Source organism: Micrasema longulum, unplaced genomic scaffold, assembly GCF_059751315.1.
Source record: "Micrasema longulum isolate JH-2025_06_02 unplaced genomic scaffold, ASM5975131v1 h1tg002864l, whole genome shotgun sequence".
Taxonomy (NCBI): Eukaryota; Metazoa; Arthropoda; class Insecta; order Trichoptera; family Brachycentridae; genus Micrasema; species Micrasema longulum.
The window spans coordinates 3777-147955 of NW_028279986.1; the positions used below are offsets into that span (position 1 = coordinate 3777).

At 32.6% G+C, this 144179-nt stretch overlaps 1 protein-coding gene across 1 annotated transcript; it reads left to right on the forward strand.

Annotated features, from left to right (window-relative positions):
- Positions 1-7590: 7590 nt before the first annotated feature.
- Positions 7591-69589, forward strand: LOC148271447 (uncharacterized; the record flags this gene model as incomplete). Its single annotated transcript, XM_088241369.1, has 7 exons — positions 7591-7749; positions 11329-11431; positions 12268-12371; positions 34568-34718; positions 66542-66670; positions 68118-68319; positions 69353-69589. Coding segments are annotated over 7 exons (849 nt in total), but the record flags the coding sequence as incomplete, so codon positions are not given.
- Between the last annotated feature and the right edge of the window lie 74590 nt (positions 69590-144179).

A 144179-nucleotide genomic window follows, 5' to 3' on the forward strand; every position in this document is an offset into this window, starting at 1 on the left:
ATAATCCCTGTAGTAAATGCAACAAAAAACCATCACGCCGTTTCCCCGTAGGCGTAGGCAGAGAGGATAGAACGCCATATCACTCTATCTTGGCATACAGACCTCGCTTCCTCTGCATTCATACATCTTCTCATGTACGCACGCCGATTATTCCTACTTTTGACATGTCCATGTTTCCAAACTTCCAATATGTTCCAAACTTTTGACATGTTTTGACTGTAAATGCCATTATTTTTTTTAATCAACAATATTTTGAGTTTGTCCAAATTTTTGTAGACAAGGACTGGATTCAACTCCCTGGGGAGCTGTTTATATTAACATATTACAACAGAGACGAAGAACATTTAAGATAAAGTAATATTGAAGTCTAGGCATCTACATGGCTTATGACCTTTAAATGGCTGGTTTAAGTGGCCACTTTACACACTGTGTAACATTCACCATTCTGCCCATATTTTAACATCTACATTCCTTCCATTCTTTCATCTGTTGATGTTTGTGAAGTTAAAGAGTTGAAACCTTTATTTATGCGGGTGAGATTCATCTAATTGAATTATTTCACCTACATACTAGGCAACGCCTGAAAATGTTATTTTTTCAATTTCTATACTTCTTCGTGGACCCGGTAATTTATCAACAATGTGAATGTTACACAGTGTGTAAAGTGGCCACTTAAACCAGCCATTGACAGGTCATAAGCCCTGTAGATGCCTAGACTTCCATATCACTTTATCTTAAATGTTCTTCATCTCTGTTGTAATATTTTTTTAAAAAATGTTTTCAAGTTACATATAGTTTTTGTTAAAGATAATTTCTATCTTTATTAATATTTTCAAATCGCGTTTGTATTGAAAATATATTTTTAAATAGTTTCTGACCAATCTTCGTATGTGCTATTATTTAGGGGATCAATTTCCGACTAGGTGGTACTTACTATAATATGATTATTATGGACAGTAACTTAATGCCGTAAATCTATCAATAGAATTCAAAACATTGTGAATGAGTATGCCTCATATGAGAGGGTTAAATGCAAAACCGACACTGTGCATGATCTCTATTCATGGGAATATCAACTAAACCACTAGCCAAATGACTAATTCTTTTAAGTTCAATGTGCGCATTCTTAAAATGAATAGTCTTTTCGCTACCTGTATACGGCGCACAAGTTGCACGTTCAACTTAAAATGAATAGTCTTTTCGCTACCTGTATACGGCGCACAAGTTGCACGTTGAACTTAAAATGAATAGTCTTTTCGCTACCTGTATACGGCGCACAAGTTGCACGTTGAACTTAAAATAAATAGTCTTTTTCTGCTGGTTTAGTTGGTATTCCCAAAAACAGTGATCATGCACAGTGGCGGTTTTGCATTAAACTCCCTAATATATTGATGTATTTAATTTATTATAACACAAATACAAAAATAAAATCACGAATTTATTCCTGAAAAAAGATGTGATCAAATTCAATAGATAAAGTTATAATATTTGTAATGTTCTGTTATAATTTTGGAAATCCTGTTAAAAATCACGAAGTGTATCGTATGTATGTATGTATAAGCCTTGTATAAGCATACTTTTTTTGTCCTTTTAATAAAGATTCATTATCATTATTTAAAAACATGTAACGTAAATGACAGAAGTACCGTAATTAAATAAATATATCGCACCGTGAGTGTAAAACTAAAGTACAGCAGAACTCAGTTTATCCGAACTCCAGTCATCCGGATTGCCAAATATCCAGATCGTTATCAGGTAATAAGAAAAGAAAATGTTTTCAATTTAATTGCGCAATTAACTTTGCTGGACATGTTTGAGTAAGTTTTTAATTTGATTTCAATTCGCCGTATTATTTCAAAAGCAATAAAATCAGATACTCATTAATCCGGATATTTGAAGTTTTACCGTAAGTGTACATTTATAATTTTTGAGATATGAATGCAAAACAGTCACATCTGTCGCAAGCTTGATGTAAAAGGGAAGTAAGTTTAAATTAAAACATTAATGCTTAAAAAAATAAAAATACACTTTTTGCACATACTACGGTTTAAGACTCGGTGCGAGATACACCGAGGTGCGATATATAAACCTACCTATATTTATTTATGTTTCTTATAAATTTAATAATATGAGTGTCAAATCATTGTTGGCTGAATATTATTATATAAAGTCCCATTCTGCATTTTCCACCCGCTTATCTCTTAGCCAACCTTTTGCTATGCTCTCGAGGGAGAAAGCCAATTTATTGGGGATTTATGAAATCCTCTCCGTCCTTCCGCTTCACGACAATCCCTACTCGGTACTAACATTCTCATGAAAAGCGTTTGCCTGAAGCTCTAATACTCAATAACTTTATTTTTTTTCTTACGGGTTGTTTTGAATAACATTCGAATATCAACATTATATTTATATAAAATTGTAAATGGTAGATTGGAAAGTTCTAGCTGTTTAAGTACTATAAAAAAATGTGTTCCTAATGATCATACCTCAAGGAACCCAAAAACATTCCACATATATTCATTTTTATTTATTTATTTATTTATTCACACTTTTTATCAAAATACAATTCCATGTTCACTTTGCCCAGCTATCATACCCCGTTCCAAGCTAGGCAATTACATTTTAATATATTATAAAAGTTAACTAATTAATATAGAGCACAGACAAACAAAATATAAACTTATTCAGATACACATTTTGATTCATATACATACAGACATACACATATATATGTATATATATATACACATATATACACATATACATACACACACACGTACATACACCCATGCGCATACACATACATACTTTCATAAAAACTTAGACAATTTATTTATGCGAAACTTCATGGTTGTCATCTATAAATATATATTTTTAAAATTATTCCTTATTTTTTATATTTTATTTTTGACATCCAGTAAGAATCTCCAATCCGTGGCATGCATCAACTTTTCTGACTCTCTACGACCAATGTCATGAAAGAATAATGTGTCCTTCTTCCAGTGTCAAGAATGTGCAGATTATACAACACCATTGAAAACGTAGAAAACGTCATTTTTGACGCTGGATTGTTAAGGTTTAAGAAGTGTATACACAATGCGTTTTTATATTCATATATTCTTTTTTACATTTAATTTTGATGGATTACATTGCTGGTTTTGTTTCGATGCATATTTTGTTTATTGTTTTTATTAGTATTTTATAAATAGTTTTTATTAGTTTTATATTAATGAATGTTTTTTTTTAAAAATAATTTTTATTATTAATTTTATTTAAATACGTTTCTTATTCATGTTTATTTCATTATTAATTCGTACAATTTTTGCAATTTTTTTGAGCTGAAACCTTTATCATGTGAGAATGGTAAATGTTACACAGTGTGTAAAGTGGCCACTTAAACCAGCCAATGACAGATCACAAGCCCTGTAAATGCCTAGACTCCTATATTCCCTTCTCAAAAATGTTTTACCTCTCTGTTGCGACAAATTTAAATATGAACAACTCCATAGGGGGAAAATCTAGCCAGTCTGCAAACATTTGGACATACTCAAAACATTGTTAAAAGAAATCATTTGATTTATTTCAGTCATTTTGCCGGTTTTGTTGGTCTTATCAAAAACAGCGATCATGGACAGTGGCGGTTTTGCATTTAACCAACTCATATCGACTGTTTCTTTATAAGTTTAGTTAGAAAACTATTTATTACTTTTATGTAGTTTAGTAGAAAGAATTAAGCTAATGGGTATTTGCGGCACAAATCTTTTTGCCAGAATATGTAGACTCACGCTATTCGTTAAAAACACGATTAAAATAATTATAAAACTTTTTTTACCAAAATCAAGCATATAAGTATTTGCTTTGAATACGGTCTGTAATCTTTATGTATAAATATTATAACAAATCATTTTACTTTTAACTGTATATTAATTTTATAATAATTGAAGTATTGACATGAATATGTAGTATGCTGTATAAACAAATAACTCTGCTATATTTCAGGAGTCAATTATTGCAACGTAAAAAAACAAGTTAAAACCAATTGAACGATTGTTGAATTTTTTTAAAGATAAAACAATTCATTTTGCCCAATTAGACAAAAACGTGAACTTAACATGAAACTTTTTTGTATTATATTAACGTTTTTTTATTCAAAAGTTTTAACAGGGGTGAGCAAAATAATCACCTTATTTATTTATTTTTTTTACAATTAAATATGTTTATTTATTTATCGATAAACCGATTTTAATATATTTATTTATATATTACAATCGGTTTACAAACAATGAAAAATAATACATAACACACATAAATATTGAAACAATAAAAAAAATAGACACTACTTATTTTTTATAAATTACATGTAAACACTAACTAAATACGTATTTATATAAAATAAGCAAAATAAATTATTAAATTGAATTAAAATTATTCTAAAAATTGAAAAAAAATATCAAAAATTGTACGAATTATATTTAGGAGAGCCATAACTATACGCAATAAGTAAAGCGACGTAAACAATATAAACAGCTGCCTCGGGAATGAAATAAAATAAATTGTATTCGCGAATGCACAAACATACGCTTAATAGAGTCACCGTATCGTGCCGTGTGAGATACTCTGTCTGGCGGATTATACGTACAGTCAGTAGCTACAACTGTTATGACGAGTGACTGTAATAAACCAAGTTATTCGTAATAAGGGTAGTTTTACTACTGGAACGTGTCGAAAACGAACCCCGCCTACCCCACGAACAAGGACCACTTTCCTTTAAACACCGCTAAACCTCAAGTGCCTGTTTTGCTTGGCACACGATGCTTTTGCCGGCTATAATACTCCCTATGATTCTTAATTCCTGGCACGATTTTTTGTTCCAAGGACGTGTGGAATAACAATCAGTTGATTGGCGCGGTCGTGAAAGTTTTACGATGTTTTCATACTAAAAGTGGCCGATTCTGACTATACGCACAGATAAAATGAAGGAATTTTGGCATTTATTGTATCTCCAATAGGTATCGTGTAGGTATCTTTAGTCTTTTGGTGACATCTGTTTTGCAGATGATAGATATACTAAATATAACATTATGGCTGTATTTTCTTTATCTCTCTCTGATGGCGCTACAGCCCATATCGAGCTTTGGCCTCCCGCGCAATTAGAATAGAAAAATAACAAAGTTACTTATAAAATTTATATTTAAAGCACTAACTTTGTGGTTATTAAGATAATGCGTTTTTCTGCTGACATTTCTTTGTGGAAATGCATTTTATTTTTTATTTATTTATTTAACTTTTTGTACATAATTTTATTTGTACATCGGCGGGCTTATTGCTAAATTGCAATTTCTTCCAACCAAACAATAAAATAAAAGTTTTATTTTTATAATTCAAGCTACAGAATATATTCAATAGAAAAAAAACATTAAAAAGCTAAAGATCCATAAAAATAGAAATAAACGTATTTGTTTATAAATTACCTTAAATCGAAACTATTACTCAATGGGAAAAAGGAAAAAAGAGGAAAAATGAAAGGAGAGATTAAGGAAGAGAAAGGAGATGTTTCTTCAGACGTGATTTAAACAGAGATAATGTAGTAACATCTTTGATGGTGGGTGGGAGATGATTCCACAATCGAGCCGCATGGACACTGAGTTAGAGAAGAAAGAGGAATTGTGGATGGGTATTAAGAGAGTGCCTTGAGAATTAAACTGAAGAGGTAAACCATAAACTGATAGGAGTTGAAATTTTTCACTTAGTTATATAGGAGCGTTAGGACTGTGAAGTACATTGAACAGAAGTGAGAGGGAGTGATGGTCTCTCCGCTGTCTAATTTTGAGCCATGACAATAAAATACGTATATAGTTTTATTCAACTTTTATTTATAATTTTTACCAGTGACCGGTTCTGACGATATCTGTCACGATAAAACCCGGTCATTGGTAAGAGATATAAATAAAAATGGAAGAAACTACATACGTATTTTTATTTATGGTAATTCATTATTTTTAAAACTAAAATAGGAACACTTTTTTTCCGATCAATAATATATATTTTATTACCGACATATGTGAATATATATATGTATGTATGTGTGTATGTATGTTTATGAATGCATTGTAAGTGCCCCAACTCAACACAGATTTTTTAGAGAGTCGGGGTAAATTCAATGACAGGGTCGTTCCTAATTGTGTCACTATAAACTGGGTCTCTGTCCCCAATAAATGTATTTACATGATTACAAAAATAAAATAAATAAATAAAAATATATATTATATATATATATACACCCACCACGAGTGTATGATAATAGATTAGTTTAACACCCTCTAGGTGTTAATTGCAAAGAGGGTAAAAAAAATCTCCCCCGAATTTCAAACGCGCCTATTTTTTATTGGATAAAAATCCCGAAGAATGATTTATGGCGTGGGATGCATTAATCGAATCGCGAGATTTACTATTATAATACATGCATACAAATACTTGGCAAATGAATATTGAGCAACGCCTAATAGTCACAAATATAGTAAATGAGCGAATTAATTGCCAGGTGATATCACTAAATGTGATTTATGGACAAATCTCCCGCCATGGCCATCATAGCAAAGCACAATTTATGGGAATAATAATTAATATTGTCTTGATGTAATAAAACCATTAGGCGTTGATACTTCAAGGGGACGGTAATTAAATAGGTACGAATGAGCTTTAAAAAACATCTAAAATAACGTTCTGTGTACGGATTAGGAATTTGCTTAAAAACATACAAGACATGGTACATTTCTTAAAATATTAATAAAAAACAAAGTATTTTTTAAAGTAAATATCTACTCACACTACAGTACCTAATCATAAGGTTGGAAATATCACTCTTATTAAATTAGCAGAATAAGGATGGTATTCCCATATTTTTTCTACCACTATCCCTAGGTGTAACTTTATACTAGGTTTATAAGTAAGGCCCATAGTTATTTTTTCTTGACTCTTTTGGTAATAATATGTGATGATATTTCGCTAAGGCATAAATCAAATTTCTTCTTTTAGTTTTATATTTTTGTTAATTATTGTTAATTAAACTAGACTTGATTGTGGTTGATTATTAATCATCATCATCATCATTCCCTTTCCGCACCTGATGGTGCATAGGGAACTGCATTGGTAAACCAGTCGCAGTGTATCTTGATATTTTTTGTTACATGAAGGTAAGATGATCAGTCTTACGCTTCAGGTACAAGTCCAGGGGCTATGAAATATTCTAGTTTAAAATCTTATTTTTCAATAAATATTTCAAGTCAACCATGGCGGGAATTGAACCTGAGACCTCTTACGTGGTAGGCAAACGCGCTGACCACTATTTGCCTAGCATGCAAGAGAAAAAAAATATTTTATGATTATTGATAAACGAACGTAAAATTAAACCAAGGATTTGATTCATACATAAATAACTAATGATAACTAGCTTAAATAATAATTAAAACTTAGTAAATAATAAATTTAATATTGATGACAACGATTAGTAGTAGTATAAAAACATGCGCTTTTAACATATCTTTATCTTTCATGCTTCGTCCATTAATTTATATATTATTTCTTCCTCAGGTGATATTCTACGACTCAGATTGGAATCCTACAGTTGACCAGCAGGCTATGGACCGCGCTCACAGGCTGGGCCAGACGAAGCAGGTCACCGTGTACCGTCTCATTTGCAAGGGCACTATAGAGGAGAGGATCATGCAAAGAGCGAGAGAAAAAAGCGAGGTAGGCCCTACGCATATTCACAATGTTTTGAGGTGATCTAAATTAATTGCAACAGAGATGGAAAACACTCTTACGAGGGGATATGGAAGTCTGGGCATTTACGGGGCAGTTACACGGTATTTAAAGTCGCCACTTGAAACAGTCAAATGACAGGCCTTATAAATGTCTTTATTCCCCCTCTCAAAAGCGTTTTCCCTTTTTGTTGTGATAGAATTACTACATGTATTATTTAAAAACATCGCGTTTTATTTATTTAGTTTTTTATGTACGTCGAAGCATCAATATTCTTCTTAGAGTAAAATAATTTAAGTATGAGTATTATTTTTAGTAGGCAAATTATTATTTGTAGTCCTTTTCTTAAATTTTAAATTACCTCAGAAAAAATTTTCTCAACCGATAAATTTATTTATTGTTTTGAAAAAAGGTTATCTATGAATTTATATATTTTTTGCAATAATTTATCTGACTATGCAGTATTTATAAAATTACAAAACAAATATATTTTTTTTACAATTTATAGGTTTTAATACAATTTTTTGTTGTTCAATTGTACCAAGATCAGTTCGTATTATGGAATTTCCGGGTTTTAAATATATTACGTAATAATATAATCTCTCTTTTAACTTGTACGTGCTCGATAATGTCTATCATTAGTGTATTAACTTGGATTAATCCACGGACTTACACTTCATTTAGTTTGACACTTTTCGCTATTCATTCGGACTTCATGCATGGTCGATGGTCGCGTGTCTTGTCCGATTACCTGTTCGTATTAAATGTCTCGATTCCGAATGCGAGTTTCTAGCACTTCACCGAGAATGTGTTTTATTACTTTAAATGCTTTATTACTTGTTGCAATGGCGTTTATTTTCCCTCGCCCTTTTTGTTTCGGAGCAGGTTTTAGTCGCAATGTCAATTAGCATAATGTACGACTAGTATTCGTGACCTCTGACTTGCCCTCTGCGAGTTTCATTCAGACCTTTGCTCCTCTTGCGATAGAAGTGAAAATTCTCCGTGCGGTTGGGCCAAGATGGAAGAAACTCCGTCCCATTTAAATACTCGACCTAGATTTCGTACACCGTGAGAATTCGTTAAACTGTCATGTCTGCGCTGAAATTCCGTTCTCTTTTCGGGTTGACAATTCCGATTTTGTAAACCGCGGTGGTGCAAGCTCCTTAAAATTTACACCGTAAAAATATTTTATCTGTTTTCGGCGAGCGGACGATGAAAAAAATGTTTTATGACCCGGGCGCGACGAATTAGATTTTGTTTTAATTCGGTTCGTACGATAGTCGGCAAAAACAAAGCCAGAAATGGTTTCGGTAAAGCGTAGATAGCTGTGTACTATGTACTCGCATGTATAGTTCGGAAGTTCGGTATGCGCGTGAGCATGATGAGATCGTATCCCGTTTGTTTCACATATTGCACCTGATTGTAATAAAGTTTTTTTGACGTTCTCAAAACGTGTATTGTCTTCCTTCACAATAACGCTTCTAGTGTTCCCTGCCGACCCATTGTCCCCGAATCCGAGGTCTGAATTCTAAACACCTCCCAGAAGATCGTACACCATACAGACGAGTATCGGTCGATCGGTCACCTTTGACTGCGAACGGAGGAGGCTCCGCCGTCTCCATTCATCATTCGTCGTACATATCTGTCAAAATAATAATATCAGGACTTTGTGGTAGGTCTTCCTCGTCTTGTCTATGGTCGTGCCACACGAAATCTATTGTTGCAGAGGCTAAGTGCCGTCTGCTTCTGACAATGCACAACTCTAAATGTTTTCGACTGTCTTGTGTCATTACGCCTCGTATGTGGCGGATGCACTTTATTCCATGATATGCGTTATTAGATTTTTTGTACATTTTTGTGATGAACCGATTTTCGTGAGCTCCTTTTAATTGCTCAATCGTGTTCTCCACAAAACAATGGGTCATTTAGCTCTCGATATTAAGATGTTTCGATTGGAATTATTTTTCCCCAATTCTTTCAGCAATCACGTTTTGGTGGTTATGAGAAATAATTATGTTAAACAAATTATTGACTTAAAAAATATTCTTACTAATGTAAACAATCGCACATTACCTGCGGTTATTTTTTTAGGTTTTCTTACTTCTAGCATATTTTAAGTAAAAGTTGACAAAATTCTAATGACGTGATATTTTTAAGATAAATTTTGCCGAAAATCAGATAATATTCGGAATATCGAAAATTATTTTCACTTTTATCGCAAATCTCAAGTTCTTTCACGTGTTTTTATATTGTAAATCCCTCCGTTAAAGTGCTAAAAACACTCTTGCCTCCCTTTTACAGTTTTCTCACAGGAGGTCACAAGGGTGACGAGTACTCTTTGCCAGGATCCTAGATAATATCTTCTTCCGTTTATTTTCGAACTCTAAACTGAGTACCTCACAAAAGATCCTTCTAACAATATCCGCGCGCATATATTATGGTATCGATAACCAATGTTTCCAGACAATTTGATACTTATGATTTTAATGGGGGTGGTCGATTAGGCAGTATTGTAATTTTTTTAGCTAGAGCTTTTAGGAAATATTTGAGTGGGGAGTGCATGTTAAAAACACAATAATACATGTATACGTATCACACCCTTCGTAAAACGGGTAACTAGTATATTAACCTGGTTGGGGTGGTCCCGTAGTAGTGTTGTGGACTCACAGATCGAAGGTACGAGGTTCAAATCCCACTCAACCACAATTCGATTCCAATTTTTCTAGCACAATTTATTGACGAGTTTTGATTGGAAAATTTGGGTAAATAATAGTAACTCTAAAAATATTTATTCGATATTAAAAAAAAACACGTGACTGTATTTGCTGAACTAAACCAATTTAACTCAGTCATCTGATACATGCCGGCAAGGTGCTCAGTCTTACGCTTTAGGTGTTAGTCGAGGGACATTGAAATATTGCAGGGAAAACAACCGTCAAAATTGCTTTTCTCTACTTCTTGTCGACCGTGTCGGGAATTCAACTCGAGACCTCAATCATGGTGGAAAAACGCGCCAACGACTTGAAGTGGACTTATTTCCATTCGATCAACCGATTCATGATTTTTACCAGAGTGATTTTTACTTTTATCGAGTCGAAAACATTCGTTTCTATTTCACAAACAAAACTGTACTCTGCATCCTCCCGGACATACAGAAATTTCCGGTCGAATTTCTCACATTTATCTTGAGAACATCCTGTAAAATCGCCCATGGATTTCTACAATAAGCTTTTATAATTAAATATAAAAAATAAAATCGATTATTTGACAACTCTTTTTTATGCCAATTCCATGCGGGAGCGGGTGTAGGCAAATAAAAAAAAAACGTTTGAAGCCTCCGTAGTGGCTAAGACGCTTGACGTACAGACGTAAGGCTCCGGATTCGATTTCTAGTGACAACACGAAAATTAAATATGATGTTTCTCAAGCCTGGGTGTTTTGATCTGTGATTATCCTTTGTAATTAGACTTTCCTGGCCCGCTGTGATGCAAAATACTCTAATTTTACAATATTTAGTGCATCACATTTTAAATAAATAATCTCCAATATTTTTGTTTAATGTTTCAGATTCAAAGAATGGTTATCAGTGGTGGACATTTCAAACCAGATACCCTCAAACCAAAGGAAGTGGTCTCTCTACTTCTTGATGATGAGGAAATTGAACTTAAATGTGAGTTTTTTTATGGTTATGTCATACTATAAATTCCTCATTTCGTGTATTGACCAGCACATTTATTGACTGACTGCAAATCAAATGTTTTCCACCATTATTTGATTAATATATTAAAGCAAAGTTGTTGACTAACCGCTAAATCTGCAGGCTTATTCTGTTAAATTTCGTTTCGTAAGTTCGTTCGTTCGTCATATATCCATCGCACTCTAACGCAATCAAAATCGTATTTCGCTCTCGTTCCCTCTCATACGACACGAACGAATTCACGAAACGAATTTAATTTAAAAAAGAAATACGGTTTGGCCAAGAAAAACGTGGCATGATCAGATTAACCTAAAATCTCAAGTCTGGTCATATTAATAGCAGACATAATCGAAGGGTATGAATTACGTTTCATCCTCTCTATCTACACCTACGGGGAAATGGCGTCATGGTAGTAGTCATCACTAGTAAAAATATATAGTTTGAAAATTAAAATGAATCAAATAAATCGTTAGATCGCATTTAAAAATATATAAAATGTAAATATTCATGTATTTTCTATTTTTTATACATTTGTGCAATCAATCAACTAATATATTATTTTTTCGGCCTCGTAGTGTAATGGTCAGCGCGTTCGCCTAACATGTAAGAGGTCTCGGGTTCGATTCCTTGGACTGGTATCTGAAGCGTAAGACTGCCTTCTTACCTTCATGTAACAAAAATGATCAAGATTCGCTGCAATTGGTGTACCAACGTAGTGCTCTATGCACCACTGGGTGCGGAAAGGGAATGCTGATGATGATTTACTGTGTGTGCAATCAATTTACTAATATTTTGATATTTTTTAACAGATAAACAAAGAGCAGAAGAAAGAAGAATGTTCGAAGATAATCGGGTAGAATTAGTGCGAGGAGATAAAGAACGGAAAAGAAAATCGTATGGACTATCTCCAAAGGTATGTTTTATTTATTACTAAATTAGCAGATGAAACTTTTTATCTTATTAATATTGAATTTGTATGAAATATTGAATGAAAGCGCCCTTAAGCTATTTTATTATGAAATGAAACTTTGTAAGCTATCCACAATAAAAAAATACTAAATCCTGATTTGGCATTTTAAGAAAAAAATACATTTACATAGCACAAAATAATATAAGAAACAATGCATACCATACACTAAAAACAATATTTATCTATTATCACTAAAAGTACAGTACAATGCACCATGTATATTTTTTTGTTGCATCTGTCTATGTATGTAAACCTGTGCCAAGATAGATGCAAGCTGTATGTGTATGGTGTGGTGTCGGTAGGGTATCGCGCCCGCAGGCAACAACGCGGAAAGCACATATCTATCATTAAAATATATTTCCACAGAGACGGAAAACCTATTTATTTATTTATTCATTTTTTCCATTATAAACAAAAATTAATGCAAAAAATACATTTAGAAATTTTGAGCGGGAATGTTGCGTCTTTATTATATGCATTCTACCTACGCTAAAGTTGCGTCTCAAAATGGACACGAAGCCGATGGAACAAAAGGTTTCATCCTATGGTAAAAATGTGCGTCGTATCTACCAGAAATTACCCGGAAAGATGTGGCTAATGTGTTTACGGTTACCAGGCAGACTCCTCGGACATCGGTAGTCGCTTTTATCTTGCAAACAATAATATAATATGTGAATACTGTGCTTTCTTTATTTAGTTCTTTATAGTTAACTTTTTATTATGAACACTTGATTAACTTACTTCTCTGCTAATGTACGTTTTTTTATTTGAATCATTGTCATAAACTATCAAATTATTTCAAACTTAAAATTCATAAATAGGCTTTAGAATTCCAACCGTCTATGCGCTCTGTAGCTGCAGGATATGTTGTAATCCTGCTCTTATTTGTAACTGATTTTGAAAAAATAATCGAAAAACCGAAATTCTATTTTTAAATTATGTCAATAGGGCTAGGCTTCATACTGTCCATGCGCTTTTTAGCTGTAAGACATGATTTAATCTAGCGCCTATCTGTTATTTAATTGAATTATAATTGAATGAAGAACTTGAATCCCAACCGCCAATGCGCTATGAAGCTGCAAGGGGTGTTGGGATATTTATTGTACAGCGCCCTTGAGGTGATTTTCACAAAAATGGCGCTGTATGAATTATCCACAATAATAATAATAATTAATAATAAAATAATGTGACCTCACTGGGGTTACCCATGGCGAGTAGGGAATATAAAATGTAGTAATCTATCTTTTCAAACTGAAAATCATAGGTCTAATTACGGTTTTCACTCAAACTTGCGTATAATTCTCAGGTCTGTAAATAAATATCCCAGTCCTGATTTGTATTCATTCATGCGATCACTGAATCAAATTCAACTGTGACCATCACTACCTCTGCCATTCCCATCTAGTGAAATTTTGTTCCCTCTTTCTTAATCTATCAGTGGCGAACTGTGACTTTTTTAATAGGTAAGCTATATTTTTCTTCGCAATTTGTACCTGCATGTACATACATACATACATGTAAGTAATAAAGTATATACACGGCTTCTTTTTCTATGGTTTTATGCGAAAACAACTTCATCTATCCGCTTCAACAGCTGACAACAGAAGACGGAATACCGACTTATTTATAATTAAAATAATTATTACCAATAATCCACCAATAAAACTTTTTTTTAAATTTTTTTTTTTTTTTTAATTTTTAATTTTATTTAAATTTTATTGATAAACCCTTACAGGTTACATACATTTAACAAAATGTTTTCACTTTTATAATTCACATTCTACTATTAATAATAATATTTTTAACATCTTTTGTAAAGGTTGTCTGAGTCTTTTGTTTAGTTTTGTCTGGTAGTTTATTGTATAATTTCAGTCTAACTAACTAACTAACCATCACGCCATTTCCCCAGAGGGGTAGGCAGAGAGGATAGAACGCCACACCACTCTGTCCTGGCACACTTCCTTTGCTTCCTTCACATTCATACATCTTCTCATGCACGCACGTCGATTATTCCGACTTTTCACATGACCACTTTCAAGAATTTGTTGTACTTGATCATGCCATGTCTTTCTCGGCCTTCCTCGACTTCTACAACCAGACACATTCGCATCATAAATCTTTTTAGCCGTTCTTTCATCATTCATTCGCTCCACATGACCGAACCATCGCAAAAGACCTTTCTTAATTTTGTCGATAATGCTTAACTCAGCCTTGCATTCTGCTCTAATTTCGACATTAGGGCACCTATCATACATTGTTTTTCCGCACATTCGCCTGAGGGATCGCATTTCAACAGCATTCAGTCTACTTTCGTCCCTTTTTTTCCAACTCCATGCTTCGCTTCCATACATTAGGGTTGGTACCAGAACTCCATTATGAACTGCTAATTTAGCCTCTTGCGATAGACACTTATTTGCTACGACAGACTTTAAGGCACCATTAACTCTGTTACCGGCACTAACCCTCCTTTCAATATCCTTGTCCATATTTCCATCTCTAGTAAACATACTACCCAGATATACAAATTCTTCGACCTGTTTCAAACTATCTCCATTTACTACAATCTTACATTCAGTCATAGTTACATTTCTTTCAAAGACCATGACGTTCGACTTTTGCACATTCATTAGCAAATCACTCTCCTTGCACACTTCGTAAACCTTTGTAACCAAGGATTGCAGTTCCTCTTCGCTGTCAGCTAGGAGGACTGCGTCATCGGCGTACAGAAGGCAACTGACAGTAAGATTACTCATTTTCGCTCCCACATCCATACTTTTCAATTCTCTCATATATTTATCCATGTATATGTTGAATAACCACGGTGACATAACACATCCCTGTTTGACTCCTTTAGGGATGTCAAACCAGGAAGTTAATGACCCATTTACCCTTACACACGCTACACTATCTTTGTACAAGGAAGCAATAGCGCGGACAAGGTTGTCACTCACTCCATACTCCGATAGAACCATCCATAATTTTTTCCTATCAACTCGATCAAATGCTTTTTGCAAATCAACAAAAGCGCAAAAAAGCTTCTGGTTTTTCGCCAAAAACTTTTCTGTCATATTGCGTAATGCAAATATTTGATCCATACATCCTCTACCATTCATAAATCCACTCTGTACATCCCATACTTTCTCCTTGGTCACGTTTCTTACTCTTTCTATCAGTATTCTTCCATACATTTTGCCGACAGCGCTCAGAAGACTGATAGCTCTGTAATTCCCACACTCCACCTTAGAACCCTTTCCCTTGTATAACGGCATAACAACTGCCCTCCTCCAATCAGGTGGAGTCCTTTCCTCCTTGAGACACAAGTTAAAAAGTTTATGTAGCCATGTGAGAATTAATTTGCCACCCGACTTAATAAACTCTGCTGCAATACAGTCATACCCTTGCGCTTTACCATTCCGCATACATTTGACAACGCTGATAATTTCTTTCATACTAATCTGACTTACCTCATCATTTGCGTTCAGACACACCTCGGATAATGTCGATACATCGGCACCGCCCGAGTTACCAGTGTGCGATTCATAAACTTCCTCAAAGTATTCCTTCCATCTCTCTTTTATTCCACTCTCACTAGTCACCATTTTTCCATCCTTATCTTTAACAACTGTCATGCCTCCGCTTTCACTGCTACTCCTGGAGTTTTTCACAGCTTTCCAGAAAACTTTAATGTTTTCATGGAAATTGTGTGTCATTTTCATTCCTTCTTCATCCTTCAATTTTTTCTTCCGTTCACATACACCCTGCTTAACCTTTTTCTTACTTTCACCATACACGCGTTTAGCCGATTCATATTCAATTGTATTCTTTTTTACAGCAAGCAAATTTATCCACGCATCCTTCTTTTCTTTAACGAGTTTTTTGACTTCGTCGTCCCACCACGCATCACCTTTCTTTCTCCCTAGCGTTGTCACACCGCACACTTCTTTCGCCGCCTCGCACATACTTATTTTCAAACACTCCCACATATCGTTTATACCCATACATTCTACATCTTTTTCGTTCAGTCTGTGACTCACAGATCTTTCAAAATTATCTTTTATGTCAGCATTTTGCAGTTTTTCAACTTTGACTCTAGAAGGAGCCTGAACTTTGTTTGTTTGGGACCGCCATCCCTTAAACAGAATCACCCTTGAGACCACTAAAAAATGGTCTGATTCCATCTCGGCCCCTCTGTACACACGTGTGTCGACAGTTACAGGCTTCAATCTAGAGTCAATGATGACATAATCGATAATCGACCTTTCATTTCCTCTCTCCCATGTGTATTGGTGGATTCCTTTATGTTCGAAAAATGTATTTGATACAAAAAGGTTCCATTCCAGGCATACCTCTAGCAGTCTTTTCCCATTGTCATTCACTCTTGCATCCCCAAACATACCTAGAGCTGACTCCAGCCCATCTCTCCTTGTTCCCACCCAACCATTAAGATCTCCAGCCAAAACTATCCTTTCGCTATCTTTTTTCCCATTCATCACATTCATTAGACTCGTCCAAAACTCGTCCTTCTCAGATTCACAGTCGGAGTTGACAGGAGCGTATCCTATGATAACAAGCAATCTTGTCAGTCCGACCTTAAATCTGACAAACATGAGTCTCTCACTTACAAATTCATATTCATTCATGCCCTCTATCATTCTTGGCGATAGAAACGCAGCAACACCCCGGCAAGCTCTGTCCGTCTCAGGGAGACCGGACCAGAGAACCAGAGTATCACCGTGCTCCATCGAACCACTCCCTTTCTTCCAAGTCTCAGAGACACACAATAAATCTATACATTTATTCTTCATTATATCACACAGTTCATTCATCTTATCAGTCATACGTCCTCTTACATTCCAAGTGGCAATTCTACATTCCTGAGAATTCCTCCTCTTTGCGCCCCCCCGAGAGAAGCGACCTGATGGGTTGCGAGCCTCATCGCGGTCAGCTAGCGGCATTCTCCCATTCTACCATGACATTAAAACTAACTTATAACATTCTTCCCACATAATACTAAAAATATACACTTAATTAATTATCGACATTATATTGTACTATTTAATATTAATTATTATACCCCCTCATATAAATTTTGTATGAAAAAATAAGCTACATCAATCGGTCAGATTCTTTCCTCCACAGGGAACGGGCTGGGGGCTGGGTGCGCTTATAGATGTTTATATTTATTTTTGAGGAAGATATAAATGGTGACGTTAATTTATAATAAATATAAATTATTTTATTTATTTTCCCATAATTAAAACAACTATAAAACATTATTATTGATAGTAAAATATAATATTAGGTTGCGCATAATCGGTTATATAGACGATTCGCCCCTGGTATCTAGAGTCCCCCAGGTAGCATATTTTTTATAATTTTTTTTGTTAATCATAAAAAAAATATTTTTGAGAAATTTTGATATAAAATTGTAATGTTATTAAAAGTTTACATTAATTTTTAAGATGTTGGGAACTAACTTAATTTAGCATAAATAAATAAAATATAACTCTCATTTTTGCACAATCCTACCCCATAATGCAAGAGTGTATCAAAATTATTAAAACATTTTTCTGCCTAATTCTTTAAATAATAGTTATTTGTCTTTTCCTCCGTGCAAGCATTACAATTCATCGATTTACATTTTAATAATCTTAGATATTTTGGTCTGTTTGCACGTGTGCTTTTTGCTATTTGGGAGCATATTTCCAGCCATAACCACAAACATCCGGATTGCGTGCTTTACATTTTACCATGCATTCCCCGTTCCAACTCCCCGCTGTACCGCCCCTCTAACGCGATCGAGATTTTAGATCAGTGCGGTTCAACTTAACAGTGGGAACAGCGCGCTGTCATAAAGCATCCTCTCGCAATACTATTTTATGATGAAATATATAAATTTTGCAGAAAACTCGATAATATTATGAAACAGTTTTATAAACACTACAATGACAATGAAGTCGTATTTATAGCATTTTAGCTGGTATTTCGGTACTCCACTCAGGAACTCGCGGATTTTTTTTACGTTCATGCTCGACGTCTTTTATTTCGTCTATATTATTGCACCTTTACTATTTATTTATTTTAAAGAAAGAAACAGTCGACAATGATATAATAACATTAAAAAAAAAACAGTTTAAAGACAGACCAGCAAAGTTTCTAAATAAAAAACATACATATTATTAAATTGTGTTACTACAAAAGGATGTGTAGATGTGTATTTGTATGAGAGTAAGTGTAGATGTGTGTTTATGTGTATTAGTGTGGGAGTAAGTGTTCAGGAGTGTGCATCATTAAATAGTAAGTGGGATCGTATCGCAGCCAGAAATAATAAGTCTTAATTTATTTTTAAATAAATTAAGGGGTATGTAAAATATATCAATAGATGAAAAAAAAACATTATAGTTAGAGCAAGAACGATAGAGGAAAGAGTGTTGTGCATAGTTAGTGCTACAGACTGACAGATGGAATAAATACTTATTTCTTGTCACGCGAAAGGGGACATTAAGATTAATTTACTATGTAATATTATGTACATTTTTTTTTCTATCGTGTAATGTAATCGTACTTGTAAATGGCAACTGGGCCATTTACAAGTACGATTACATTATATTACGATTACATTATAAATAAATACATACAACATGTTATTAAAATACGAATAATTTTTAATCTAAAAATTTGAAAATCTTCAATACTAAATTACTACTTAAAATGTGTCATCGTTATTAAACTCGTTCTATAAATTTTTATACTCTAAATTTCAATTTCTCCAAACACGGGACATTATCCGCGCCCATCGAACCAATATCGCGGTGATTACTCCGAAGTAATAAAATAAGGCACATGAAAACCTCGATTAAGTAACCAATAGGTCGGCAGATGAAAAACAAAACGGAGAAATACAAAAACAGCATTAAAATAAAAAAATATTATTTTAGATGTTTTAACCCCATTGCACATGAGTTGATAAAAAAATATATTTTTTAAAACTTTTAAATTTTACGCTGTTTAAGTACCTAAATTAACGTTGTGAAATAAATGCAATATAAAACGGTGGTTTAAACTGTTTAAATATGTATTTTTATTTTATTTATAAGGGATATCAACAGTAATACAGACTAAAAGTATAATAAACGAAACCCGCAAACAGCCAAATATAGACTCCCGTGTTTTGACGTCTAAGGTACGATGTAGGTTTTGTATTCTTCCTGCCGACATCATCATTACGATTCTCCTATTAGCATCTCGCGGTGCATAGGGTACTGAATCGGTACTCCAATCGTAGTGTATTGGTGATCATTTTTTAAATACACTAAAGTAAAATGATATGCTTCAGGCGCCAGTCAACGGGATATGAAATATTGCATTTAAAAAATAACAAGCAAAGAAATCATCACTCTCGCTACGTTCATATATTATATTCTCTTAAACAAAAATAAAAAAAAACTATTTTTAAAGAAATTTATTCACGTCGACTTTGCTTTACCAAGGACAACAAAGTGTGGTGGGCTAAAGCATTTACCGGTACACCAAACGTGGTGAATTGAAACCACCGAGTCATCCAGGTTTTTGGTCGTACTTAACACTAATAATCGACCTAGTTTGTTGCATCAATAACTAGTTTCACTGCTTTCGCGGCAACGTCAGACTGGTCTCCTTTTTACAAATGTCGTCTTATAGTCTTTGTAAATTATTTATGTGTTTGGGGATATTTGGTAAAAGTAGTTAAAGGTTTATCAGCCTCGTGGTGTAATGGTCAGCGCGTTAGCCTGCCATGCAAAAGGTCTCGGGTTCGATTCCCGACATGGTTGATGTGAAATATTTATTTAAATGGGTGTTTTCACACTAGAATATTTCATAGTCCCTGGACTGATACCTGAAGCGTAAGACTGATCATCTTACCTTCATGTAACAAAAATGATCAAGATACGCTGCGATTGGTGTACCGATGCAGTGCCTTATGCACCATTAGGTGCGGAAAGGGAACGATGATGATGATGAGTTAATGGTAATATTCTATAAAGTGGCGACTTCATCAAGTCTTTTTTTTTAATCAAAAACTTTGTTCCAATAAAGGAAAAAAAATAATGTATGAAGCCTATGTAAAAACTAAAATATGTTATATGCAACTACTATGGGGAACAGGAAATCAAAATGACACAAACAGACTACAAAGACAGCAAAATAAAATATTAAAGTTAGTATTTGACCTACCCTATCTAACAGCAACTAAAGAACTTTTTAAACAAACTAAACAATTAAATGTAACTGAACTCTTTAAACTAGAATCCTTAAAATTGATTCTTAAATTAGCCACTGATGTAATTGTAGACGAAGAATTAAAACTTGAAAAACTGTAGTAAACATGAACACAATACGAGAATATCAGAAAAATATCATATACAACCTTTTAAAACGAGAAAAGGACAATCGAGACTAATAAACCATGGACTGAAATTATACAATAAACTACCAGACAAAACTAAACAAAAGACTCAGACAACCTTTACAAAAGATGTTAAAAATATTATTATTAACAGTAGAATGTGAATTTTAAAAGTAAAAATATTTTGTTAAATGTATGTAACCCGTAAGGGTTGATCAATGAAATTAAAAAAAAATAAAAAAAATTACAAAATTCACGAATTAAATTAAATTATTCAATACTGAAAAAAATTACAACACCGCCTCTTAGTCTAATGATTAGTGCGTTTGCCTACCATGCTAGAGAATCTTGGTTCATTTTCCGACATTAAATAGTTATTTTAAAAGGTGTATTGCAACTAAAATATTAGTCCCTAGATTGGCACCTGAAGCGTAAGACAGATCTTATTTTTATGCAACAAAAATGATTAAGATACGCTGCGGTTGGTTTGCCAATGCAGTGCCCTATGCGTCATTAGGTGCGAAAAGGGAATGTTAAAAAATTTTTTTTTTATAAAAATTATTAGATAAGGTGCATTTTTCATTTGGTGCGTGCGAAAGGGTCCAAATGTATAAGCGATCGCGAGGGGAGCCGGGGGGACTGTCTGCTGGGAGCTGGGAGGACCGTCGCGTCCGCAGAGATACGATTGAACACATTTTATTTTATTGCCAGCCAATAAAGTTCCCGCGTGAAATATCGGCGGCGGCGGCGTGTGATAAAAACTCACGGCGAATTCCCGGCGGTCCGAGGTTCGAGACACGCGATATCGCTATCTCCAATTTCGGACGTTTCGCTACAAGGAAGAGCGTCTCGATTCTACATTCGAACGTCGTGTTTGAACAGAGATAAATGCCCCTTTTTAAAGAAGAATATGAAAGTCTTCAGCAGAAAGATTTTCCAAGAAACGTCCGAAATGCCACTACCTTCTTCAGACCTCAATTAACCCTGTCACATCCGAAAGCACAATGATCAGTATGAGCCAGGAGACATATTGGAAAATTAAAAAAAAAACACTTTAGAAGCTTTACAAAACTAAAAAAAAGAATTAAAAAACTGAAAGGTTGCTTCTGCAGGGGTAAAACAGGAGGGCGAAGGGGGTCGCTAGCTCTGCGCTCTGCAGAATAAAATAACTATTTGTTTTTATTAAAATAAATTGGCCACGCTTCTAAATGATTTTTTTTAATATGTCATCTTGTTCACCCCGATCATTGCGGTTTCAATGTTACGTCGCGCGTCATTTTCGTTTCGCATTTATCCACGAATAAATCTTTTTCACACAGTAAACCCCTTGACATAATATCATGCATCCAAAGTGCATTAAATTCGCCAGTCGATTACATGACGCATTTCACGAACACTTGTACCGGAACTTGAACCTCGCGCAAGATTATTTACCAATTATAATCGTTTGACTGCGGCGTGCCCCGGCGGCTAAAGGAAAAATAATTTACGGTGCTTTCCAAAAATATTTCGCGGCCATTTCTCTCTGCATGCCTCCGCCGTTATCGCCGATCGGGGAATAACTTATGCCTTGTAATGTGTGTTCTCATGCCTTCGGTTTCGCGTTGGCTCGACCGACTATCTGCCTTCATACGGGGCATGACGTACTCTGGTCTCTGGTTCCAGCGAGTGCCTTTGAAATTCGTCAAGAATTGTTTCAAGATAGGAAAGAATATTTTTAAAATCGAACTGTATGAGAAGCGATAGTGTAAAAAAGTATCCACATTTAACCCTCCCCGGTGATGTGTAGCTAGTACACATTGCGTCTAATAACTATAATATCTTTATAAATATAATCAATATTGGGTTTACATTTTCAGTTTTCCTCAATTACACATTTTCGTATCGACTAAAATAATTTGTTATTAAATAATAAGTACTTATTAGGCACAAAAAAAACATTTTATCGGAAATCGGGGATAAATTATACTCACAGTTTACCAATGTTTCGCATTGTTGCGTACGAAGAAAAGAGTAAAGAATTTACGCCCGCTGCGAAGTCAGTCACGTAGCCCAGTACTAGCTACTTAGTAGCTCTCGGAAAGTTGGTGCGGGTGCACGTTTTGGCCGAGTCGCTAGCGATACCCAACAGTTTTTTCATGTTTTCAGCAGTTAGATTTGAAATATTATCATCTTTAAATTAAATTATGGTTAATTAAAGCCATTCCCTATAAATATTCCATTTTTCCCTTTTTAAATCTCTTATTTTTTTATGTGTAGTGACTACACAGCACCGTAACGCGCGGGTGTTTTTAGGACAGTAAGGGAAAGGTTAATAAAATGCCATTAATACAACACGAGAGCAACTTTACGAATAAAGTTTAGGAAAATTTGTAACAATGTTTCACCAAATAGTGCTTTAGCCTCGCCTTTCTTTTCCTACGTCGCGTCGCGTTGGTATTACACAAATCCGAATAGAAATTGTTAATGACGTTAATTACGAAACGATGACTTATAAAATTACCGTATTTCCATATGAAAAACAAAACCCGAGTGAATTGCAAATGGTTTCCCTTAAATCGTTTCATGATAAACTTGTTTTATGAACTTGGGCTTTTTCTGGCTGTACCTATGAACTCGTGTATGAGGGCAAAAGCCGTAACCCTGACCTCGTCTCTGGGTCAAAAATTCGACCTCGCTAAAACATAAACGCGACTCCAAAATTTTCATACGCAGTCCGAACATGTTCCGAAGGCGTTCACGGTCCGTATAATAAAACGGACAAATTTCGCGTGCTCAATAATGTTGAGCTTATCATTAAGCAATGGATCATAACCAGTGGTTTACGAACACTTAAATGTGAGTGATTTCTATATGTGTGTACACCGTGTTTCAGGGCCAGACTCAAAGAATATATAAACAACGTAACAAATAATATTAGTAACAAACAATAACAGTTTTATCAAACATAACGATTTCTTTATCTACTAGATTTTTTTGGTAAAAGACTTCTCTGGATTATGTGTAGTCTGCCTAACTAGGTACAACTTGTTTTACGGCGGACATTTTTGTATGTAGACCAAAGTAAACGAGAACATGACCACCTTCTACTGAATTTATTGTCCAATCATACAATTTTAAGTATCCTTTTTATTTATGTATTAGAAAAATCACATAAGCCAAATTACAAACAAATATTCTACTTAAACACTAAGGATAAATCAAGCGAGCGAAGGAGTGCGGTATAGCGGAATACTTGAGAGGATCTATCGGTTCCTATATAGGCGATGCCTGTTCTAAGGAAACGATATGTTGCGGCAAAAAAAATATATAAGGTCGTATTTGCAAAAGTGTACACGGATATAAGAAGTATGTATGTAATATATAAGTATGTATAAAATAAAATAAGTATTTATATAATATAATAAGTATGTATATAATATAATAAATATGTACATCTTTATATATATAATTCCTCTGTACGTGTGATGTAACCGTACTCCTCCTAAACGGCTTAACCGATTTACGTGCGGTTTTCAGAGAAACATAGATCTTTGCGCTGTGCGTGTTCGTAGATATAAAAATTTTCAATCGAATATGTAAAAAATAAGTTAGGAGCATAAATGTTTAATGCATCGATCTACTAGGGTACATTCGAGGAGAATGCATTTGCAAAAAAATGGAAAGATGTTGTTTTTTTGTGTATAAAAAAGTTTTTTTTTGAATGTTAACAAACAGCATTTGTTTTTTGTGGACCTCAATCAGATTCTTTCCTTAAATTCCTTATAACTTCTACCCGTTTGTTTCTTTTTATTTGATTTTTGGTTACACTAAAATATTATTAAATTCAATACATTTAAAAAAACGTATTCTTACATAAGTACACTCTTTGTTGGTGAGACGACCGAAGTTTGACGTTTGCAAAAAGAATGCTATATTAAAAAAAATATATATATTTTTTGTTTTGGAATTCAACCATAAACAAGTACCTAGGTACCTACTTAAATGAAGTATTTTAATATTATCAATTTTAAGTTTTGGAATTCAATCACAAACAAGTAGTTAGGTACCTAATTATCAATGAAAAGTCTTTTTTCAAGCTAATAGCAGGGAAGCCAACGTTCGGGCAGGACAACGTCTGACAGATCCGCTAGTAATATGGTATGGATATAACATATAGGTAAAAATTAAGTTATGGTTGTCAACAAATTTTCAGTCTCTTTGCTTCCCATGTCTATCAACCATTTGGCATTTTTTTCTCAAATCATGTTGTACTTTCGTTTTTCCAGATTTTTTTGCTAAATGTTATAAAATATTTGTATGTAACCACTTAACGGCTTTTCTGTGTCTACCGGTTTCGAGACCTACGCTGTGTGTTCGACAGGACACCAATTAAACTAACATGCAAAACCCACTATATACCTTCAGCATAGTTGTTGCACAAAAATATAAAACCAACATGCCGATTTAAAACAGCGTGCGTTTACTAGGCAACCCTAACATGCACTGATAAGTTTATGAACATGTTTGATATTGTAGGATAAATAGTTGAAAAAAAAAGGGGATGAAGGGAGGGGCGTGAGTTTAATAGGTAGACGGGTACGTCGCGAAACCGGCAGACATAGAAAAGTCGGTAAGTTGTTAAATACAAATGTTTAGTAATATTCAGTAAAATGTTTGAACACGAAGTTAATGCATTAAATATCAATAATACATTTTTAAAAATATTTTGTTATGAAATGTATTTTAACAATTTTTCCGACTTTTCTCTACCCCCGCAGCAACCGTTTATTTTGCATATTCAATTAAATCCGGGTCATGGTTTTACAATGTTCGGCAAATTCGTTAAATATTTTGGGACCCAAAAACCAGAAATTTCTTCGTCCGAATTCAGAGTTTGTGGTAGACCTCATGTCGCATCCTTGATTTTGATTCCTGGAAGCGTGGGAGTGATCCTTTTGGGATTTAGCGGAATAGGTTACTTATACAAGCATTGAATTTATTCTATGAATAAGCAACTAACTGACTTATATCTTACTAGATTTTCCCCGCGGCTCCGCTCGCGTAGTATTAGGGAGAAATTATTTATGTAATGAATTACTTTTGTAATTTTTCAATAAGAGTTTTTCTGACGGAATGATATATTTTATCGAGATTGAAAGTAGCTGGGTCTTGCGACTTTCGCTATAAATGAAACCCGATGATCCCTATTTTTTATTTATATTTATTTCTTAAGTTTGCTTATATTACAATTAGTATAAAACTAATATATACACCATCTTTAATTATATATATATTTACATCATCTTACAGTAAACGTAATATTTATTTTTAAATTCAAACTCTTTTTATTCTTTACACATTCAGGCATCTCTTCATACATTTTTAAACCTTTATACATGACGCAATTTTAAATTATTTAAAAAAAAAATGGCAGCCTTATTTCTTATAATATACTGTTAGTGTAATATTTGAGTAAGTATTTAATTATAATGGAAACCTTCAGAGCTTCAAAAGTGTTACTGCAATGTTGTGCAATCCCATCATGACCACGCCGCTGGCCAGTGCATCCTAAAGAATTAATTTCCAACTGATTATTTTTTACAACTTACCCTCCCGCCTACTCATTTTCAAATAATTTTACTCATTGTTACTATATTTAATATCTTTTTTAGTGTAAAAAGATGCTCAAATGCAAAAAAAAAACATTTTCAAAAAGGAAATATATATATATGTATATATACATATTTTAAGAAATTCAAAAAAGAAACAATGAGAAGAAACTTTAAAAGAAATAAAACACAATGAATTTAAGTTAATTAAAAAAACATCTTCAAAAATAATGACACATTATAGTAAAAAAAGCAATATATAATTTTTAGAAGCAATTCTAAAAGTAATTAAAAGTAGTTCAAAAGTATAAAACCACGTAAAGCGTAGCTGAGAAAAAAGAAAGAATAGCAAGTATCTCAAGTAATTTTTAAAATTTGGAAAAGCAATATTAAGAGAAGATTTTTAACCAAGGGTAATTAATAAAATTTAATTAAAGCAAAATTAGCAGTAATAAATATTTCAGTAAATAAATTTTACTAAAAATAGCAATTTTAAAGTATTTAATGTGATGTGATGCGATGCAAGAGAAAAAGGGCAAGAACTTATTGTAATCAGTCAACGGGAGTTTTATTAAAAAGTTTTCACCACACTGTTTTTTTCACCACAAATAATTGTAATCCTGTATGGTAGATATCTATATAATAATAATCATTATTATTATTATTATGGATAACTGATGTAGCGCCATTTTCGTAATATAATACCTCAAGGGCGCTTTACAAAGTGATGATATAAAGATATCAATTTAATTTTAACTTTTAAATATATGAAATATAATGTACTTTGTCACCACATGCTAAGAATTTATTCAAATGATTTAGAGAACATGTGGGTTTTAAGTTTCTTCCGAAACATCACTTCACTCTCACAGTTTCGGACCTCTGCTGGGAGAGCATTCCATGCCGTAGGGCCTGCGACCGCAAATGCGCGTTCGCTAAATTTAGTGCGCTGTTTGCCCTTAGATATTCTGGAGCCGAGTTGAGCAGTGAATTATATAATGGTTGAAAAAGCTGTTATAAGTTGTGAACAAGATCTATGTAAAAACGAATTCTGGCAACAGTTCGTGTTGACGTATAATGATGATAAATTTGATTGATTCCTTTCGGTTGTGATGACTGTTAAGTATTGTTATAATATGTTTCGACTGCAGGTAAAAGATAACAGGTGCCGTTGATGCTTGAAACATTTGTGTATTTTTCAATTTCGCCTGCAACTTTCAACGTTGCAACATCATTAAATATTAAGCAAATATGTAATCATACATTTCTGACAGGATAGTAATCAGTTCTCCCTCAAACATTCATGCACATATTAAAATAATATAAATACAGGTATTCAATTCGTACGAGTATTTCTGACAATCAAAATCAGTCCATGATAATAATCTCACGTTAGACTACCGTTTAGTTTGTATAGGTCAAGACGCTTGACTCACACACGAAAGGTTCCGGGTTCGATTCCCGGTGAGAACACAAAAAAATTTATGTGATTTTTCTCAAGCCTGGGTGTTCTGTGATGTAATTCACCACTGTAATTGGGCCTCCTGGCCTATTGTGGTGCAAAAATAAATAAATAAACATTATTTTGAGTAGGTAAAATAAAAAAAAGGATTGGAACACATAAGTGCTAGCCTTCCTTGCGCATGTAGATGCTCATATGATCACTTACATGGAATGGATTATGGATTGCTAGCTGGGCAAGTATCAACTATATAAAGTCTTCCCTTCCAACCATAACTCATAATGATGTAATCACTCGCCTCCTCTTTCACAGTAGTAGCCGCTCGATTGTGGAATAATCTACCCACTAATGTTAGAGACGCACCTTCTTTATTTTCATTTAAGTCAAGATTGAAATGTCTAACTAACTAACTAACTAACCATCACGCCATTTCCCCAGAGGGGTAGGCAGAGAGGATAGAACGCCACACCACTCTGTCCTGGCACACTTCCTTTGCTTCCTTCACATTCATACATCTTCTCATGCACGCACGTCGATTATTCCGACTTTTCACATGACCACTTTCAAGAATTTGTTGTACTTGATCATGCCATGTCTTTCTCGGCCTTCCTCGACTTCTACAACCAGACACATTCGCATCATAAATCTTTTTAGCCGTTCTTTCATCATTCATTCGCTCCACATGACCGAACCATCGCAAAAGACCTTTCTTAATTTTGTCGATAATGCTTAACTCAGCCTTGCATTCTGCTCTAATTTCGACATTATGGCACCTATCATACATTGTTTTTCCGCACATTCGCCTGAGGGATCGCATTTCAACAGCATTCAGTCTACTTTCGTCCCTTTTTTCCAACTCCATGCTTCGCTTCCATACATTAGGGTTGGTACCAGAACTCCATTATGAACTGCTAATTTAGCCTCTTGCGATAGACACTTATTTGCTACGACAGACTTTAAGGCACCATTAACTCTGTTACCGGCACTAACCCTCCTTTCAATATCCTTGTCCATATTTCCATCTCTAGTAAACATACTACCCAGATATACAAATTCTTCGACCTGTTTCAAACTATCTCCATTTACTACAATCTTACATTCAGTCATAGTTACATTTCTTTCAAAGTCCATTACGTTCGACTTTTGCACATTCATTAGCAAATCACTCTCCTTGCACACTTCGTAAACCTTTGTAACCAAGGATTGCAGTTCCTCTTCGCTGTCAGCTAGGAGGACTGCGTCATCGGCGTACAGAAGGCAACTGACAGTTAGATTACTCATTTTCGCTCCCACATCCATACTTTTCAATTCTTTCATACATTTATCCATGTATATGTTGAATAACCACGGTAATTGAAATGTCACTATCTAAATATTTATATTCTTCCTTTATCTTTCTTCTTTCCTTCCCACCCTCTCTCATCTCTTCCTAGTATAGTGTTAATTTTTTTATATATTTTTTTTTGTTAATCTTAGTTTTTAATTTTTGTACAAAATTGTAAGATTCAATATGTCCATGTATTTGTAATTTTCTCAAACTGAACGGTTTGGGTAGGTACGAAGAAATTGCCTTAAGGCAATATGCCCGCCCTTATATATATATATATTGTATATGTATATTAACTGTTAAATAAATTAAAATAAAAATGACTTATATTTACATATAAATTACTAATTATAAGTACTTGGTAAACTTCCACTTATTTGTTTAAGCAATTAAATAACGATATATCAAACTATGCATCGCATTTAAATGAGTTAAAACATAATTTTGACATTTAACTATGTATACCTTTGTTATTATTTTGTTTACATGACATTGTATATTACGGTTAATAAAGATTTATTATTATTGTAATTATCGAGATACATTCGTATGATGTTCCGATGCAGTGACCTATGCACCACCGGATGCGGAAAGGGAAATGATGATGATGATGATGATGATGATTATGAAAATATGAAAAAGTAGAGACAAAACATATAATTATGTGTGTCCAAAATATAAATTAAAAATGTCCCAAATCGATAAAAAATAAACGGCCGCCGGCTAAAAAAGGCGCGGCCGCGGCCCGCTTTAAAATGGCCCTTACTGTTAACCGATGACATTAATTAACATTGGTGTCAATCAGTATGTTTTAGTTCGGGGGCAGGACCGCGACCCGCCCTTGGCCCGTCCTCTGGACTTCCGAGAAAACGGAAACCTAGGAACAATGCTATCCGTTCATTACTCTATCGGCCGTTAGCCGTTAACGGATCATCTCCGTTCTGGAGAACCATAAACAATTTTTCTTTCTACAGTTTTTTAGTATGTCCAAATGTTTGCAGACTGACTGGATCTCCTTATTTTAAACATAGGCAGTGTGTAATGTGAGAATGTGTAATGTGAGAATGTGTAATGTGAGAATGTGTAATGTGAGAATGTGTGAATAACATGTCATCCGTGGTGTAGTGGTCAAGACGCTTGACTCACACACGGAAGGTTCCGGGTTCGATTCCCGGTAAGAACACAAAAATCAAATGTGATTTTTCTCAAGCCTGGGTATTCTGTGATGTAATACACCACTGTAATTGGGCCTCCTGGCCTGTTGTGGTAAAAAAATAATGCATTAAAATACAAAATAAGCCTGTAAATGCCTAGACTTCCATGTCCCCTTCTCAAAAATGTTTTTCCTCTCTGTTGCAACAAATTTAGATCTAGATAATTCCTAAAGAAGGAAATCCAGCCAGTCTGCAAACATTCGAACATACTCAAAACATTGTTGAATTAAAATATTTAAGTTTGTAAGTGAAAATTCTTGATGGAAGTTCATAGTAATTTATTATATAAATCAAACACGAGTGATACTTCCACACGAGTGATTCCAAATTTGTGGATTAAAGTATCACTCGTGTTTTATTTATATAAAAAATTGTTGAATCAAATAACTGATAAAATTATTTTCAGGCGTTTCTTTGTAGGTGAATTTGTTTAGCCGGATGAATCTCACCCACACGATAAAGGTTTCAGCTCTTTTACTTCACAAAAGTCAATAGATGGAAGAGTTGAGGAAATGTGATAACCCGGCCAACGACAGGTCAAAAACCCTGTAAATGCCTAGACTTCCATATTCACTTCTCAAAAATGTTTTCTCTCTGCGTTGCAATAATTTTATTTTATTTGTTATCAATTTATCGTTAGGATATTTGTTTACTACACTGGATTAATTAACAAATTACAACAGGGTTAGAGATGAGACCTTAGAAAAGGGAATATGGAAGTCTAGGCATTTACAGGGCCTATGACCTGTCGTTGGCTGGTTCAAGTGGCCACCGTACACACTATGTAACATTCACCATTTTGCCTATGTTTGAACATCCACACTTCCTCATTTCCTCCATTTGTTGATTTAAGTGAAGTTAAAGAGCTCAAACCTTTATTGTTGTGAAGAGATCCATCTGACTGAATAATTTCACATACTAGGCATCGCCTGAAAACAATTTTCCAATTTTTCTTGGACCAGTAGGTTTTATAACAATATTTGAGTTTATCCAAATGTTTGTAGACAAAAGACTGGATTTTACCCCCTCGGGAGTCATTAAGATTAACAAATTACAACAGGGATGAAAAATATATGGGAATATGGAAGTCTAGGCATTTACAGGGCCTATGACCTGTCATTGGCTGGTTCAAATTGTTTACGTCTGGTTGACCTATGTCTTAATCCGTGTCCGGGTGGACGAAGAATACAGTTCTGTATGTGAAATAGAGCCAGAATCCTGGATGAGTGTTGACGTTACCGCTCTCAGGTAAAATTCCTGAAAATGGAGTGGAGAAACGTCCGTCGTGTAGTGTGGTCGGCATGTTTGCCTACCATGCTCGAGGTTCTGGGTTCGCACTTTCGGAAGGTTTAAATGAGTTATTTGTTTTCAAACGTGGTTTTACACTGAAGTATTTCTGAAGTCTCTGGAATGGCACCTGAAGCGTGAGACTGATCACCTTACCTTCCTGATGATCGAATTACGCTGCATATGATACAATACCACAGTACCCTATGCACTATCGGGTGCAGATAAGGATTTGATAATGATGATGACCAACCAAATAAATCTGCAGGACAAAATACACCGCAAGACAAATAAATTTACGAGTTCTCAAAAAAAACTAAAATTGACATATAATGAATTATTCTTGATATTTAATTAGTTTTTTTATATTGTTTGACATATGTGATGACTACTCGTTATTTCAAGGTTAAAATAAAAAATCTTACTCATGAATTGTACTTAGAAATTCCCATTATATATCAGGTATCAGATTACCCGAACCTTAGAGACCCATAACGGTTCATTTATGGTCGAGTGTTTGTGATGGAATAATAAAAGACATGTTATTTTTTAATTCATATTTAAGAAGTAGGTTCTTATCGCTTTATTTTAAATTAAAGTATTTTACATTTAAACATATTTATAACATTTAAAAATATTTAGTACTTAGTGAATTCACCTTTATTTTTTATAACATGTAAAATTCTATTATTTAGAGAAGCGTAAAGCGAATCTAAAATTTCTGATGTTATTTCTTCTTCCCAAACTTGAATTAAGTTTTTTTTTAATTCCTCAATGTTTTTTGATTTTTTTTCCCGACTTTTTTTTTCATAATCGCCCATAAATTTTCTATCGGGTTCAAATCAGGGCTATTCCCGGGCCACGTCAACGATTTTAAGCCAATTTTCTCCTTGAATTCATTGATCTATAAAAAAACAATAAATTATTTATCATGTGGTCACAAAATGCATTTAAAAATATATATATATTTGTACTCACAGTGCGGGCTCTATGGCACGGCGCAGAATCGTCCTGAAAAATTGGGTCCGCGGTATACTGCGTAATGTCCTCGATTGTTGGAATAATATGTTTTTTTAACACTTTTTTGTACTGAATGGCATTCATCGTACCCTGTACAAAATTTAGAGGTCCTAAACCGTATGCTGTCATGCACCCCCAAATCATCACGTAGGGTGAATGTTTAACGGTTCGAGTGACGCACGACGGATGATATCTTTCCCCACGTTTTCGTCGAACTATCTTTCTGCCGTCTGGACCAAAAAGGTTGAATTTTGATTCATCAGAGAAAACAACATTTTGCCAATCCTCCAAGGTCCAATTCTGGTGCTCTTTCGCCCAATCCAGTCTAGCCTTCTTCATTTTGTCCGTGAGTAATGGTTTCTTTGCGGGACTCCGTGCTTGGAAACCATGCTCCAACAGCCGCCTGGACACTGTTTTTACTGAAAATGTTGATGTGCTGGTAGACTGCACCTCTGCGTGTATTTCAGGTGCCGTTAAAAATCGATCGCGCATAACAATTTTTTTTATTAAGCGATCATCTCGGGCAGATGTCACGCGCCCCCGTCCGCTTCCTTTTTTCCGTTCTATGGATCCAGTTTCTTGGATTTTTTTAAATAAAAACCTCACTGCACCTTCTGAATACCCAACTCGACGAGATATTTCACAATTAGATATGTTTTCTTGCGACAATGTGATTATTTTGGATTTTATCGCAATCGACATTTGCTTTGCACTTTCCATGATTGTTGTGTTATGTTCACTCAAACGCGGGTAAAACAAGACTGTTGAGACATTTTAAAATGTAAATATTGTAGAAAGGTGACACATAGTGTCCTTAATTTATTAAACAAAAGAAAGAGGTATCGATAAAGGATTTCTTAGAAAAAGGGTTCAGTAAAGTCAAGGGGCGCGGTAGCAGGTAAACTCGTAATTTTTTTTGTCTTGCGGTGTAGTTGAGTGTTGGGATAATAATTTATTCTTAATTAAAAAAGCAGTTCGTTATTTTTTGTTTATTAAAAAAAAAAGTTTATACAGTATGGTAGCATACAATTCAATTTTTGCAGTGATTATTTATTTTTATTTAATATATTATATGCAATTAAGTTAAATTTATTACAGTTTTCATAAAATTGTAAATAATAATAATCATTGTTTATTAACAAAAAATTACAATTTCTTTATGTACTACATACATACTTAAGTAATGATGTCTCTGGATTATGTCTAGTCTGCCTATCTAGGGACAACCTGTTTTAAGGCAGACATTTTTATGCAAAAATAAACAATAACAAGTTTTTAAAAAAATTAGTTTAGTTTTTTTTTTAATGCTGTTCCTCTTCAAAAAGAGTCAAGCTTTTGTGCTTGGTGAAGGATTAACACAAATATAGACATTTTCCTATATAAATGTCGATTTTAATTTAAACCGTCTCAGAACTGTATTTGGGTAAATCGTAAGAACGCGAATTTATTTTTTAATTTTTTTTGAAAAGATCGAACCATGTACCTTAAAATTGGTAGGCGAATGCGCCTACCACTACACAACGGTTTTTACTTAAGAGCAGCCATTGAGTCGAAAACACTCGTCTTGGTGGTTTTGGTTCTATTTCACACACGTAACTGTCTGCTTCATACGCCTGGACACAGATATTGTTTTAAAATTATTGCTCTCTTTTAAATGTTTTTTTGTTATTTTATGAATCTTTTCTGTTGTGAAATTCAAATCAATCGGATGGTTTCCTTTGGTGCAAAAAAACAAATCTGTCACATGTGCGATAGCAAAAAAGAACTATGTATATTTACATAAATGTTTTTGATATTTATGTTGTTGTGTCTTCATTAATATTTTATAAAATTGTATTTGTTTCCTCTCAAGGGGGCTGATGGGAAGCGGAGCAGGGGCAGCGAAGGCGAGTCGGGCCCTCCCTCTCCGGGGGACCCCGCGCAGGTGTATCACCACCACGACGACACCAGTAACGAGGCCCTGGTGGTTGATATCGACAGCCCCAATGGAGCTTCCACGCCAGGTAAGAAATCTCGCCTCTTCGTTAATTTTGTTTTTTCGAATCCGTTAAAAAAAATCTGCTAATCAGTATCTCGATGCGAGACATTGTATAATTTACTAACCATATTAAAAGAAAATTTATAAACTAGGTATGTACACTCAATTATATGTAAATAAAATATGTTTTTTCGGTTTTGACTACCCTCAAGTGTTTGATTACAGTGAGTTCCTTAGATTTGACCACTTTGAATTTCCTAGCTTTATGCACTAAAATTTTGTCCATTATGAAATCCTCAGTTAGTTATTTATTTATTTATAAATTTATTGCAAAAAAAAATATAAATACTGAATAATAACATTGAATCTATATAAAACCAATTAATGTAAACTGAAAACGGAGTGTTCTCTGTTTATGATAGTCTCCATCTAACATGGCACAGCCTGTTCTAAGATGGAGATTTTCTATCGTTAGAGCATAGGTAGTCCTATACTAATAAAACAACAACATAAAAAAAAACTAAAACTACTCAATTACAAATGCCTAGCTAATCAAATGTAAGAAATAAAAAATCGTTATTATACAAATATAAAGTATATATATGTGCTAAGAATACATGTTACTTTAACGCAAATAATATATAATAAAACAAATATAAAGCAAATACATTAAAATATAAATAATATGTGTACCAATTATATAAAGTACTACGTTTTTTAATTTACATATATTTTTTAAAAAATCTCTCGCTACACTATTTATATGTTCAGTTATTTTTATTTTAAATTTTGTTTTACATTTTGAGTCTTTTATATTTGGCAATAAATCATTAAATATTTTTGGAGCAATTACATTGTATTGCTTTTTACCAAAGGCGGTTGATACAAATGGCGCAATACAGTTATTTATCGGTATTTTCTTTATTATACCCAAATTTCACTTTGTAATGATTTTTCGTTTGTTCGTATGCGCCTATTCTCCCTGTAACAGCAAGCCGTGTTGAGATCTATCATTCGAGTTAGTTATTTTATGAAAATGACGCAATTTTACTAATCCTTTGTTATTATGACATTTCTGTATCCACTATTCTGGTTTGTTTTCTTAGAGTTAAAGATGAATTATTCTTCACTAAACAAAGTACACGAATGAACCTATATCTTATTTTGTAAAAACACTATACAAACGTCAGTGTATCTATTTTTACTACTCGTATTTTTCACAACGACATCTCAATTTTAAATCATTCAGTGAATGTATTTTGTTTATAGTATTAATCAGATGGGTGTCTTATAATATGTTCACGTTCATTAGATCCTCACATCCTTAATGCCACCATTTTTTTATTAAATTTCGGCCGCACGCGGGCCCGCGAGGCAAAATGACGTCCTTGTTCCAACACTTCGCCATATGCTGGGCGTGCGTGCCACTTGTCGTTAGCGGGACACTTGTGGCGACGGCTGGTGGCGCGTGGCGCTGATCTGCCCATCCTCTGGAATCCACGTTACACGGAGACCCCCGCCAAGGGACCCGGTCACGTGGCTCCACGATCGTTGATCATTTTTTAAGAGATCAAAAAGCTTGAAAAATTCCGAATATTAAGGTTCAGTTATTATGGCTAATAACCAGATAAAAGCCTGTTTTATGTGACCATTTTACTTACCGTACACAATTTACTATTCTGCCTATCTCGAAGCCTCCATATATGTTATAATTTTGGAACCCACAATACACATTTAACTTATCAACAATACGATTATACAATGAAAGCGCCCACCCCTTTTCCGATACTGTTTTAATACACAGTGTATTTCTTCAATTTGTCATATTCACTTTTTATTTAAAAAAACTTATTTTTCGGAAATGTAGTGTTTCTTTACAACCAAACTAACAAAAAACAATGTCTATCAAAATTAAAAAGCTTTAATGTATTCCTTAACCTTTCCTTCACTCAGCATCCAAAAATTAGACATGATCCGAACGGGGGGACCAAACGACCCCAGCGCCTACTTGCATATGGCGCCAGGAGAATAAAACGTTGGAAATGTTTATGACCGTGCAATAATTTATTCATGTTTTTGCGTACACATATTTTACTCATTCGTGTATTTTACTCATTTTTGTTAGTTTGCCGAATGCTTATGTACATAAAATGAAATTGACCAAATCGGTCTATGGGGGATTCGAATCACCCACTTCGGTCCGACTACGTCAATAAAGGTATACCTAAATGTCTTTTTGGAATGATACCACTCGTTTAAGCGATTGTGATTTACTCTTTGAATACCAAATTATTTACTTTGAATCATCATCATTCCCTTTCCGCACCTAACAGTGCATAGGGCATTGCATTGGTACACCAATCGCAGCGTATCTTGATTTTTTGTTACATGAACTTAAGATGTTCAGGCTTACGATGCAGGTGGCAGTCAAGGGACTACAAGATATTTTACTGTGAAAACACACATATTTTTATAAATATTTTATGTCAACCATGTCGGGAATCGAACCCGGGATCTCTTGCATGGTAGGCAAACGCGCTGACCTGTACACCACGAGGCCGACTTCTAATCTGTATGTATTTATTTGTTATTTTCCTATCTTGTCTTGTAACACGTTACGCCTTTCTCTCACATGAGTTAACTACATATAAAGTATTATTTAGCTTAACACTGGCGAAAGGGTAATTTATTTTATTTGAAAAACCGACACTTCTACATACATAATCATGGTAAAACACAGATAAATTGTATGAACTCAGAACCAATAACGGGTTTCCACAAATTGTAAAAAGTTAGTAAAGAAAATATAAAACATATATAGTTTATACATATAAAAATTATAACATAATTTATTTATTTATTTATTAATGAAATCATACAGTCTTTATATAAAACAAGGTACAAAAGAACAATTATAAAAAAGTAAGACCAATTACAGATTTCACACTAATGAATGCAGGAGGAGAGGGGAAAAATATTTTAATACTAAAAAAAGTAAAAATAAAAATATTACATAAAAAGTTCATAAAAAGGAGAAGACATTGTAAAGCTACTCTACTTTCCTCCCTCTCTCTCTGCTTCCATGAACATTTCTATTTAATTGTAAAAAATCACAACCAACAATAAATTATTCGATGCAGGTAGTAGATATAGGTAAGTATAAATTAAGAGTTGAAATCAAATGTTTAAAATTAAAAGTAAAAATTAAAATGAAAAGTTTAAATTAAAATTAAGTTAAAAGTTTAAATTAAAAGTTAAAATTAAGAATTAAAATTAAAAAGTTAAAATTGAAAGACAAAATTAATTGATGAAAATTAATGAAAACAATATAAAAAAACTATGCATTGATTTTGTGTAAAATTAATTTACTTAAGTGTTACACAAATAAAATACGCAGTTAAATTATTTAACACAAAAAATTACACAGTTAGTTCTTGAAACATAGATTTTTTTTTCTTCCGTTTACTCGATTCTATGGTTTGTTATTATTTGTCACCTTGAACTGACGACCCCGCCCCCCGGGGTGGCGGGCCCCAGGCCCTGGGAGGGCCCTGCCGGTGGCCGAGCACTAATATGTAATACGGTTGTACCCACGAAATCTGCTCTCCGAGCGATGTGCGTAACCGGCTGATGAATAATCGAATTATTTACATTCGGTTATGATATATAAGATATATTCTAATGATCATGACTAAGAACAACAGTTATATCATGGATTAATAAATCATTACGTTGAATAACAATCATAACAAGAATAAACACCAAATTACGTAAGAAGTACACTGTCGTAAGTCTAAATGTGACAGTTTTGAGTTATTAATGCAATTTAACCACATTTTTTGTATTTAAGTAGACCACTGACGTATCTCTACGAGACTTTTTTGAGCGAGATATATCACAAACCTCAGTATTCTTCAACTCTGCCTTCCTGGTGACGTGTAGTGCGCATTGCATCTAATAACTTTAATATCTCCATAAATATAATAAATTATAGGTTAAGATTTTTGGTACTCCTCCGGTATACATAAACGTATCGGATGTCCACATCAACCCTGATGATGGACGTTGTAATGCAATCCGAAACGTCGGTAAATAGTGCGAAAGACACATGGCATAATAACCCAGAAAAAAAAATTGTGCATTAAACAATCTGTCTATTTTTAACACCTACATTTCCACAACTCTTCCATCTGTTGATTTTCGTGAAATCAAAGAGCTGAAACCGTAATCTTGTGGGTGAGGTTCATCCGGCTGAACTATTTTACCTACTAGGCACCATGCCAGAAAAAAATATCCAAATTTTATTCGTTGAAATATATGGTTTTAAAATAACGTGCTTCTTTAGTTTTTAGGCTCTACTGGAAATTTGCTTTTTCGGGTTATTTGATGTTATAATAATTCGGTTACGAAAATAACCACATTATTCCATTAATTTAAAAGGGTTTTTCGCATCACTAACAAGAAGTCACATTTGTTCCACATTTGCTGGTATTTGTTTAGATTCGCGATGTTCTACATTCATTGCCGAATGTTTCGACTTCCAGTCGTATTTCACGGTCATTTGGATGTTAGTTCGCGTCAGGGGGGCCTTATTGCCATATTTTTACTATTGTAGTAAAAAAAAAACTATAAAATACCAGTAAACTTATGTTTCTGTGCCAAGGAAGGTATTAATACCGATGGAGAAATTAATACCGTCTAAAAACATTCAAGTTTGTTAGCGAAGTGTCCTGATGGAAGTTTGAAACTGAAAACAAAAAATGACAGGTTGAAACTAACCGGTTTCATCGCTCTTGTGTAATCGCATCGTCAGACTGGTTCTTAAAAACCATGTTAGTTGTGACAATTATGTTCCACCGAAAAGTCTCTAGACTGAGTGAGTAATTAAAATTACAACACGTACTACTATTACTTCTACTACCATCACGCCATTTCCCCGTAGGGTTAGGCAGAGAGAATGGATCGCCACACACGTCTTTCCTGGCATACATTCATACATCTTGTCATACATGCCCTTCGGTTCTGACCACTTTTGACATGACCAGACTTCAGATTTTGGTTTATCTGATCATGCTAAGTGTTTGTCCTCGTCCCACGTTACCGTTCATTCTCGCCATATATATCTGTTTGGTCACTATTTAATCTATTCGTTCCGCATGACCAAACCATCTCAGAGACCCTTTCTTAATTTTACCGATTTCACCTGACTTAGATTTACATTATCGCCTGATTTCATAATTTTTTAACCATGTCACACATTGATTTCCCACAAATTCGTCTAAAAGATCATATTATGCTCCGAAAAACTCATGTATCCGAAGGGGTTTTCCGGAGCAGGATTCTTCTACTACTTTGACATGAGTCTCTTTCGTGTATTTCTTTTTCTTTTTTATAATATGTACGTATTGAATGTATTTTTGTAATGTATATATTATATTTAAAATAAATTAATTGAATTAAATTGAATTATAACACGTAACTTTAAAGATAATTTTTAAACGCCGTTTTGCTACACTAACAGTACAACTCATTTGCAAATTATGACGACAGGTAGATAAGTATGCTTTTAATAATGATGTGTAGTATTTTATAGTATTAATATAGACGTTTTTTTTTTTTTTTTTTTTTTAATTTATGCCAACCATGTCGGGAATCGAACCCGAGACCTCTTGCATGGTAGGCAAACGCGCTGAACACAACGGGCCGACCGTGTTTTTATATTAGAATATTTCATAGTCATGGACTGGCACTTGAAGCGAAAGACTGATCATCTTGCCTCGTGTAGAAAAAAATCAAAATACGCTACAATTGGTGTACCAATGCAGTGTCTTATGCACCATTGGGTCCGGAAAGGGAATGATGATGATGATAAATGTGGACGTTTTTTTCATATACCATTTAATGTTATAATAAATACCTATGTTAATGCTATATAATACGTGCACGCAAGCTTTGAGAAAACAATCTATATTTACTATAATAAGTTGGGTTTTATTATAAGATGGGTCCTTTTTTTTCAAATGAAGAGAACGAGAGGACACAACTAAAAAAAAATTTAAAAAATTGGCCAATAATGAATTTTCCTTTTTTATTTAAAAAAAAACAAATAATCATATCATATTTACCGTTCACAAAGCAAATATCGCGAGCAGCTTTGGTAGCTTTATTCCTCTATTGAACGCGAACAGAAGGCGGTGTCAAAAATACTCACTTTCGTCTATTTGATATTCCATTCTGAAAATTTGTAATAAAATAAAATATTATATCTTACGTAAAAGCAAATACATTATCTTGTAGAGCAGATAAATTTCTTTCGAATGACGTATAGCTTTTACCATTTTGAACAATGTTTTTAGTATGTTCAAATGTTTGCAGACTGGCTGGATTTCCTCCCTAGGGAGTTGTAAGTAGGTGAATTGGTTCAGCCGGATGAATCTCACCCACATGATAAAGATTTCAGCTCTTTTTTTTTACTTCACAAAAGTCAAAAGATGGAAGAGTTGAGGTAATGTGGATGTTAAAACATGGGCAGAATGGTAAATGTTACACAGTGTGTAAAGTGGCCACTTTAACCAGCCAATGACAGGTCATAAGCCGTGTAAATGCCTAGACTTCCATATTCACTTCTCAAAAATGTTTTCCCCTTCTGTTGCAACAAATTTTCCATTTTGTTTTACTTTTGATGCTCATTTAAAATTAAAATTAAATTAGGAAACACCTAATATTTTTTACACGATATTTTTAATATGCAGTCATCAATAGACTTCACTCTCTAGGCAATGAGTACCAGGACGTTGGTGACTCCTTTCACATGAAATTTAGTACATATAAAACGGCTCTTCTTCTTTATTTCATTGGTAATAGTTCTAGTAAACTATTTGTTACTATTGTTAAGAATTGTTTTAAACTTCTTTATTTGTTTTTTTTTCTTTTTTCGTTTCTTTTCTTGAATTAATTTATAAGTACAAAATATTTCTCTTCATCATTTTTTTTTACATCATTATATATTTTTATACATAAATATATACTATTTACCTAAGTATTGGTTTTAAATAATAATACATATATATACATATATATATATATTAATGTTATTCAAAATTGTTTTCTTAGTTTTTTTAACTGGTTCAAAGTTTTTCTAATACCAAATTATCTTTTTTTATCGATAATTCTATAACTGGTAATATTTTATTATTTTATATAGTTTATCTTTTTTAGACTTTCTTCATTTTTATATTGTTTTAAATGCTCTATATTACTTATAATTAGGTTTACATGTATGTATATTTAATTGTATTTGTAACTAATATGTAAAAGGCACTAAGTGCCGTTTATTTCAATAATAAAAAAAATATTGAACCGGATTGTGGTCCCGTGTTAGGTATTGTAGACTCGCGAGCCAAAGGTCCGAGGTTCAAATCTCTCTCTACCACAACTCGATTTCCATTTTCCAGCACAAGTTATTTACGACTTTTAGGAAACGGTCTGAAAATTTAAATATTTGAGTTAATAATAAGACCCCGAGTATTGTGAAAAGCATTTATCACTTTGTGGTCTGACATTTTACGCTTTCTTGTTTATGAATTCATTTCAGTAATTTTTAATTACATGTCGACCAATTTAGAGGTTAGGTACTATTTCATCATCAGGACTTATACTAACTTATAATCACTTTTTCTTTTCTTTCAATATTTTATAATATAACGAAGCGAGTGATTTTACATTTATACGCTGCGGCTGGTGTACCAGTGCAGTGTCCTATGCATCGTTACGTGCGGAAAGGGAATAACTCAAATTACACACGTGCCTAAATATTTCTTAATATGTTTTATGTAAAATTTAAATTCGTTACTTTATATATCTTTAAATACATCTTTTTTTATTTTTTTGTTGGATAATTGAAATAAATAAATATTTTGAAATAACATTTACATTATTTTTTTTTTATATACAGAGGCACATCTTATTGTAACTAGAGATGATGGGCGTTTCTGTTATTTAAAAGGAGTAGCAGTAACAGTTACTATTCTACTATTTAAACAGTTTCGTGAAACTGTGTCTAAATAACAGTAGAGAGCAGCGTGGGCAAAATTCTGTTGCAAGCAACTGCTGAAAAAGTTTCACAAAAATAAATTGATCTGAAACTTGTAACGGGAAACTAGTCAGGATATGTGAAACATCTAAAATAACAGTTCAGAGCAGTGTGGACGATACCCGTGGCCAGTTTATGAACTGTTTTACGAAGCAGTTTTATTTGTGAATTAATAATATCCTGGATGTTTCTTCGTTAGAATAAAAGTTTATTTTACCACCTCCAACAGTGACACAACCAGAAACGACCCGTGCCTGCGAGCTTGCTCCGACCCGAAAGCTAATTGTCTTACTATTTAACCAATTTGCCGTTCGGAGGTCGTTTAATAGCGCCCTAATTGTCCCGTCTCATTACCGAACAACCTTCCGATTTGATTGAATGGACCCCAGACCCAGACGGCTTCCATTGTATTGTCGGCTTTTCTTTACCAGATTTTAAATGAACACATTATAATATTATGCATACACTTCCACCGGCCGACTTGAAGCCACTCGAACAAAACACTTTAACGATCCAATAAAGTTGATATTGTGTTCACCGCCTCATGAATGAAGCGATTATTCCCGATTCTTGTTAATGTTTGCTCAGACATTGTAGCTTGTGACTAATGAACCTTCAGACTCACTAAATGTTGTGCTTCTTTGTTAATTGTTTGTTTGTTTGTCTGAACACTACCAGTGTTTGTGATCTCCTTCACTGATTCTTATATTCACAATAAAGGTGTCATTTTTTGCTAGAGAATATAATTTAATATTGTGTTTTAATATAATGTAAGTATACGTTACGTATATTGTGGGTCGAATTTAATTGAAATACAATTAAAAAACAACAAATGCGTAATATAAAAAAACCTTTTACGAAATATATGTCACAAGCATCACGAGAAGTGGAGGCTATTTTAGCGTTTCTAAGGTAAAACTTACTTTAAATTAACAACCCGTTATACAAAATCTAAGTGTTCAATGCGTAGCCAGAATATCTTGAGGAAGCTAGGAATGTCCATACGTTTAGAAAGGAATGTATAATTTCGGTATAAAATGAACATTTAATATGTTTATGGACTATTTGTTTATATAAGACTAAATAAAAAATCAATCAAAATGCCTCACCACTGTTAGCCTCTTGCGCTTCGCGTTTTCGTTTTTTTTTTTAAGAAAATTTTTGCGTTTTAATGATCTACTCAAATTGAATTTTGGGTTCATTTTCTTTTAGTCATAAATAACTGCCTTAGAAAGTGGAAAACAAGTTGCGGTGGATCGGGGTTCGAATCTGGGATCTTATGATCCGGATTCCACGATACTACTCACGGGACCTCAACCCGTCGTATAAGGATTATTTTTTAAATATACCCTAAGGATTTAAATTTTGCAATGTGCCACGTAAATAAATAACAGGGATGTTTAGACTATTTAGCCGTTCTTTTTTGCTTCTTTAAGAATTAGAAATAACGATATGAAATGACTTCAGTAGGTGTGAAGATTGAATAAAAAGTCTGAGAGGATAGGAAATATAAAATATTCATTAAGATATCGCTAGCCCATAGCAGCAGCCCAATATCTCCGAAGAACATATTCTAAGATATTCGGACTTTAAGGTTGCGTCTGACTGAATTAAATAATTTAAAGTCTATTATGAATACCGTATTTTCACATACGTTAACTATCTAACTGCAATATGTTATTTTTTGTAAACATTTATCCATTTAATTTATAAACATATCTTTATGGGTATCTCAAAATTGGCGGCCTCCGTGGTGTAATGGCTAAGACACTTGACTCGCGCACGGAAGGTTTCCCGATGAGAACACAAAATAGACCGATTTCTCAAGCTAGGGTGTTTTGTGATGTAATTTACCACTGTTATTGGGCCTCCAGGCATGATGTGGTGAAAAAATAAAAATACCAAATATACAAAAAAATAATAATTGGAAATTTCGGGTTAATCTCAATGTTGCTTTGTGTTATCGATATATTATTTATAGCGCAGTAAAGCATTAAAATGTGATTCAGACAGTCTTTAACAAATGTATTTTTTTAAACATGAAACAGGTGCGAAGATATTCTCAAAAATTTCCACAGCTGAAGTGTCTAATAGGGAAATATCACGTACTACGAATACCGATAAAAATATGTGGAATGGATTTAGAAAAAAAATAATTGTATTTTCAAAATCAATATGGATATTGTGGAAAAATGTTTTCATTCATAATTTTTCAAATAAAGTTGTTAAATAATATGTCTCAACAAAAACGCGACATGTTTTGACCTTGACCAGTGGTTGGCAAACTCATTAGTCAAAAGAGCCAAAGATCAGCATTACGACGATTAAGATTTCTTTTGAGAGCCAAATTTCTTTTCGTTAAACTGTTTCCCCTTCAAAGCCAACGAACCTTATTATGCAGTGAAGATCTCCGTATTTACAAGAAAGTTATATAAAACATGAGTATGTAAACTACATAAAATTTAAAAAATACAATAAAAAGCAATAAAAGATAGAACAGTGTTTAGAAGTAAAGTTGATATAAAAAAAAGAAGATGAGTATACAGGATGTTCTTTAAACCCTGTCACGTCCGAAACCACGATGGTCAGTATGGGCAAGAAGATATATTTAAAAAAATAGCAAACAATAAAACGCAGAAATTAAAAAAAAATGTTTTAAAACACAAATGGTTGCTTACTTCTGCAGGGGAGAAGCGAGGGGGGCATGGCCATGTGGTTGACGGTGTATCAGACTCCTCCTCCCCTCTCCTCGCTTCGTCCTTTGTAGAAGTAAGCAACCATTTGTTTTTTTAATATTTTATTTTTGTAAATTTTATTCGTTCTAAAAAAATATTTTAATGTGCCAATATGTCTTGTTGCTCATACTGATCATCGTGGTTTCGGATGTGACAGGGTTTAAAGAACACCCCGTATAAACAATATAAATATAAAAAAATACAATATTAAGATATAAAATATAGGAACATTTTTTAGAAGTACGGTTGGTATAAATTAAAAAAAAAAAGATGGGTGTATAAACAACATAAATTTCGAAAAATACAATATAAAGAAATAATATTATCAATTAAGAAATAATATTATTAATTAAGAAATAATATTATTAAAAAATAAATTTTATTTAAATATTGAGTAAACATTCTTAAAATTAGTGATGTAAAGGAGATTTAACGACAACTGTGTTGACAACCTTGATCACAAAATCCATAACATTTGCAATTTTTCGCCTCTTGATAAATGATGGAATAGTCAAAAAGCATCTCGTGATTCATTTTTGCTTCGAAAATAGAAAAAAACCTTTCTCACTTCGGTCATAATTTTAGCTCCATACGTTGAAATTGAAATAATTTCATCAAGTTTAATATTATGATGCTTCTCCATGCATTCGATTACAGTATTTGCAATATCCTCAATAATTCAAAAGACAATAGTCCTAGAAGTTCTATAGACCCTGTAGACTAAGCCGCACTCAAGTGGCTCGCGAGTCGTGGTTTGCCGACCACTGACCTTGACAGTTGTGACGTCAAGATTTGTGACGGCATTCTATTTAAATTTAAATAGTCACAAACAAAAGTCAAAATTTAATCGAATCGTCACGTATTTGGGGCGTGACCAATGCTATGAACCTTTTTCGCGGTAATTTAAAAGGTTAAATTGAAACAAATTTTTATGCTTTTAATAAGTACAAATTTTATCAACTGTATTTCATAGAACCTTATCAAATTATAATTGCAAAAAAAGTGATATTTCCCTATTGCACTCGCCAGGAAGAAAATTCACTTACACAATATAAACTAGGCTAGGGCTAGGCTTCGTACCGTCCATGCGCTCTGTAGCAGCAAGACATGATGTAATTTAGCTCCTATCTGTTATTGAATTAAATTATAATTTTAAAAGATAAATTTAAATCTTAACCGTCAATGCGCTGTGTAGCTGCAAGACGTGTTTGGATATTGTAAAGCGCCCTTAAGGTGATTTTCACAAAAATGGCGCTATATACATTATCCACAATAATAGTAGCTGCTTCAATAGGTAAATGTTATTAACTATTAAATACCTAAACTTAGTAAATGGGGTCTAGAATTTCAACCGTCTATGCGCTAAGTAGCTGCAAGACTTGTTGTAATCTAACTTCTATATTGATAAATTTGTTTTTTTAGTTAGTTTTTGAAAATATCACTTAAACTCTAAACTTCATTGTCACATAAAATAAAAATAAAAAATGCAAATAGGGGCTAGATTACTTAATGTCCATGCGCTCTGTAGCTGCAAGACGTGGTGTAATCTAGCTCCTATATATCAGAATTGTAATATATCATAATTGGAGACGAGGAACTAGAATCCCAATTGTCCATGCGCTGTGTAGCTGCATGACGTGCTAGGATATTTATTTATTGTACAGCGCCCTTGAGGTGATTTTCACAAAAATGGCGCTATATAAATTATCAAAATATGCATATATATATATATAAATATATAAACCTTTGAGCAAGGTCAGTAATACATTCATACGGTAACGTGTTAAAAAAAATTGTTATAGACGCCTCCAGAACGCTGTAGATTATTCTTCTCGTTCCTCAATAGAAGCACCTTCCTTTGCCGGCACCGCACCGCTCATAACTTCGTTATCCCCAGAATAATTAACATCAATCTTGCGCGTTAATCGCTGCATGGACGAGTCGAGTCCGCGCCGTTATCGGGACCTCCCCCTTTTGTTCCAGAGCACTGAAGATGTTTAGTGCTTGTGTGAGGAATTTCTAAAGGTCCATTCTTCTACGGGTAAGCTTTGTGTGCCACTGGCACTTGTGTGGTACACGATTCCACCACTAGATGTCATTAGCTGTACATACCGGTATCCCATTTTACTTATTCAAGAAGGACGTATTACAACATAGATGGAGAACATTTTTGGGAAGGGAATATGAAGGTTTAGGCATTAGGGGGCTTAAGACCTGTCAATGGCTGTTTTAAGTTTGGCCTGATGTTAAAAAGTTAAAACCTTTAAAGATGCGGGTGAGATTCATGTGGCTGAATTATTTTACCGAAGAAAATTACTAAAATATTTTTCGCTGATGTTAAATATATTTAATTATCTTATTTTGTTTATTTATTTTTATTTTTATTTTTAAAAACCCGTAAGGGTTATATGTTATTTCTTGTCTTGTAAGTATAGCCATTATTTGCTTTTTAATGATAATTTAAAATTTGTCTCAAATTGTTTAGTTTTAATTATTCTATTATAATTCATATTATGTATTACATAATGAATTGTTCACTGCTGTGATAATTTCTATAAAACTTTTTATTGTAAAAGGTTATTTAAACCGCTGATGTATAAATAAATGTATTTTTTTATGTAGACAGATAAGTCATTGTAGTGTGAGAGGGTGAAAGGCGAGTTTATGGCGCCTCCAAACCAGAACCGACCAGTTAAGGAAAGGTAACCCCGACAGAAAAATCCACCAGAGAAGGCAACGGAAAACCACTCTGGTCATCTTTTCCCAGGAATCACTATGGCGAATACACCCAATAAGCAGTTGTCCTGGCTGCGGAGTAGCGCAGGACCGAGGTGCTTTCGCTATAGTGATCGCCAACGTCGGGGGGACCTGACAAGGCACCTCAAGAAGAAGAAGTGTTGTTGACTCATGAGAGAAAAAAGTTTAAAGCTAAAAATAATATGAACCCATTACAACACTATCGAAAACATTTTAGAGAAGAAAATATAGAAGTCTAGGCATTTACAAGGCTTATGAACTGTCATTGGCTGGTTTAAGCGGCCACTTTACTTACCGTGTCAGGTAAAATCTAGTCTTTTGTCTACAAACATTTGCACAAACTTAACATATTGTTTGTCAATTAAAAATAATCCACTTTTTATGCAATCCGTTTTGACAAGAACGGAACAATTTATTTTATTAAATTCATGCTTTTGGTCCTAAGTTCACGATAAAGCTGAGAGAACAGGTGGATTAACTCATGACTAACCACAATAACAAAAATCACGTTATTTTGATGTTATTTGTAGATAAAAATCTATATTTAACGCTTTAGATACAATGTAGCAGTCCTGAAGATGCCTACTTTGGCGAAAGCGCTCGTTGGTCAAATAAAACAATCTAAAACTTAAGCGACGAATTTTATTGATATTTTTATCAAAATCATCAAAAATCACATAGTTTTAAATGTAGGCTAAAGTGTATACAGTTGTCGGTACTTTTAGGCCCGGTTGTTTGATTGTTAGTAATAGTAGAGTTTTACTATAGTTTAATTTACCAACGATTTTGGTTTTACTGTCGTTCTACTATCAGTGCGTTGTTTCACCCGCATTTTTACTATAGTAAAATGTAACCACTGGTTTTTCGATTCCAAAGCTCAAAAATTTAATATTGTTCTTTATTCATTTTTTACAAATGGTTACACTGGGGAATGTGGCTTTGAAAATGTCAAAACACCGAACAAATTAAACCACGTGACAACATGGCATGGGTCTGCATGGGTACTGAGTAAACGCAACAAAATAACATCGGTTAACGTAATCTTATAATATATATATATTTTTTTCAATTTAATGAAATAAAATCCGAGTTACAAGTACAATAACAATATTATAATATCTTATTTGAAAGCAAGAATGATAAGAAAAATTAAATGACAACTAAAATACTGTCAATCCAACAAGATAGCAAATTTTAGCTCTGTAATATTATAATGTGGGAATATAATATAATATTTATATGTTCTTTGTTCATGCCATTATTTATATCTTTAAAAAATATCCAAAACATTTTTTAAAACTTTAACCGAAATATTTTTAAAAAGAAGACAAGATTTGACTGACACAAAATTGTCCATCCGAGGTTTGGTGGAATAATACTGCCAAATTGTTTTCAAAATGTTTTCGTTTTCTTGACAATAAGTACAAAATGTTATCATTGAAAGAACCCTTCGATTTATATTGATCACAATAAGCGTAATCCATTCCGTATTCGTAAATAAAAGCAAAACTGAGAGACGTGATCAAATAACGGCAACCGGTAAACGTCAAAAAATGACGCCATCTTGATTATTCTACTATAGTAAAAAGTTTTACTCGCCAACATTGGCGGGTAAAATTTTTAACTTTAAAGACTTTTACTATCCACCGTTAGTTACTATGGATGAAACAACCCATTTTGTCCATTTTTTACTATTACTACGGATTTTTTACTATTACTAACGATCAAACAACCGGGCCTTAGAGATGATACATTGTTTTGGTAAGTACTAAATTAGATGCATTTTTGATATTTGAATAATAATAACGTTTTCATATCAAAAACAGTTCCAATGATTGCATTTTCAATTTTCTTTTTTTCAAAAGGAATAACCCGCTAAGCTTCTATTTAGAGGCTTGTCAGCAGATGGGATAGAGGGGATATATAAGAAGGTAATGAAAAAACACCCAAACCAATTGAGAAAAAAAAATCTTGGATTGTTTTCTTTTTTGCATCTGGCGGTTTCCAAGTTGGCCGTCTAACCAACTGCGCCACAGCGCCTGTGAATATATTTCACTAATATATCTTTAACGATCGGATAACAATATCTTTAGAATAAAATATCGCCTTCCAATGCCGATAAACTCATTCCATTATTTTGTTTACAGACATTTGGCACTATGCGTAAATGCTAAATTCAATCAAAAGTGGTTAAATAATTTAGTTTTCTTTTAATAATTTAATGAAATAACTACTGACAAGAAGATTTAAAATTCTGAATTAGAAAATCACGACATTAAATTTTGCCTCGTTTCTTACGAAAAACACAACCAACACCATCGGATCCTAAATTGGCACTGTAGTAGGCAATAAAACTCTCCATAGTACGATCACACTGCACTCTGGCGGTATATTACGTTCATCATACTTATCATAGAAAGTGTATCTAACAACAACAACAACAACACACCATCACGCCGTTTCCCCGTAGGGGTAGGCAGAGAGGATAGAACGCCATAACACTCTATCTTGGCATACAGACCTCGCTTCCTCTACATTCATACTTTTTCTTATGCACGCACGCCGATTATTCCTACTTTTGACATGTCCATCTTCAAGTATTTGATGGACTTGATCGTGCCATGTCTTTCTCGGTCTTCCTCGTTTTCTGCATCCATCAACATTTGCATCGTAGATCCTTTTAGTCGTTCTTTCGCTGTCCATTCGCTCTACATGTCCAAACCAACGCAGCACCCCTTTCTTGATTCTGTCAAAGTGTATCTATGAATGAAATAACTCCACAAAACTCTCAGATTTCAAACAATCTTATTTCTTTCATTCAAAATAAAGAGTGTCAAAAAAGTTGGCACTTCCGGTGAATTGTGTACTTTATCCTATTGTGATTTTTTTAAATTCTTGAGACTCAGTACCCTAGGTAATTCTTCAAATATTATAATTAAGATATTTCTATTCTGTAAATTTATAATTTTTTAATAATAGTGATGCTACAAAATGAAGTAAATTTTTACCGATAATGTTATGTTTTTTTTTTACAATTTATCAAATATCCAGTTTTAAAAACCATGAAATTTACATCAGTCTACTTTGATCACTACCTCTACAGAAAAAATCCTACTCGAAAATAGCCGCAGAATGTCGCAATTGTCATTTTTATATGCCTAATCATTTTACCATCAAGTTCAGTACGCAACCTTTGAAGGCACAATCATTCTGATGTGGAAACATTAATTTGAATGAATTCATGTGTCTGTCATCGCGGGGTGGATTATGCAATTAACAAAATGGCCAAAGTGCACTCGCCTTTGTGCGAGCCAGCGCCGTTTCGCATACGCGCATACGAATTAGTCGTTATATTTGTCCGTTAAACCAGTGACCGAGGGTCGTTAATCGTTAGTAACGGACTGGTACCTTACTACCAACATTTTATATCCCGTTCGTGTTATCACAATACTTCACTTAGACTTAACGTTTATATCACATATTATATTCGTGCAAACATTGTTGTCATATTATAAAATAGCAAAATGCATTAGGATTTTTACCTATATGACGTATATTCCTACTTTATTTTATGTATTGTAAGTGTATTGTGTTATATTATATATACAGGGTGTTCTTTAAACCCTGTCACACCCGAAACCACGATGATCAGTATGGGCAAGAAGACACATTAGCATATTTAAAAAAAATATTTAAAACAAAGAAAATTTGTAGAAATAAAGTATTAAAAAGAACAAATGGTTGTTTACTTCTGCAGGGGAGAAGGAAGGGGGGCGCGGCCGCGCGGTTAACGGTGTGTCAGACTCCCTCCCTCCCCCTCCTCGTTTCTCCCCTGCAGAAGTTAGCAACCATTTGTTTTTTTAAATATTTTATTCATTCTAAATAAATATTTTTATGTGCTAATATGTCTTCTTAATATGGCTTACACTGATCATCGTGGTTTCGGATGTGACAGGGTTTATAGAACATCCTGTATAATTTATATCGCGTCATTTTTGTGAAAATTACCTCCAGAGCGCTGTACAATAAATAAATATCCCAACACGTCTTGTAGGTACGAGTACATACTGAATTGAAGGTTGGGATTATAGTTCCTATTTCGAAAGTAATAAAGGTCTATGAAATACCGTCCAGTTAAAAAAAGAATATAATTATTAGTAGAATATAATTAAACTCCCTCAAAAACGGTCATTCCATTGGCCACGCCTCTAATACTTCACGATTTATGTTTATTTGTTCCTGACTATTCAAATTTGTTTAAAACATTGTCACGAATCTTGACCTCACAACTATCAAGGCCAAACGTGTCGCGTTTTTCTAGCGACGTATTAAAAAAAAATATACATGAAAACATTTCTCCACAATATCTTTATTGATTTTAAAAATACAATTAATTATTCTAAATCCATTTCATACATTTTTATCGGTAATCGTTGTATGTGATATTTCCCTGTTATGTTTAATTTCAATGTCCAAGAGAATGCTGGGACAATATGAAAATTCGGCTGCAGTTTACACGTGAGCGCTGCAGAAATGAATACAGGACGGCGTTTATTACGAGCGAGTTCACGAAAAATATAATTTATTTTTTACTAAGATGTATTGGAATTGTTAAAGGGTGAACTCAATAATAAAACCCCATTTTTTCTACCGACATTTTCAGCAGAGACGCACGCGTCGAGCAAATCGCTATTGTCCTAAGGTCCAATCCGTGCTCGTTCTCGAGGACAATGCGTCGGCGCGCGGTGGTGGAGGTAATCATCGTCCCTCAGAGATAGCCTGCCCATCTTTTTCTGCGCAAATGTCTCGGAACAATGTCCTGTCCTATAAATTGTTGTTTACACGTGGAAAATAAGTCAGATCAAACAAAACAATGTATTGTCCGCGCGTAAACGCTACTTAGGCCTTGAGCTGTGGAGTGTCTAAGTGTGTAGTGTCCAAGTGTGTAGTGTCCAAGTGTGTAGTGTCCAAGTGTATAGTGTCCAAGTGGGTAGTGTCCAAGTGTGTAGTGTCCAAGTGTGTAGTGTCCAAGTGTGTAGTGTCCAAGTGTGTAGTGTCCAAGTGTGTAGTGTGGTGTGCGTGTTGTATCAATGGAGAGTGCAGTTGTCCTAAATTTTTATGTGGCAGAAGAGAAAAAATACTTATGCATGAAATCGATGAGACTCAATTTCCGCATGGTAGTATATACCTAATACCTACCGTTATAGTATGTATTTTTTGCTATGCATAATGTGGGTATAGCTAATGCATACAACATAGGCGCCTGTTGTTATTGTCTCAGTTCGTTCAATATTTGATCCCCACCCACCAAACGTCTGCGAACTTTCGTTCGCCTTGCATTGTTCGAGAACTCGATAATATTAAAAGTTTGAAATTGCCTTTATTGCGGTCCACCGCCACCGCCAAAGCACGAGCATGGGACCGAACCCACGCGAGTCGGATTGAAACATAATTGAGCCAGTGCTATCTAGAATCAGTCTCACGATGCTCCCCACAGGAACGCCACGCGAAATTTAGTACCCTTGTGGGTTGTGATGAAATAATTACCATTAGCATCGTGAATTTATTTTAGCAATACATCGTAACTGCTAAAAATATACATTTACTAATTTTGGTAATTTTTTTTTGTATAATATACTAATTACCACTAAAAAACCATCGGCGTCGCGTCGTTTTCGTGGTACAAAAAAATTAAAAAAATATTACAAGATATTAGATTTTTTTACTTGGGTCTTTTATTTTAACCAAGACGATAAAACTTTACAGTTAATTGTTAACTGCATTGTCGAAATCACGCTATTTTTTATATTTTTGATTCGAAATTTTAAATTTACGACTTAAGGCTGAGACAAGCATTATCAATCAAATCAAGTAAGGGGTGCTGCGTTGGTTTGGACATGTAGAGCGAATGGATAGCAAAAGAAGGGCTGAACGATGCGAATGTTGATGGATGCAAAGTCCGAAAAAGACATGGCTTCACCAAATTCAAACAAATACTTGAAGATGGACTTGGAAAAAGTCGGAATAATCATCGTGTGTGCATGAGAAAATGATGTGCGAATGTAGAGGAAGCGAGTTTTGGTTGCTAAGACAGACTAAAGTGGCGTTCTCCCCTCTCTGTCTACCCTCACAGGGAAACGGCGTGATTATTTGCGTGAAAATGCAATTTGGGCAAAATATACAAATTAATACAGCTTAGCAATCTAGCGTTGTAGTTGAATTGCAAAATTAATATGTTATTAGAAGTACTATTGTGTTATTTAGTAGGAATTCATTGGCTTTTATTTTCAACTTGAAATAAGATGAAGAGCTCAAAAGGCTGTGAAAAATGAAAAGCAGTTTTAGTGGAAATTGTTCGAAAACCTCTAAAAAAAGTATCCCAGCCTTTTAAAAAGTTTACTGATTTTAAATCTTAGAATAGGAATAGGAATTAATGTACCGTACCGGGGTGACTTAGCGCCGTAATAAGTAATGACGGTGAATATTGAAATATTTTACCCAACGTATCAAGAATAAAATAATAAACACATGTTTAAATGGAAGAGATATGTACATATTTCACATTGATTGAGTAAAAACCAAAAAAATATAAACAGTAAAATTCTGAGTTTGGTGCAAAGTATTCTATATGGTGGGGGTTACTTTTTGCCGAATTATAAAATCAAGAAAAAATTATATATATAATAATTTTTAATAAAAAGTGAGCACATGTAAGAATGTCATTGCAATAATACTATTAAAATAAAAATGTCTCGTTGACACATTATCATAGGCAACTATCAACCTCAGGATAGCCGGGGTGAAAATATGTTTTTCCTTATATTTATTGCTAAGACGTAAAATTATTCGCAATAAGGTAAAGTTTTGGCGCAAAGTATACCAGGCAGGTGCAAAGTCACCACGGTTAACGGTACGTAATATTTTTAGGAGTTATGCATCTTATTCTGGGAAAAAGTAAATAAATTATCAATCAATTAAATAAAAATCAACACAGACAAACTATAAATGACAAATTATTATGTACTTGCTTCGTTAAGAAATCGTTTTAAAAAATAAGTCTGCGTGGGTTACTTTTAGAATTTTGATGTTTTTATCTTTGACAAAAAAAAATGCTAGTTTTCAAAAGCATTTCGCGAAGATCGCTAATTAATTTCGCACGTTGACACATTTAATTAAAAATAGCAATAGGTAATTGCCATCACAACTCGTGGGTGTATCAAAGCGTGACGTCGGTCGCGTACAGGTAGCGTGCTTGTCTACGGGACGGCGGGTCGCGAGTTCGCATCCCGGAGAGCCGATAACGCCGCCATACGTGGCGTGGGCGGAAGACAAGGAAATCATTGAAGGAATGCCAGATTTGATCCGATCTATTTACATTACCTGGCTGAAGATCCGTTAGTTTCTCGCATTCCCGTATAGAACGACTACGGAATAATAGATTTTTAATCGGGTTCATTATCGTCATCATAATTTTGTAATCAGCACCCCGTGGTGCATAGGGTACTACATTATAATTGCAGCGTATCTCGATAATCAATTCCACGTTTAAAAAAAATTGCACCACAATAGGACAAGAGACTCAATGACAGGGGCCAATTACAGACTTGAATAAAATTCTTATTGAATTTTGTGATCTCGCTGTGATAAGGTGACCAGCCTTTTGATTCACGTATCGGTCCATAGACAGTAAAGTATCGCACTGTAATACCATCTTTAAAATTGATATTTCATGTCGGTACTGCCAGAAATCATACCCGGCATGGTACGCGAGCGCAACAACCACTACATTACCAGACATAATTCCAGACGATTTTTTTCTTCAGGATTTTTACCTGAGAGCAGCCGCCGAGTCAAAACAGCTCGTCCGGGATTCCGGTTCTATTTCACACACAGAATTGTATTCTTAATTTGCCCAAATATAGACAAGTTAATATTACCACAAAGTTTAAGCTTTAAATAGGAATAATAAATAATCACTAGTGTTTTGTGAGACCACACTTTTTTTTTCTCAAAATTAGCATTTACATTAAATTTATAATGTAATGTCGGGGTCTACGTTCAAGGCACACTGAAGGAATGCGCTAATGTGTTTTGCCGCTTTGAAGTTTTGACCTGCTAATTTTTATCTAAACTCAACCGGACAACGTCACAACACACTACCGCATTCTTACCATGCGCTTTGTAGACTTCGATTATACGTATTTGTTATTGAAAAGCAATTTTGCTACTAAACAATAACTTATATTTTTATGTAAAACTCATAAATGTTTCCTTTTTTCGTTTTTACCCCTTAACAGTCTTTGTTAATACGTTTTTACCACTTGCCAAAGAAAAATAAATCCTTAATTATATGAACGCTTCCCAGAGTCTTGTCCTATAAAGGGTTAAAGCGAAATTATTATTTGGAAAGACTGTCTCGTTTCTTTTTTAAAATATGTATAAACTAATGTAAAATACAAATAAACGACTAGCTGTCGGAATAGGGGTGAAACAAAAAGCAACAAAACACCCCTGCTGAGATTTTAATTAATGGTTATTATTCCATCAAAATAGCTATTATCATACTTGTTAGTTAGTTTTGAGTAGTTTCGTGATAAGGGTACATTAGGTTCTGTACTAACATATTATAGCTGATAACAACCATACCCTTAATTTCCACTATCCTTCGTGTGAACACTCCTTCGTTTGCAGAATACAAGTGTGTGTAAGTAAGGTTTTTTTTTTAAATACAGAGATGGAAAACTTTTTTGAGACATGCAAATCTAATTATTTACAGAGCTTTTTTATTTACGGATTTATTTAGTCTACTTTACAATGGTAAAAACATTTCATAATAATATATACAGGTACAATTGAATTAAAATACAACTTAAGATAAAAATAATAATTACCACCTCAGGACAAGATCTGGTCTATCTTAGTTATTGCTTAAATCTAGAAAGACTTTCACCAAAACAGTCAAGATCTTGTCTCGAGTTAACAATGCGACACAATCGGGACATTAGTGCATGCAAACCATAGTTTGTGCTGTGCTGGTCAAGGAACAGCACCTTATTATTTCGCAACCGGCGGATCGGAAATGAATGCCACTTGTTCCAATAACGATGGTACATCAATAAGAAAGTTCAGTGTCTTTAGTTATTTTTTTTATTTGTTAATAGATTATTAAAATAAGCCAATTTTTAAATATATTTTTGAAGTTTCGTATTTCTTAATAAATCCGCCTGCGACGTCAGAGGTTGTTTTCTGTTAATTCTTCCAATTGGTTCGATTACGGTAAGCCAACCGGATATCCTTCACAGCTCTCATATCATTGGTTGGTTCGTTGTGACGTTGATATTTTTTATTAATTTGTGGCCAAAAGTTACAAATTGATTAATTAACTTATTTATTTATTAACGCCCAAACGGCTTTTACATAAACGAGTACAGAGGTTAAAACCAATTTACAAATATAAAAGTACAATTTAAAATGAAAAATAAATATGTATAAAACAAATGGGAATACTAGAAACTCAATTATCATTCAAAAATTTTAAGAAAAAACATTTTATTTGTTTATTTATTCATATTTTCTCTTACAAACTATAATTAATAATAAAAATAATGTGACCTCACTGGGGTTGTGCCGAAGACACTTAACAATATACTTTTATGATTTTTTTTACATTTGAGAATAAACAAAGAAGGCTGTTAAGTTTTTTGTTTAATAGTTCTTAATTTAAATTCTTACTGATTTTGGTGCGTGCCACACCAGAGTATTGTTACTCTGGTGGGTACTAATAGCATAGTGTATAAAGACAGCACAAGGGCTATAATCTCTCTCTATTTCATTTTTTCTCGAAGTCTTCGGTCGTCACGGAGCGCACTAGGCTTTAAAATAAATTTTATACAGTCCACTATTATCAAGATCTTTTATTTAGTAAAGATCGCCGTCATATTTATTGAATTGGCTACAACCACCACCTTACATTTTTCCAAAGACTAACTTAATAAACAGAGATAATTAACAAAATATTCACAGTTCTAAAAGCTAGGTATAAATGTACATCTATATTATTTATATTACAAAACGCACAATGAAAATAACAAAAACCACACTTGCTTTACAAAAGCTATACACTTGTGGAGCAGTTGATTCAATATTGGTTTAGGCGAATGAGACAACCCATTTTACTTCTACCTAGCTCAACTATCTATTTTTTTTTAGCCTTTCTAAACATTTTCTCGTTACTAATTGTTTTAATAGAAAGTGGAAGTAGGTTATAGATTTTAATTGAATAATACATAAAATCCCTTTGTCCGAAAGTGGTATTAGTTTCTATTTGTTTAAGTTGTCTTTGTGTTGAGTATCTAGTGATTATATTATTTGTTTTAAGAACGTTTAAGAAGTTTGATAAAGTTATAGCAAATATAAATATTTTTTGGTCATTAGTGTGTTTGTTCCCGAGATAATGAATTCAAGAATTAATGTTAAAATCTTACCGTTTTTTTTAGTTTGACACGTTTAGCCTTCTACGGCATTCTCGACGGGGGGAGTGCGCAAAATACTCGTACAAAACATTTGGAATTGGTTGATAAAACATTTTTCATAACTTGTGGTTTTTTTAATTGTTTGAGCCACGTGCCGTAAATCATGTGTTTTTTTATTATTTTCAATTTCCTGCATGTGTCTTTATTTCTCCCGCTGCAGCCGTTGGACCACTGCGCCCGCGCATCGCTGCATATTTTTTACGAATTTAAAACGCATAAAAATAGAAGCGGGTCATAAATAATGCTTCGCGCCGGTATTTCGTATCATCTATCCTCTGCGACGATTATTTATTGGCCTTTACGCGAACACAACCGAATTGGTATAACATATTTTTCTACGAACAATAATAAAAAATACATTAAGGCTGTAGTCTGGTAAAACGCACGCAAAATAAGGAAATCATACGATTTTGCCATTTTAAAACGATTGTTTTTTTTTATTCGCGCAATAATAAAAAATAAAAAAAACATAAATTAGATAAAAACAATATTTAGAAAGGTGACAGGTTTGTTAAAAAACATACTTAAATTTTTTATGTAACTAAAATACAATTACTTTTACGCCATTTTAAATTTAGACTAAACTTAGGTATCTGGGATCTCCATAGATCTCAATATCGAACTAAAATTTGTTGTAATTATCGGTACCGGTAAGGGCAGGTATGAAGGTCATAAAAACGTAAATAAGATATTGTTATAAATTGAATATTACACCTAGAATTATCTCCTTTTTTAAAAAAAGGAGAATACGATTCTTTGAAAAAAGGTTTCAACTAAAATATTTCAATAAATATATATATTTTAAAGTATTACCGAAGGCATAATTTTACGTAAAAATAAAGGAAAATGCCACAAAAATGTATGTGATTTAAAATCCTTGTATTTCTTTTCAAAACGATAATTAAAGATTTTGCTGTCGCTATTTTTAATGTCCAATTTATTATCTTCAAATCATTCGAACAAATTTTATTTCAATACTTAGTCTTTATATGAGAATCGAGATACCAAAGTTTAGTCTAAATTTGAAATGGCGTAATCTGCCGGTCGAAAAGTAATTATATTTTATATACATAAAACTTTTAAGTATATTTTTAAATAGAAATACCTTTGAAAAATATTGTTTTCGTCAAATTTGTGTTTTTATCTTAATTGTTAATGCCCTAATTAAAAAAAAAACATTCGTTTTAAAATGGCAAAATCGTATGATTTCCTCATTTTTCTTGCATTTTATCCGACTACAGCCTTAAGTAATTTAGGTTACACGGAAACCTTGTACGGGCATTCTATCGTTTCTTCGGCCACTTTCATGTTCAATTTATTATCTTCAAATTATAACGACAAATTTTACTTCGATACTTAGTCTTTATTGAGATCCCAGATACCCAAGTTTAGTCTAAATTTGAAATGGTGTAATCTGCCGTTCTAAAAGTAATTATATTTTAGTTACATAAAACTTTTAAGTATATTTTTTAACAGAAAATACAATCAAACAAAACAAACAAACCATCTCGCCGTTTCCTTGTAGGGGTAGGCAGAGAGGATAGAACGCCATAACACTCTATCTTGGCATACAGACTTCGCTTCCTCTACATTCATACATCTTCTCATGCACGCACGCCGATTATTACTACTTTTGTCATGTCCATCTTCAAGTATTTGATGGACTTGATCGTGCCATGTCTTTCTCGGTCTTCCTCGAACAGAAAATACTCTTAAAAATTATTGTTTTTATCAAATTTATGTTTTTTATTTTTTTATTATGGCGCGATTAAAAAAAAAAACATTCGTTTTGAAATGGCAACATCGTATGATTTCCTTATTTTGCGTGCGTTTTACCGGACTACAGCCTTAATATTCTATTTCAACCAGGTTAAGCGGATGGTACAATACCCAACAATCCTGGAACATTACTATCTAACCTTATTTTTTATCATATTTGTATTTCTTTTGCATGTATGTACATTTATATTTATCACCAGGGTCGCGATCATATTCGGGAATTGAGGACGTCATACCTTCACCATGACGGTGTAGTTGAAGATATTTTTTTCCGAGCGATCGGGAAGATACACTACCGACCCTGTGATACACTACCGGCCAAATGTTTGTTTGCGTATTCTTGAAGTCTCAATAGAGCGATCGAATGACTTTGCGTAGAGATGGCCGGTGAGATGGGAAGTAAAATAGGCTACTTACTTTATCCCGAAAATTACAAAAAGTGTACTAGAAAAAATATGATATAAAGTAAAAATCAGCAACACTATTAGAAAATTAGTTGGTAAGTTGGGATGTCAAAAATAATTAATTTGAAATTAATTCTTTAAATTTTTATAATTGACTTGCTATATCTATGGTAAGTTTGGTTTGTTTTGTTTTTTTTTATTTATTTTTTTAAAGTTTTATTCATTTTAACAAATAAGTAACATACATAATTGTATTTTTGTTCCCGCAAACCGGAAGCTTGTCTGCGGGTTACATTACATTTTTTAATAAATTTATAAGTAAGTACATAGTTTAATAATAATTGAAGAATAAAATATATTTATACACTTAAGTTTCACTTGCTGTTTAATAGTTTTTTGACTATTTTTTTAAATGAAATTAGGTTTTTTTCTTCACGATTTTTAGCTGGTATTAAATTGTACAGTTTTGGTACTACACTACCCATTGTTCTGTCACCATAGTAGTTTTTCTGTCGTGGTACCATCAGCCGCTGTGCCGATACTTGTCGGGTCATGATCTGGTGGTTTATTTTAGATTTAAAATTGCAATCGAGGAAATGATCTGTCACTATCTTATACTGACACTGTTTGTTAATTGACAAAACGTCAACAAAATCAAATAATATTTTATTGTTGTCTTTTGCCTCATTCTTTATTTTTACAGGTACGATAACTTTTAAGATTTGTACCTGTAAGTTCAAGACGTTCCGTATAAGATTTAAAACTAAGTCCCCATATTATTAATCCATATTGAATAATTGGATCAACTAGCCCCAAGTAAACTAGTCTCAGCACTAGTCTTTTGGAGTAGTATTTTAGATTTTTTAACTGAATAACGATGCTACGTCATTATATACTAACGGATCGTCGTATTTCTTTCACAGTGACAGTTGAAAGACCAACCTACTTTCAATACCGATGAAATATATAATTTCAGTTTTTCAGGTCAGTGCTGAAATACGGCGTTTATTAGCAAACACATGAAAGTACATGCTTCCATACTTGCAATACAAAATCTGTGTTTGACATGTAAAAATTGCAAGATATTTTTAAAAAGCTTCACTAGATGCAAAAATTCATTTTCTACGGCTACATGTAATGTTATAATAACAATACTAATAGTAATAATATTGAAGAAATTGCAAAAGTAAAATATCTCAAACGTTTATGAAGTTAATATAAAGTTAAAAAATTAAAAATAAAATATATCAAACGAATAAATAAAATTCAATCAAAATTATTTAATATTTGAAAAATAACTCTTTTTATTCCAAAAACTAAAACTAAGAAAAAAAAATTACAGATAATAAGAAAGAAAAAAATATTAAATAAATGAAATATATATATTGATTATTGAATGCAGCATTAAATTCTCATTAAAACCTCGTCCAGTTGACTTCTTCCGATTCTGAGGAGCCACTCTTTTACTTCAACTTGGAATTTATTTATGGAAGAATTAGTAATCTCTTGAGGTAGCTATTGTAGCATCGATGTCCCGTATTGTCTTTGGGCAAAAATTGTCTCCGTTTGAGGAACCGCAAGACTTTTATTAATAAACGACACGACTAATTAATAACCTAATACCGCGCGAGCGAAGCCGCGGGCAAAATCTAGTAATTAATAATTAAACTAAACCATTTTCTATCTCACAAAACGTTCGATTTCATCAAAAGCGTTTCTGATTGAAGTCAGTCGTAAAAGCTATTAATCCGCTCTGTGGTCAAATTAATAGGCGCTTTGGGCAGATTCATAACGGATAACTGCTCCGCTAATTGGTTTATAGTGATCCAACGATGTGAGGATAGTTTTTATTGACTTCGCGAAAACAATAACAGCTTGCGAAAATCATTTTCCACTCCGCTTGGTTTTGAAATTCATCTATTATAATACTTGTTTTTGCTATTCGCATACACTACGACACGCTAATCCAAATATCAATTAGCAACAATATACGGATGGGCGAAAGCTCCAGTGTGTATGTTAGCAATATTTTGCCTATGCTCAAATATTTATATACAATGCTAGATTTCACTCCCTAGGGATGGAAATTTATTGCAACAGAGGGAAAATATTTTTGAGAATAATATTGACCAATAAATTTCCCTTTATATTATTTTTTTGTAAAAAGACTATAATATAACGTGTAATCTAAATATTGTCTCTACATAAACTTATTACAATACAAATTATATTCCATCGTATAGACGCTTAGTCAAAAAACGTGAAAATAAATATACCTTACCTTTCTAAATGTTTTAGCATAGCCGTTGTCAAGTATGCAGGAAATTTTGTTTGGTTGTTTGTAAATATGTAGTTTTTTTGTAAATCATCATCACCCCCATATTTGCACCTGATGGTGCGTAGCGCAGGCACTGCATCGGAAAAGTACATGCAGTGTATCTCGATTATGTGTTACAGGAAGGTAAGGTTTTCAGTCTTACGCTTCAGGTACCGTCTTACCAGTCAAAGGGGCAGTGAAATATTGTAGCGTTAAACCACTTTTAAAACAAGTACTTCTCGTTGACCCTGCCACGAATCGAACCCGAGATCTCAAGCGTGTTAGCCTAATGCGCAAACTATTACAATACGATGCGGACTTTTCTCCACCAGATTTCTTGTTTTAGGATTTTAATCTGAGAGTAGCCATCGAGTCTAAAACACTCGTCTAAGGTTCTGGTTCTATTTCACTCCTGTAACTGTATTCTTTATCCGCCTGGACACAAAATTTTTGTGAAAGGATGAGTAAAATACAATTACCATTGCAATTCGTAACATTGTTTAAATATTACCAAATATTTTTTTATATAAGCATTCAAAGGTCGATTTAGAATATAGCAACTAGCCATCACGCTGTTTTTCCAAAGGGGTAGGCGGAAAGGATACAACGTCATTTCACTCTGTCTTTGCATACAAACCTCGCTTCCTCTACATTAATATACCTTCCTATGCACGCACGCCGATTATTCCTGCTCCCGACATGTCCATCTTCAAGTATCTGTTGGATTTGAACTTGCCATGTCTTTCTCGGTTTTCCTCGTAAAAAGTCGATTTCTTAAAAAAAATCCACTACTTAAAAAATAAAATCATCAGTTAATATTTCGAATGATCCCCGTTTCCGTATGTAAACAAATAATTTACTTAACGAGTGATCACCATACATCACATCATCACACCATACAGATACAACTTGCATCTATCTTGGTACTGGTTTACCTACATAGATAGATGCAACAAAAAACTAATATTGGGAAATAAACATAGCACATTGTACTCTACCTAAATATCTTGCATATGTTTTAAATTTGTCTGTAAAAATCAGAGCGCTCTGATTTTTTTTACTGATTAGTTATACTTCCTTACGTCACACATCTTGTTCCGGCCTAGAAGTTGTTATATATTTTATGCAACTTCGGTCTATTAGGGATAATGAATAAAGCAGATGTCTTTTTTGTTTTTTTCTTGCAGATGTTGTCTGGTTTTTGTGCATATTTCGCTCTTTTTAAAATGTTTTGATTTCACGCATTTGATTTGAGACGCTTTTTTGCGCACCGTGCAAATTCAATACACGGATTCCGTTAATGTAAAAATATCATTATAAACATGCAAATGTGTTTTTGAGGTTCGTCATACACGAAAAGAAAAGGACCGATTTCTTATGCAGTTTGTTAGAATCGTCTAATTATTTCATTTGCATTGGTCATTAAAAAATAGCTTTGACTTTTTGACTTTTTTTTAGGATAAGATGTTTCTACATCAACCACAATTATTCAAGCTTGTGTTTTAGTCCTGCATTCAAACACGCTATTTATAATTATCCTTTTATGTTTTGATTATTTTCAATTTAAAATTGTTCACTGGTGATCGGTTTTCGTAGCGACCGACATCGGCAGACCGGTGGGAGACTTAATAAATGAAAAATAAATTATTTTAGGAATTTTTAGGATTTGATGCATGCTTTTATCCAGATAGAGGTGACAGAAGAAAACGATCATACGTGTTCATTACATGTCGTATAAACAGAGTAACAAGAACAGTAACTACGTAAACGTTTCACGCTAGTTAGTAACTTTGTAAGTACTGAATTATCTGAGCACATGATAAAACTGATTTTATGACTTATTGACAGACTTACTAAACTAACTACATACTGGAACTGACTTGCTAAAGATGCTACCACTTTTATATAGTTATTGTCCAGTGTTTATTTTACTTCCTAGTGGAATCTTGAGGTCATATACTTATTCCGCGTTTCTCAGCGATTTTATCCCCGCTCGTATCAGCAGTTTGTTATTAGTTATTTTAAGATTTTGTTTGCACACAGGAAATTCACCTTAAAGTCCCATAAATTTTTATTTTTCACGTATCATCTCAGGTCCTCCTGGCGTTGACAACAACTTGAGAGAAAGCTCTCCATATTGATGTCCCCGGGAATTGTTGACCGAATAGGTTTCCCGTTGCCTTCGGTGGAATTTTATATCGGGGTTACCTACCATTGTCTGAAGGGGTCCCGTTTTATAGCGCTGGACACTCGCCATTCATCCTCTCCCTTTCTGCTATGGCGCTGATGTTAATGCCAGTGGCCACATTGCCCAGGGCTCGCGGGGCCTAAGAGACCACTCATGGACGCTAGGGATTAGGAGTATTGGTAGTATTGCTGATGGAATACAAATGTGGCATTATATACTTGTACAAAATTTTAGCAAAATATGCACCACATTAGCCCTAATAAAAGTGGAGTTATGAATTTCGATGTGTTTCACTATAAAAAAGCAGGTTCAACAATGTTTTGAGTATGTCCAAATGTTTGCAGACAGGCTAGATTTCCTCCCTAGGGAGTTATTTAGATCTAAATTGTTGCAACAGAGAGGGAAATTTTTTTTGAGAAGGAAATATTAAAGTGTGTATTTACAGGCATGATAAAGGTTTCAGCTCCTTTACTTCACAGAAGTCAACAGATAGAAGAGTTGAAAAATCTGGATGTTTAAACATGGGCAGAATGGTGAATGTTACACAGTGTGTAAAGTGGCCACTTAAACCAGCCAATGACAGGTCATAAGCCCTGTAAATGCCCAGACTTCCATTTTTTCCTTTTTAAAAATGTTTTCCTTCTCTGTTGCAACAAATGTTGATCCAAAAAAGCAGGTGTTAAAAACATTTTTTTATGCAATTATGTATTATATTTATAGTGTGTTGTATTGAATACCCATTGACTCAACCAAAAAATGAACTTCTCCTTCGAAATAGGGTTACGTAGTGAGGCAGGTTATAAAATAAAATGTTTGGTGCAAAAAATAAATTAAACTATGTATTTAAAAAAAACATACATACGTGTGTGTGTGTCTGTCACGACGAAACCCCAGTCACTGGTGAACAATTATTCCAAATAAATAAAAAAACTAAGCTAAAATGAACTTAGTTTATTTATTAGAATGCAGTTTGCCATGTTTTTCAGTTATTAGAACGTTTCGCATTTGAATTGTATCTAATTAGGATATTTACTTTTGTTTTAGTATCGTTCCCGTCTCCTTACGGAGCTTCTGGCATGCGGCCCCGACGCACCCCGGGCAGAGGGGCCCGTAGAGGGCGGCCCCGAGGCTCCAGGCGCGCTGGACCCGGCAGGACTCCTCCAGCCACTCCTGGTAAGATTCCTTTCGTTTTTCTACAAATAAAAATATATTTAACGTCACCATCAACATTTCCTTATATGTATCTCATGTTGCATAGAGCAAGCACTACGCTAATAGACCAATGCAGGCGTATTTTGATTACTCGTCACAAAGGCAAGATTGTGACAAGTATTACGCTTCTAATCCAGATTATGAAATATTGGAGTCATTATTACCCATTTGATAACGAATGTTAGAACTTAGGGACGCGGGATACACGTGAAAGGAGGCGAGAATGCTGGTCTGAGTTGCCAACTTCCATCACAAGCTAGAATTGGTAGATTCAGAAAAATAAATCGGTAGATTCGTTATCAAGTGAAACAGTTTTACAAAAAATATTATTTTATAGGAAACAGTTCCGCGTATCACAATCGGTTCGAAAATCGTAATGAGCGGCGGGGGATGGGATAGCTGGTATTTTGTCATAAAAATAACCATTGAATCCTACCGATCTTCCGAAAAATCTGTAGAGTTGGCAACGCTGGTGCTGGCTGACGATAGGGTCTCCTGGAGGCGTCTGGTGATGTCCTCATGCTGCACTCCAGAGCGGACTTGAAAAAGGAAGAATTGTAATTTATATTATTTCATCATCATCATTCCCTTTCCCCACTTAATGGTGCAGAGGGCAGTGCATTGGTACACCAATTGCACCGTATATATATTTTTGTTACATGAAGGTAAGATGATCGGTCTTACGCTTCAGGCACCAATCCAACGACTATGAAATATTCCAGTGTAAAAAAATCCCTTTAAATAAATATTTTATATCAACCTTGCCGGAAATTGAACCGACATAAATATTTCATAGACAATGGAGTGGCGTTGTAAAATACGACCGAGATTCGTTGAAATTCAATGCTCTATTATTATCATTTATAGTTACTAGATATATCATGTGGCCTCTGTCCAGGCGGATAAACAACACAGTTCTGTGTGTGAAATAGAACCAGAATCCTGGACGAGTGCTTTCGACTCGATGGCTGCTCTCTGGTAAAAATCTTAAAAAAGGAAATCGAATGGAAAAAAGTCCACCTCGTAGTTTAATGGATGGCGCGTTTACCTATCACGCTCGAGGTCCTACGTTCGATTTCTGTCAGGGTGGACGCGAACTCCTACTTTTAAAGGTGGTTCTACACTGCATTATTGAATTGTTCCTGGACTGGACCTCTTTTCCTTCCATGTAACAAAAATAATCAAGATACGCTGCAATTAGAGTACTAATGCAGTGTCCAATGCACCTTCGGGCGCAAATTAGGGCGTGATGATGATGATATGAAACATTGTATACCAAATTAATTCAAGAGTCCTCCTTAATATGATAACCTGCTCTGCTGAGGACTGTTTAATGTAATTTTCCCTGTTGCCTTGTTACTATTTTTCATCGTCTTTGTTGCATTTGTACAAACATATATTATTTCAGGTCCGTCTACGTCTCAAGCGGAGTCGCCCTCCGCGCCTATATCCATAGGCGTCGCGTCGGCGGGGCCCAGACGGGGGCCCGGGCGGCCGCGGCTGCGGGCGGGGACGGGTCCCGCCTCGGGAGGGCGCGGGGGCGGAGGCCGCGCCCGCCGCCCCCACCGGGGGCCCCTGCTGGTCCCACTGGGCGGGGGGCATGGAGCTTGGTAAGAACACATCTCGATCTAGGATTCTATTTTTCTCATTATCAGTTGTGGACAATTATCATTTACTAGGCGCTTTGTAAAATTTCGTAACCGGATATGTTGAAAATCATAATACATTGGTTGTTCTCATAACCGGCTCTGTATATAATATTATGTTGGTTTGCTCATAACATTATGTTGGTTTTTCTGGATACGACAAAAATTATAATATCGTGGGTATACTGGTAAACCTTTAACTCGAAAATATGCGGATTTGACTTAATGATGCAGTTTTGTAACGTTTTTAACGCTCTACAAACTGTCAAAATACACTAAGCCATATTAAATTTCATATATCTGTAGTTTTCAAAATAAATTTATGGTTAAGTCGTATACCCGGTATTTTAATCAGGCAAACAGCTTTAAATAACTCAATATAAAATTTAGAAACGGAAAAATTAAAAATATGCTCTTTAATGAGCACTTAACATCTTACTTTGTATATTTAATTATGATATAAAAGAGTAAAATTGAAACAAAACTTAAATGCTTGATTTCTCAAAACAGGGATTTGAGAGTTAAAGCTGTTTGTCAGTATACCCCCGGTTATTTTATCGGTTGTTCTTACGATACGACAAAAATCATAATATATTGGTTGTTTTCATAACTGGCTCTGTCAAAAATCATAATATGTTGGTTTTAAAAAAATATAAAATCAAATAAAAAAGAGAATACTAAAAATATAAATTACTACATAAACATCTGGACAACACGCTTAGTATTATATAAATCTGTGCAATGTCTCGCAAATTGCAACTTGTAAAGTTCTAAAAATGACTTTCGTTTTGGAGAACTTTATATGTTTATCCAGCACATGGTTCAATATTAGTTGTTCTCATAATACATTAAATATTAATTATTCTCATAAAAGCGGCTAAGTCAAAAATCTAAATATATTTTATAGTAATTATTCTCTTTACGATTATTATTTGAATACCATTTTTCAATTTAAAAAAATGAATTTTTAACCATAAATACGTCTATTTTTTCACAGAATTGTTCGTGATTCCAGCTAGTGCCTGATACTTCCCAGCGCATCATTATTATATAGTCTTTTTACGCATCACCGAAGAATGTCTCGTTTTAGGAAATAATTTATAGTATTATTAGCAGACAACTTGGACGATACATCGACGATCATGAAAGTAACATAAACTGTGTTATAGTATTATTTTAGTACAATAAATAATGTATGTTTATTCTGTAATGTAAATATTTCAGTGATAAATTAAACGATCTAAACAAATCAACATTTTTTATTTGACAATATGTTGAGTGGGTTTGTCCAAATTTTTGAAGACTAACATGGAAATAAATATATCTATATCTCAATTGATCGGTAACTATAATAAGTAATAGATATATTATCTCAACCGAGATGTTATTGTAAAATGAATTTGCTTTGACTCAGACACGCGTATATGTATTATGCAAATTGATGTGAACACAGTCAGATTTATTTTAAATACATTTTTTTGAAGGAATAAAAATATGCAGTACTAGTTTATACATCTGTTTAATCCAATATGATGCAAAAACCTTAGTCGTCCCTATAATACCAACAGTCTAATCTTGCGCAAAAATCCTAATAATAGGGAATCATAACTTGTTTTGAACTTTTAAATTAATAAAGGTCTATGGTCTATGAAATACTGTAATGTAAAAAAAATGTGCTTATTAGTAGAATAAAAAAATATTTAAAAAAAATAACTCGGATTTTCTAACGAGTCGGGGCAGGTTCATAGGCATGGGTCGTTCTTAGTTGTGTCTCTATAAACCGTGTCACTAATCAATTAAAGTAGGTACGTATAATATTTTTAATAAATAATTTTAAATTCCCTCAAAAACGGTACATTGCATTGGCCACGCCCCTAATACCTCACGATTCGGTTAAATTTTGAACTTTGTGACCGTTAAAATTTAAATAGAACATCGTCGCGAATCTTGACGACGCAATTATCAAGGCCAAACATGGCGCATTTTTGTGTACACGTATTTTTTTATCATTTTTATTTTTTAAATTATGTATGAAAATATTTCTCCACAATATCCACATTGATTTTGAAAATATAATCAATTATCATATTACTCTAGAGATGATGTTCACATGCATGAAATCTTCATCTCTGTTGTAATATGTTGATATTAACAGCTCCCTAGGGGGTTGAATCCAGTCCTTGTCTACAAAAATTTGGACAAACTCGAAACATTGTAGAAACTTAAAAAAAAAGATATATATACACGAGTATACGGGTAATAAATAATGAAGACAGCATAGGAGCATAGATTCTATAAATTTACTCCCGTAGAAATCTTATCTACTGGTCTCTGGTCGAGAGAACCCAGTTATGGATGATTATCTTAAACATGGACATTGTTTTAGAAAATGTAATATGTTCATCCAAGACGTTGAATCTTTCTTGGAGCTATATGCGAAAAATATTTCCGAGCAAACATCGTACGGGTTCTCGGTATTAAGGCTGTAGTCGGGTAAAACGCACGAAAAATTAGGAAATCATACGATTTTGCTATTTTAAAACGAATATTTTTTTTAAATCGCGCAAAATAAAAAATATGAAAACGTAAATTAGATAAAAGCAATAATCAAAATTTAATTTTAAAAATATATTTAAAAGTTTTATATAACTAAGATATAATTACTTTTCGACAGGCAGATTACGCCATTTCAAATTTAGACTTACCGGCTTTTACCGGTACTATAAAGGTAAATAAAAACCTAAATAAGATATTGTTAGAAATCGAATATTACAACCAGAATTATCTTCTTTAAAAAAAAGGAGAATACAGTTCTATAAAAAAAGGTTTCAACTAAAATATTTCAACAACTATTTTTTTTTCAAGTTTTACCGAAGGCATAATTTTACGTATAAATAAAAGAAAATGTTCTAAAAATTTGTGTGATTTAAAATGCTTGTATTTCTTTTTAAAAACAAAAATTAAAGATTTTGCTGTCGCTATTTTTAATGTCCAATTTATTATCTTCAAATCATTCGAACAAATTTTAGTTCAATACTTAGTCTTTATATGAGAATCGAGATACCAAAGTTTAGTCTATATGTGAAATGGCGTAATCTGCCGGTCGAAAAGTAATTATATTTTATATACATAAAACTTTTAAGTATATTTAAAATAGAAATACCTTTGAAAAATATTTTTTTTGTCTAATTTGTGTTTTTTTCTTTATTATTATTGCCCTAATAAAAAAAAAACCATTCGTTTTAAAATGGAAAAATCGTATGATTTCCTCATTTTTCGTGCATTTTATCTGACTACAGCCTTAAGTAATTTAGGTTACACGAAAACCTCGTACGGGCATTCTATCGGGACCTTCCATAGTCGCCTGGCCAGAAATTTTTCAATATTTCCTTGATATAAATTTATGCAATATTTTTTACCAACTGACCATAGCTGGTTTATGCTGTTGGTGTGAAATTAACTCACTCGCGTGCAAAAACAAACATCTCACTACATCAGGTTAAAACAATAAACATTACCATCAGCGTCAATATTTTGCTACAACTTAATAAGCTCTATCACTAAGGAATCCCGATTCACTGAAACATAACGACTTAAATTTTTGTCAACTAACAAACTAATGATCACAAATGATGTCAAAACATATCTATTTAAATAATCGTGTTTTTAGCTGCTTTATATAAAAATATACACATAACAACATTATCCAATTTAATACTGATGTTTATTTTTTTAAATCGATTCCTCACACCGTGTCTATTTTTTTTTGGTTTGGTACAAGTATAGATAAAAGATAAGAAAAAGAAAACTTTACTAAACAATAACATTTACAAAAACGCAAAAGCTTTTTGTCTTAATAATCTGCTACATGAACTATTTGTCATCGGATGCTTAAAATGTTATTTTGTATATTATAATAAAAATTATTTACAAAACAAACTATTATTTTTTTACAAATAAACAGTAAATGCCAACTTTGTCATGAAGTTCGGCAGCAGGTCTTTGGAAAATATTGGCCATTCTGAATATAATAAATTGCCCAATGAGCTAAAACACGAAAAAATGAATAAAAAATCCAGAAGTTTCGCAATTAAAAAATATTTCTAAAATCTTTTTGATAGTGATAATTATCAATGTAATTAATATAGATAGTGTAAAGTATTGTGCTTTATGTTTCTTTCACAATAATGTTTTCTTTCTATTTCGGATGTATTAATATGTATGATATTATATATTGTCAAAAAAATGTATTTTTTTATGTACGGTCCTAAATGAGTTTCTTTAATAACTCCTGCGAGTATAATATGTACTTTTTGCATTATATGTTTTATTAATAATAAAAAAAAATAATAAAAAAAATAATAAAAAAATAATAAATAAAAACAATATCAACACCTATTTGCATGAGATGAAAACAAATGGTGAAACTTTCATCGATAGTTTTGAGGATGTAAAGGTAAGATAAAAAATAAAATACTAAAAATTTTCAATCATGAAAGTATTCTTCGATCCAAATGTCCCGTCCCGAGAATCTTTTAAAAGCTACTATTTATGTAAATACCAACATAGATTTTGTGGAAAAAAAATATTTAAGAATATTTAGTTTGAAGTTTGTTTGTCCGCTCAGCAAAGGAACAGTTGAGCTCCGAAACTTTGAAACGAATATTTTCTTTAAAAGATTGTATCGTCGGCTTGTAAAACTCGTAAGTCCCAAAACCTACATTTGAACAAATTTGTATCCCTGAACAGGGGAGAACAGTTTTTACGTTAGTAACAAATTATAGCGAAGTTTTTTTTTTCGATATTAAAAATAAATAAAAATACATAACTACAAACATAGGTTATTTGAAGTAATATCAGAAAACGCCAAAACGTAATTTGTGGACTTCGAGTTTTACAAGTTAGGGTGACGATATGGTATCGAAATAGAAGTAAATTAAACATAAACAATGAATAAATAAAATAAATTATTCAGATTAGACACAATAACATGTTGTGGTTGTATCTGCGAATACCTTGATAGTTATTGTCACGTAAACAGTACTATTTTATTAATATTTAAAGCATTTACTTTGTGGTCAAACATTTTATTAAATGTTATTAAATATTTGTATATAACCACTTACCGACTTTTTTATGTCTACCGGTTATATATACATTTTTAATAACATTTTATAAAATGTCATTTACAATTACTATTACAATCACTTTATTTCTCCAGAGAGGACGGAACCTTATACGCGTCTACCTTGACACGCATTCATAGCTTTTTTCACTTAAATACATCTGATACTACGTACTGTTGATTATTTGACTATACATGTCTTATATGTGTGTGATTACTTGCCTCAAGTACAGAAGGTTTCATGTTCGATTCCCAGTGAGATCACAATATATATTTTTCTTTATTCTCGGTGTTCTAAGCTCTATCTTTATTAACCTCTTGGCCGGCATGGTACAAAAATAATAATATGAAAGTTAATATAATTTATTTTAATTTCTAACCAACATCCAAATTACGTGAAACTTCCAACTCTTTTTTATTTTGATTTCTTGACTCAACGCCGTGTCGTTTTTGATATAAATTTTTTCAAACTAATAAACTATGAAGTAAATACGAATAAAAATAAATGCGGGATTGAGAACATTTAGGCACCGGGATTTATATATTAAAACTGCCTTTATTTTCAAGTAATGCAACATACTATACATCTCTGGCATGTGTCGGGAATATAACATATACTGCCAAAATAGCAAAATAGACAGACGTATTTCATAATCCTTTCCCAACTTTTGCGAATAATGTCTATTTAATAATGGAATAAATTTAAATTACAAGAAATAATAAATAAAAAAAACACTCAAATGTCAAATGTAAATCTACATATTCTCTATAATTCTGTAATTTAAGATTTACTCATGCGAAATTGCATCGACGAATATCTACAAATATGTTTTTTTAAGGAGTATTTATCTTTGTGGAATTACTCAATGAATCAAAATTAACAAAAAATAATTATAAATTTTCAGGTGATGTTTTTTTTTTTGTATAATTATTCAATAGGTACAATAAAAAATAAAGCTCAATAATCTATAAAAAAAATATCTATCAGCGGTTAAATTTTTAGTGAATATGGCGCCAGGAGATTCTTAAAGCTTCTCCGGAAATAACTCTTGGTCCAGCTGTTATAGACTGTCTCGATTTAGAGCAGCTTGTGTGATGTATAAATATTAAAGCTTTCGGGGGTCAGGAGTTAGTGATGGCTTTTTAATATTTTCTGTACAATTTGGATTCGATACTTTTCATTTAAAAGAAGTTAAAGGAGATAATTTTGTTCGATCAACATTTCTGAGAGAAGTTGGTTATGCAGTGTAAAAGATCAAACATCTACATATACATATTTAAAGTGAATGTTATACTTTATATCAATCATATTCTGGGGACCACTGGTTATACCTGAGGATGTGAGAGCGTTCGCCCCCTAAATAATAGCCCGATACTTTAAGGACCTGGGCTTGGAGGAAAAGAAAACTAATTTACGGGGCCAAGCTACAATAGATCTAGGACAGGTCGCATTGATTTCAAGATAAGAATAATAAGAAAAGGGAACAAATATTTTAGGTAAAGTATGTCAAATCCCTAATTATCTGCATAACTCATAAAAATGCAATGTTAAATATATAATAAATACTACAATATGGAAAAGTATTTTTTTGAAGGAATTAGAATAAACGCAATTTTGTGACTTTCTGTAAATTTGCAATATAGTCCTGGGATTACAATGGGAATTTAAAAGAGTTAACTTCAAATATTCTATAAAGTTAAATTAAATTTTCTTTATGAAAATATATATTTTTTTAAAACATCGCCGTTGCATGTAAAAAATACATAAAAAATACAAAAAATACAATGAAAGCAGTAGAGTTAAGTTGAACATTGAAAAACTAACTCGAAAAAAAGACCCTCGGTCTTTAAAACGTTTTCGGGTGTGTGGAGAGAAAGCTTTTCCTGTTAAAAACTTTTAAAACATGATAACTTTTCATTTCTTATCGTAACTTTTATTTCCGACGCCTGTGAGGGTGTCTGGGCGTCCCGACGCCAGTTGTGAACACACCGTGTGACCGAGTCACATCGTTGACCAAGTTACCCACATACATACGAGAAACTTGGCGGACACATGCGGTACCTGTCGTCGAAGTTTGAAAAACTCTACGTGATGGCAGCACTGTTTAAATCTATCTGTGGTTTTTGAACAAATCTGACATTTCGAAATGACGTTCATCAAGTTGATAATAAACCATGTGTGTTTTAGTTCAATATGTTTTTAAATAAGTGAGATTTATTATATTTCGTACCTTGCCTGTAGATGTAACGTTTGTTTAAATAAATTATTTCATTTTCGTCTCTAGTGACTACGTTTTAAAAATATTTTGTTTGCATTATTTAATTAACTTTCATTCACAAAAAAACCTTTAAGCTGTTTATTTTGGTTTTAAAATAAATAATAGATAATTTGTTTCGTTTCTTTGTATTTATTTATTTTTATTTGGGATAAGAACAACAGTTTTTACATATATTGTATACAGAAAATAAGAATATATAAACGAAATTTGTGAAAACAGTCAATATAAATTTTCAACAGTATTGATTAAGTACATTATCGGTATTTAAATAAAAGTAATTTAACAATTAATTTACATTAGTATTTATTTTATTTATTTATTTATTTTTATTTTATTAGGGAAATCAACAGTTCTACATACATATTTTTAGTAAACAAACAGATCTAGTGTATAAACTCAGAACTAATAACAGATTTCCACATAGTATACAAAGTTAGTAAAGAATATATATATTACATATCAAATAAATACATATAATTTATACATATAAAAATGTTATTTTCAAGTACTCAATAATCAAAGATTTTTTTAATATTTTAAGAACATTAAGTTACTGTAAATTGGGCGGGATAAGGACAAAAATGCTTGAAGAGAGGATAAGGAGGGGGGGGGGGGGGGAGATGTACATATTTATTATTATAATGTCTACTAAGTTACATAATACATTTTTAGTGTAAATTTACAATAGTAATTGTAAAAAGTCATATTCGTTTTATAGTTTTGAGCACTTTTTATTTTAAACTCTTCACCAGTGACCCGGTTTCGTCACGACCGACGTTGTCAGACTGGTAGGATATCAAACAAAATCTTACGTTTTCGGTAACTGGGGAACTTTTAAATATTAAAATAGGTAATAACTAAACAACTCATTTAACTTATTACAGTTAAAATGCAGTTCCACCAAGAAATGTCAGTAGAGAAACCCAATCTATTTTATTGAATCAAAAGTTATCTATGGTTTATTCAGTTTTCCACGTTACCCATTAATTTTTGTGTCGCACTGCATTGGCTGTGTTAGATTGTTTACTGAAATGTTTAAGATACACGTGCATTATTACGGTATGTTTATTATTGCTTAAAGTGATAGCATTATGCGAACATCTGGTGTAAGAACTTCAAAGTGTATTTCACCGTTGAAAAATAATGATCAGTGTTTATAGTTAAAAGTGGTAACTTATTAATTTCTTTATTTGTAGTTTTGTGAAAAGGGAAGTGTTGTGAAAAAAGTTGTGTTGGCTCTCGTCCAGAGAAAGCAAGTTCCTTTTAACATGTAAGTGACCTGGTTTTAATTTTGAGTTTCATAAACGTTTTTTTCCTGTCTTAACCATATTTCACTTTGCAGATATATTTCATTATTTGCATTCAAATCATTACTGTCACATGTAAGGTGAATATACTAGTTTTACAGTACTCTTGATTCACAATATTTCGAGTTCACGGGAAAATCTATTTTTAATGGCCGCATTGCGACATACAACAATAATATTTTTTTAGGAGCGTTCAGTTGGTCATCGCACAAACATTTTCAATATAACGTAGGAACTTCGAAATTTCGCATTGTTAATTGCTTTCATGTGCTGGACGGTCGTAGAAACTATTTATTTATTTTATAGATCCATTCAGTTAACAATGATTAAATGACATATTCAGGATAAGGTTGAAAGACAAACCAGCGAAGTTTCAAACCAAGAAATGTAGGGTGTGTTTGTGTGTATTTGTGTTATGTAGGGTGTGTTTGTGTAAAGTGTTAAGATGTGTGTAAGCGTGTCCATCATTAAAAAGGAAGTGAGAGTGTATCGCAGTCAGATAGAATAAGTCGTAATTTATTTTGCAATAAATTAAGGGGCATGTTAAATATATCAACAGATGAAAAAAAATAATTATAATTTGAACAAGAACGACAGACGAAAGAGTGTTGTGCATAGTTAGTGCTACAAACTACCCAGAACTCTCCGTTCATACGTTTACCTCAAAGTATAATTCGAACTTTTGCTATATTGACATTGATGGCGCCTCTGATTGCAAAAAAACTAAATTCAAAGTGCGAATTTTAAAAAACATGTTTTTTTACCATACTTAGAACTTTTTCAGGTTCATATGAATGATTATCTTTTTGATACTTGCACATTAATATACACACATATGTACACCCTCACACCCTTATAACAGTCACTCACACACTCCATCACCCTATATCAATCTATAACACGCATCTACGCACACTAAGAAACATCATAAGAACATATTTATATTGCATGTACCTACTTCAGTGAATATCTGATATTGGTTTTATTCACCGTGTATTTTGTTTATTACACTTTTAGTTTGTGTTACTGTTGATATCCCCAACAACAAAAAATGTAAAAAATACCTACATTTAGGTACTTAAACAGCGTAAAATTTATGGTATTTAGATAAATAATAATAATACTTTTCTGCTCACACAAATTTAAAATACACATTTGGTCATGATATTCACAACTACAATACCCCTAACTCAGGGAATCTTCATGTATCTAAGTTTAGCTCAACGAAGTTTGGCAAAAGGTCTCTGCGAAATATTAGCCATTTCGAATTTAATAAACTGCCCGATGAGCTAAAACACGAAAAGTCGAATAGCAAAACCAAAAGTGTCGCAATTAAAAAATATAACTTAAATCTTTTTGATAGTGAAAGTTATTAATGTAATTTATATAGATTGTGTAAAGTTCTGTGTTTTTTGTTTCTAATATTATGATTTCTTACTATTTCGGATGTATTAACTATGTATGATATTATGTATTGTCACAAAAATGTTTTCTTTTAATGCACAGTCCCAAATGAGTTTTTTTAATAACTCCCGGGAGTAATATCAACTATACCTATGTAGTATATGTTTTATTAATAAAAAAATAAAAAAAGCAATGGTTAGTTCATAAGAATGAAATAAATATATGTTTCATTGTCTCTGGGAAGAAATGTCGAGAAATAAATGTTTGGCGAACAACTAACTGTTTTGGCGAACGAATTTCAGGAATCTCCGCGATTCAATGAGATTTCATGCAAACTTTAATTTTATAACAAACTTTTGAAAATATTATTACTATCATGATCTATTTCTATCTCATAGTGTGAAATCATTCGATAATATATTGAATTTTATATTTACTACCGGAAATTCAGAACGGTTAAAGTTTAATCCTACCAAAAATAATTTAATTAATATATTCACATTAAGTATCTCCATGAAAGTATTTTTAAATCAATATTTTTATCAAATCGAATTTACGAAATGATTTGATTAACCTTTCCCCTACTGTCCTAAATACACCCACGCGTTACGGTTCTGTGTAGTCACTACACATAAAAAATAAGAGATTTAAAAAGGGAAAAATGGAATTTTTTATAGGGAATGGCTTTTATTAACCATTATTTAATTCAAAGGTGATAATATTTCAAATCTAACTGCTGAAAACATGAAAAAACAACTGGGTGTCGCTAACGACTCGGGCGAAACGTGCACCCGCGCCAACTTCCCGAGAGCTACTAAGTAGCTATATAGTACTGGACTACGTGACTGACTGAGAGTATACTTTTGATGATATTTGTAATTTATCCACGATTTCCGATAAAATGCTATTTTGTGCCTAATAAGTACTTTTTATTTAATAACAAATTATTTCAGTCGATACGTAAATGTGTAATGGAGGAATACTGAAAATATAAACCTATTAGACGCAATGTGTACTAGCTACACATCACCGGGGAGGGTGGATTTATAAACCACAAGACAAGCGATAATTAAATATGTGCTCGTAAATATGAACATTATCTGTTCGCGAAACAATGTTATTTAGGTATTGTCTGGAATCCAGTATGCTACACTTGAACGTTCTCGGTATCATTATCCCAAATTAGAATTATCGTCTTTATACTGCTACTTTGGAGTGCATTTCTTGGAAATCCAAACAGAATGGAGAATTCGCTAATAACTTAACAGTTAACAGATTTCGAGCACATAATTAGAATAATCACTCTTTTACGTTTGTTTAAAATTATCCAATCTACCCAGCATGTAACAATCGGCGATAGCTGACTATTGCCTGCTAGTTATTGTTATTAATACTTTTTCTGACAAAAATGTTTAAGTAAGTGAGAAAATTAAATTTATTTGATCTCAGCATGAGTGCAATATAATTTACTACACAATAAAGTGGTTTGCATCAGAATAGAATGATTGATAATGTAGAATACGAGAATGTATTTAGTACGTAGTCAGTAAATCTTGTCAAGATGTCACCCCAATTCTAAATGAATAAGTGTTGTCAAAAAACTGAAACCGTCAGAACAAAATTTACGTACAATATATTTGTGCAATCTATCGACAAACTTTTAAAAATGCAAACTATAATGAATCTTATATGCTTCACGTGTAAACTGTAAATATCCGTTTCTAGGCGCATGAAGAATACAGTTGTATAAAAAAATCATGCTAGATATTTACAAAAATAGGAGCACTCAGGTGATTGAATGTCACGTGCTCTACCGGGAGTGCAGCAAAAAACGATTTTATGATATCAACACCATGTACAGTGTTATTAAAAAATCATTTCTGTATAACCCACCTAATCTATATAACCTGATACCGCGTGTTTGAAAGCCGAAAAATCAACGTTATGGAAAAAAAAAATTGCGATTTGGCTGACAGAAATCGGAAGTAAGGAATCAGAAAATTTTCTAAGGAAAGTAAACTAAATTCTCAACTTTTCAACAATATTTTCAGTTTGTCTAAATGTTTGTGGACAAGGGCTGAATTTCTTTCCCTAGGGAGATATTAGAAATAAAATATCACAACAGAGATGAGGAACATTTTAGAGTAGGGAATATTGAAGTATAGGCATTTACAGGGATTGTGATTTCAATTTCAATTTATTGGTTTTATAAACGTTTATGTACATTACAAAATATTTCAATGCATACATAACACGAAAAAATTAATACAAAATTTAAATATACAAAGTGGTGAAATAAAAACACCCAGCAATTATAGAGAAAGAATGCTATCCTCTCTGAACTTTTTTGCACTAATATGAAAGATGTCGATATCCGAAGAGATACGGTTGAGTAAAGACATTGCTCTTCCTACTGGCATTACCATCGGCAGGTTGATTCTGCAAGCAGGAAGATAAAACAGCAGAAGCTGTCTATGTCTAAGGTAGTCATTAGGAACATAGAGATGAATTCTCTCCATTTCACCTATGTTGATCGTAAAACCACGGATCAATCGAAAAAAATACATAAGCAAGTATGCATTTCTTCTTTTCTCCAAACTATTGTAGCCAAGCGTTCCCAGCATGAAGTCAGACTGGTACAACCCGATGACCTGTCATTCGCTGGTTTGAGTGGACACTTTACACGCTGTGTAATCGTCAATTTTTCTCGTTGTCAGATGAATCTCACCCGCATCAATAAATGTTTCAACTTTTCTACTTCTCAAAAATATCGATGGCAGAATTCAAGAAATATGGATGTTACACAGTGTGTAAAGTGGCCACTTAAACCAGTCAATGACATGTCATAAGCCCTGTAAATGCGTATATTTTCATATTGCCTCCTCTTTAACATTCTCCATCACCGTTGTAACATGTCAAAACTTTTCAGAAAACCTATTTATTTTGTACAACGAATTTATAGATTTAATCAAATTATTATAGAATAGCTTGTAATATCACAAATGTTATTAATTATGTAATAATAGATTTATAAAAAGACTCATGCTTAAAAATATCTGGATAAATTTTTATATGAAGGCAAGGCCTTACCCTTCTGCAGCCGGGTACCTTCAGCGAAATAATACTGCAGTGAAAAAACACCCACTAATATTTGATTTAAGCTATTTATTGACAATTCTTGATGGAATTCCATTTTAATCATATCATATATTATATTTCAAAATAAGTTACCAACTAAAAATATTTCGTACACTTCCACCTTTTTATTTGACCAATTAGCGCTTTCACCCTCTAATGTGCATCTTCAGACTGGTAAATATTATACTGTATAAGGATAATATATATAAAACTTAATATTATCTTAAGTGTAATTTTAAAAATAAGTCAATAGAGATACAAAACATAATATTTTAATAAAACAGAGTGGGACAAATTATTTCAAACATGTGTTGGCGGTGTATTGTAAATTGTAAGAGAGGAGGGATCTGTAATATTTATGGTCAACATATTACAACAGAGATGAAGAACATTTAAGAAAAGGTAATATAAAAGTCTAGGGATCTACAGGGCTTATGACTTGTCAAAGGCTGGTTTAAGTTGATAAATCCACCTGGTCCATGAAGAAGTATGGAAATTGAAAAAATAACATTTTCAGGCGTTGCCTAGTATGTAGGTGAAATAATTCAATTAGATGAATCTCACCGGCATAAATGAAGGTTTCAGCTCTTAAACTTCACAAACATCAACAGATTAAAGAATTGAAGGAATATAGATGTTCAAATATGGGCAGAATGGTGAATGTTACACAGTGTGTAAAGTGGCCACTTAAACCAGCCATTGACAAGTCATAAGCCCTGTAGATGCCTAGACTTCTATATTACCTTATCTTAAATGTTCTTCATCTCTGTTGTAATATGTTAATACAAACAGCTCTCCAGGGAGTTAGATCCAGTCCTTTGTTAATAAAAATTTGCACAAACTCAAAATATTGTTGTTAAATATATCATCTATTGTTGTAATATAATATTGTTGTTAAATGTATCACGAAAAATATTTTTGTCATCTTAACTAGAACAACATGGCAAAAATACTTGACTTCTTGTTAAGATGGGATTTATTAACTCCGCATATTTTGATGTTATATTTAGCAATCACTGTTAAAATAAAATAGGATAAGATTCAATAGTTTATTATACCTTGATAAAGAAGCTTGTGTAGCTTTGAAACCGGTCGGTAGAAAAAAAAATGGTGGTTCAAAACACAGTTGTTTAATATTTATTTGATAAAATAACTAATAATTGATTTGCTAAAAATTGCTCTTAGTTATTGTTTGGGTCCTTTGTGATTTTAATGTATATTTTCATGTTCATTTTTTACGTAAAGCAAAGATGACAACATTAACAAACGGCCGCGATCGTGCCAGATTAAATGCACTCTAGAAAAAAATGTGCTTATGATCTTTTGTATTTATTTACCGACGACATGTTTGTACATTGTAATTTATTTTATTCGTGTTGTTAAATTCTGCTAATATAAAATAAGATTACAAAGTATTTTATTTTTTTGACAGTTTACATTGTTTTTCACATATAAAAACAAATTGAAAAACGTTTTTAATAAGTATTTCTTTTTGATTATTTATTTATAAAACCTTTTACAGGTTTCGTTTATTTTTAAGTTATTGTATTTATATTATTAATATTTAAAGCATTAAATTTGTGGTCAAACATTTGACTAAATGTTATATAATATTTGTATTTAACCACTTACTGACTTTTTCAACGAGTTGTAAATAACTTACTATTAGAAAATGGGAATCAAGTTGGAGTAGAGTGGGATTCGAACCACGGACCTTTGATCCGTGAGTCCGAGACACTAGCTACGGGACTACAACCCGATTCTTAATTACAATATAACCACTTACAGACTGTTCTATGTCTACCGGTTTAGAGACGTACCCGTCTCTTCGTCAGAACACCAATAAAACCAACATGCAAAACCCACTATACAACTTTACCATAGTTGTTGCACAAACATATAAAACCAACACGAGATGCATTTTAATAAGCCGTTATACGATGTTCCACTGTAATGGTCACCCTAAACCTATTAAGCTCACCCCTTCCCTCCATCCCCTTCGGCTTTTTTCAACTATTTCTCAAACAACATTTACATTTTCATAATTTAAACAGTGCGTGTTTGTCCTTATCAGTGCATGTGCTATTAAAACGCATGTCGTGTTGGTTTTATATTTTTGTGCTACAACTATGGTGAAGGTGTATAGTAGGTTTTGCATGTTGGTTTAATTGGTGTCCTGACGAAGAGACGGCTACGTCTCGAAACCGTTAGACATAGAAAAGTCGGTAAGTGGTTATATTGTAATGAAGAATCGGGTTGTGGTCCCGTGGCTAGTGTCTCGGACTCACGGTTAAAAGGTCCGTGGTTTGAATCCCACTCTACCCCAACCTGATTCCCATTTTCTAATAGTGAGTTATTTACAACTTGTTGAAAATGGCCCTCAAAATGAAATATTTGCGTAAATTATAAGAACGCAAATATTTATTTAAAAAAAAATGTATTTGTCACTGTCTCGTATTCGAGGTCCGTCTTTTAAGTTATTACAAAAACAATGAAAGATTTTTTGTTACAGATCGTTTTATTGATTTTCAAAATATTCTGCCTTAAGTTTAATACGCTTTTGCATGCGTTCAAATCGATTCTCACAATAGTCTTTCCACTCTGAACGTCATATCTTCAAAATATGGCTTTTAAAGGCTTTAACAACTTCTTGAGATGATGAAAACCACTCTAGACGCATTTTTTGTTTGACTTTCGGGAACGCAAAGGTGTCCTTTGGTGATAAATTAGGTGAATGCGGGCGATGAGACATTAATTCTATGTTTTTTCCTTCAAATAATCATTTGTTAGACGTGCTGTGTGAGAGCTGGCATTGTCGTGGTGAAGTATGACGCGAAGTTTTTCTTTGTTTCCCTAATTTTATTGATGACTTCTGGCAAACAAGTTGTTGCATGCAATTTACCATTAACTGTTCTTCGGTCTTCTAAATAAATAGTTGCAACATGTCGCAACTGGTATAACCGAAGAAATAAGCAATATTTTTTTGGACGTGCTTTGGGAACGAACAACTTTCGTCGGATTAGCATCATCTTGGAATACCCAAACAGCCGATTGTTGCTTAGTTTCTGGCTCGTGGGAATATATCAAAATTTTATCACCCGAAATAATGTTGTATATGAGTTTTGTAGTCCTCCGGCGAATTTTTCAAACATTTCTTTAGACCAATTGACACGAGCTTTTTATGAGCTTCGGTTTAGCTGTGCGGAATCCATCGAGAGCAGATACGTATTTTTTACAGTTTTTGTGTGTGCAAAATCGAACGTAGTACAGACTTAGACTTAATTTTTCTTTATACGAAATATGCACATGACATAATAGGGAAATAGCAGTTTTTTAAAAATACATTTCTAAAGTAATAAAAATCTATGAAATACAGTCCAGTAAAAAAATTTTTTTTTTGCTTATTATTAGTAGTATAGGACGGGTGCGGGTGAGTTAATTTGAGGTTAAATGTGAAAGATGGATTTCAATTGAACGTAGTTATGCAGAAAGTAGCCAGTCCACAATTTCGGAAAAATGAGATATTGATGTTATCGGGTGCAGTAAGGTCGATTCTATGTTCTGCTAAAAACAGCCAGACCGCTTTCATATAAAAAACTGTATTAATCACCCCCGGAAAAAAGTGTCGATCACAAAAACGGCATTTCTCAATTTGCAGGAAACACCCACAAAACTAGACAAATCTTACGGTACTTCGGTAAGTCGAAAACATTCAAACTATTGTGTAGATTTTATAATTCACTCTTTTCACAAAATGGTTATTATTTCAGTTTCACTTTTCTATGGCTAGCTGCTTTCTGTATAATTACGTTCAATTGAAGTTATTTATTAAGCAATTACACACGAGTTACATCCTATTATTTTGTACAGAAGGAATTTACAATAGCGAACACTGGCGAGGAGCTGGTGGCCGGGTGACACGAAATGCCAAGATGAAATGTAAATGTTGTTCCGATGCACGAAGTTTAATATCTTGTCCGAGCTGACGTTGCAGCGGATTACGCTTTGCGGGCAAAAGTGGTGTTCGGCTCTGCCAACCTCACGGCTTTAGTGTTACCCTCCCCATTAGTATAATTTATTTTTTTTAATTTTTAATTTTGAATTCCCGCAAAAACGGTCATTTCATTGGCCACGCCCCTAATAAGTCAAGATTCGTGTTTATTTGTTCTTGTTTCAAAGCTAACAAGCTTTTTAGTAAAAAACATTTAAAAAAATTAGTTGTTAAAAACAAAATTGTTTCGTTTATTTTATTATAATTAATAACCTCAAAGTTAGTGCTTCAAATATTAAATGTATTTTATTTAAGGATTCTATTTCAAAAAATTACCATTTAATTTAATTGTTTAGTTTGTTTAAATAGTTATTAAGTTGCTGTTAGATAAGGAAGGTTATTTACTAACTTAAATATTTTATGTTGCTGTTTTTGTAGTCTGTTTATGTCATTTTAGATTCCTGTTCCCCATAATAGTTGCAAATAACATATTTTAGATTTTACATAGGCTTCATCCATCAGATTTTTGACCGTTTTTGGAACAATTAAAAAAAAAAATCTTAATATTATTTATTAATGCGAAGCGATGTGCAGTGAAATCGTAAAAAATATCCAACATAAAACCAAAACGTGAATTTTCCTTTTTTTCCTAAAACGGTTTTTTAAGCGTTAATTTTTTTTGATGAACTGCTTTATCGATTTCTGAACTGTCACTGTTTCAATAATAAATGTAAAAATTTACGAAAATATTAATGTCACATCTATGTTATGTAGTGTAATCTACTGGTCGTTTGTAAAAACTCAAAAGACTGCCTATGTATCGTAAAGTTTTCTATTCATACGCATTAAACGCTGCTTACGCATATTAATTTACTGTCCGATGTCATTTCTTTACGTGTTTCCATAAATATTACATTATTTTAATAAAATCTGTCCAACCGCTTTGATAGAGTTGATGTATTTACGCGTCATTTTATTAAATTCACTTTGATTATTTCATTTAAATAGATCGGGAATAATCTTCGGTCAGACGAAGGTTATGATTTTGAATTTGAGAATAGCTTAAAACCCACCAATGCTATTATTCATCATTTGATATCTCATTAATAATTGTTAGGTACTGGACAACGAAGATTAAAATGTTTGATGGCTTGGTACGGTTCCAACGAAACAAATAAAATATACTAAGTACACACGTCATGGTACATTACAATACATTTTTCTCTTCACGTCAAAATGTGGAACAAGTTTCATGAGAAAGGGATATAAATATATATTTATTCATTCATGTAAAGATAAATGTTTTCCAAAAATAATAATAACGTATACTAACTCTATGAGGCCAAGAGCCGTGTGTCGAGTTAGGGATACCACATATTGGAAAGTGTAAACATGCATATTATTAAAGAATACAAAAAATAAACATTAATACATAAACTTATAATATTAGAAATCAAACACTGATTTGAGTCTACTGAACACTTTATTTTATTTTTACAAATATAAAAACGAAAACTTCGTGTCAATTGTTTCGCTTTGATAGGGCATTTTCAAACGAATGTCTTCGTCTTCGAATGCCATTCGTTTGAAAATGCCCTAACAAGGCGAAACAATTGTCACGAAGTTTTTGTTTTTATATTTTTTATATTTGTAAAAATAAAATAAAGTGTTCAGTAGACTCAAATCAGTGTTTGATTTCTAATATTATGAGTTTAAATATGGAGTTCTACAAAGTATCCTACCGATAGGGTCGGGTGGAAAGTTCTACCTTTCCCTAAGTTTTATTTTTATATAAAATAAAACAACTATAACCGCAAAGTTAGTACTTCAAATATAAAAGAAAACAAGAAAAAATGATTACCTAAATAAATAAAACTACGAGTAAATCGAAATTTAATAAAATGAGCCATTAAAACTTTACAATGTTCAAAGTGAAAAAAAATTGTTTTATCGCATGTAATTAATTGTTGCCTTATTTGAACATCTCTAGGTTAGACTTTCTTTCAATTTGAAGTAGAAAAGTTAAGATATATAAAATAATTCAATGTTATTCAAAATTGTTTTCTTAGTTTTTTTTTAACAAGTTCAAAGTTTTTCTAATACCAAATTATCATTTTTTATCGATAATTCTATAACTGGTAATATTTTATTATTTTATATAGTTTATCTTTCTTTCTTTAGACATTCTTAATTTGTTAATTAATAATATTGTTTTAAATGTTCTGTATTACTTATAAATATGCTTACATGTATGTATATTTAATTGTTTTTGTAACTAATATGTAAAAGGCCTTATGTGCCGCTTATTTCAATAAAATCATATTATTTATTGTTTCGGCATTTACTTTGTGGAAAAACATTTAAAATTGATTTAAAGTGAAAAACTTTGTAATTTTTACCCCATAAGAGTTTAATAAATTATAACACAACAAGTTTCAGGTATTAAAAAATACACTACCTATGAAATAACCCATTTACACCTGATGATGGGTAATTTTGAATACCTAAAACTAGTTGTGTTATAATATATTAAACCTTTATGTGGTAAAAAATACAAAGTGTTTCATTTTAAATAAATATATTCGGCCACTCTTTTAAGAAAAACTATCATCTTATTTTGATTTCATGACATCTTGAATAAAAAAGTCCCATTCAGCATTGTAAACTTAGATGTTTAATGAAGAAGGATTAAAAAATAATTATAATTTATAAGATGTCAAAAAATTTCAAGTCGCTTGAAAGCTAATTTGACACTGCAGTGTTCGTTGGCAAATTAGCTTAGTTTGTCTTTGGTTATTTTTGTAAAGAAAACAAAGACGTACGAATGGATTAAGCTTAATATTAAAAAGGTGTGTTGGCGAGAAACGAGACATATTTGTGTAAAAAACAACGAAAGCACGTTTTCGTAATTATTCAACCTCGCGCGCTTCAAAACAATATTGCCTTAGTTCATCAATTTAGTTGACTAGTAAATTTCTAAAAAAACACGTGTAACTAATCCCTTTTCCTTACCCAGTGCTGACAAATTCACAATCATTAATTATAATGAAATAATTACCATGTCACTAGATTCTGTCAAAATTACGTCGGTACTGGGTATTTTTATTCATTTACTTAAGAATCCAGCAAACTACGTGTATATTTATAAAAATAAACCACCGTGTTTGAACATAAATTACATTGACAATATTTTGAGTTTGTCCAATTTTTTGTAGACAAGGACTGGAATCAACTCCCTGGGGAGCTGTTTATATCAACATATTACAACAGAGATGAAGAACATTTAAGAGAAGGTAATATAAAAGTCTAGGCATCTACAGGGCTTATGACCTATGGCTGGTTTAAGTGGCCACTTTACACACTGTGTTACATTCACCACTCTGCCCATATTTGAACATATATATTTCTGAGATTCTTTCATCTGTTGATGTTTGTGAAGTTAAAGAACTGAAACCTTTATTTATGCGATGAGATTCATCTAATTGAATTATGTCACCTACATACTAGGCAACGCCTGAAAATGTTGTTTTTTTTTTATTTTGAAAATTTTGACAAACTCAAAATATTATTGATAAATCCATCTGGTCCATGAAGAAGTATCGATATTGAAAAAAATATCGGGTTTGTTGCAAACATGGCAACCTCTACTTGAGTATTGGAAAGTTCGAATGTATGTATTTTATTTTGATTTATAAATATGTCCGCCTCGTAATGTAACGGTGCGTTTGCCAATAATGCTTGAAGTCCCAGGTTTGATTTCCCGCAGGATCAACGTGAAATATTTATTCGGTAGGTTCACTTAAATAATTCACTGTAAATTATCTTAACTTCATGTTACAGATAATCAAAATACGCTGCATTTGGTGCACCAATACAGTGCCCAATGCACCACTGATTGTGTTAAAAGAAATTATAATAATGAAGATGAATGAGCGATAAAACAAATTCATTTTACGTAAAAGTGTTTGCATATAAGAATAAAAAAAATATTTAATTAATTTTCAATAGCCGTGCAATAAAATAAATCGGTTTTATAATCAAAAAAGTGAAAGAACGCGATGCCAAACATGCTTTTGTAGACACAATATTACGTAATATTTGTTTGTGACGTATACAGGAAAATGTTATTTTTGATTAAACGAGATTTCCATTTAAAAATATCTCAAAAAACACTCGAGTATTCGCATGTTTTCAGAACATTACGTCGATCGTATGTAAGGAATTGTATCGCCTACTCATTTAACATTGTTTTAAATTTGTGGGGTTTTTGACATTGACTCTGTTCCTGTTCTAAAAAAAACATTTAATCGTGTGCACAAATCAATTTGACAATTATTGCACGAATACTTCATTAAAACGCGATATATTAACACGAAGTAACATAAAAAGTAAAATATATTCTTACAAGATAAACATAAATATTACAGTTTGTAACGGATAGGAATTCAATTGTGCTTTTTTAATTATTTAGAAGCCAGACACATTTTCGATTTATGTTATTTTTCTAGAACGACAATAATAAAATGCACGTTAAACATACAGCTTGCGTAAACTTTTCTAATCTAGGATAATTTTATTCTTATATTCTCATTGAAGAACTAGACTGTAAATGTAGAATAAAGTAACGTAACAGTTGAAATTATTACATATTAGTGATAGAAGGAAAACCGAAATCAAGTGAGGGTTATCATTAGAGCCCTTACAGGGCACTGCAGATTGATTAAACACCTTGCTAGAATGAACCTTTCCGAAAATTCTAGATGTACGTTCTGCAGTGTAGATGAGGAAACACCTATACACATTCTATCTGTTGCGGTGAAGCTACTAAAAAAGGTGAGTTGGTTACATATTTTAACATCAGTGTTCAACACCGAGAGGGTAGTAGATTAAAACCATTGACAAAAGTAATAACAGAAAAAACTATTGACGAATGGCAAATAAGGTGGGATGCATCTCTGACGGGGCGCTGGCGCGTACATTTTTTCCAGACATACGAAAAAGACTAAGCCTAAAGAAAATCAACTTGGATCACTGTGTTGTCCAGATGTTGTCTGGACATGGTGAGTTTAGGTCAAAATTATATGACCTCGCACTAGTAAGAGATCCTGAATGTACTTGCGGAGAGCCCCGTCAACGGAACCCCCGGCTGAACATATCCTATGGCATTGCCCGATTGTAGATACCTACTGAAAGGGAAAACATGCTGAACGGCTTGACAGAGGTGACGAGGCCGATGTGGAATCCAAGCTTATTAGCTAATCAAACTAACGTTAAAGCATTTTTTCATTTTGTAAGCGAATGGGTAGAAAAATGGGAGGAACTGGGTAAAGGCCTACCATGAGTACTAAATCAGTTTAAGATAAAAGGATACATACTTGGGTACTAGCATTGGTTGTCTGAATTGAACTCTTGTCCGTCTGTGTTGTTCTTGTCCCATATAAGAGAAATGGTAAATTACAAATCTAAATAACTAACTCAAGAGAACCACGCGCCGACCATGCTCTAGGACCCGTTTCGTCTGCTTTAAGGTCTGAGAGATTGTTAGGACGATTAAGGTCTTTGCATAGGATTGTTTCTACTGTTGGTATTAGGAAAATGGTTTTTGCGAGGAATTCAGTACCATGACGAAAAGTAATTTCGCCTGAGTTCGATAGGGATCATGTTAGGATCAGTGTTAGGATTTTGCCGGTAGTGTCTTGATAATTTTATGTTCCTCTATGATTTGTTATAGATACGTATTGTTTTTTTTCTGTTGATTGAGTGCATGTTGTATAGGGCAAATTATTCTAATGTTTTCTATATGTATTTGGATTTCGCGTCGTTGATTGATTTGTTTGTATTACTACGTTCTTTTTCCTTTCCGGTGCGGGATCTGGAGCGTGCGGCCGCGGTCTCAATCTGGAACTAACACTGTATTCCTCCACTGTCATACTGGGAAATTCGAAAAAGGTGATTGTGCTGACCATGTGTATTTGATTGATCACAAACTGACAATACTGCAGTGAGGGGTACAATGAAAGTTTTTAAAGTTTATTTGTTTTGTTATTTTCACGGTTTGATTGTAAAGAAATATTAAATTTAAGCTTAATTAGTTTAAAAAAAATTGATATTGATATGCGAAACTGAAGAAAGACTCGAGTCTTCATGAACAGTTTCGGGAAAGGGGTGGATGCTTTCATTGTATACACATTCTATGTGAATGAGATGCTTTACATCATAAAAGGAGCCTCATCCTCGGGAGACCACTGGTTAAACCTGAAGATTTTAAAGAGCTCGCCCCTTACCTAATAGCCTGATACTTTACGGATCTGGGCTTGGAGGGGGAGATTTAGCAAAATGTAAACTCTCGCTTTCCACACAGCAGCCAGGATCTTTATAGACCTGGGCTTGGAGGGCGAGAACTATTCACGGGGACCTGTCACAATAGATCTTCAGGTCGCAGTGACGTCAGGAGCTCGCATAGCACTGATTCCCACCACTAAATATAAGAATGTACAATTTTGTAAAAGCAGGAGCTTGAATAACAAAAAAGAATAAGATAGAAGGGAAATTTCAGATTAAGTACGGCTGTATAAAATATTCAATAATGTTTCACACAGTCTTGAACTTTAGAATTTTATACATTTTATAAAAGACAGCATGGAACGAGGCAGATTATTGCCTTCTCTGTCAATTTGTGCAGTTGAAATTACGCCAACTACTCACCATTTCCTGGGCTCCACATGTTAACACAAGCTACATCTAACAAACATGGAAACGAAGATTTATTTTATTTTCCCCATTAAAAGTTTTTAAGTCACCTGATGTTGGATATAGGAGTTCTTCACGATATATTGACTGGACTGGATAATGATGCGTAGGGCACTGCATCGATACACCGATCGCAGCGTAACTCGATCATTTTTTGTTACATGAAGGGAAGAAGATCAGTCTTACGCTTCAGGTACCAGTCCAGGAACTATGAAACATTCTAGTGTAAAAACACCTTTTTAAATAAATATTTCATGTAAACCATGTCAAGAATCGAATCCGAGACCTCTTGCATCTTGCCTATTGCCTCTTGCATAAGCGTGCTGACCACTACACCACAAATGCACTCTCATTCTATACTTGTTTTATATTTGTAGATATCTGTTATTGGTTTTAATTTATGTTTTTATCTTTGTATTATTTCCTGAATAAATAAAATAAAATAAAATAATTATTGTGTAGCAATTCTTTTCTAAACTGTAATAATTGAATTGTACTGTCTTTGGCGCTATGCCCTAATATAAAATAATTCATTATCATACATCGCCTCACCTCAAAACTGTGCATTTTTATCTTCTATTATTTTGTTATATTTGTTAAAATTATTAATTTAAATGCTTATAATTTTTTTGTACTTTCTATATTTGCCACTGTTTTGATAAATTCTTTTTTTGTGCTTTTTGCATACACACATGTTCTGTATTTCGTTAAGGGAGTGTTTTTTCCTTAAATACAAAAATATTTTTACAATTAACATTATAACACTATGACGTTCTATAATATTGTATAACATTATCAAAGGAATAGAGGGTAGTTCATTATTTTATCATTCCAAATTTAAAAATCAAACGAAATGTGTTGATGAATTCTATGTATTAAAGTGAGCAAACTAGTGCTAATTATGGTCATCAATAATGTTTCTTCTGCACTAACCTCACATTTCTCAACTTTTGCGTTTCCGTTTGAGATTAGCTCACGTCTATTCTTCGAGGGACTCTCTGTAAGTTACTAGAAATGATTTAATAAAGTATCACTGTTTTTTATGTGACACTTTAGGAACATTAATGTGATATTCCGTATAATTTTATAAAAGCGTGCTTATTTTAGTACGTAAAAAGCTTTCTTAGACAATCCCAGTTATGCTTAAATTATCTAAATTTAAATTTAATTAAGGTTTAAGTGGCCACTTGAAGTGACACACTGAGTAACATTCACCATTCTGCCTATGTTTGAACATCCAATTTTATTCAACTCTTCCATCGGTTGACGTTTGTGAAGTAGAAGAGCTAAAACCTTTATTATATGGGTGAAATTCATCCAGCTAAACCAATTCACCTACTAGGCAACGCCTGGAAAACAATTTTTCAATTTTCGTATTTCTTCTTTTACCAGGTAGTTAATTCAAGAATGTTTTAAATATGTCCAAATGCTTGCAGACTGGCTGCTGGATTTCCTCCCTAGGGAGTTATTTGAATCTATTTTTTGCAACCGGGAAAACATTTTTAAGAAGGGAATATGGAAGTCTAGGCATTTAAAGGGCTTTTAACCTGTCATTGGCTGGTTTATGTATCTACTTTAAGCACGGTATAACATTCACCATTCTGACTATGTTTAAACATCCACATTTCCTCAACTCTTCCATCTGTTGACTTTTGTGAAGTAATGGAGCTAAAACCTAAATCTTTTTTTACTTCTTCTTCAGCCTTATTCTCTCCACTGCTGGATAAAGGCCTCTTCCAAACGTCTCCATTCCTTCCTATCACCCGCTTTCATCATCCATGTTTTACCGGCAATAGAAGCAATGTCGTCGACCCATCTTTTCTGTGGCCTTCCAACACTTCTTTTGTTTGCCCATGGTCTCCACTTTATTATTCTGGGTGTCCACCTGCCAAAATTTTGTCCCGCCAAGTGTCCTGCCCACTGCCATTTCAATTTCGCTGCATGATCCATGATATCCATGACTCCGGTTCGGCGCCTTATTTCTTAATTTCTTACTCTGTCTCTTAGACATACAAGAGCATCTGTTTTTCCATGGATCGTTGCGTGCATTTTCATTTCTAGCAACTTTTTTGTGTTATAGACATGATTTCTAGTCTGTATGTTGTCACCGGCAATATGCACGATTCATATACTTGTCTTTTCAAGCATATAGAGATTATTTTATTATTAGCAGCCCAACTTAGCCCTATTCTTCTTGGTAACTCCGCTATCTGGTTATCTTTACCAAGTTTGACTTTGTGTCCTAGATATACATATTCATCAACCACTTCGATTTTATTATTGTTAATGAAAATGTCTCGTCCTGCCGGACTCACAATCTTTGTTTTATGAATATTCATTTCCAAACCAATTCTTTTTAAAGCTTCATGTAGTTCAATAATAATTTTGCCTAGTTCATCCATGTTATGACCACTATATCATCTGCGAATCGTATTGTATTTATATTATTATTTTTTTTGCAGCATTAGGGTGGAGTATCTAGTAACTCTTGTATTTGTAACGGAAGGTAAAGTTAAGGTTTAGAAGATTTAAAAAAATCGTGGTAATATTTAAAGTAGTTGTCGAGATATTAATTAATTAAATTGAATTTGCAACGCCGCGCCGCCGCTGGTTACATCACGGGAACGAGCTGGTTAAAAAAATAATGTCGCAATATTTATTATAGTCTTAATATTTCAAATGCTGACTTTCAGAACTACCCTCCATGTGTAAATAACACAATTTTACACGGGACATCCCTCTTTTCATATCCACACATCCACCCCATCGACAACCATACATTCCAGGGTGACACGCCGAGCACGCGTGCTAATTACCCATTGCACGTGCAATTCAGGTGCTGTGTCAGTCGTGCTGTCTTACCCATTAACTCGGCATATCAGTTTCATCCCAGACATTTTTGGCAGGAGGTACATGGAGATAATTCAACCTCAAAATGCCTACGCGATACAATATATTACAATTGAGATGGAGAACATTTCAGAGAAGAGATTATGAAAGTCTAGGCAGTAGGCTTATGGCACTAGGCTTATGAGGCTATGCCGCTGCCAGAATTTTTACATATTTCCTTTTTCATGTTCTTATAGACGCGACGCAGCGTGGCGTATTTAATGAGTTCATTGTGGATATTGTCAGTGCCAGGAGACTTTTGATTTTTCAGTTTCTCGATGAGTTTTGAAACTTGCATCTCACCCAGGGTTTCTTCGCTTGTAACATCGATCGTTTGAATTTCAGGTGCGTCATTGGCACACAAACCTTCAAAATACTTTTCCCACTCTATTGTTGATTTCTTTTTTGTCTGTGTGTATTCATTGACAGGTTTTCTTTGAATTTTTAACATTTTCCAAACCATGCTCTGAGCACCATACAGATAGTGTTCCATATCATTTGAAAATTTTTCTCTAATATCCCGGATTATTTTGTCAAACTCTGCGTCAACTCTATTTCTCACTAGTCCGTATTTTTGGAATTCTTCGGGTGGTGGTCGATTAATTTGTTATCAGGAATATTAATAAATTATTTATTTTTTAATTTTTTTATATTGTCGAAATCGTTCCTTCATATAGTTAAATTTTAATAAATACGACTAATTGAATAGCAGGCCTTGGTTGAGCCGATAATTTGTTTCAATGTATTTAAGCCAAAATAATCATATTTATTTATTTATTTATGCTTTTACATTGTTTGTATTCTTTTTTATACAGAATAATGTTTCCTTACTGGGGTGGCCCGTGCCAAGGAAAACATTTTACAAAATGTGAAACATGCCTTAAATTAGTTATTTAACAAAAATAACATATTAATAATAATAAAAAAAACGTAATTAATCTAATTAACCTAATTATCATTAACATAATAAACGAAAATAATCACAAAAAACAAAACCAATTTATATAGACCAATAGACCAAATTTCATAAACAGTACACATATTTTACCTATTTGGCTTGATCCACTCATCGATCCGTGTGCAACCCAGCTCCACTATCCATTTCTTAATAGCAATTTTATAATGTGAGTACTAACTAATTGTTCTTATGGAGATATGTAAGACATGTAAGTAGATACTGGCTAATATTGGTGTTGTTAGGTTGCTACGTCTGACGGGACATTTTCGGTTTGGCTACACTGTCTAGCCCGCGCGCTCTCTCTTCGTTATTTCAACGATTTTTTTTTCGAATTGACAAAAGTATTTCGCCATTTTCGCCGTGAGAGTTTTTATAACTACGCCTATAAACTCGCACAACGCCGCAAACATTTCATCATCCATCGCCGTTTATCATCACCCATCACTAGGTTAGTCAGTGTTATAACATGTTGATTTTCTCTGGTCCGAGTACATCTTTAGTAAATTGTTGGCTGCATAATCCACTAGCTCACACTGTCAGTTTGGAGAAATGAATTTAATTGTCCGTTATCATAAATTATTTTTTTAAAACCCAAAGGTGAATCTATTTACACGATTCACCAGGCCTTATAATGCATTCTCATTTTTTCGTTCTTTGTTGTCCCGGTAAATAAAAATAAAATAATTTTCCGAATAATATATCCTACCTAGCTATCTAATGTTTTTCTGCGGTTGTGGTAGGTCTATTTTTAAAATTCGTTTTTCAACATATTTAATATTCATCTGTAGATGAGTCACCGATGTGTTGCGTCACTGTTGCAACAAATAGTGGGTTATTCAACCGAATAATTGTGCATTCAGGTTGCTCCTTCCACCGACATACATCGTACATCTTCCCACGGGCGGAATGTATCTGTTTATTTGTTGACATTTTGTCTGTTGTATGCAAGTATGTATGTACCAACATGCTACTACGAACAATTCATCATCATCATTTCCTTATTCGCACCTAGTGTATATATGTGTATATATGTATGTATGGATATGTATGTGTGCATGTACGGGTATAAATATGTATGGATATGGATGAGGATGATATATAGATATAGACTTATATATAGATATAGACATAGATATAGATATGTTAGTAAATAATGTTTTTAATAAAATGCTTTGTGCCTATTAAATATGTACACATTTCTGTTTAAAATTTTGGTACTCCGGTTCTGTATTTATTTATTTTTTATCTTAAAATTGCGTTATCATTCACTTTTTTTGCTTTTTTTTTTACATCTTCTAAATATTTTTTTTGAAAGCATCAATTACATGTACTTTTTTTCGCTCCCTATATCTAAGTTAGTAGTAATTATTATTATAAAACCATGTAGGACTATCATATGATTAATTATAAAGGATTTTTACCGACAAGCCATATTCATTGGCTTGGTGAGTCCTGTAATTTTTTTTTTTTTTTAAATGTCTTAAAATAACTAAAATGTAATATTGTATGTAAATAATAAATAAATAAATAAATAGTCAATTAAACTAGGCCAAAAATGTTAATAATATGTTTTTATATATCATATTATCAGCGATATAACTTTTTTAATTACTCCGCGCGTTACTTTTTTTTTTCACCACAACAGGCCAGGAGGCCTAATTACAGTGGTGAATTACATTACAGAGCACCCAGGCTTGAGAAAAATCACATTTTAATTTTTGTGTCCTCACCGGGAATCGAACCCGGAACCTTCCGTGCGTGAGTCAAGCGTCTTGACCACTACACCACGGAGGCCGCACATGCTATCTTCGGCGAGTTCTGCTGATTGGTTAATTGCCTTCCCATAAACCAGAAATCTATCACAATACTCTCATCATTATGAATATTCCTTTTCCAGACCTAATGGTGCATAGGGCACTGATTGGTACACCAATCGCAGTGTATCTTGATCATGTTTTTTACAAGAAGGTAAGCTGATCAGTCTTTCGCTTTAGGTACCAGTCCAGGGGCTATGAAATATTTTAGTTTGAAAACACCCCTTTAAATTAATATTTCATATCAACCATGTCGGAAATCAAACCCGAGACTCTAGCATTGGTTTATTCGTAAGAACTAGTGACGTCGTTCAAAGTACTTCGCTTTTTTTATATACATTTTCAAGAAACTTCACCGTACAATTTAATGCTCTTATTTTTATGTCAGTTCAGTAGAACTGAACTTCCTCATTGCAGCGTATTTAGGTAAAAAAAACATGGAAAATAGTGTGATCAGTCTCACGCTTCACGTTCTAGGTCAGTACCATTGGACAATTGCAGTGTATATTTAAAACCAATATTTCACTTCCCTTCTGCCAGGAATCGAACCCAAGACCTCAAGAATGGTAGGCGAACTCTCCAACCACTACACAACGTGGTCGAATTATCTCCACGCGATTTTCATTTTCAGGATTTTTACCTGAGAAGCAGCCTTTGAGTCAAAAATGCTCGTTCAGGGTTCTGGTTTTTTTTCACACTTAGAACTGTATTCTTTATCCGCCCGGACACAGAACCTACTACGGACAATTTTGGATGACTAAGCTTTAGCCGTATTAGATGGTGCAATAATTGGTACTTTAAGCTGTATTTATCTTTGAAGTGAAAAATTCACTACGCGCACTGCGTACATACATATATCATAATTTTAGAAGTGAAAACATGTTTTCTTGGCTGAGAATAAGTCTGATCCGTCACGCTTCAAAGTGAAACGTTCTTTCGGCTGAAAGAAAAAGCGATGCGTAAATAAATTTTAGCGCGTACACCTTTTTTTGTCTAGAAGTGACCATTATTTCGTAAAAGTGATCACTTGAACCAGCCAATGATTTTAATAGTTATTTTTTTGGTTATTTAAAAAAATATTTACACAATAGTCTTAAAATTAAGGTCCTGCTAAATTGTAAGCATACAGCTCGTCAGGAAGTCCTTATAAATTGCTTCGATTTATCATACTTAACCTACATTAATCATCATTTTATTTGAAAATCATATTATACCACATTTTATTACATTATTTACGATTAAAAACTATCATTAATACGAAAATCTTTTTTCTATTTGAGCATACATTTCACTTCTGTATTTAACTCAGAATGAGTATTTTTAATATTGTTTGGTAACATGTTAAATAATTTAGGAAGACTGTATTGCAGTGGCCTTTTGCCATATTATTAGAATATCAAAGACAGAGTGATGTGGCGTTCTACCCTCTCTGCCTACCCCTACGGTTCGTTGTTTGTGATTTAAATAATTATAAATATCAGTTAATATACAAAAAATGTAATATTAACCAATTAAGGGCCTTACTCATAAACTTCGTTTTAAGTGACGCCTAGGCATGGTGGTCGAATACGGATGGTATTCCCATACGTAAGTAAGGTAAATTAATAAAAGATTTTGTACAATCAGTTTGATGCATAATGCAAACTTTGAACGAGCCAAGTCATACTCGCGTATTTAATGAATATAACACGCCTAGAAGATTTTTCCGGAAGGAAGAGACCCGAAAAGTGGAGTACTAGTTCCATGGGACAATTTCTCTGACCTCAATCGGTGCGAGATAATTTTTGGTCCACGAATTTTGGACAAGTCCCAAAATCACGTAGGTCAGTTTACATGGAAAAGAAAAGTTCAGCTGTTTGCTATTTTGGTATCTCGACGCGTGAAATGTTACAAATTTTATCTTAGTCGCCTTTCGAATTTTCTTTCAATAAATACGTTTATTTACTTTATTTTTTTAGACAGTTGGAAATATTAAACTCGTTCGCGATGTCTTTGTAAACGATCTCATAACGGGATATTAATATAAGATTTTTCGAAAAAGGTTTTTCTGTTTACAGGCAGTATTTATTTATTCAACAATGATTGTAGTCAGTATTACTTTGCGGATTATTTAGCTAAGTTCAGCAAGCGAATTGCGCCGTTAATGTGTGAATTCTGACTTTCATTTGTACGGCTTCTGGGCGCGTAAAATTGTAAACTAGCCAATAACAGGCCTTGTAAATGCCTAGACTTTCATATATCCTTCTCGAAAAAGTTTTCCCTCTCTGTTGCAATAAATTTAAGGACAAAGAAGAGACTACTACATCCTCTTGCTCCGTTCACTGTACTTTACAGTCCTAACGCTCCCAAATACCATCACGGTTTACATCTTCGTTCTTATTCTCAAAGCACCCTCTGAATTCCCATCTACAAGGAGAAAGGTCAGTACTACGGGAAATCGGATACAATTTAAAAATATATATTTAAAGCATTATCTTTGTGGTCAAATTATTATTAATTATTAAATATTTGTATATAACCACTTACCGACTTTTCTATGTCTACCGGTTTCGAGACGTACCCGTCTTTTCGTCAGGACACCAATTAAACCAACATTTGAATGTTGGTATGAACCAACATGTAAAACCCTATTAAATCTATTAAGCTTACCCCCTCTCTTCATCCCCTTTACTTTTTTCAATTATTTCTCAAACAAAATTGAATATTTTCATAATTTAATAATTGCATGTTTGTCCTAATCAGTGCATGTGCTCATTAAAATGCATGTCGTGTTGGTTTAATATTTTTGTGTTACAACTATGGTGAAGGTGTATATTAAGTTTTGCATGTTGGTTTAATTAGTGTCCTGACGAAGAGACGAGTACGTCTCGAAACCGGTAGCCATGGAAAATTTAGTAAGTGGTTAAATACAAATATTTAATAACATTTAGTAAAAATGTTTTCTTACACGCGCACGCGGTAAAAATTAGAGGATTTGTATGACGAAGTTTCTCGAAATTGAATGAAAAAATTCATAAAAATGGTTTTTGCAAAACTAATTACTTTGAACTGCGTCACAAATTGTTTAGAATCAAATGATCAATTATAGCTTTGTTATGTGTTGTGACAGATTTCCAGTTTCCGTCAGCCATTTTTTTCAACTTTTAGTGTATTTTTACACTACGGGGCTCTGCTTTAAAATGTCAGCAAAACTCACCGACGAGAAATCGCGAGTTTGTTACCTAATTATATGTTTTTTGTACATTGTCACTAGCAGTTGTGCTGTATTGTACATTTAAATAAATAGTTTTTTTTAAAACCCATTAGCTTCCTTATTCATCTTTCATTTATTATATGGTGTCAATGTGACTCGGCTGCGTGATCATCTCCCACCCTTTATCAAAAATATTTTACAGTAGTTCTGTTTAAATCACAACTGAAAAACATCTTTCGCTTCCTTAATATCTTCCCTTATCCTCTCTTTTTCCCCCTTTTCCCATTGATGAGTAGTATTGATGTAAATTAATTTATATACGCATTTTAAAAGTTCTTTTTTGCAACTATTTCTGGCATACGTTTTAAAGCTATAACAATATAAATAACCGCCTTTTTTGCAAATTGGAATTTGACAATAAGTATATGCGTAAATTTTTATTTACAAAAATTTAAATTAAATTAAAAAATACGTGGAAATAAATAAAATGTTTGAATCAATAATTTTGTTGCAGATACATAATAAAGGGAATTAAGGTATTAACCTATGATTTAATTTAATTTATTTTGAAATAACAATCCACTTATGACATAAATTATAATAACTATGTATAATGTGCAGAAGTTCTTAAGAGTTACATAAATATTACGCTGTTTCAATAATGATTCATTAAGAAAAATACCCAATACTTTATATGCAGATGAGATTGGATTGACATCATGGCCATGAAGTCTAGAAGGAGAAAACTTTAAGGAATCAAGCCGAAAATTCTATTCAAGGGGAATTGGAAAATGGGAAATGCGATGAAACCCACAAAAAGGTTGCAAAAGCTCCTGAAAAGTTCAAAACGACCCTTCAGCAGGAAAAGTTATGGCATCAGTTTTCTGGGACCGTAAGGGAGTCCTTTTGGTTGATTTTATGTCTAAAGAGACTACCATTAATGAAAAAGGTTACTTTAATACCGTAAAAAAAACTAAAAAGACTTATATAGAATCGCAGATAGAAACGCCTCCTGCATGACAACGCTAGGCCCCACACCGCGCGAGTTACATAAGAGCTGTTTGGATGGGATATTGTCTCAAACTTCTTCTATTCACCCACCTTGGTGCTTTCGAACTATCACCTTTTCACTAAATGTAAAGAGTTTTTAGGTGGAAACGTTTTACCAACGATCAAGTGGTCAAAGAAGCACCGAAAGCAGCTGGCGGATTTCTATGATACTGTCTTATAAAAACTGGTGCCCTGACTACAGAGCCGTCTCGATCTTGATGGCGCGGTGATTACGTTGAACAATAGTTTAATGTATTTATAAATTATCCCGCGAATTTCAATTAAATACAAGCATTTTTCGATGCTACATAAATGCTGTATTATGGATGACGCTCGTACATATAATAAAGTTAACCCTTAAATGCATAGTAATGGAAATTTCTATCGTACCAAATATTTAGGTAAAATTATTTAAAATCATATTGACCGTGCCTGTTTGTAATTTCTGGAGTTTTGCAAGGTTTTATATCCCAATTTTTCAAATATTTATGATCTTTTCATAGGTGACTAAAATCAAAATGTGGAGTTAAAACTTTAGTCATCATGCGCATATATTTACTTTATGTTAACCTTCCCTTACTGTCCCAAAAACATCCGTGTTTTACAGTGCTGTGTACTCATTACGCATGTAAAAAATGAGAAATTTTATATTGGAAAAATGTAACATTCATAGGTAATTGCTTCAATTATTTGTGGTTGAAGTCGAAAGTGATAATATTTTAAATCTTATTGTTAAAAACATTTAAAAAAAACCATTAGCTCATGCTCGCAGCTTGGACGAAATAACGCCCCTAACGAATGTCGGGTAGCCACTAACGAGCGTCTGAGAGAAGTACTAGAAACTTTGCTGTTGCTAGGAAATGTCTATCTTTTGCTCCCGAATATACATGTATTAGAGAGTGTGTGAGACAATTATATATTAGGATTACTTTTTTAATACGTACGCAATATGCGACACATTGGTAAACTTTTTATTGTATTGATGATATATCTCCAATTTTAGATCAAATGCTTTTTCTGTTCCCAATAAGCATTAATTATTTAGTAAAAAAATATTTTGACCGATACGAATATCTTAAAACCTAATATTATATTTATGGAGATAAAGTTATTAGATGCAATGTGTTCTAGCTACAAATTGCCGGAAAGGGAGAGTTGAAAATATCAAATTCAATAAAGTAATTCTGAGTTATATTACGATATAAGTTTAGGACAACTGCTTAACGGATGTACTCGCTATAGTGATTCCTGGGAAAAGATGACTACAGTGGTTTTTCCATTGCCTTCTCTGGTGAATTTTTTTTTCAGGGTTACCTTCCCTTAGCTGGTTGGTCCTGGTTCGGAGGCGCCAGAAACTCGCCTTTCATCCACTCGTTATCTGCTGTGATCACACTGTTATAAGTGTGATCCCATTGCCCGGGGTTCACGACGCGGACTAGTCAGTAGTGCTGCCGGTGGAATTCAACTGGGCATTCGCAGCATTTTATAAAATCACACCCTCTAGCAAGATGTCTCACTGTGACCCTACCAGGGGCGATCCGTGCATAGAAGCGATTATGCGCAGCTTACCATTATATTTTACTAACCATAATGATGTTTTATTGTAACTTTATTTTCAGAAAAACTAATAAATAATTACCATTTATTTAAAATCATTTCTAGCGTTTGTATTTTTATCCTAATATGAATAGAAATTTTAATATAGCGTGCCCAGTGCCTGAGGTGAGCAAAGAAACTAGCCGATTATTCCAGCTTATTTTTTCAAACAAATAAACATACTATATTTTGAATGTCTTAACCTTAGTGCGGGTTTTTCTCCTAGATTAAACTTACAGATTACACAAATTATTTGAAGATTCTTGATTTGGAAAACAGTATTTCAAACATTATTTCTTAAGGACTATTTTTTTTTTGAGATAGTACTTTTGACATAAGACCATAATTACTTTTGTGCGTCATATTGCAGGACATATAGCGCTTCACGCGGCCGTTTTTAGCACTATTAATTACTAGAACAATTCGGCCAGTTGACATTTCAATTGAATACCTAATGAATTCAAAGTGGTATTTTTTATTTATTTTTCAATGAATTATATATTAAAGTAATGGATAATATATCTATATAATATAATATACCACGAAGTGACATCGTTTGAGTTGATTTCATGGATGAGAGTTGTTGTATCACACAGAACCACAGACAAATATCAATGTATAGTATAAATTACTTACATTATATTATGTACCTCCTATGTAGGTACAAATATATGATATTTTTTTATTGCTTACCTGTAAATAAAATCACCATTCGCCACTGGATCTTACTGACAGTTTGAACTCCTATTTTATGTCATAAGATATATATTTTTTTTCCTCAAAACTACATATTAAAATACACTACAAAATATTTTTTTATGCAGTACAAAAAAATATGCATTTAAGGGTTAAATATTAATATTTATTCTGTATCCAAACGGATCCCAAGAATATAATTTTCACTATTATTTTATTTATTTATTTAATAGTATAATTATACATTTTTACAATTTAAAAAAAAAATCACTTGTTATATTTTTACTAAAACTAAAATCCCACCAAGCCACTTTATGTAGCGTGTTGCACTGTGAAATAGAATCATAACCCTGGACTGGCGTTTTTGACTCCATATAAATTAGATAAAAAGTAAAAATAAATCCATAAAATAAACGAATTCAAAATAAAATTAGCCATCGTGAAATCAAACAATGACACATAATAAAATAAACCTTCTAAAGCGGACTCATATGAAATAAACATCCGTAGATTCGTTGAATATTTGAATAATAATGATGTCAAATAAAATTTATTTATCAGCCGTCGCGTCGCCTGGTCACATAAAGTTTAGCTGTTGGGAGTTCGTCAGTAGTTAGTTTGTCTGGTTTGGTCTAAGAACCGATTCATTGTTGTCTTCTGCCTTGACATCGACTTTTTATCAGTTGGGTCAGGTACAAATGCAATCAAATATCAAATAGATTACTTGACAATGTTACGTGAACAGATTACATTAACAATTTGGTGGGAATCGATGGTATCTGAACATGCAAAACGCCTTTTTAATTTTAAAATTAACAACGGTACAATTATCCTTATCCCCGTTCCCCTATCTCCATACAATGGTGCACACGGCACTGCATTTATAAACGAAATGAAGCATTTTTCTAAACACTTTATTCATTTTTACGAATGGCGTCAAAAGCGTTATAGCATGATAGTGTCAATATGGAAAAAAGTATTGTAAAAAGACGAGTGATACTAATTTTAGACAAATTTGTAACATGTACTAGTGATGAAACGGATAGTGGTTTGGCTGAGCACCGGATACTAGATACCAGATATCCGTAAACCCCCAAGCCGGATAGCTGGATATCCAGCCCATTGTCCAAAAAAATCAATAATAACACCCCGGTATTCGAAGTACTCTCATAGCTGAGAAACATTGAACTTTTATTGTCCATTAAATAAAAAGTGGTACAAAATATTTCCATGATATTTTTAATGATCACATATAGATCAACGAGTTGCATATCAATATAGTTTATATGATTATTAATTTAAAAATTAAAATAATTTTGGGTAATTTTACCCCTTGCGCTTTAACTTTTTTACGCAAATATTTTTTTTTTTTTTTTGATAAACATGTTTTTTTGCGGGTAAATTATTTTCTAGGGTTTACATTAAACAGTGACGAACGTTTTCTATATAGTTTTTTTTATCAATAAATCAATTCAGTGGCTTTGAATTCATGAAATATTTGCAGTTAAATTAATATTGGGTACCGACTGGATAATAAACTACTATCTGGTATCTGTCCGGATGGTAAAATTAGGCCGGATACCGGATAGTTACCGGATATCCGTTTCATCTCTAATATGTACTTATCGAATTTGCGTTTTTACAACCCGTCTAATATTGTAATACCAGTCTTAAAGATGACCAAAGTGACGAAACCGGTCACTGGTTATTTCATATTTATCATTTAAGTATCATTTGTCTTTTATTTCTATGATAAATTAGAGTGGACATTGTCCAATAATTGAAAATTTTCGAAACTAAGAAGTGTTTTTTTTTTCAGGGTCAAAGCACCAATGAATGGACCGTTTAGGGTTCAGCTTGTAGTGAAATCCACATTAAAGTTATACATTTCATTATTTAAGCGTACAAAATAAAAGAAAACAATAAAAAACACATTCATTTTTCCAAGTACTTTTACTTTTTTATCGAAATACGAGTATTACAATTATTATTAATATTACTCCAAAAAAATAGCAGAATCACTAGTGAATGACCACTACCACAGCAGTAAAAATAATACTCAGATTTAGTTCCATCATAACATTATAAAACACCCTAACACATTAAAATATGGATATATTCAAAGAATTGCATAAGAAATAGCATCAAATAAAACACTTACCACACCATTCCTTATAAAAACACTATCAATCTCAGAACAATAACGGGAAGACGCACTATTACCTTTTGACAACTCACAGTTCAAAACGGATAGATTTGTTTCTTACCAAAAGATGTGTCCGCCTACTGCTTTTGTCATAGTTTCTAGTGTTAAAAGTTTTTTGACTGGACACATGAAGCAATTCTTATTATATTGTGTTTTATTAACTAATGGTCATTTACTGGGGGTCGATTTGACCCTATATCAGTCACGTCAAAACTGGTAAGCATTCAATAAATAAATAAATTGAATACCGAGGAAAATCGGTATAAAAACACAATTTACTTGATTTTTTTTATACCATATAAAAAAAAACTATTTATACAAAAAACTGGATTTCTTATAGAATATTATTATGGTTGTAGTTGTACTCTTGTTTTTCAATAGGTCATCACTATTTTTGTTTACGCGATGGTCCAATAATGACGTCACTTCTCCAGTAGTCATGTAGAGACAAGCTTTATGAAGTAATGGACATGTAAAAATAAACATGTTTACTGGCTGAACACATCTTGCAAAACGCCTTTAATCATCCGAATGTTTACTTATTATATTTAGGGTTATGAAACGCAATTTTACTCTAAGTATAAATCGCGACATAAGTTTATCAACTAGAAGGAAATACACTTGAGAGTTAAATCCAGTACTTGTCTATAAATATGTTAGTATAATCATGTCATAATTGGTGTCAGAAAAATATTTTGTGTGCGGTGGTTTGACCCTGTAAGGAATGAAGTGATAAAAGAACGGACGCAGCAAACTCTCGAGGCTATACGGTTGGCTGTTCCATATACTGCAGATGCCTCCTGAGAGCCTAAACTACGCTTGCCTACTTTACAAGGCATCAGGTTCTCGATATTCTGGACGTCCGCTGCTGACTGTTTGTCGGCACTTTATGTCAGAACTACGGGACGTGAACCTGAGTTGGGAGTACGCACATGCCGTCCCGTGTGCACCACAGAGATGCATGTAGGCTTTTTGTGGGCACCATATGCTCCAGCTAGGGAGCGGATATGGAAAGATGATGAATTATATGTTTTTTGTTTGTTTCATATAAAATTATAAATATAGAAACAGAATTCACTTTTTGTGTCTTGTTTGTGGAGATTTTTAGTAAAACCTACTTATCTATACGTTTTCAAAATTATAAGCTCCCAAAGAGATTTTTTTTAAATTCTACATAAAATAGTATAAGACTAAAACAAAAAGGAATAATCCAATATTAACTTTAGACTTTAAAAAAAAATAATTTAGCACACTTTCTAGTTAAACTCAATGTTTCCAAATATTTCACTGTGTATATTTGGAGTGCAATATTTATATAAATTTCCACTGCAACATAAAAAAAACATCATCAGCTTAACCCCATCCGCACCTGATGGTGCATAGGGTACTACATTGGAACATTAAATGCAGCGTACGTCGATCATATGTTTATATCAGTCTCCAGCTTCAGTTGCTCAGTCACAATGTTAGCGCTTGTCACGATAAATATTTTCTTACCGCGATTGTTTATTGTTTTAGCGATTCCAATGGAACATTGATTAAAATTTATCGATCGGGATAATTATATTTCTCAATATATCCACACTTTCACCTGTTGCGTAGCAACATCTAATTTTAAATGTCTCCATTCAAAATATTTACGTTTTGCGACGCGCATAATCTCCGCTCTTGCGTCTTTAATACTATTTGGCACCGTTAAATTATTTCATCAAAGATGGAAAATACTACAAAACTGTAAGTTAATTTCAAATAAATTAGTTTTACAAAGTTGGATAAATTAATCATGTTCCATAGTGATCGGTGGGGAGTTGCTTAAGGACTTTTTGACCAGATCGATGAACATCTGTGATTGAGCAACTGGTGCCAATCCAAGGACAGTGAAATATTACTGTGTCGACCCACATTTAAAACGATATTTCACGTTCACCCTGTCAGGAATCGAACCTAAGACCTGCAACACAGGCTGCGGACGCCTTAACTGAAGTAACCTGTGGGCTTTCACCGTTCTGGAAGGTCGTCGATGACACTTTTCGACTATACTCGGCGGGACTTAGGGACGCGGGCTGGCTCGTGATAAGGTATCCTGGAGGTGTCTGATGAAAAAATATTTAACATGTAAACAAGTTGTTGCGTCATGACGTTTTTTTTAAAATGAGTTATATGAGGGTTTTAGAAGCAAACTTTTCGTCGAAATCGTCTCCAAAAACGGAAAATGAGTTATTTATGCGAAAATAAACTAAACATAAAAATCTACCTAACTAAATAGAAGCGTAATTCAAAATCGTCTCTAAATCTTGCCAATACAGATTTCAATTACACTACTTGACACCGCAAACATAGCATTCTCCATTGCGTTAGTAAAGCATAATTAGAAATCTCACAATTTTTTTTTTCTAAGTATTTAGGAAATATCTCAGTAACTCCTTCAATGGAGATTTCTGTTTGCTTTTTTAATAATAATTATGGATAACTTATATAGCGCCATTTTCGTAATATAATACTTTTCCTTTCGACGTAGATGTAGCTGATCTAAGCGTAAGACGTCTGTCAGCTAGTTCATCTGGAATGCAAAGTTCCCTTAGAAATTCTGGAGCAGAGTTGTTTTATACTCCTTATATACGAGTAAAAATTTATTAAATATTGCTTAATGTTTTTCAATATTAGTATATACCCGCTTACCGACTTCTCGATGTCTACCGGTTTCAAAACGTATCCGTCTCTATTTTCACCAATGACACCAATTTTCGAAAATTTTTGCTAAAACAAAATGGCGTATTCTTGAAATTCAAAAATACTTTAAAAACGAAATATAACTTAACAGATATTGCCGGCGCGACAACGATACGTAGATTAATTTGTAAATAAAATTCTATTCGTTGAATAACTAACTAATTTTTAAGTACATTTTTCACCTTTTTTAAAAGTACATAAATTAAAACGCTGACATTGATTTTTTTCTCTCACACGAATGTCTGCATGTGTATCGTAATTTGCTATGTTTTTGTTCGAACTGTTGAGGTCTATATTGTCTCGGAGTGCAACTAACTACATAACTTTGCTAAATCGGAGATGCAGCTTCTAAGGGAATAACTTGTCTATATTACATTCAAGAGACGTTTATTAATTACTTCTAAAACTCAAAACCTGTTAGTTTTTCCCCTTTAAAACATTTTTATTATGGTACATGAAATTGCAAAAAAAATAGTTTTTTACTCCTACAGATGAAAGATTTGAACTTTTTTTCTAAGTTTTACATTTTAGGCATGTTTCAAAATGATGTAAATTGTTTCCCTCGGTATGGGACTACCCAAAGAGGAAACATTATCTTTAAACACAAACCAACCATTACGCCGTTTCTCCGTAAGGGTAGGCAGATAGGATGAAACGCGTATCACTCTGTCCTTTTTTAAATATTTTTTTTTATTTAAATTTTTTTGTTTTTTACAATAAACATAATAATAAAAAAGAGTAAAAAAATAAAAATAAAGCATAAATACATATCAATGAAATACGTATTAATAGAAAAATAGTAAACAAAAAAATCCCGTAAAGGCATGGCCTGTTCGTGGGTATACAAGAAAATGTTAAATAATTTTTGCTCCTATAATAAATAATGGACAGTTATAATATTTTTGTATAACAAAAGAAAGAAAAAATAAAATATTCTGTAAAAGATAATATGGTATTTTTTTTATAGTAATTTAAAAAGGAAATAAAAAATATTTTTTGCGTACAGATCTAGCTTCCTCCACATTCAAACATCTTCTCATGTACGCGCGACGATTATTTCGTCTTTTGACATGTCCATCATTAAGTATTTGTTGGATTTGGTCGTGCTATATCTTTCTCGGTCTTCCCCAATTTTTGCATCCATCAACATTCGCATCGGAAATCCTTTTTGCCGTTCTATCGCTGTCCATTTGCTCTACATGCCCAATCCAATGCAAAACTCCTTTCTTGATTTCGTCAATAATGCTTATCTCAGTCTTAGATAATGTACGGATCTCGACATTTATATCTTATAATTGTAAAATAATACATAAACAAATGACAGTTCATAAGTTCTGTAAATGCCTAGACTTTCGTATTCCCTTCTTCAACGTGTTTTCCTTTTCTGGTGCAATGAATTGAAATAAATAACGTTTTCGGCAACCCTGCATTTGATCTTCCTTTTCGCGATCCTCTCCCACGCGACCTGTCCTAACTTGCAGCCTCCTTGCTGATCCGTACTGTGGATGCTGAATAGAGATGAAGGATCCAGCGGCCGTGGATTAGAAGAAGACACACGTACTATTAAAGACAAAAACAAAAGAGGCACGAGCGCCAAGAAGGAAGATATATCTCCAACTCTTTCTCTCGAAAGCTCGTGGGAAAAATTAAATGAATTTCATCAAATTTAAGCGGCAAAATAAAGACGGTCGCAATAGCTCATTTTACAAAACGTTTCTCTGGACAAAGTCTGGTAACTTGTATCTAAATCCAATGTAAATTATGGAAGCCGAAAAGATTGTTCTTGTAGTTAAAGCTCTTGGAATGAATTCTTTACTTTATGCGTTATTTTTTTGTGTATGTTTGTCTAAAAACAATAAAATAATTATTTAAATGGATTATCGTGGTTTTGTTATGTTGTGATGCAGAACTATACATTTTGTTGCAATTAAGATTGCTCATCTCTCTATGTCCAGGTGGATGAAAAATACAGTTATGTGTTTAAAATATAACCAGAATCCTTAATGAATGTATTGGGCTCCATGGCTACTCCCGGGCCAAACTCCTAATTAAGAAAATCATCCAGAAATTTTTTCTTCCGTTTTTGAGGTCCTAGGTTTCATTTCTGATTTTTAAAAATAATTTTGTAAAATTCTTGTTATTTATGCCCTTTTAAGAAAAAAAAATTGTTATTTTTTACTTGGAATTCAAGTTCGACATTGAAAAAAAAAACTTTGCCTATTCACAAACCCTTTCAATTTAAAAACGACAGAAACTTCCTGTTTTTTTTCATACGATTCCAAATTAAGATCAGAACCAACTCATGTTATGCATGAGCCATTTGCTTAGTATTTTACGCATCTACACATAATTATTTCGCAGATGCACTAAACCAGCCACCCCCTGTTGTGTTTAATCTACATTTACCCCTTTCTTGCAGTTCTTAATTTTAAATTACGGAAATGGGCAAAGACGGGAAAAAAATTGCCATTAGTGGCTGCGTGTCATTACTAAATGCACTCTTTTTTTACTAATAAAACTCCCGTAGCTTTCTATATTAGGGTAAATTTGTTTTCCCCCTTTCTACAAAACAGGAAAGAGTTGTTTTAATTTTAAGTTTTCTACGGAACATTTGCACTGAATTAGCTAGTACTAGTTTCGTCTTTCGGAATATGCTCGTTGAGAGAGACATGTTTCAAAAACGCTTAAATTACACATTAAACTTCATTGTATATTGAAACTTTTTTCTGATGATTATGATTTCGTTTTTTATGCCTACCAATATCTTAATTTCATGAAATGTGATAATAATGGATACTGATTACCATCGTTTAATTGCATCAGATCGAAGGTTCTTCGAAAGCACCAATCTAGTTGGAGAAATTCTTTACAGTGCCAAGACTGGGGCGTAACCGAGAGCCGTAAAGCACGCCACTTTAACCGCTAGCAGATTTGGATACGCCACAAAATTCCTGGAACTGCCAATTTGCATTTTATTATTGCCAAACATCCTCTGATCACAATGAGCCATTTGCCACTTAAACACGTCGTTTTAATCGCTTAAGTGAATTTCTGCCGGTATAAAAATTTATTTATTATATATACGGCCTAAGCTAATTACAACAGTTACATAAAGAAAGATAAATACAAGAAACTGAACAAAAAGAGCATGAAACTATGTAGCAAAGACAAATGAGGGCAAAACAATAATGGTACACAATTTTTATTTTTAAATATACAGAAATACAAATTTTAGCAAAAAAATGTTAGCCAAATAATATTTTAGAAACATGAACAAAAAAGAAACTAACATAAATAATCTTGATTTATATCACTAAAATTGTGATTTCTCAATTGAATTACTTGACAATTATAAATTTAAAATAAATATATATTTTAAAATAGCAATATTTACTGGCCAAAAAAAGATTTTATGTTTTGACAACTTAGCTGTTGTTAGTTTATAAATGATCGACAAGTTTTTTAAAGTTGTGATGAGAAGGGCTAGAAATTAACTACCCGTCATTGGCAAATTAAATTCTTCATGTTAAATTCGTTAAACCCATTACAATTACAGTACATATATACTTAGTTTTTAAAACAGTCTGAATATTTTGTTAATTATCTCTGTTTATTAAGTTAGTCTTCTTTGTTTATTCTCAATTGTAAAAACATTTAAAAAAAGTATATTGTTAGTGTCCTGGGCACGGGTAATCCCAGTGAGGACACATTATTTTTATTATTGTTTATAGTTTGTAAGAGTAAAATATGAATGAATAAGTAAAAAAAAATTCAAATACTTTTAAAAAATGATGTTTTTTATTTTATTCAATTTAATTACGTACCCCTGTCTTGATTTGCATTAATTTGTGTGTGAAGAAGCATTATCGTTGTTTTTACAAGTAATTTCCTGAGAATACTTGATAAAATCATATCTTTTGAACATATTGTATATCAATTGATACCATAACGTAATGGAAATAATGAACATATGTGGATCTAGCTTGCTGCATGTTACCGAAATAGCCAAACGGAACTAATTCAAAACTAATTTCAACCCTTTTATTCAAAACGTGTGTCATTCCATCCGTGGGTGATTAATCATAAGTCGGTTACATACTGTGACGGGTAAAGGGGTAGAAAGATGCAGTTGTTGAGGAAGTATTAAACTATTTTTACTTCAGTAATCAGACAGAGTAAGTGCCTGTGACGTAGACATATCAAGAGAGGGTGTAAAGATGTTATAGACACACCTGAAATTGAAAAATGTGCAGTCCATATGAAATAAACATTAAGAATGTTCTCGTGACTATAATCAATGCTTGATGCATCAAAAGCTTTCTATCGTAGTCAATTGAAATTTACACAGCATTTTACGAAAATTTCTATATTTTCCTTATTTTATGAAGATTATAGTGGACTGTTTGAATTTTAAATACCACTATCTAAACATGTGTCTATCAGACTGAAGAAGTCTTACAAGAAAGTTTAAACTTGGCTAGGTTGATAAATAATCCATGCAATTTATCAATTATTCTTTCGGATACGAAAAATGAGTAGTGAATTATAAAGATTTCATGAAAAGAACTTTGTGATTGTTAATTATTTAATGGAAACGAGACTAGAAATAAATAGTTTTTTTCTGAACTTATACACTACTACAATTAATATATTACTAGATACCTAATATAACGTTGACCAAAGAAGTATGAAATATTTATTAAATTAATAACAATAATACTATTATTGCTTGATTGAAACAGCGCGCTATTTTTGTAAAAAATCACCTCATAGGCGCTTTACAATTGTATAGGCAAACTTACATTCTAACTAAACTAAAGTGTAATATTTCCTGATTTAATATTGAGGGTATGAAAAACTAAAGAAGTGAGATTTAAGTTGGGACCAGAACTGACTGGGACAGTCGATGATTCGTAAGTTTAAAGGCAATTGGTTCCAGGCAGAGGGGCAACGGCAAAGCACAATCTCCGAATCTAGCTTTTGGAGAGCGCCGGATTTCGACAAGTTTTCTTCTGCCTGAATCAAATGCTGACCTAAGAGTAGATTTTCTTTGACATGTAATTTCCCTAATACAGAGGTCCAATATATATCTCGGAGCCATTTCATGAAGGCATTTGAATACTGTCCAGCAAAGCTTGTATTTTATTCTCTCTGGGTTTTTTAACCAGTGCAAATCTCGAAGATGTAGATGTGAGAATATTTTTTTACTCTCGTAATAAGCCTTGATGCTGCATTGAAAACAGATTGAAGTTTATCAGTTTAGTATTTTGGGAGATTTGCGTATATTCCATTACAATCTAGACGTAAAACGACATAAGCATTCACAAGAGCTTTAGTTGCGTCTATAGGAATATTTCTCCGCAGAGATTTGAGTTGTCGGAGATGGAAGAAACCCGCACTTACCGTTTTATTGACCCTAAAAATGAAGAAAAAAATCTGAATGTAAATGAACACCCAGTCGTTTAACATTTATACCAGGGGTAAGAGTAACCTGTAAGTGAGCAAATGCTGAGAAGTTCCTGATTAGCCCACATTAATATATCCCTCCTGATCCCAATAGTTTAGATAAATTTTAAGATATTTAATAGCAGAAAAATCCACTTTTTGAAATATAAACCTTGTATATTATAAGCAAGGTAAATAATAAAGCAAATCCCATATAAAAAAAATTAAATAAAAAAAAAGTAACCTGTGATTGAAATTGGAGATCGGTCTAAAAGGTTTTGTCCCTATCGTGCCCTCGATAGTCAAATGAATAGTTTCTAAAATATAAAAGCCAACTCTGAAAGTAATGGAGGGATAATCGTTAATTAACAAAATTTCCTTTTTTAGCTCAATTATTTTTATTGCACCAGTTAAAAAGGTTGTACTTACTTATATAATGTCAAACTCGTACAAATCTCATATATTTTGAACTCCTATTTTTCTGCTTCCGCTTACAAATAGGATCAAAGTACCCACTAGAAATATATAAAATAAGTTTGCTCGTGAAATAACGAAAATTACAAATACAGCCGATTATATGGAAATAATATTGAAACCAAAATACGACATGGAAACCTTATCAAATAATAACTTAAATCTATATGACTCAGTGCCTTTGACTTGCAAACGAGCAAAGAGGCTACGAACATCGAAAATGTTTATTAACTGTGATATTTGCTCCCTTTGGACTAAAAAAATGAGTTTTTAGGTGTTTTAAGAGATTGTTTGAGATATTTTGTTTTGTAAAACATGGTGAGAATCGTCCCAGGACAGTCGTCCATTTTGGGTAGGTGTAACGTCTGGCGTCCATTAAGATCATTGTTATCATGTAAAGCTGTAAACAGTAAACACTTTTTGCTAATTCCTTTGATGTCACGTTAACTTCTCGGGATCTTGTATCAGCCAGGACATAAATCTCCGAGCCGTCCAGCATCTCTTCTCAGGACGTTTAACATTCCTCGCCGTTGGCCGCCATTTTTTCTCCAAGTTGAGAGTTTTTCGCGGGCTCCGCCGTTTTTTGTCGCTCATTCCATTTTTGAATAGTTTTTTGCCAGGTATTTATTTCCCGCCACGCCGAATGTCTCTGGCAGAAATTTCTCTTTCCTTTTTTTCTTCTTGAAATAACTCAGCTTGCGAATATAATATGGTCTTGAATAATATTGTTTCCAAAGCTAAAAGTACCTTTGTATAAATACATTGCAATTTACTATATTATTTTGTTAAGTCAAAATTAAACATTAATTTTTTACAACAGAGATTGAGAACACTTTAAATAAAGTAATATAGAAGTCTAGGCATCTACAGGGCTTATGATCTGTTATTGGCTGGTTTAAATGGTCACTTTACACATTAACATTCACAATTCTGCTTATATTTAAACATCTATATTCCTTCAACTCTTTCATCTGTTGATGTTTGTGAAGTATAAGAGCTGAACCAGCACTTATTGTTGAAAAATTAAACATATCCGAGAAAATTGAAATTAAAGATTTATCTTAAAACTATTAATTTTTTGTTTTTATGGAGTGGGCTTCCATGATTTTAACGGCTTTTCCTTTTAAATTAGAAAAATAATCAAATGTATTTAATAATTCATTTGGTTGACAAAATATACTGTTTTAATTACAATTATTGACTGATAAACATATTGCAGAATAAACAGTTACGAACATGATCCAAAATATTGTTTTTTTAAAAATTTTTATTACGCGTTTTTGTGTATCATCAATGCATATTTTTATTTATATATTTTATTAAGTTTCATGATTAGCATAGTCTAATACAATATTTACACCACAATATTTAAATATATTATGCTAATATTTATTTATCACTATAGTGTACTCATATTGTCCTTATTTATAATTTCATAAACTATTTTCGGTCAACTTAAAAATTGGAATCGTTCTGAGCATGAATAACACTGCAAAAAAAATATTTGTATTGCAAAATACAAACGAATAAAATATAAAATTAAAAATAGTTTCAGTATACAAAAATCTGTGAAATAAACTCGTGAATCATTTTTGCAATGTTAAAACAGAGAAAAAAAATATGTAGAATTTTTAAAATGTGTTTTTATTATTCCCTTATTATATTAAAACGGGAAAAAAGTTGTTTAGTTCTAAGCTTATGACAATATGTAATTTTGTATGGAAGAAGAAACAATTTAATTTGCCATTTTTAACGGCAGGCATGAGCAAATTACGTAGGCAGATTATATATTACAACATTATACAACTTATAAACAGGGGCATGTTAATATTAACATTTGAATATACGATGTATTTTATATTTTCGAATGAATTTTTACAACAATTTAATTTAAATTTTAATCATTTATACTTATTGTCAATTTTATTTAAATTCACGTTTTTTATTTTTTTAAATAATTTTATGATAACTACGAGTATTATTACTATAATTATTATTATACATAAAAAAACTTATTTTTATTACGAGACTGTTTAAATTTAAAAATATTCAGGGAAACTCTATTTGATTGTATAAATTACATTTATTTTAAATTAAATTTTATTAAAATTAATTTTATATAAATTTTAATGAACAGCTTTAATTACATATAACGAAAATTAAATTTTGGTCTATTTAAATTTTTAAATTTTTGTTTTGTGACTATTGGTGTTCACATATAATTAGTGAAAGATGTTTAGTGTTATTATTGTTTATTTATAAATTGTATTTATATTGTGATATCTTTTACTGTTTGTGAACTGAAAATAATTGAATTAAATAAGTTTGTTTCTTGTACCAATTAAGTTTTATAACTAGCTTAGAATAAGTCCAAATTTATCTTAGTTTGTCATTTAAATTCTGGATTCTAAATTAGTAAGTAAAATCGTCATTGTGCACTTGATTCTATTTTGAGTAGCATTATTGGTACAAATAAATAGAATTCTTTTGTAAAAGGAATTTCGTCTCTCGTGGAAGGAGTTAATTTCGAAGTCGTTGTAGAGTGATTAATGTCCGTTTTGAAGATTCTCGGTTCTTTCCCAGAATCCGCTAAGAATTAAAAGTTCTCGAATCTTCGGCTACCGGTCGACAGATGGTGTTACTAGTCCGTGGATAGAAAATGTGTTTTATTCTCAAGGTAGTAGTGATCGACCGAAATTTTATTCGCTCAATTGAATTTTTTAAATATTATATTTTAAAACTTTTATGAACATCATAGATAGCATCACAGTTCTAAGTGTATCGGGGAATTAAATTGAATTATTTACTTTGTCTTATTTGTAAAAACCTCTTATTAGTTCTAAAGGCCATGCAACATTTATTGATATTGACTATAAATATTAAATATGTAGAACTGTTGGTTTTCCGAATAAATTTAAATTAAATTAAATAAAATGAAACGAAATAAAATGAAATGAAATGAAACGAAACGAAACAAAATGAAATGAAATGAAATAAAAAAAAAAAATAATAAAAAAAATGAAATGAAATAAAATGAAACGAAACGAAACGAGACGCAACGAAACGAAACGAAATGAAATGAAATAAAATTAACTGAAATTAAATTAAATAAAAATAAAAAAGATTAAAAAGTATAAATTATATTTCAAAGAGTTAGGAAGAAACCAAATGTTCTTGCCTGGCAGATTATGTGGCAGATCTACTTAGTATTTATTTATTAATTTTAAATTGCATTTACATTATATTACAAAATATATATATGTATATATATTCGCGTTTCACCCAAATATTTCAATTTTGTGGGCATTTTCAACGAGTTATAAATAACTCACCATTAGAAAATGGTATCGAACTTGTGGTAGAGTGGAGTGCAAACCTCGGACCTCTGATCCGTGAGTCCGCGGCACTAGCCACGGGACCACAAGCCGGTTCGTCACTAACATGTTATGGCTTTTTAGGCTGTGTCCGTGTTGAGTCATAATAATTAACGACAAAATAAAAAAGTTCATTAAAATAATAAATAATTACAGGGTTTTAGATACCTAACTAAAGTATTTTCCTATTTAAGGGTAAAAAGTAATTTAAAAACTATTATATTAAACATTTGGGTTTGGTTTTAAGTTAAGGCTAAAAATCTGATTTCAGTCGGTTACTACTTGTAAATAAAACTCGCTTGATCTTAAACTTGGCCCATTTCTTGAATCGAATAGAGAAAATAGTTTAGAGTTAAGATGAGGTTTGTTTAATGGTTTTAATGTGTTTTCTAAAATTATTCGGGAATTCTCTGTCTGTTAATCAGACGTAAATATTTATAATAAACCTATGTATATATAGATACAGTTGTGCGTACAATCATCAACGTCATTATCATTCAATTATATTTCTTTATTTAAAATAACTCATACATTAAAAACTAAAATTCAAGACGTTCATATTAAAAAAAGATAAAAAATACATGAAGAGACTCTTGTCAAAATAGTAGGAGAAACCTGCTCCGGAAAACCACGTCAGATGCATGAACAAATCAACATCCAGATCAATTTTGTTCAGCATAGCGGTAGCCTTTCCAACATGCATAATCATCGGCAGGTTGGTCCTGTATATCGGAATATGAAACAATCTATGCTGAAGCTGTCTTAGATAATTATTAGGAATATATAAACCAATACGCATCATACTCTCAGAATTATACGACCATACCGCGCAACAATTGATAAAAATGTGTAGTCAAATACACATTCCTTTTAGTCTCTAAACTGTTGTAGCCGAGCATATCCTGGAGAAACTCGGTCGGGTAGAGCCGAGGATAATACCCGCACTCTCTCATGTAGAGATATCTCAGAAACTTCTTTTGGATTTTCTCTATCATAAGAGAGTACTTCAGTTCATGTGCCCCCCAAATCATCGAGCCACTCTCACTACTTCGCACCAAGGAGTTGTAAAGAGTTCTCAGTACGCGGGTATTTTCGAAAACCCTGTCAGTACGCAGAACAAATCCTAATATCTTCAATGCATTACCACTGATTGTCTCTATGTGTTCATGAAATATTGGAGTGCTCACAAATCTAACGCCCAGATCCTTAACATTCGATGTGCGTATTAGATATATGTATATGTATAATCATATCGTCATGATCGTCGAACAATGACACATGTGATTTTCTTCAATTTTACATGAGAGCGGTTTAACACTTTGTGTCACAACTTGATAACCACAAAAGTACACCATTTGATACTAAGGTCAGTTATTTAGATTTTTTTTTCAAACCCTTTCTTTTAAATAGTAAACTCGGCTATATCGAACATGTCAGGCATATTACGGGTAATGCATTCAAATTATTAGGTTTTGTCACTAGAGTCACTAAAATGTTTAAATATATAAATACCCTAAAAAAAATTGTATTACGCATTTGTCAGAAGTCGGCTTGAACATGCAACTTTTATCTGGGCCCCATACTATGAAAATCACAAATATAAAATAGAAAAAGTCCAAAATAAATAAATTAAATGTTTATCATACAGAAATAATTACTAATTTAATAATTATAATGAAGCGAGAGTATATTTTAAAATAAACTCTTTGGATAATAGACGACAGATTGCTGACTTAATGTTTCTATTTAAGGTTTTGAATTACTGACTGCCTCAATTTACTAAGTTTAATTCATTTCCATGTACCCTTTAAACGTACCCGTCACATCTAATTATTTTACTGCAGCAATGTAAACACTAATGCAGCAAAAAATTGGTGCATTAAAGAATATGCAACTTACATAATAATATTATTGGAGCGAATGCGAGTGATATCTTACACTTAAATAATAAATTCAAAAGGGAAATAAGCGACAGCATGCAGGCATTGTCACCGTGAGTGAGTAGTGATGAGTAAATACAATATAATTTTTTCATTTTATTTTAAATTTACAATGGTAAATATGTACAAACATTTTATTTATGGTTTTCAAATTCTATTCTTGTGTAATATAAATGAATTTTTGTCGCATTACGTATATTGATAATTATAAGTTTGAGATAATTTTTTGTCTGATTTTAAGTACCTATTATATTAGAACTTTATTATTGTATATGACTGTAGATTTCAATAAATAGATAAAAATACAATAAAAACCCGGAATAAAGCCTTTATCTGTCTCAAGATCAAATATAAAATTAAATAAATGTCGCCTTTTTTGCACATCTGACGTTTTTCTACGATCACGACGATTTCTAATTTTTCTCATCACGAGACTTGTTAAAGTAATTATCATTCTGTGACGTAAAAACTATGAAAAATTACAGAAATATTTAAGTAACTAATTTTAATATTCGTATTGCTTATTCTTCAACGCTTGGGTGATTTGAAATCAATTTCTGGATTCTTCTACACCCGTGCACATTTTCCATGGGGGAGTGATGTGTTTTGTGATGTTACTGGTGCAATTATTACAACCTAATGCTCAAAGCCTTGCGCACATTAGCTGCGCACGTGCACAGAATAATGACGTCATCTCCAACGGCTCTCGCCTCTTCCACCGTCACACATGGCCGAGAATGCAATAAACGATTCCCGACTCCTGACTAGGAATATGATTTTATCACAAAACGAGAAATAATTTTGAAATTCATTGCAACAGAGTGGGAAAACATTTTTAAGAAGGGAATATGGAAGTCTACGCATTTACAGGGCTTACGACTTGCCATTGGCGGTTTTAAGTGGCCACTTTAAAAACGGTATTACATTCACCATTCTGTCTACATTCAAACAACTACAATTCCTAAACTCTTCCATTTATAGGTGTTATAAATATTTTTATTTAATTTATTAAGCATTGCATTAGTAAACCAAATGCTGTGTATTTTGACCACCTGTAACATGAAGTTACCTTCAGGTGATCAGTTCTACACTTCAGGTGCAAGTCCAGGACAGTTCTCATATTTAATTAGCTATACATTAATAATATGGTAGTTTTTTTGTTATTGTTATTGTCATATTAATATATAACTAATCTCCTTCTCAGAACAGGCTGAGCCATGTTAGATGGAGACCATCCTCACTTGAGGACGCTCCGTATAAATTTTTTAATTCACAAGTTTTATATAGATTTCCCGGTATTGAATATGTTTACTCATTTATGTGATAAATTTATAAAATAAATAAATTAAATATTACAGTTTAAGCAACCCTTAAAATCAATATTTCACATCTACCTGGCCTAGAACCGAACCCAGGGCTTCAAGAATTATAAGCGAATGCTGCGCCATCCACTAGTACTGGTTCTGGTCCTATTTCACACACATAACTGTATTCTTTGTCCGCCTGGACATAGAGCTAATCATGTAGTCCTTGGACTGGCACCTTAAGCGAAATACTGATCATCTTGCCTTCATGTATTATGCCAAAAATGATACGCCGTGGTTTGTGTACCAATGCAGTGCCCTATGCACAATAAGGTGTGGAAAGGAAACAGTGAGTGAATGACATTAAAAAACAGACCTAGAACATAATTATTAAGGAATATAGAAGTCTACAAAGGCATTTACAGGGCTTATGATTTTTAGTTGGATTGTTTTAGTGATCACTTTATACTTTGAGAGCTGAAACCTTTGTTGATGTGGGTGAACTCAATTGACATAACAGATACAAATAGCTAGATGTTATCCAACAATATTTTGAGTTTGTCCAAATGTTTGTAGACCAAGGCTGGATTTTACCCCCAACAGTGTTATTAAGATTAACGTATCTAGATCATATAGATGGATAACATTTAATGAAAATATGGGAGGCTTAAAAACTGTCATTGGCTGGTTTAAGTGGCCACATTAATAAAGAATTCAGCTCTTTTACTTCACAAAAACTCACAGATGGGAGAATAGAGAAATATGGATGTTCAATCAACTCTACTATATTATATTTAGCTAACGAGGGAGACATAAACAAGTTTGAAATACTACAAAATAGAGCAATGAGAATTATACTGAAAAAAAGCAAATATAATAGTGTTGAAAAAATGAGAAAACAATTGAACTGGATAAGAATAAAGAAAAGACTATTGTATAATGTATTTGTATTTATATATAAAGTGTTTAATAATCTCACGCCAAAGTATTTTATAAGTGAAATTATATTAAATAGAAATGTACATAAATATAGGACAAGAAATAGAAATAGGATAAGACTACCACTTAAGAAAAAAACAAAATCACAAAATAGCTTAATGTATAAAGGGTTAAAACTGTATGATGAGATGCCTGAAAGTATGAAGAATGAAAAAAAACTTAAAGATTTAAAAAAAAAATGTTATGTTTATTGTAATAATGTAGTTATGTAAGAAATATTTAATAAGTATTTGTTATAATTGTAAATATATTAGTTAATATACAATGTAATATTAACTAACTTAAGTAAATAAATAAATAAATCATCGGCAAAATGATGAATGTTACAAAGTTTGTAAAGGGCCCAGTCAAACCAGCCAATGACAGGTCATACGTCCTGTAAATTCTAAGACTTCCACATTTCCTTTTCTTAAATGTTTTTTTATCTGTGTTAAAATATATATATATATAAGCCACTTCACGTTTACTAAATTCGACTAAATCAACTCAGACTCGGATATCAGATAAATTAAAAAATCTGATTTCATCGTAACATTTATTTCCATTCATAATGTTTTTTCTGGACTGTTGATTCACTTGGAAACTTCTGTGGTCAAGTCGTTACATCGCTTACTACAGACTTAGGTACGAACTCTCGGGTCACGGTTCAAATCCCACCGGTGTATTCGGGAAGCGTGTCCAGTGTGGTGATACTCAATTATAGGACTGACGGATTTACAGAAAACGAAAAAGTAAAGAAACGTACGACGACACCGCTTTGAAGTTAGAAAACAATATTTTTACAAACATAACGAGCCAGGATTACCAAAACATAGTAACCGACAGGAACAATATTTTACGAGAGAGTATTTTTTATTCTTAATTATTAAGCAATATACTTTGAGGAAAAAGTTTTGTTTAGAATTTTTTTTTAATTGATATTAAAATAAATAGTCTAAAAAGAGTTTGTCTCTCAAAGAGCATTCCTTGTTAATTAAGAGGAAGAAGTGTTCTTTTGTAAAATATTGTTTTTGTCGGTTACGATGTTTTGGCGATCATGGCTCCATATTTAATCGTATCCTTTGTAAAATTACTTTTGGGTTTACGCTGGGGTGCCAATTAAGGACGCTATTATTTTTCGTCTTCTGTGTCGTATGGTGCATTTCACACGGTAGTGAATTATAAACATCACAACATTCATTATGATGTCTTGTCCAGACGGATGAAGAATACTGTTATGTCTGTGAAATGGAACCAGACTCCTGGATGAGTGTTTTTTACTCAATGTTTACAATGAAGATCCTCATAAACGAAATCGAGTGAGTTCGTCTGAAAGGGTAGTTTTTAGAACGTTTGCTTAGCATACTCAAGGTTCGATTCCTGGTAAGTTTGACATAAAATATTGGTTAAAAAAGTATACATTATTAGTACTTTTTGATTATACCAAATGTTGACGAAAAGCGGACGGAAAAAACTCATTTCTTTCATTACAATGTTTGAGTTTATCCAAATGTTCGTAGACAAAAGACTAGGTTTCACCCCCTCGGGAGTCATTAAGATGAACAAATTACAACAGGGATGGAGAATACCTTAAATAAGGTAATATGGAAGTCTAGGCATTAACAGGGCTTATGACCTGTGATTGGCTGGTTTAAGTGGCCACTTTACACACTGTGTAACATTCACCATTTTGCCTATGTTTGAACATCCATATTTCTTCAATTCTTCCATCTGTTGATTATAGTGAAGTTAAAGAGCTGAAACCTTTATTGTTGTGGAGAGATTCATCTGACTGAATTATTTCACATACTAGGCATCTCACATAGGCATTTCACATCCCTGTTGTAATTTGTTAATCTTAATGACTCGCGAGGGGGTGAAATCCAGTCTTTTGTCTTCGAACATTTGGACAAACTCAAATATTGTAATGAAACCAAATGGTGCAAGAAGAAGTTTAATTTCATTTAGTTTTGAGTAAGGTTGGAATATTTGAATAAAGGAAAGGAGCACAGAAATGGAGCTACCTTTGATGCAATAAGAATGTTCTTCTATTTTGGGCACTGGGTGATGAACTTTCACTATGAATTATGACATTAAACGATTTACTGCAATAACTTTTACAACAACGCGCGACGATTCCAAAATATCAATTTTACTGAAAAGTTAAAAAGTGTCCCGATTGTTTTGAACGTCAGAAAAACCAAAATGAATCTTATTTTATCTTCGTGTCTAATAAACACTTAACATTGGACAGGGTACTGCATTGGTAGATGCAGAAATTGCAACATATCTTTGAAATATTTTCTGAATATGATGATCAGCTTTACCATTTTCAACTCTGCCTTAGCTATACTTTATTATTATTGCATATTGATGACTCTTTTCCTTAGTAAAATTGGTCGCAGAGTCTGATGATTAGTATTATATAATAGTTGAAAGATGGCAAACACATGTTCTTGTTTGAATAGTTATTTTTCGTTAATTCAGTAGTTAAAGCTTTTCATTATTTTCACTGTGAAACCTCTTTTTGGAAATTTGTTTGTATTTTAATGTGTTTTTAATTAACAAATTAGTATATTTTTACTATCTTAGAACAGAGTTACTGACCATAGTTTGACAGTCAAAAGTAAATTTATATTAGTGTTGTAAGTTCAAGTGTATTTGTCGCTGCCAAATTGATAAATCAGCCACTCAACTAGATAGCTAGACTGTTCTTTAAATGCCGGCATTCAATTGAATGGCTAGGCCGTTCGTTGAATGAATTAAGATAAATCAACATTCGACGTGTTAGCTGGTTGAAAGCGCTAGCCTTTTAAAACGGCTGAATCAAAAGCCACCGGGTTAGGTTAGGATAGGCAGGATTCAGTTAAGTAAAAAAAATACATATTTAACCTTAATTCACATAACAATTTTTTTTTTTTTTAAATTGTAGGAAATACAACCGTTTACGTTTACGTTTAACCATGAGGCCAAGCGACGTTCAGCCCTTTTGTTAAACGTTACCTTCAACATTTTGGTTAAGCTTCCGTTAGCCATTCAATGAAATGGCGGCATAAAACGAACATCCTAGCTATCCAATTGAGTGTCTGATTTAATTATTTGTGTTTAACGAAATAAATAAAAAATATTCACATTGCAATAATATTTTTGAAATTAATAGAGAAATTATTTTTAGTCGCATCTCCCGAAGCGACTAATTAATTTACTGACTCATTAATACATAATTATTTTCTCGAGTTCTTCAAGAGCTCTAGATTTAGCTTTATTATTTATGGATCATGTTCGCTGAAACGATTTATTTTAATTAAGTAGAAATCATGTCGAGTGAATTTAATCTAGGGGTATTTTTGAGTTATTAATGTTATACGGATCGTGACACATTGACTGTATGGGTGATATTATAATATCATATATAGGCATAGCAGAGAAAGGATGAAAGCCGAGTGAATGCGGTTGACTCTTCGACGAATTTGTAGAAAATCAATGTATGACAGGGTTACGAATGATGAAATCAGGCGAGAGTGTAAATCTGAGTCAAGTATAATTGAACGTAGTTGTGCAGAAAGCAGCTAGCCAAAAAAGTGAAACTGAAATAATAGAACTTTTGGGAAAAGAGTGAATAATTTTATTAAAATTATTTTATTTTTTATGTATTTCACAGTTTTAAAATTAGTTTCTTTGTTTCAGGTCCCGACTAGCTAGGAAATTCCTGTGTTTAAGAAGGGCCTTCTTTTTTACATGTGTTTTTTTTTCGTTAAATGATGCTTAATAAATTCAAAAAATAATAATAACATTAAAAAATGAATATAAATATAAATTAATAAACATGCAGGTAATATAAATTAAAATTGAACCATAAATATAAATTAAAAAATATACCATTAAGATTATAAGATAATAATAAAAATTGAAGCTTAAATACAAATTATAAAATAAAGCATTAGTAATTAAGAAAATAAACATAAATATAAATTGGAAAACATACCGATAAAAACAAAAATTGAAGAACAAATATAAATTTGAGAACATACCTTTTATAATTTAAAAAACAAAAAACGTGTAAATACTAGTATTAATACGAAAAATAAAACAAATGTAAATGAATAAACATAAAAAGTAAAAATAAAATATAAATAAAAACAATAAGGAGATATTCGGCAATTAAAAGCAACACAATATTTAGCCATGAAAATAATTTACAGGATGTAAAAAGGTCTACCTCTTATCCACTTGCTCACCTTCTTCTTATTATTCTTCCTTCTTCTTCTTTTCTTCTTCTTATTGTTACTGACAGACGCCTTTATGTCATAGTCCAACATGCTTATATGTTTTTGACTTTAACATGTGACAAACAATGAATATATTAGTTATTTTATATTACAAACAAAAATCTAATTATGTATTTGACCAGTTATAATGATTTTTAAAGTAACGTAAGATTTTTCTAGTGCTGTGGGTGTTTTCTGCAAATTGAGAAATGCCGTTTTTGTGATCGACACCATTCCGAAGGTGATTAATAATGTTTTTTGCATGAAAGTAGTCTGGCTGTTTTTAACAGAATATAGAATTGACCTTGCTGCACCCGATAACATAAATATATATTTTTTTCAAAATTGTGGACTGGCTGCTTTCTGCATAACTATGTTCAATTCATAAGATTAAGAAAGCGTCTCTGAGATGATTGGCTCATGTAGAACAAATAGACGATGAAAGAATGGTAAAACAAGTACACACGGCGAAAATAACGTGAGACGAGGACGTCCAAGGAAGACGTGGCATGATCAGATAAACCAAAATCTTAAGTTTGGTCATGTCAAAAGCTGACAGAACCGAAGGGCATATATGACAAGATGCATGAATGGGGAAGAAGCTGGGAATGTATGCCAGGATAGATGTGTGTGGTAGTCCATTCTCTCTGCCTACCCCTACGGAGAAATGGCGTGATGGTAGTAGTAGTAGCAGTAGGCATAGCACTGACCCCCACCACGAAGAATAAGATATTATAATAGGAATTATCGGATATTCATCGAGTAATTGTGTTTTTACTTATTTATTATTCTTAAAGCGTGGTGTTGTCGTATCCATTTCTCTCCATGGATACCGAAGGGAGCTTTTCGCTAGGTTCTTTTATAGGTCCTGTCGATTATACAGATCTGGTGTCTTAAAAAAATGCCTTTAAAAAGTTTTGTAACCATTTCGGCGAATCGATGAATCATGTGCGATCATTTTAATTCCAGTCAGTGAAAAATTCACTTCGGCCTTTTCCTCAACCCAGGAAAGTATAAATTTATGCATTTCTGGATTACCTTCTTTCCCCACAAATACGACAAGGCCACCAGATTACAGAAAGCTCCTTTGGGCAGCTTTTCTCGTTCAGCGACTAGCATTTTGTCTTCTATGTAGGCTCTGCCAAGAAGACTAAAGTCTTCAAATGCAGTCTGATGCATGTGTATCGTATTTAGACACAATGAGGAAAATCAGTGTTTTTTTATTATTTTTATTTTTCCGTGTCCGTTTAGATGTCCGTGAGTTGTGCTGACATTTAAAAAGTAATCCCTGTATTTATAAAAACACGCTAAACATGCCCAGACGCAATATAAACTTGAATCAAACTTACAACAAGTTTGAAGTATCAAAAATGAAGGTTTGCCCTAAGTTTGCTATGGCATACATTTGAGGAAAGTTTAAATAAAAAATATTTAGTTACCATGCATCAAACCTGCGTGACATTTGTTTCTACAAAGATGCTTCAATATTGGCACATCAAACTTGCAGCTTTTGCCATGTCAATATTGCTCATTATTATCATTCCCTTTCTGGACCTAATGGTGCACTGGGCACTGTATTGGTACGCTAATCGCAGCGTTTCATGATCTTTTTTGTTACATGAAAGTAAGATGATCAGTTTTACACTTCAGGTACCAATCCAGGGACTATGAAATTAGAATGAAAACACCCTTTTAAATAAATATTTCGTATCAACCATGTCAGGAATCGCACCCGAGATCTCTTGCATAATAGGTTAACGCGCTGACCATTATACCACGAGGCCGACTAAATACTGTCAATTTTGCTAAAAGGGATTAAAAACTAATCCAATAACCTGCTACCATTACTAAACCCACTTATTTTTCATAAATATAAATTACAGCCCACACAAACTATTTTCGCAATTCTTCTCTAAACGAATCCAAATCCTCTGATAAATAAGCCCTTTTTAAATAAATAATGTTTTGAGAATGTCCAAATGCTTGTAGACATACAGGTTGTATGTAAGTCTAGGGTTTTTGTTAAATAAGCTCAACATTATGTTAAATAAGTAGTAATATTAACTTTCATATTATTTATCCGTATTTTGGCGTATAAATAATACAATTGTATGTTAAATAGAACCAGATTCGGGGTTTTACACACAGTACTTAATCATGTCACAAATAACTTAATCATTTTTTTTCAAATAAAAAAAAAAAAACTCATATACACTTGTTATCAATCATCGCAAAATTATGCTAACCAAAACATTTGTCCTACTCTGAACGCCCTTGTTAAATGTAAAATTCTTGAATAGATGTTATTTTGTACTATACTGTACGTACGGTGGTATCATATAAGAATCTTTTTGCTTCGTTGACTACAGATATTTCTTTTCCGTATTTCGAGCGGATATAGTATCCATAGCCTCTACAAGTTACGATTTATTACTAGTTCACTGTTCTCCCACAAGTACGAGATGTTAAATCGAAATAAATGCTCGGCTGGTTAGGGTTATCGTTTTTTTCCTACAATTCATATTTATGTTTTGTCTCGAATCACAAAATGTCTGAGTTATCATATTTTCCTGTAATATTATTGTGATAATTTTTAACATTTTGAGCGATTCTTTTTTATTTATACACTATTTCACGCCTTTTGTTTAATCAACTACGTAAATTTGATAATGAATCTAGCTCTATGCTGTAGGTCAATCACAAATAACTATCTTCGTGCCAATAGGCGACGTGATAAAAATTTCTTACCATGGTTATAAGTCGTATTCGCGATCATAATGGAACATCCGTGAACACCTAATATTAAATGTCAAAATATTTATGTTTTGTGTCGTATAATCCTGCTGCGCAATCACACATTTGAATTTCACCGGTGTAAATATGGAAAATATTCCAAAACAGATATTTCAATTTATTTATTTATTTATTATTTATCATGCTGTTTATTGCATTAAGCCGGTGGTTGGCAAGCCAAATGTCAAGAAAAGCAGTCGCCATAGTAATTGTAATTTAATCTTCACTTTTTTAGATTAGATACTCCTTACTTTTTTGCAAACGCAATATATTGTATTGTTTTTTATAGTAAATGCTGATTTTTTGCCAATGAACTGTTTTTATTTACGAGGAAAGCAAAAAACAAACCGACACAAGCGTTGACTTAGAGATCACACGCGCGTTAACTTGTGACTGCGAAAGCTAAAGCATGTTCATTATTGTTCATTGTGATCGTTCAAATGCTTGGTATGTTTTTAAGCACGTCGATAGTTATTTGTGATTGAGCTACTGGTCAATTTTAAAATTAAAAGAAATGTTAGTATTAAAACAGGTTATTGAAACTTTTATCCATTTTCTGTTCGAGTCTAAAGAAATATTGTTTGGTTTTACTTTTAGATTCCTTATATACAGGAAGAAAAGAAACGTCCACTGAACAAAGCGTGTATTTTTTCCATTTTTGTATTATTTGTTCATATGCCACGGAGCAGTTACGTACGTATGAATATAATAATTGCAAAAAATGCTAAAATCTACCAAAATAATATAATAATAATAATTAAATCATTAAAACAACAAATAATGGAAGATGGACATGTCGAAAGCCGGAATAATAGGCACGCGTGGATGAGAAGATGTTTGAATGTAAAGGAAGCGAGGTCTGTTTGCAAAGGCAGAGATATTACGTTTTATCTTCTCTTTTTCTCCCTACGAGGAAATTGTGTGAAGGTTTGTTTGTTTTTTGAATTGTGATAAATTTATATATTTGCTTTTTAATTATAAAAACAGTTGGCCTCGTGGTATAGTGGTCAGCGCATTTGCTCACCATGCGTGTCTCGGGTTCGATTCCCGGCATGGTTGACATTAAATATTGATTTAAAAAGGTGTTTTTACACTACAATATTTCATAGTCCCTAGACTAGTACCTGAAACATAATACTGATCATCTTACCTTCTTGTAACAAAAATATGATCAAGATACGCTGCGATTGGTGCACCAATGCAGTGCCATATGCACCATTAGGTGCGGAAAGAGAATGATGATGATGATAATTTTTCATTATATATATTTTACAAAAGCAGTCTCCTCGGTGTTGTGGTAAAAACGCTTGATTTACGTACGGAAGATTCCGGGTTCGATTGGGAGAACACAAACATTTTAAATGATTTTTCTCAAGCCAGAGTGATCTGTGCTGTAATTACTAATCGAAGCATAAAATTATTTATTATTATGTTCATTCAATTACATATTCTACCAAAACGATGTAGTACTATTATTAATTTATTGAAGTATTTTGTATTTATTTTTACTATCAATTATTTACCGAATTGAATGATAAAATTACTATTAATTATTAATTACATATTGCCATGTATTATTATAACTTTTCTGCATTATATTTCTTGACATGCATACATTTTTATTTTCTGTATTTTTTAATTATTATTTTGTATATTGTTTTGATTATTTTGTATATTGTTTAATTTATTTATAAAGGTTTTGATATATATATATATATAGAAGAGTCCCGACTTAACACGGAATTTTCGAACAAGTCAGGACATAAAAAAATATAATTAAGTTGTGATAAAATGGTGTATTGTGTGCATTAATTAAATGAAATTGGACCGTTTTTTTATTTGTTTAATTTCCATACATATTTAATTTAACAAAAATACATTTTCTAAAAATATATCCTAAAATTAAGCCATATCATAATTTGGAAAAAAATCAAAAAGGTTTTTTGTAAACCCACGAACAGGCCATGCCTTTGTGGGATTTTTTGTTTACTATTTTTCCTGTTAATATGTTTTTCATTGCTATATAATTATCTTTTATTTTTTTGTATACTCTATTTTACTTCTTATGTATATTGCAAAAAACAAAGAAAAAAAAAAAAAAAAAACTTCAGCGTCTGAGCGTGGGCTATTCCTTTTTTAATGATTAATAAGTTTAAGGCATATAAATATGGTATGACATGACCATGAAAAGAAAATAAAAGAAAAACAAAAGAAAAGCTAAATTACATTAAAACTGGTGCGGGAAAAAAAGTTAACTTTATCTTTTTAATTTTGATTAAACTAAGTAATGGTAGGTATTACTTGTTTCCGATTACCTTACGTTATTTAAGTATGTGCTTGCCGTGTGGGGTTATTGCAACAGCATAAAGTCCGAGAAATACTTCTCACTAAAATTCTCGAGAATCCACTCAGCGTTTCTCGTATAATAAATTCTAACATTTCTTCTCGTATGTGACCGTAAGTTATTGAGTGATTTATTCGAATGAAGGAGGGATTTTTTATCGCTCAAACAAGATCGCGCAATAAATCTGTGTTCCTAATCGGAATACCACTATTGGTCCATTGAATAAAAGGCGTTTATAATGCATAATCAATCTTCTCTTAAACATAAAGATACAATTTACAGTTTCAGTTCAATTATGGGATAATCATCTTTAGAAATTTATAATTTAACTTTAGAGTTTATAATAATGTGCCCAAAACGTGAAAATTTGAAGAAATTTTAGACACAGAAATTAACAATAACTCTTGTGTGTCTGTGATGTCACACTAGTCTACATACAACACAAGACTTGAAATATCTCTCTTATATTTTTAAATGATGTCGCTGTATTTTTTGCAATCTTCTAATGGACATTTTGACTCCTTATCTGGAAAGCAAAATTTTTATAACTATGCTAGATTTAATATAGAAAATATTTATCCTTGCTACGCGAAGAATGAATGTAACGCCGATACAGCAAAAAATCTGTATATGAGAGCACGAAGATACAACTCCCAACAAGAAAGACAGGGACGCTGTTCTGTGCCCGGTATTTGTGTGAGATATTCAGTCGGTTATTGACAGCGAAGGGGGATGTTCGCATGTAAGATGACCTGCATATTTATGATGTTCATTATGTGCGTTCGTAGGAGAATACATTATTGACTAATTTGTTAATTAAACGGACACAACTTATGTTAATACCCATACTTTTAAATTTTTATAAATAAACTTTCATGACGGTTTTCGAGGAAGGCGTTCTTATTGAATACCGACCCAAACAAGTCTCTTTTATTATTTTAAAACAAATTAGTCAATAATCAATTCTCCTTATTTGTTTTCTTCTTTATTCCCTCGATTGAACGCGAACAGAAGAAGGTGTCAAAAATACTCAACATTCCGTTTTTAATGCTTGTAATGAAATAAAATAATACCTAACTAAAAAGTTAATACAAAATCTTGAAGAACAGAAAATTTTATTTCTTTTTTTTTACCACACCAGGCCTGAAGGACTTAACATAAATTACATTACAGAACACCCAGGCTTGAGAAAAATCACATTTTGATTTTTATGTTCTCAACGGGAATCGCACCCGGAACTTTCCGTGAGTGAGTTAAGCGTTTTAACCACTACACCGTGGAGGTCACCTAGTGTTGATTTTTTCTAATTTCGAATGACGTATAACTTTTAGTATTTTTTTAAACTTTTAGTGCTCATTTTCAAATTTAAAAAAAACTGACATAACTTTTGTTAACACCTAATGATTAATGTTTGTCTGCGTCGCGTCCTTCACACAGCAATGTAAACACAAATCTAAAAGCGTCGTTTTCGTACTGACACGGAATATTCATTCTCTGAGTAAAAATGTGACCGATGTAACGGTTTTGTCCTATTCTCACCCGAATGTTGCGTTTTTTAAAATGCAGAAATATGAACAATGATCATTTAAGTCATTCTATGATCTTAACTTATTGTAAGCTTTTTTGTAGTTAAGTCGTTTTCGTTCTAAAGGTGCGATATATATATCATTTCTGTTTATTAAAAAGAAAACCCTATCATTGCCAATCTAATTCAAAAATCTATATTTTATACCAGGAATCGAACCCAGGACCTCAAGAATGGTAGGCGAATGCCCCACTGCCAACCACTACACATCTAGGCGAATTTCTTTCCACTCTTTTTACTTTAACTGAGAAAAGCCATCGAGTCGAAAACACTCGTCCAAAGTTCTGGTTCTGTTTCATACACAGAACTGTATTTTTCATCGGCCTGGACACAGGAAAATAAAATTTTAATATTTAAATAAAGGACCGGTGTAGTGTAGAAGAGATGTAAAAAATAAATAAAAATACAATCTACTAAACGTAGAAGCATTTCTGATCTCTCTTTCATCTTCAAAATTTAAAAAAAAATTATCGATAGTCCATATCTCAATAGCTCCAAGGAGCGTATTTCAATCAATTGTCCCGTAAAGTCAGTACGACAAGTTCATTTTTTTATAATTCATTGTCCAAAAAAAATTTTGTTCAAAACTCGTTTATTTATGCTGCTCCAAAATTAATTTACTTTGTCCACATTTAGATATTTTTAATACAAAATTTTGTGACTTCAAAAACAAACTTTTTGAAACACTGTAAAATGAAACATTTGTCAGTGTGTAAAAAGTTTATGTTCCTTTGATTATGTTTATTTTATTATAATACCAACATTTTGAATTGGTCAACATTATTATGAAAATCCCTCTGCTCCACTCTATTTCCTCATCCCTTAACCTTCTTACGAGCTCTTTTTTTTCTCATGTCTTGAATAATAGATTATTTTTCTCTTTACTGTGTAACATGTTCTCTCATCATATTTGTCAAAAACTTTAACTGGATGTATGAACTTTTTTTATATTTTGTATTCTTATATAACAACTGTTGTTTTTCCTTAATAAATAAAAATAATAATATATAAATGTTATACAAAAACTGTCGTTTTGCTGACCGTAAACAGAAATATCAAAAGGTATTGGATTATTTTCACTCACATGTTATTTTGATATCATTTTTATTAGGCATAATGCAGGCACTAAAGAATTTTGTTTACCGCATGTTCTTAAATTTCACTCAGTTTCCAATCAAGAGATAGTTAGGTTTTGAGTTGAACAGGTAATGTTCATGATTACGAGATAATGACTTAGACTCGGAATATTAAGGGAAATGTAATCTGATATGTATTGATGACCCTACCTAATATTTAAAGCCTGAAATGAAATTTGAGGAATCCTCATTAAACGTTTATTTATTTAAATGAAATAAATCGATACAAGAGCTTATTTGATTATTTTATAACAGTAAGAAATAATGACCGCAACAATTATATCGAATGTTCATTAGATTTAATACAAAAAAGTCGATATTTTTTTAGAAAATATTAAAATGTTATCATTAAACAAAAATACAGTCTATTATAAACGTTTCATTTTTTTGAGCTCATTAAGCGGTAAAGCGGAAAGATAAATTAAAAATTAATTAATTGTAATTTGAATATTGCGTCGTAGTACTGCGTGTTCTGATGGTGTTATAGAATTGTTATTCATATTAAAAAAAAAAACTTTAGAATATAATGCTTCTACTATCAATATTGCATCCCAATTGGATACAGTAAAAGTTTTCTTGCGCGTGGTAAAAATTAGAGCAAATTATTGTACGGCAAAGTTTCCTGAAAATGTACGAAAAAATTATTAAAAACATTCAAATAAAAACTACTTTGAATGACGGCACTGGTTCATATGAATCAACCTATGATATGAAAGTTATAGAAGACTTCCGGTTTGCTTGCCGCGGATGGACCAATGGGAAGAACTAATCAGGAATAACCGGAAAAGAACTTCTAACGTCACATGCGGAGTTATTTCAGAAATACGAAAACACTATTTATATAAATTTAAAAAAAAAAAATACTTAGTTTAATAGTCTATATATATTATATTTATTCAATTTTTTGCTTACAAACTACAATAATTAATAAAAATAATGTGACCTCACTGGGGTTTCCCGTGCCGAGGACACTTAACAGTATACTTTTTTTAAATTACATTTGAGAATAAACAAAGAAAACAAACAAAAAAAAAACGAAGATAATTAAGAAATAATCAAGACAGTTTTAAAAACAAGGTATTTATGTACATCTATATTATTATATGTATAAAATTTAAGGTTCCATATGTTTGTGGCCGCAAATTTGGGAAAGTAATCGATGGATCGACCCATTTTTTTTACGGAACATTGCATTTTAGCTAAAAAGTGTTTCTACATACTTTTTATTTGGAAGTTCCACGGAAACGGAACTTTCTATGCGTTTTAAATTGACTCATTATTTGTCGTTGTTGACTTGTACTGAATGACAGTTCTACACAGTGCTGCCATTTTATGCCAAAGTTACAATTTTGTTTCCTTATATTCTACAGCATAGTAGTAAAAGTGACCATTACAATGGAACATCGTAAAACAGGCTATATTGAAAGGTTGTTTAATTATAGATCAATAAAACAAAAAGCTTTCCTAATGTGATTATTTATTTGTGTATATGACCCTTATTTTATATTTACACTAGCGGACCCGACAGACGTATTCCTGCCCAAACGTTGGTTTGCCTGCTATTATCCTGGAAAAATACCTTTCATTGATAATTAGGTACCTAGATAATTGTTTGCGGATGAATTCCAAAACTAAAAATTGTAAATATTCAAATATTTAATTTAAGTAGGAACCTAGGTACTTGTGTATGGTTGAATTCCAAAACATAAAATAAATATTTTTTCAAATTTGGCATTCTTTTTGCAAACGTCAAACTCCGATCTTCTCACCAACAGAGGGGTGTACTTATTTAAAAATACGTTATTTTTAAATGTATTCAATTTAATATTATTTTAGTAATACAAAAATCCAGTAAAAAGAAATAAATGTGTGGAAATTATAAGGAATTTGAGGAAAGAATCTGATTGAGATCCACAAAAAACAAATGCTGCTTTACAAGCATGTTTACAACATTCAAAAACAAACTTTGTTATACACAAAAAAACATCATCTTTCCATTTTTCTGTAAATGCATTCTCCTCAAATGCAGCCCTGGTTATCGATGAATAAAACTTTTATGCTCTTTACTTATTTTTTACAAATTAGATTTAAGATTTTTAAATCTTCGTACACGCACTGCGCAAAGATCTATATTTCTCTGAAAACCGCACGTACATCGGTTAAGCCGTTTAGGAGGAGTTCGGTGACATCACACGTACAGAGGAATTATATATATAAAGATTATTTTGTGCAGAAAAATATACCCATCTATCGGAAAAACATGTATGTTCAAATTGACTATGATTATTATAAAGTAAATTTAATCAAATTCTACATAACTTCTTAAAGAATTGATTAAAGTATTATATAAAAACCTCTTTTGTAATCATATAAATATTGTGTGCAACACGAGAAGATTTTGAATGATCTGTTTAAGGATACCTACAGCTGTGAGTTCTACAATGATATTTAATGTGTTCATATATCTACTTTTTATGGAATTAATTTTATTACGTGACAACGGACTGAGGGGATTTTTATTCCTTTTCCATGGTAAATCGTCATTTTTAACTTTTAACGATGGTCCCGGGATAAATAACCCCGGCTTGAATGGTTTTATATCCAGTATATTGTAACTTGTATTCCCAGTATACTGTGGGTGAATGGAACCCTTCGGTTTATAGTCAAAACGCTTACTAATACGCGTGTGTATACAGGCTGATTTCAATATCATTCTCATTTGATAGAAATGACAAAAAGTCTCTCAAATTTGTGAATTGATAATATCCTGACTAGTTTTTTGTTATAGAAACAGTTTAATTTATTATTGTGAAACTGTTTCAGCAGCATGTTGTACCAGTTTTTTTTTGCAGGCTGTTCTAAACTGTTATTTTATAAACGCTTTTACGAAACATTTTAATATTTGAAATGGTATCCGTTACTGCCGATCGTTTTAAATAACCGAAACTCTCATCTCATACAAGTTTCAAGACTAAAAAATATAAATTTGAGGTAAATCTAGAAAGTATTTTTTGTTTGTAGTGATTAGTATACGTTGATTAGTAGTGAACTTAGTTTTCGAAGATGGACGCCCACTTTATTCATCGTCGTGCACAATATAACGACTTTCATTAAACTGTCTCACGCATCTCTATACAATTAAATCAAATATCACATGTTCTCTGTTTACCTCACAGATTTTTTGATAAATGTGAACTGGTTTATGTTCTTCACATTAATGAAACAATTTACCGACCTTAATTTTTAGTTTTTTTCGGTGTTTCAAACAAGCACCACGAAGCACATACAACAGTCAGTTAACACATACGGCGTCAACTCTTCTCAATAGGTCAAGGTAGGTACCACGCATTCGTGAAATTGTGATCGCAGCACAGCGATGGCTAGAAATACAAACAGAACTTATTTTCTGGATATACCTCGTATGTACATAACTCGTTGATCAAATTGTTTAAAAAATTCGTGTACTTTTATTATTCACTTAAAAGTAATCCCTATCGGCTGCAGAACATTAAGATTTGATACAATTTGCGAAGCATTTTTGGTAGGTATAGTCTTTAGTCTTCAGAGCCGCCATCGATTTTTCTATGACTTCCTCTGTGCTTTCAAAATGCGTTTCCCGAAGCGGCCTCTGAGTCGAAACTGAGTCTCTTTGACAGAAAAAAGTCATACTGAGTCGGATAAAGTAAATTTGGTAGCTGTTGAATAGTACTTGTGTTTTTTTTCGCCAAAAATTCGAGGATAATGATGGCATTGTGAGATGGTTCAATGTGAGTTGGCTCTCCACAAATCTGATCACTTCGTAATTACTAAAGCTTAAAACACATACTGACCGAAATTCGGCAACATCGGAGCATCTCAAAGGAAACAAAAATGTACATACATACCTAGTACGTAAGCTTATATTCCCAATATTCACATATGGTGCAGTAACGTGTAAGTTAAAGGACGTGAACAAGAGAGAATACATGCTTCTGAAATGTGGTGTTGGCGTCGAATGTTGAGGATCCCATGTACAGCCGGGATAACTAATATCTCCATACTGAAGGAACTCAACGTGCTAGCTTGCCTGGCCGCATGATGCCAACGTATTCTGCAGTTTTTCGGACACATAGCCAGACGTGATCCAGAAAATCTGGAGGAAATAATTTCACGGGCAGTGTGTCAGGACAAAGAAGCAAAGGTAGAGTTACAGTTCGCTGGATCGACCAGGTGAAAACAATGTCACAGGCTGTGCAGGCACGGAGCTGTGGAGAGAGTGCAGAGCCGTGCAGGATGGAGGGTGGAGGTGCATTGTGTATAGAATGAACTGGAAAAAGTACCAATTATCACGACCCCAAAGACGAAGAAGAAGAAAACTCCTATTGTTAAAGAGCAAGATATAATGATAAACTGACATAATGTTTTTATTCAAGCTTTTAAATGGTATTGCAGACTACCATAATTTACTTGGCACAATTAATTTCCATGTACCCTTTAAACGCACCCGCCACACCAAAGTAATTAATTAATTGATAAAAAAAAATATACTATTGAGAAATTCTAATAAAAAAAATTGTTATATTATTAAAAGTTTATATTAGTTCTTAAGATGTTATGAACTAACTTAATAAAGCATAAATAAATTAATTGTTTTACTATGCTAACGTAAATACCATTTTAGCGAAAAAATCATGCGTACAAAGAATTAGCAATTTGGATCAAAATAATAATGAAGCCAATGCGATCGATGTATTCAATTTGAATATTAATACATTTTTTTAAAAATTAGCGACAGTATGCAGGCATATGCATTTCGATTATTTTGTAATATAACTTATGACACATTATGCACATTGTTAATTATACGTTTAAAATCGTTTTTAGTCTAGTATTAAGTATGGTAGGCGAATGCACTGACCACTGCCCCACGAGGCCGACAAAAGGGGTCTCGGGTTCGATTTTCGACATGGTTGAAATGATATATTTATTTAAAAATGTGGTTTTACACCACGATATTTAATAGTCCCTGGACTGGCACCTGAAACGTAAGCCTGATTATCTTACCTTTATGTAACATGCCCTATGCAAAAAGGGATTTTTATTTATTTATTATTATTATGTATGTTTTATATTATAACTGGATTATTGTGTATATGACTGCAGATTTCAATAAATAAAAAATAAATAAATTCGGAAGGTTTTATTTATTTTTTATTTTTCTATAATTTTACAATTTTAAGTCCAGAAAAACTACTTATAAATTCTTATTAGGTTGTGAACTGTCGATCATAAAATAATTAGCCTTCATTTAATTCAAATTATTAAAGTTTTTATTGGAAATTTTACAAAAGGATTTACTTGACTATTTCCTCCGAATAAAGCTATAATATAATAATTATAAAAATATAATAAAATAATTATAAAGATATAATAAAACGGCTATATTTGCAGGGCCAATAATGTATTAAAATCAAGGAACTTCAACCTATGAAAGAGAGCCTTGCTAGTCTATTTATTGACAACTTGTCAGCTGGTCGGTCCGAAGAAAGACGTGAATTAATGATAAAATCAGTTGCAAAAAAAATCCTACCAATATTGTTGTAAAAAAGACTATTAAAATAAAATAAATATTAAGACATCGTGAGAAATCGAATCCCAGGCTCCACACAAAGTGTCTAATAGCGTTAGCCACTAAATTATAAGACTCTAAATATTTCGAATATTTTTAATCATCCTCTATCTGAAATCACGCCAGCTATTTTATTGAATGGCAATACGTATATTTAATTATTAATTCCTTGAGACGAGTCGCCGGCGCTTAAACCACTTTTTCTTCTTAAACAAGATGGAACCTTTGTGGAGGACACATTCCAACATATTACCTACAGTATTGTCTACATCGACAAAGCGGTTAATAATTTTAATTTTTTATAGGAAGATATTCAATGCAACGTAAATTTAATAAGTTTAAAATCGTTAAAAAAATAGAATTACTGACCTCAAAAGTAAACAATAGTACCCAATACATATTTTAAGTTAAATTCTGAACCATCTTCAAAAAACCTTAGACCATTTATTCATTTATTTCCTATAGAATAATTGGATGGGGAGAAACTTACAACAATCATATTAAACCATTAGAAACTGTTCATAAATTTATATTAAAAATAATGCTTCACAAAAATCGCACTTTTCCCTCTTTCCAATTGTTCCAAGAAGCTTAACTTTTAGATCTAAGACAAATAAATATATTGTTTTCAATGTTAAAAATATATATTTAAGAACCAAAATTTATTTACAAGTAATTCAAATAGATCAAGTCAAAGAAGGAATCGTGTGTTAAAAATACCACACTGTAAAACGAGGCTCGCACAGAGACATGCATATTTTATAGGCCCAAATTTTAAAAATTATTTTTTACTGATAATATTTCATTGATTCCCAACTTTCAAAATTTTCCTTCTTTTAAAAAAACATGCACTGTCCTGGATTCAAACTAAAGATATGAACTCTTTTTTTCTATGATTTATTTTGTTGCCCTTTAATAATAAGGAATATTTTTGTTTTTTTTTAATATTATTTTTTCTTTTTTAATTACCATAAAAAAAAATACCGTATTAACTTTAAGAGAATATTTTATTTTTTCTTTTTAATATTATACAGAAATATTATAACTGTCCATAATTTATTATAGGAGCAAAAATTCATTAAAATTTTCTTGTATACCCACGAACAGGCCGTGCCTTTGTGGGATTTTTTGTTTACTATTTTTCTATTAATATGTAATTCATTGATATGTAATTGTGCTTTATTATTTTAATACTCTGTTTTATTATTATGTTTATTGTAAAAAAAAAAAAAAAATTATAAAAAAAAAAAATTCAAATGTTATTTAAGTTAATGATTTAAATAAAATAATCTTTTTTTTTTATTTATTGTATATTTTCCTATAATTTTATCAAAATCATAAACTATGGAGTCATATCAAGAACAAATAAGTAAATATATTATATGCTCGTATGTTACCAACTGTATTCTTCAAAATCCTTTTAGACAAAGACATACTGGTTTTTACCCCGTAAACTAGTCAACGACAAGTCATAAGTATTGTCAATGCCTAGAACTACATAAAATATTCTTACAAATATTCTTTATCTCCTTTGGGATATCAAAGTTTTTTGTGGTCGTAACTTCTTACAATCTCTTCTCCCTCTTCCTTATTTTCTTACCGATACTGCTATCTTCTTTCCCCTTGTTAAATAACTTCGTATGTACCCATATCATGCTGGTTCCCCCACTTCCGGCCACCGAGGATATGCGGACGGTAAGCATGTGATTTCTTGGCTTTTTGTGTTTTTATTTATTTATAAATTACGGATGGACGTAACTCAATTCGAATAGGGTTGTCAAAAATACAGAATAAGGTTCTAATAATATCTATAGTTCTTTTTGAGTGATCCCGTGGTGTTGGATTCATTCCGACGTTTTGACTACTATTACAGGAGCCATCTTCAGGGTAAACTATACGTGAGTTCGATTCAATTTATATAGTAAATTGTATGTTCTGACGAAATATGAGTTAAACAAGATATACATTTGTTACAACGGCAGGAAAATACATGTTTGAGAAGCGAATATTATATAAATAACCGGGTTGTGGTCCCGTGATAGTATTGTGACCAAGGTCCCAGGTTTAAATCCCATTCTACCACAACTCAATTTCCATATATCCATCGCAAGTTATTTACACTTTTAGGAATTGATCGGAAAATTTAAATATTTGAGTAAATAATAAGAACTCTAAAAACTAAAAAAAAAATACTTCTGGGCATTTACAGGGCTTATGATCTGTCGTTAGGTGGTTTAAGTTGCCATTTTACACACTGTTTATCATTCACCATTTTGTCTATCTTCCATATTGCCGTCTCAAAAATGTTTTTTCTCTCTGTCGCAACAAATTTAGATCTTAATAACTTCCTTTGGGAGTAAATCCAGCCTGTCTGCAAACGTTTGGACACACAGACTCAGATGATTGAGTCTTTAGGAAAAATATTACTGATTCGATTTTTAAAATTGGTTCTTTACGCTCTTCTGAAATAAATAAATAACTAGTGTACATATAGCCTCGTAATGTAATGGTCAGCGCGTTTGCCTACCATGCAAGAGGTCTCGGGTTCGATTCCCGACATGGCAGATATGAAATATTTATATAAAATGGTGTATTCTCACCAGAATATTTCACAGTCCCAAGCGTAGGACCGATCATCTTACCCTAATGTAACAAAAATGATCAAGATACGCTGCGATTGGTGTACCAATGCAGTAGTACCCTATGCACTATTAGGCGTGGAAAGGGAATGATGATGATGATGGTTATATATCAAATAAAAACAGTTTAAGTAATATAAATTATAGTAATAAGTGTACGAACAATAATAGTGAATATTATTAGAACAAGTATAGATGTAAATAATGTGTTTTAAATATGTATTGCATTAGACTATGTTAATCATAGAACTAAATAAAACCCGAAAAAAGGTATCAATCATTTTAAAGGTGAGAATTGTCAAATACATTATTGACACCTGTAAAAAATATTCATAAAAAAACATATATTTCTAAATTTTAGTTTTTTTACCTGTTTATTTTTAGTACAATACATTACAAACTTTTTATAATATAATATTATCTATCTACAAAAATATACACATTACAAAAAATACGTCTTAAAAATAAAGAAGAGACCGCAATTCGGATAAAAAGACCACAATGACGTAAACTTGTGAGCGTAGGCCATTCTGTAAAAAAAAAAACTCTGTAGTTTAAGTACAAAAAATAATGTGATATAAGAAGCCTACAAAAAAGCTAATTTATACAGAGATACATACGTTTTTAAGCAAAATTAAATATTACAGAAATAAGTAAAAGAGGAAAATTAAGAGCAGACGGAAGACTCATACTTAGGACTTTAAAACATAAAGTGAGAAAAGAAAAACGAGCTTGGAGTAACATTATGCACTTTAAAACATTTTAATTTGAAACAAATAAAATACCACCGGCTCGGTGGTAAATAGTTTG